General features: G+C 33.3%; 1 protein-coding gene across 1 annotated transcript; it reads right to left on the bottom strand.

Annotated features, from left to right (window-relative positions):
• Positions 1-50,489: 50,489 nt before the first annotated feature.
• LOC143232577 (uncharacterized) lies at positions 50,490-111,619 on the bottom strand. The gene is made up of 4 exons (XM_076468180.1): positions 111,333-111,619; positions 96,760-96,928; positions 64,228-64,619; positions 50,490-50,598 (listed from the first exon to the last, which is right to left on the bottom strand). Exons 2-4 carry the CDS (start codon positions 96,925-96,927, stop codon positions 50,490-50,492), a joined length of 669 nt encoding a protein of 222 aa, XP_076324295.1. The 5' UTR covers position 96,928; positions 111,333-111,619.
• Positions 111,620-134,416: the final 22,797 nt, after the last annotated feature.

The raw sequence follows: 134,416 nt of genomic DNA, 5'->3' as shown, positions 1-134,416 counted from the left end.
TCAAATCTGTCCTTTGTCCGTAGGAGGCTTTTCGTGCGTTACCAAAATTCCTTAGCTAGACTCGACTATTTCTGAATAACTATTTACATAAGCAGTATAAAAATATCCATGTTAAAATGTTGGAAGCTAAAATGTGGCAAATAATCGGAAACCAATGGATTTAATATTCACAATGAAAACAGCTGCTTTAAAGGCACTCCCTTCGTCAGGTGTAGCCTCGTGATTTGGGTGTTTAGACTGTGATTCTGAGGCTTAATAGCTTGAAGTCCATTGCCACGAAAACGCGAATAGCACTTTGGGACTGGTGTGCGTTATAAGAGTAATGATCAAATCCCGTTATTCGTTGAAATGAAAATACCTCCAGAGATTGCAGTGAATGTGTTGACTATTCGCCTTCTTTATAGTTTATCACTTCAAATTTAGGGACAGTTCTACCAAAAATACATCTGTATAGCTAAGCGCAAACATTCTGAAAGAAACAAATGAATATTTACTCTTCCTTAGACCACTACTAAGAGACAAATTAAGAGAAATGTGTACAGAGAGTCAGCTAAGATACAACATTACACAGGAAGAGTGAGCACAAACCAAAACATACGTACAAACAGTGCGATGACTAAAGTAATAATGAACAATATCATTCACGAGTTACACTATTATTCGTATAATTTGGGCATTAAATATGTACGGCAAGAACATCACTAATGACTCAGTGGATTTAGCAAAAACAGAAAAGAGAATGAGATGTAATTAAAGACCATTTTTTCTTTTAAATAGTGTACATCAGCTATCTTTAAATTATACTAATAACCTTTTTAATCACGTGGTGTTAACTCTTTGTCGCCTGCCTGGGAAATTGCATTTACACGTTTAATCATAGACAACAATTAGTTGGAGAAAAATAATATCACATGCGCGAATATATTTTTAACAAATCAATTAATACTTTATTTGAGCTTACCTAATACTAGCACATGATTAGTGTACTTAATACCTTAAAGGAAGCGACTTGATACGAAGAATTAGCAAATAATAATACATATAATTTAATTTTGGTCTTCGCGATTATCCAACTATGATATTAATCTACATTTTTGCAGCTAAAACCTTAGTTTTTGTGTATCTAATCATGTCAATTTCACCGTATTTCACCTTTTTATTCTGGAATCTTCCTCTTACTCTATTAATATAACCTGATGCTTAACGAGTAAGTTTATCTAATGAACCACAACAGACAGTTTACAGCTATGTTTGCTTGTCATATGAAAACTAATTACATACGAAACTGAAGTTACTAGCTATCTTTGCTAAAAAAATAGATTGCTTCACAAGAATTAAAAGGAAACTTAGAAAAGTGGATTTTGGATCAAATACTTTAAGAACGTTAACTAACATTAGTCAGAATCCCATATGTCGTGTTTTTTGATAATAACGTTTTAGTATTTCACTATACACTACATCAAAGTAAAAATCATTTATTTATTTATATTTTTATGTATTTGGCCGGTGTTAATCTAATGGTTAGCTTTCCATCACTGTGAACCCAAGGGTATGTGATTAGTGTCCCGTTACCCCTCTCCCTCTCAAAAAACAACAACATCGTGCTCGCACTTCGAGGGGTGGGTAAGTTATAAGAGTGACAGTAAAATCTTACTGTTTGATTACCAGAACCTAAGAGCTGGAGGTGGGAGTAGTTTGTCGCTGCTAGTCTGTCACTTTGAAATTAGGGACATCTAGCCCAAATAATACGAATATCCGAAATAAAAAAAAACATTTTATTGTAGGAACTGAAGACTTAAGAATATTTAATTATATAATTACAATACTCTTGTGTTTGTTTGCTTGTTTATATAGCATGTGTATGAAGAGCTTCGAGGGTATTGGTAGATACAAGACTAAAAGAGGTACTTCACCTGCATGACTAAAGGGGGATAAAACTTGGTACTGCTTTACGTAACACTGAGACGGCTGGATAATAATATTAGTTTTAAGGCAATGCAAACGTACTTGTATGCGAATAAACATAAAAAAGTGGCATTCTCAAGTTGAACAGCACTTTATACGAACAGGGGTTACACAGTGGCATTCTCAAGTTGAACAACACTTTATACGAACAGGGGTTACACAGTGGCATTCTCAAGTTGAACAACACTTTATACGAGCAGGGGTTACACAGTGGCATTCTCAAGTTGAACAGCACTTTATACGAACAGGGGCTACACGTCAAGGTCAAAAGTCCCTAGGCTCTCACGTCTGCCATATTCTAATCTTAAACCAGTGACCAGAGGGAAAGAAGCTAGTGAGCAGCAAAAGCCTCAAAGGCTTTGTTTATAAATGAATAATGTGATTAACTGTGACTTTTATATAGCACATACATATAATGGTACGAAATATGTTGAGCTACAGTGCAGATCGAACTTTGGAACTTCCAGAACAGAGTTTGGTACGCTAACTAGTCAGCCAAACCTAAGCAAACACGATAGAGACATCAAAAACTATAATGCTGTCCAAGTCGATAGAAGGAAATATAACTTGATATCTACAGTCAGCTTTACCGCGGCAAGCGTTTCACACATTAGTATTTTTATCAGAAAAAATGAGAAACCAATATTTAACTCGGAGCAACAAAAAAGTCTAAACTATTTATTTGTAAAATCTATTTTTCATTATTTCTATTATGGAAAGAACGTAATTCATAAATACATCATTTATGATTGTTTAACATACATTGTTAAAAGCCTAGAAACATTTCAAAGAGTATATGAAACCTAGTTTACTGGAAATGTTCAGTGTATTTATGAAATAATTACTTTTCAAACCGATTCGTATTTTATATTTCTTTTTTTTTGTTATTTTCGATTTGTAGTTGGAAATTTATATTGTGTGAAGAGGGAGTAATATTATAACAATTTTACCATTTAAAGTATGATTATTTAAAAATATTTTTACGGAGTGTAAATTCTGAAAAATTGTTTATTACACACTATGCGTAAAGATTGTATATTTCATCATCTAATGTTCGGGTAAACTTCTGTACAATCAGAACAAGTGAAAATAACTGGAAGATTTGGAAAATGCTTCTTTGATTTCTGAATCTACATTTCTTTGTATAGGTTAAGGTTTTTATTTCGATATTTTGTTAATGACAAGTTAACTTTAAAAGAGGACTGACTATCAGTTAGAATAAAGTACAACTGCTAAGAAGACTTATGTAGAAATTTGATTAGGTTTAAAGGAGGACTTTCAGTTAGATCTGAAGTAGAAAGTTAAGGCGAATTTAAAGCATGATTGCTATTGAGATATAGTAATATAGGGTTGTAAAACAAGTGATTAGTAAGAGTGCCAGGCAAATCTAAAGTAGAACACTGCTAAGCAGATTTAAATAGAACTGTGAGGTAGGTTTAAAGTGGAACTGCTAAGCAGAATTAACTAGGACTGAGAGATAGGTTTAAAATAGAACTGCCAGGTAGTTGTAAAGTAAAGATGTTAGGCAGGTTTAAAATAGAAATGCCGAGTAGTTCTAAAGTGGAACTGTTAGGCAGGTTTAAAATATAACTGCTAGGCAGTTCTAAATTGGAACTGCTAGGCAGGTTTAAAATATAACTGCAAGGCAGGTTTGAAATAGCACTGCCAGGTAGTCCTAAAGTAGGACTGTTAGGCAGGTTCAAACTATTAAAGTGGAACTGAGAACACTTCAAGAAGGATTATGATGCGTATTTAAGGTAAGACTGTCAGATAGATCAAGAAAAGAAATGTCAGGCATGCTTAAAGTAAGCTCGTCACTTAGATTTAAAATAATATCGCATGTGTAAATTGTAACTCTAAAGTAAACATGAAGTATAGCTAAATGACTTAGAAATGAAAACCCTCTGACAAGCTTGATGAACTGTTAAGAAAACGTAAAGTAGAATGTGACATATATTTAACGTAAACCTGTGAGATAAATATAAAATAGAATTGTTAAGGAAACATAAGTAGAGAGACAGACAACATTACATGTGTTAATTAGATTAAAGTAAAACATGTAAAAATCTTAGATAGAGTTAGATAGAATAGCCGTAAATTATAAATAAAACTGGGGTACATGTTTATAGAAAAACTGTTAAGCAGACTTAAAGTATAATTATTAACTAGATTTAATGTCAAAATATCAGGCAGATATAAAGTAAAAGTATCATACACGTGTAAAAAGAAACTGATAAGCAGATTTAAAGCGGGACTGGTCCAAAGTCAGACTATTGGGAATATTACTCTATTGCTTGTTAAAGCACTCGAAAAAATCGAGTCATTTATTATTTGACAGTTCTTTGCAAAGTTTGATTTTCGAATAAAGAAGGTGCAGTGTAAATTGTTCTTACAGACTTTATTAACAGTAAACTAAGACAAAAACTACCATTAAAGCTTGTGACAACTTACCTTAAATCCACAACGAAATCTTTATTATATATTTTTCTTTTAATATTCAATGATCGTTTATATTGACTCCTTTTAAGAAGTAACTTTTTCTGTGTTCCAATAGCTCTGTTTACGAAGGTTATAATAAGTGATAAAAAAAGGAAGACAATGAAATATTATTTTTCAGTCATGTGATAATTATGAACTAAAATATAAGTAAACGAGACTCTTGGTAATGACAACTTTCTAAGCCTGCGTTAAGTTTACGGACTTACAATGGTGAAATCTGGTGTTGGATTTCCTGCGGTGTACTCACTGTGTATTTTTGCACGAATAAAATAATAACATGATGAGCCTGTTCTCACGTGGTTCATCATATATTTTCAATTTCAGTTTTGAATCATCTCACTTTAGGTATTTGAGATATTTACCTTTCAAAAGAGATTCAATTAAATTTTTAAATTTAAAATAGCTCAGTTTAGTAGTAATAGTGCATTAATACAGCTAATGATGCCAATAAATGAAGAATGAACCAGTTGAAGCTCCTTATCGTTGGTTAAGTTTAAGATAAAAGAAAGAAGAACAAAGGTCGCTGTAGGTTTAAACAGTTTCTGAACGACAGTAGAGAACTATAAGGGGTTTTATTAACTCTAACTTCTTTCAAGCTAGAAAAGGCAGGATATGTTTCATCTGAACAATTAAACTGAATATTTAATGATGAATGGCTGCCTGATTGAACTAGAAGAACCTTTATTCCACGAATCCTTGAATCTCTGTGAAGCCATGCTTGTCAACTAGGCATTCGTTGCAGAAATGCTGCTTACATAGCATTGAAGTAATTCAGTACAAAGCACCATAAGATATCAAACTCAAGCGATATTTGTGGTTCAACTGATTTGATTAAACTGGTATAATTTCCCAAAGGAGTGGCTAGTTGTTGCTTAGTTTTAAGTTCTTTGTGCAAAAGTATTTGTTCTATACAGAATGTATTAGATACGGTACAGACATGTCGATAACAATGATTTATTTTTACTACACATGTGGTCCCTCTTAGGTTTGAGAAGTTGGGATGAGGAAAATCATTAGATGCTCGCTGCTCACTGGGTAAAATCCTTAAGTACCTATCCAAGTTTTTCTAAACAACTTCAAGTTTGTTTGTTGTTCTATAAAAAAACAAGAAATAATAAGTAACAAACAATCCTGGTTATAGACAAACTTTCTTGTTTCGCTTTATTTTTTTGAAGTGCAATTGAGGTAACAAGTATACTGTGTAATTATTTAGCGTCTTTGTGCTCGACTTAGAACAATAGGAGATACTAAGCTCCTGAAGATACACTGGAAAAAATACAACAAAAAACAGAGGCCTTTTTATTTATAGAGTAATAAGTGATAGTTACCTTTTACTAGCTGGTAAGCACCACTTACTAACTGGAGCTAGTGAGATGGATTCAGCTCTAGTCATGGATAGACAACTGATATAGTTAGTGTTCGTTTCCTTTTGGAAGTAAATATAAATTTGTTGTTTCTGCATTTTACACAAAACGTGATTGAAAGGAAGACATTTGAAACTTGTTTTGAAATCCTAGACAGTTTTACTTGGAGAATTATAAAAAAACAACATAGAAGAAGTAATTACTTTTATCCTGGGGCAGGTAAAAGATTCTGGACAACTTCATGACTACAGGTGGATGATGTGATGTACACTGTTAGTAAATGGTGTTTACTAGATAGTAAGTGGTATTTACCAGTTAGTAAATTGTGCTCACTAGTTAATAAATGGTGTTTACCAGTTAGTGTCTGGTGGTTTTTACCAGTTAGTAACCGATGCTCACTATTTAATAAATGGTGTTTACCAGTTAGTGTCTGGTGGTTTTTACCAGTTAGTAACCGATGCTCACTATTTAATAAATGTTTTTTTTACAAGTTAGTAACTTGTACTAACTAATTGATAAATGGTGTTTACTAGTTAGTAATCTGTATTCACCAGTTAGTAAGTGGTGCTTATCAGTTAGTAAATGATGTTTACAAGTTAGTAAGTGGTGCTTATCAGTTAGTAAATGATATTTACAAGTTAGTAAGCTGTGCTCACTATTTAATAAGCCATACTTACCAGTTACTAAGTGATTCTCACCAATGAATAAGTGATGTTTACCAGTCAGTAACTGGTACTCACCAATTATTAAGTGATAGCTATCAGTTATTGAGTTATAATGGTAAAAAATTCCTCCCTGTCTTTTTTGTTTCCTTAAGTGATCCGTACAAGAGTGGGCTTGTCAGAGGTAATACAGAGAACAACATAATTAATATAGGACAACAAATGAAAGACAACATAAATGTTTTTAAACGATACACAGTAGACAAACAAAATACACTCACTATTAAACAATTTTCCTAGAAAGACAAACTGTAATAGTGCTAGACCTGTTTGCGTGGCCATTTTATATCGATAATGCATAAAAAGTTAGTATGTTGAGATAATTTTATCTTGAAAAGTTGATTACAATATTTCTAAATATGTGCCGTCAGATCAAGCCGATAAGTTGATGAAACTTATCATTAAAAGGTGATAGGCACTGGCAAAAGGGCTATCTTTAAACAAGTTGACAAGCATAACCTAAGCAACTTAACTTTAAAAGTTAATGTGTGATATTTGAAAGTTTATCTTTATGGTTCATATCTTAGTCTAAAGAGTCTAACCTTAAAATTTGTTAAGCAAACTAAATAAAACAAGCAAGCAAAAACTTTCTACAAAGTCGTTATACATTGTAGAAAAAAAAAACACTTGGAAACTTGATGAAACTCGTTAGGCTTAGGAATATTGTTTTTAAGTGTTGATATGAACAGGCATTACATTCATAAATAATATTAATATACATTGCCTAAAAGTCTGCAATGAATAGGTTGTTACTCAAAGACTAAGAGCCTCTCTTTAAAAATTGATATACACAACTTAAAACATTTATTTAAAAAATTAATATCCGTAGGATATAAATATGTCTGTAAATGATGATATACATCACTAAAATATATATTTCTTAAAGTTTACATAAATAACTTATAAAGTTTAGTCTTAAAAGTGTAAAACCTTAACCAAAACTGCTTGTCATCCAAAGCTAAAACTCAAAGCCAATAAGCCTTGTATTTTTAAAATGTCACGCACTTTTGAACATCCATGTTTTACAATTCATAATTGGATTCCAAGTTCCTCGCACGAAATTGAATATGCACCTGAGATCTGAAATTCTGCTGTATGATAACGCTCTAGAGTTTGGAGCCTAAACACATTTAAAGATAGATTTACCTGAAAATACCAATAAAAATACCAATTTTTTACAGTAGTTTACGCTTACAATAATTTATCAGGTTTAGTCCCATCAACAATAAAATCTGTACTTTTTACAAAAAACAAATTAACTTATAAAGAAGTCATACTATCTTTGTCGCTATTCGATGTCTACTGTGTTTTTTTTTGCTATGACTTGTTTTTCTTCACCTAGCCTCTCAGTGGCTCAGTATTAAGTCAGTCAGCTTCTAAGGTTAAAAATCTGGCTTTGATATCTGTGGTGGGTAGGACACAGATATCCAATTGTTTAGTTTTGTGATTTACCAAAAAAAATGTTAATCTAAACTTAAACCATCTCCAACTTATTACATCTCTGAAGTGTTACCGTTATCTTACCACTAAAAGCTAGAAAATCAGTTGTTGTTTTTTTTTACATTTATCTACAGTCTGAATTACATGCAACGAAACGCATTATTTGATGAACGTGATAATTAAGACAAAACCTTGTACTTCAGATGCCCATTTTATGGAAAGATTATTTATAATTACAGAAACTCTGTAGGAGGAAAAACCTTTTGAAGTGAACCATGTTTTATCTGCTACGTTCGTAAAGTTTCTTTAGAAACTTGAACCGAATACGAAGTAGAAATCCACATCTCCAACACTTTCTGACCACGATGTATGACCTTAGTATTCGGAAGTTCGTGGTATGTGGTACGCCAACGAAAAACTAATCCATCTTATATTTGATAATACACTTTATTTAACACTTAAACGTCTTGAAGTTCCACTACAGTATTCATAGAATATCATCTAAAGATAAGAAGTAAGAACAATTGAATGAGTCAACGTAGAAACCTGTAGTGCTTCTAACAAAATCAAGAGAGTGGAAAGAGCCTTTCCGTATTATTTTACGTCTTTAGTAAAACAGAAACTTCTGTTGATACACTTTTATTTTTGCAAGATAAGGGTAGCTGATGCGATAATATTTCTCGAAGTACAGAACTGTCTAACTCACTCAAAGCAGATGATAGATAAGGCCTAGAGAGTCTTCTTATTTGCCAAATATTTTTGAAATGAATATCTATAACACAGGAGTTTTATCTTAGCAAATTTCATGTAGAATTAAAAGGCATAAGTCAATAATAATATTAGAAAAATTAGCTATACTCTGGATAAGACAGATAATTAATCGTCTAATGGTAAATTTGAAAGTGAAAAAAATACCAGACTTTTGTTTTGAATAAAAAATGTCTCAAAATTTTTCTTCATTAATTACTCATGCATTTAAATAAGTATACTGTCCTGCAGGTCATAAAAAGACGTTTTTTTTTAATGGGTCGATGATTGATGAAACATTACATCAGTCTCACAGAAAGCGAGGAAAGAATTAAGGCGGAAAGATAAACTTATGTAATGGATGAATGAGTTACATTACAAAAAAATAAAAAGTGTGGTTCAGAGAAGTTAATAGAGCTTAATATTAAGACTCTAAATGGAATATTGAAATTAATTTCACATGTTTCTTAAATCTAATGTATGAAACTAGTAAAATGACTCACTTTAAGGATCTAGGTAAATTTCTCAGTTCTCTCTTGGAATCCTAACGGGATAGCACATTATATGAATGATTTGTAAATGCTACTGCAGTGATGTGCACCCATAAAAGGAAGGCACGGAGTCACGGACGACATTTTTTGAAAACAATATACTTTGTTCAAGATTAATTCTCGACTATTCGACGTATAATTTCGTCGAGTTTGGACTTACAAATAGGGAAGAAATGGTACAGCTTTTCTATGAGGGAAATCATACAACGAGATTGTTAAAGGATGTAGAACGGAAAGGCGTAACACTTCAAAAAAAGAACATAAATATGTTTCATGAAAGTAGGAGGCTTACACAGCAGGATGTTTAAAACAGCAATAAGCTCTGAAATTACACTTCATACCACACCGAATGATAATACTTTTAAACAAAATGAAAGCTAAAGTTATGAAGGAAATTCTTCTAACCTTAGGTCCGGCAGGGCCAGGTAATTAAGGCATTCGCCTCGTAAGCCGAAGGTCGGGGGTTCGAATCCCCATCACACCAAACATGCTCGCCCTTTGTGATGGCAAATACCACTATTTGTTGGTAAAAGAATAGCCCAAGAGTTGGTGGTTGGAGGTGATGACTAGCTGCCTTCCCTCTAGTCTTACACTGCTAAGTTAGGGACGGCTAGCGCAGATGGCCCTCGTGCAGCTTTGCGCAAAATTCAAAAAAACAAAACGAGTGCTTTACTGATCCACGTAACAAACAATCCAAAACACACTCCTCATAACTGCATACAGAGTTCCAAGAACTATATCATCTCAGTTCATTCACTCGAACATACCAACCATACTAGATAGACTCCTACATAGTACAATAATGTACTTTAATAAGAATTGGATGAAAAACGAATTACTATGCGAACTACACAGGTACCTCATACATGATGAAGCTAGTCCTAAATATCTCTCCCCAGTTAACTTATATTTTAAATATAAAAATAAATAAAAATATATATTAAATAATAAAAATAATAATAATAATAAATAATAAAAATATATATGTATTAAATAATAAAAAAATGCCACCAACAAACTTGACATTCTGCTGATAGAATAAAATAATCACTATATATGAACCACAATACATGGACATTGCCCTGGAAAGGATCAAAATAATATTCTGTTCTACAATTATAAATACCAATCCGTCAAGAACATAAGTACCCTCCAGGGTATAAACTTTTCTTACCCAAACACCGACAGACATTCATGATCCACGTATTTATAATCTACTCTCACTTCTTTCGATACTCTCAGAAATTACTGGATTCTTTACATCGAATTGGGAACGTTTTAGTATTTTATGATTACATTAATTTCATGCGCTTTCTGAATAACATCTAAATTGGAACTTTAAAAATAAAGCTTAAAACAACGTGATTATTCTTAGACGTTTAATTTTCAACAAGTAACATTTATAATTATAAATTCATTATAAGTACACATATTTTTTGTCATTCTATATTGGACTTAAGAACATTGTTATTTTTTCTTGTATATCCGTTCTACGGGACTGACCCCAGTTGCACAGTAATGTGTCTGCCTACTTACAACGTTAGAAACCAGGTTTCGATATCCTTGGAGGACAGAACACAGTTAGCCCATTGTGAAGCTTTGTGCTTAATTATAAGTAAAAAATATATATATTTATGTTTTTCAAATACATTACCTAAATTCTTTAGTTCATTTAAATTTGATTGACTGATCAAACTAAAAATATATTGAGATTAACTTCACTTTACAGGTTGGTATGATGCACATTGTGCTATTAGCGTAGTTTCGTCTTGTTCATGGACGTATTCATTATCGGTTTTCACTTGCAGATTTTTACTTTGTTTCAAAAAGGGATTTTAAAATTGTGGCGAAGATTTTTTTATGATCGAATTAAATTGTTAAATTATTGATTTTTATTTGTTTTTGAATTTCGCGCAAAGCTAGTCGAGGGCTATCTGCACTATCGTGAAAGTCATGTCCGCCGATTCTTGGGCTACTCTTTTACCAACGAATAGTGCGATCAACCGTCACATTATAACGCTTCTCCGGCTGAAAGAGCGAGCATGTTTAGAGTTACGGGGGTTCAAACACGCGACTCTCAGATTACGAGTCGAGTGCTTTAACCACCTGGCCATGAAGGGCCCAGTAAAGCACTGAGTCAGTATGTTTTCCTTTCTACAGTTCCAGTCATATAGTGAAAAGTTAGTGTCAATGAAATATTTGTATTCATATTAGTTATTTATTGATGGGCCATAAAGTTTTACAATAAACTTTATTTTTACTTTAATAGTAGTACAATTAACAGATAATTTTGTTTGAACAAAGTCTACAAGTTACAAGAGTGCAAAAGTGACAGCAACTTGTAGAAATATCAATAAAGATATAAATTAAATCACTATTATTAAGTGGACTAAACTTGACCTTAGTTTTACCAAATAATTCAAAATAACTTACCAGAAAAAAGAATAACTGTTGGTGTAAGAAGTGGGATTATTTTTCTAAAAAATGAAATAGAAGCTAGAATATATATTAAGCTAAATTTCAGCTTTTAAGTTGACGACAGCAGGGTTAAAAAGTGAGACTGAAACGTCGCTGGAGATGATAAAGTCATTAAAACAAGATTAAGAGGAAAAATAACAGAAAATTTAAAGAACATAGAAGAAAATTAAAATAAAACCAAGAAGTTGTTTACAAACAATTAAAGAAGAACAATAGGTAAGAGAGGAGTTAAGAGTTAAAAAAGAGGCTATTATTTAATGAAGAATTTAAACCAAGATAATTCTCATTGATGTACAGAAATATTACAAAACAAATTGACAGATGTATGGAAAAGTTGTAACGATAAAACTGAAGGGGTACAGAAAGTTTGTAATTATAAAAGTTGAAGAAATGTAAAATGACATAAAAGAGGTAGAAAAGACAGAATAGAAAACCTCAAAAATGAATTACTAAATGCAGAAATTATACCAGTCATTCTTCTTTATGTATCAGCTTGAGGATTTAACTTAAAACACCATCTACTACAAAATATAAAATATAAGTTACTACAGGTGCAGGAACTTCTGAACTACTCCAGCCATATTACTACCAAATCCATTTTCAGAATTTAGATGGGCAGTTCAACATCAGCCAATCAAGATACCAACAGATTATGATGAGACGATACCATGAGTAGCATGCCAGGTTTATTTTAAATTCATTTCAATAATGAATAGGTGGAGTAATGAACAACAAGTTTTTAAAGAAACAGACTTTGAAAACATTAAGTGACTTTCCAACTGAGAGCTGGGACAACTAACAACCATTTTTAGCTGTCTTATGCAAATATCTGAATTACACACCAGAAGAAAGTATCGAGAGCAAAGTTCTGGAAAAACATAAGGAGAAAAGAAGAGAGCTTAGTCAAACTTGCAGAAGGCTTGAAAAGGCTAACCTCATTAATTATCTCATTTGAATGCTTTTCGTGAAAGTATGAATTTTTTGGAATATAACTTACTTATGAATTTCATAACAGATAAGGGTATTCAATTTAATTTGAAGCTCTGCAGTTGGCGATGGAATTAGAATTCAGTAAAGTCCAGATTAACAACTAAAGACACCACCTATAAAACATTGGATCATCAGATCGAGTGATATTGAAACACTGATGATAGTTCAGAAAAGTTAAAAGGATTGGTTAAAAGACTAGTGATTCAAAATGGAGAAAATAGAAAATGAAAAAGAGGTGTTTCAAATATAATTTGAAAGGACACACTATCAGAAACTGTATAAAAAGCTTAAAAGAAATAAGAACTCTTCTAAGAATTATTAGGAAGAGAGAACTTTTATAGATGGACAAAACCTGTCTCTTGCAGATGAAATGTGAGAAATCAGTAGCTGTTAATAAACCTTGGCGAAAATTCTTGAAGGATGAGTATTCAAGTTCAACTGGATTGAAGGAACAACAAAAGGTTCACAGTACATTAGGAAAGAAGAATTGGCTGGACTTACGACTCAAAATTCAGTTAAAAATACAACATCTGCTCTAAATGAAGTTCATTATTTAAAGAAACAAGACTAAGAGATGGTAAGCTTTGAAGTAGGCTGATTGACAATAGTTACATTAAGAGGACATAAAGTTTTTGCAAGATGAAAGTTAGAAGTCAACTTTACTTTGTGAAAATTTTTATGCATCATAATATGTGGGTAAATGAGATAGAAGTACAGTGCATATTGGTCACTAGTTTCCTGTAGAGACATGGATGTGAAGTTAGGCATAGTATAAAATAAAGAAATGTTTAGGAACTACTGTTTAGGAACTATACTAAGTAATAAACTTCCAGTGAGGGCAGGGAGGATGGTCACGGTATCACCAAGAAGTGAAATAGCGGGAGTTATCAGCAATGAATTTATGCCTGTTGACTGGGGCATAACGGAAATAAGTACTCTAACATCTCCTGAGGAATTGGTGGTTGAAAGAGCTCTCGTGGATGTGAAGTATGAATATTTCAGATTTGACTTTATCCAGGGGTTACTTAAATCATTTTGCAATAAAGCGAAAGTTTGATTTGATGTAAATTATAATCAAACTGTGTTAAAACAAGGTGGCATAGTATGGCAGAATATTTCCCGTTGCAATTGAGGACAAATTTTAAAATTAAGTAGAGGCTTGGAAGGACCATTTCTGAAGATGCTGAAAACAGAAGGATAGGCGATCCAAGCCGAATGTCATTAAACATTGTCATCTTTGGAAGTACCTCACTAAGAAAACAGTCAACTAGATAACTTCAAGGAAGGCAGTGTATGTGGGAATTTAATCTGCTTAGAAGTTCAGGCTTCTTCTTCAGACCATTTTGAGAATGTAATCAAGAACAGATTTGCCAGTGAATTCATCCGATCATCCATCTTAGAAGAACTCTTTTAGAAACAGGACAACCAGTGATTGCAGGTTAGAATACCATTCTATCCATATTCCATGGGTCTTGGGAAGAAATAAACTCCAGAAGGATTTGGAGATTGAAGAGTTTATTTTAATGAAGTTTTAAATTTGCGTCAAGAATTTTAAAGCTCAAGTCTGAGACTCTCTCCCGTTATATTCCAGTCGGTCAGCAGAAAGTTACAACGTTAAAATCCGGGATTCGATTCTCCAAAGTGAAAATAATGAAGATAGTCTATTGTGTAATATTGTAGTAATATGTGCAAAGTTGCCACAAACGATGTTCCAAAAGCAATAATGATTGCAAAAGATCGTTTCTCTCGAAAAACAACAAAAGTGGTTTTCTTGTCGACTCTCTCTTTCAAGAATAAAATTTGGTATTTTGAAAACAACGTGCGAGGATCAGTAAAAACTGTTTACTGTTAAAGTAAAGGCTTTAGGGACAGACTTGATAAGAGGACTCAGAATGACGGAACACCTTTTTTAAAATACTCTGTAGTGTGCCCAAACATTCCTGAATAAAACGTATGATTTTTGGTGTTCTTCAAATGAAATTCAGCTCATCATGAAGAGGGATCTTTGTTTTGATGTAATAATTTTAATTGCGTTTTTTTTTCTCTTTTTATAATCGTCATGTAGATTATACTTAGAAACAAGTAACTGATATAAAAAGACAGTAAACAACTTAATGAAATTTATTAGAGTTCTTAATTTTTTTCTACTGTGACGTCATTTCACCTGTTTTTCAAATTATGTTTAGTGTATGCTTGAATTTAATTAAATTTGCTGTAAATGTTGCTTAAACAGAACAGTGAAAGGAAATGCTGTGTGTCATAACGGTTCATTAAGTAACAAATGAAAATATTGCGCATTACAATAGTTAACATACTTTTGAAGGGCAGTATTCTGCATAACAATGCTTATCTTAAACAAGTTGAGGTACTCGAACTTTGATGGGGTTATGAACTTAAAAAAATTGGGGGTGAATGCTGTGATAAATAAAAGCCCTAACTTTCCCAAAATTTATTTATGTGTGTGTGTGTTTGTTTTTCTTATAGCAAAGCCACATCGGGCTATCTGTTATGTTTACCCAAAGGAATAGAGCCCCTAATTTTATATTTATAAGTCCAAAGGGAATGACCAAAATGTATTTGTAACATAACATATTATTACCTCACCATAAGTTTTTATAAGCTTTAAGAACTCATTATGTATAAGAGGTCTGATCAAAACGTTCTAAACTTGTTCTGTTACAAATGCCAGTACAGATGTATGTATAAAGCACAAATAGGGATCTACCCCACGAACACTTCAAACCTTATACCAGTGTTGCATTAAACGTGTTTAAAGACAGACGTATCTCTTGCCCCTGTCGTAATAAAAATGAACAGAAAAGAAGAGCAACGTGTTTGCATCAAGTTTTGTTTGAAAAATGGTAAAGGAGGAACAGAAATCCTCAAAATGTTAAGAACTGCCTTCGGTGATGATTGCTTAAGTAAGGCTGTCGTTTATCAGTTTATCTCGCTTCCAAGGTAGCCGAAAATAGTTCAAAGATAACCTAAGTTCTGGACGACCATCGATATCGATAAGGTGAAAGTCAACCAGCCTTTTTATAAAGAGGTCTTAATTCGCTTGAAGGAGAAAATTAGAAGAAACTGCAGAGAGCTGTGGGAGAATGGTCACTGGTTTCTTCATCATGGCAACGCGCCTTCACACACTGATGTGTCTGTTCAAGAATTTTTGGCAGAAAAAATCATTCCTGCGATACGACACTCCCGTATTCTCCCCTTCTTGCCCCGTATGATTTTTTTTCATGTTTCTCAAATTCAAAATTAAGTTGAAAAGAAAGAGATTTGATGACACTGCAACCGTCCATAATAATGTGAAAGCAGAACTCAGTTGCATAATTGTTGAAGACTTCCAGCATTGTTTCCGAAAATGACATGAATGTTAGAACAAGTGTGTATCATCTGGGAGAGATTACTTTGAAGGGAATAGCGTATAATACTGATGTATGTACATTGTTCTTCGGAACAAAAGTGAAGTCTTAGAACTTTTTGATTATACCTCATCTACTTAAACCATGGTCTAAACAGTGCGTGGTCAGGGTGCTTTCATAGAAAGAGGTAGCAGCCAATGAAGTGGCGGTAGGTGTGCTTTCTATTAATCGCTTACCATACTAGTTCTTGATGTCCTTCCATACTGTTTCACGTAATTAATTAATTCATGGTCAATGGCCACAGAAGTGTGTTATGTGCTGTAGTTGAAAAATCACGGGTCTAAGTAGAAAAATGGTATAATTCCAGAAACGGCTCTCATATCAGATGTATTGTGGTTGTTGAAGTAGAAACTTCAACTGAGTTTATGAATTATTGCAATAGTGGCAGCCAGTTTATTCCATTACATTCATCCACAGAGAGTGCTTGCACACTGTCTGAGATATAAGACCTTTGTGTGTCTTTCCCCTCTCATAATGTATATGTTGTGTTATAGAAATTTAATAGTTTTACATGTAAGAATGTGGCGCCATCTATGCATGTAGTTAACTTTAACTTACGACAAAGATAATAAACACTCAATAACAGAAATAGTGTGGAATGATGGAGTTGTAAATTTCCATTAACATGCTTCTTGCTCCAAACTATCATTCTACAAATTTTGTTTGAAATTGCCCAAGCGACTTAGGAGTAATTAGATAACAGACAAACAGACAAACATAAATATTTTTGTCCTTTATATCTACACACCATTGGACAATAAATAAAGAAACCTGTTTTTGCAACGAATATTGTTATTTTTGACAGTGCTAAGTGAAGGTTTTAGTGTTTCTTTCTGTAAAACAAAACATAAAAATATATACGATAAACTACAAGATTTATATTTGTAGTAATAATATAAAATAACACTAAGAGTAATGTATATAGCTAAAATTAATATAATGAGAAATGGTAATACTGTGCATAACGACATGCTAAAATCATTCGTTTCACACAAACAACACTTTTTGATGGTTTTTAACAGATGCTTCTTAAATCACGTTAAGATTCCTGTGGCAAAATACTTGTTTATGTAATGTTTACTACACATGGTTGACTTATTGATTTCCAATTCTTCGTCTTGTACTTCGTATTGTAACGGATTTACCGTTATACTTTTATTTTAGTACGTACGCTTCTTTTCATTATAGTTTGTTTTTTTTGCATGTGACGTATATTATTGACTATGTACTGCGCACGTCCCACCTGTTCTCCACATTTGTAGAACGTTGTTTATTTTAAAATCAACAATAATTTCTTACGAATACTCTGGTGTGCTCGATCATGTTTGAAAATTCTAAAGTCTCGCGTGATTGGTATATAAAAACCGACGCGATGAGAGACAGAGAGGATATTATTCGTCAGCTGTAGTCAGTGTGTTGTGGGTCTAGGAAGCTATAACTGTGATTAATGTTTATTAATAGGTAAACTACAGAATTTGATCAGGAACCTTTATAGATTTCGAACATTACGTACCGTTTGATTTCAGTGAATTACTTCGGACGTTAGAGTTTCTTCGAGGACATTAAATATCTTTACGGGTAAAATTCACCGGTGTGAGGCCAATCAAGCAAGCTAACTTCAGCGAAGTGTGACAATGTCAACTCAGAAATAATTTGTTCGTCGTGGACCTGGTTTGTTTTGTTTGTTTTTGAATTTCGCGCAAAGCTGCTCGAGGGCTATCTGCGCTAGCCGTCCCTAATTTAGCAGTGTAAGACCAGAGGGTATTTCTAAACTGGGTAGAAAAATAAGTATTGTCTGTAAATTTGTAAAACTCTTGTATATAAACCCTCATTTGTAATAACTGTTAGCAATAACCATAATTATAAATTGTATTATTGTTTTATTTTTTATATGCAAAAACGGCTCGTTTGGGCTGAGAAAACACTTTACATAGAAGAGCGAACAACGTTTCGACCTTCTTCGGTCATCGTCAGGTTCACAAAGAAAGAGGTAACTGACCGGAAGCTGACCACATGTTTGAAAGGGGGTTGTGTAACTGTGTGTCGAAATGTACACAACCCCCTTTCAAACATGTGGTCAGCTTCCGGTCAGTTACCTCTTTCTTTGTGAACCTGACGATGACCGAAGAAGGTCGAAACGTTGTTCGCTCTTCTATGTAAAGTGTTTTCTCAGCCCAAACGAGCCGTTTTTGCATATAAATTTCTCAACAAGTGGGTTTCTCGTCATCACTGATTATGTATTATTGTTTGTATATTAAAATGTATTTGTGTTAAAAAAAGAAAACAAAATTGTGTGTATCAACCTTGTTGGCAAGTAACATAAATTTAATCCCTATTAACAGTTAATTAACTACTAGATTCCATTTTAAACTTCTAATTATTTGAAGTATTAATACGTTAACGTACGTAACGTAATAAATTGGAGACTCGTCCAAATTAAATTATAAAACGTAACAGTGTATAAATAGCGTTTAACAGAAGATTTTATCTTATACCTTTCAGCCTTACTGACGAGTTATGGTATTATACGAAAGGCGTTTAGCTGTGACTTGTGAGAGACAAACGATAGATTTGAAATACTACTTTTATGCCCACATTGGCATAGCGGTATGTTTGCGGATTCACACCTCTAAAAACCGGATTTCACTACCCTCTGTGGGCAGAGCACAGGTAGTTTTGTGTTTAATTACAAACAAGTTATTACTTGTTACACACCTCTGATTTGGTATCTGGTATGAAGAAATAAAGAGGAATGTGAAAAGAAAAACGACTGGAGTTTATGTGATTATTATTACAATCGAGTTCTACATAGAAACAGTTGTCACAAGTAACAATAGTTTCAGTAATAATTGAGACCGTTGTATCATTGTGTACGTATTATTTAACTGTTCGTAACATTGACATTTTTACGTACACTTATAAATCAAAATCTCAATATTTTAGTTAAGTTCTCCATTAGAGGACAGCACCGAATTATGAAATTCAAAAAGGAATATAAATTTAAATAATTTCTAATACCAGCAAACTGTACAAATGAATAATATTTTTGAGGATAGTTATTTATTGTATTCTTTCAACACATCTTTACTATTATCATTGTAACGATCAAGCTGACGGTTAAGTAACCAGATTTTATTTACATTTTACAAAGTAGTTATTTTAGTCATAAAAAAGAGGAATTAATATAAAACATGGCAGCAAGGTTAATACCATAAAGGTACACTTTCACTGGGCTTTTAAAGACTCGATTATTTGAATTAGATATAGAAATAGGAAATAATGTTTAACTTGCGTGATTCCGTGCGTTTTACTTTCAATCTCTGACATCATTAACATTAGATATATTTAACAAGGGAAAGAGTAAGTCTATTGTTTTATTCATATTGTACATTCAACGATCTCATCATATGGTAGCGGACCAAAATAGAACCATGGCTACAAGCGTTTATTAAACATTTAGCACGAAACAGCTGTCAAGCTTTACAAGAAACGTTCTAGTTTATTTGTACCACTGTCAACGTTTCAAGCTTGGACTTGTCAACTACATTTGGATGGCTGCAGGGAGAAAGACAGGATAAACGATGATTTCTTACAGAACTTGTTTACTTAAGCCTAACTAGATAATATGGTTTAGTATTCATTTTAGTAACTAGTATACAGTCACAATTTGTGACCAAATTCATACAATCAAATAAGCACTATATTAGGCTGTTGTAAAGGCTGAACCAGTCAGTAATCATGCATTTAGCATAGGCACTTTTCTGTTGTATTTGTGTTTCTTTATTCTAAACATAGGTACTTCAGCATTACAAGTGAAAAAAATAAATGAAAGGTAATCAAATTTTGTAGAGGGAAATTCTATCTAATCATGATGAGGGAGCTTAATAATGATTAAAGACTGTAACTGGTAATTTTCAGGTGTAGTTCTAATGAAAAAGAATACCTAATATTGCATTGAAAGATGTAGTAATAGTTACAAGTTGTATCGTTTGAAAACAATCAAGAATCTTATGGCATGCAGATAATAAATGCAATTCCTGAAAGTAAAGAAGTCAGGTTTATCTTAAAGTAAACCTAATAAAGGGTTAACAATTTAAAGGTCTGAACTCGTTTGTGAGTCAGTCCACTGATAATAAAGTTGATTAATAAAACCAGAATGCGTTTTTCTTTCAATCGAATTTTTCGTTATTTATTACGTCACGCACAGTTATATGCCTGATATAGTTCGTTCCGTTATTCATGATGATACATATTTGATATAAATGAGTGAAAAGGTAAATTTTCACCATGAGCTACCAAGAAGATAAAGAGATAATAATAAACCCACTTAGACAAAGCGTCTAATATGAAGAGAATTATAACAGTTTTCGTCGAAAATAACTGTATTTATTAATAAGCACTGATATGAACTCTTGTTTGCTATAATACTGTAACTTATTAATGTGAACATTAGAGTATTATTTATTTTGATCTTGACGTGTGTTGATTAAAATTAAAATAGACAATAAAAGGTTAACAAACCATCCCCCATTATAATACGTCTATTAGTATTAATTTGAAAAGTCTCAGTAATTTCATAGAAATATTATGGAAAGCCAAATTAATTCATTAATTTTTTATCAATATTCTAAAAGAAATAATGCATGTACATAAAAAAACAGTTTCCACAGGAAAAAAAGATAACCTTTTACAAAATAATAACGAGAAATGTGCTTACACACAGAAGGAAATCCGTGTGTTAAAATAAGAATCGAGAAGGAAAATTCTGTTACTCACATCCTTTTGCCTTTCCATATACCAAAACTTACTCGTAGTTTTCTATAATAGGTAATTTAAGAAATAATTAATTGCTAGAATTATCAGTAAACTTCCCTGTAAATATTTCATCTTTAACGTGGTCCTAATATTGAAGAAATTTCAGTAAAAATTAAACTTTGTTATTTTAAACCTTTGTAATTAAGTAGGTTGATTCCAATACTTAAAAAACAAACAGCAACACAGACATTTACTTATTACAGGGCACGTTATTAAACTACTGGTGGGTGTGTTTTTTTCTTATAGCAAAGCCACATCGGGCTATCTGCTCAGCCCACCGAAAGGAATCGAACCTCTGATTGTAGCGTTGTAATCCGGAGGCATACCGCTGTACTAGCGGGGGTTACTGGTGGTGGAATTATGCACGGCCTCTGTCTGACACTGTACAAAATATAATAAGTTAAATAACAACACTTTCGATTAGTTGTATTACGACTGATGTTTTATGTATTGTCTTCTTAATAAGTTTGTTTTATTTAAAGTTAAGCACAGAGCAACGCAATAGGCTATCTGTGATCTGCCCACCACGGGTATCGAAACACGGATTGTAGCGTTTTAAGTTCGTAGACATGCCGCTATGTCACTGGGGAACTCTTAGTTTATTATATGTGTTCTTTAATTCTTATAACATGTTATTCCCTTAGAAAATAAGTATTTATGTTTTCTTGTTTTATGTTCAATCGCTGATAAGACATCAAGAGTCATGAAATTTATTGATTCTAATAAATGAATGCATGAAAAAAAAAAGCTCAAAACGAATGAGTTGCTATGGAAACTACAGTAATAATGTAAAGGGGGGGCCCAAAATTACCCTCCTTATTTTAAAATTTAATAATTAATTATCTACGAAAACACAACCATGCAGTTTTAAACGTGTTCAATTCGAAGAGTTTTTATTGACATCTCAGTAGACTTCTACGTGTCTGCAATTAGTGGCTCTAAGCATGTCTTAATGATATTTGATTTTAGTCCAAGTTCGCTGCAACATGTTCACAGTTACAGTAGTGATAGTATCCGTTATTTTGTTTTTTATTTGCTATAGATATGTGATACCCGATATCTTTAGCATACCCCCATACTTCTTTTCTGTACTGACATCTTGATGCCGCACCACAGTCATTGGCTTGGTCTCTACAAACCAAACAATGCATTGAAAATTTTCTTGCACGGTTGCCATTTTACGGGGTAATAATAATCACTGAAGTAAAAACAAACAAACACGAAAACAAAAACAAAATAATAAAACCTTTTTGAGCTGGGTCACAAAATATCAATGTATTTCCTTTGTTATTTAATGATTAAAATTTAGAATAGAAAAGGTAATTTTGGCCCACCCTGTACTTGTGAAATTAGCATAGAATTATAAAAACAATTTTTGAAATATGTTTTCAAAATTACGCCTTAAATCATCTCGGTGATTTATATTTAATGATATTTAATAAGATATTTGATAAGATAAAAACTAACGCAAAATGACAAGTACATCTTTATTGGACTTTTAACTATCTTGCTCAGTTATTTAATAAATGTATGCACATACTAACACTCACAGGATCGTCTGCATTCTTGTAAGAGTTAATACTAACCAATGACAGTGTAATTTATAAAGCAACGCTATTAACGTACACAAAAAAGAAAACTTCTAATCGAATCTTGCTTCTCATATACAGACATTCCACCACAGTTTGGGGTTAAGTATGTAAGGAATGCAAGCTCTCACAATAATACAGTTTTCCATTCTTTACCCGCTTACAGGATTATACTGCATTCTTAAGGGAAATTATTTAAGGTTTTCTTTGGAATGTATCCACACCACAAAGTTTTTCTGTTACGTTAGCTTTCAAAGAACAAAAGTAGATAGATAAAGGGAGTGGTAACGTATACAGAAAGGTAATAACTCGATTTCTCTGTTTACTTCGCTGTAATAACAAAGTGTTTGAATGCATTTACGTTTTATATTATAATATAAAATTAAGAAGAATTTGATGGCACAGTGGTATGTCTGCAGACTCATAGTTCACGAAATCAAGTTTCGATACCCGCTGTGAGCAGAGCACCGACAGCCACTCCGTGTAGCTATATGCATAATACCAAAACAAACAAATACGTTTTATGAGGCTCGTCGGTTCGACAGAGAAATTAATATTTTCAATTTAAAATATACCTTTGCAAACATTTATTTAATTTTATCTGAAGAATCTACCTTCATGAGAAGTCCTAGGTTTCATAAGTCAAAATTTTAATTATGGGATGCTTTTAGCTGATTAAATGACTTAGTTTATTGTTGTTTTAGGCCCTATAATACACGTAAGATTAGATATAAACTTATAACATTAGGCTTAAATAAAGTAGCAAGGGTCTCATGATATTTCATACAATTATCGTATTTGCTTATCATTTGTTGTTACGTCAGTTGTTTATAATTCACTGCGATATTAATCAATACTTGTATAACAGAGGGTAAGAAAAAAGGGTCATGTATGGTTATATTTGTAAGTGACTATGACAGCGTAAAGTCTTGATGGTGATATGCAAATAAAGATGAGAAACTGATGTAATCGCTGACAATATCAGTAAGTGAGAGCTAGAAACTAGGATCGAGATCATATTAGTGAGTGAACATGAGAAATTTATTTCACGTTCACAGTTGATAGAATGAGGGAACTAAGATCATGGTCATATGAAGGTTAGCAGCGAGGATCATTGTCAAACCTGTAATGATCATAGTCAAACATGTCATATTTGTAAGTGAGATAAGGGTTATGTTTGATCATATTTATAAGTGACTGCAAGAAAGAGCGACCATGATGTTACCTGTAACATCGAGTGAGAAACTAGAGTCAGCTTTACATTTGATTCTGAGCGTAAGAAACTAGGGTTAAGATTATACGTGGAAGAGAGAGTTAGTAATTATGTCTAATTTTGCATGTCATGTGACACTAAAGGTTACAGACCAGAATTATACCACATCTATAAATAAAAATGAGGTATTAATATGTGTCCGAATATTTTATTATCAGGGATAAAATATTATGGTTATAATCATATGCTTAAATGCAGCTGAGAAACTAGGGTAAGAATTGTATTTGTAAGTGAGGATTAGAAACTAGGGTAAGAATAATATCTGTAAGTGAGGATTAGAAACTAGGGTAAGAATAATATCTGTAAGTGAGGATTAGAAACTATGGTAAGAATTATACCTGTAAGTGAGGATAGGAAACTAGGGTAAGAATTATATCTGTAAGTGAGGATTAGAAACTTGGGTAAGATAATACATGTGTGGTGATAATTCTACATTCATGGTCACATATGTAACTGAAGATGATAAATTAGATTATTTGCTTGGCAATATTTTTAATAAACTAGTTTCGTTTATTATATCCATAATAAGAGTTAGAAATTAAAATCATACCTGAACATATCTGCAAAATGGAGCGTGAGAAACGAAAGATATAGTCATATTTGTAAGCGAGAAACTAGGGTGGCGCTAACATCTGAAAGTGAGGGTAAAAAACTAGGGTTATGACCATATTTCTTTGCGTGTGTGAAAGGAAGTAGGATTTCTGATCATACTGGTAAGTGAGAGTAAGAAACTATGAACATAATGGTCATATGTGTAAGTAAGAATGATAAATTAGCTATTAGCTTCATGCCTGACCGTGAGAGATCTCAGTGAATGTGAAAAACTGTGATGATTAGGATATGACATTGAATCGGTGAAACAAGTCATGCTTAATTTTTTAATAAAAATTTCGAGGTGTACATAGCGGTAAAGCTATTTTTACTTACTTTTTACATAATTGCATTGTTTTTGAAGAGTACCTATCAGAAATGCTGCTTATAACATAAATATGTATGTGTGATATAGGTTTTTACTTTAAATGACCTCGTAATAAAATGTAATTAAAATTGTAGTTACGTAAGACTTTTTCGCGTTGACTTTAACTTTTTGCTTATTGTGAGTAAAACAAATGTAATTACAACAAATAGTTTTAAAGAAAAATATTCACTTTCGTAACACATAATCAACCAGAAGCGTACATCCCGCCAACTCCTTTTGATCAAAAATATACTTCATAAACACAGACTAGTTGCTGAAAAAAACACAACTGTATGGCGAATCACAGCTTAAACTAAAGCCCTAAAATATTTGCGACAATCATGCTTAAGATTTTATATCTCGTATTCCAGGCTACGACATTTTATTTTCAACAGTTTTAAAAAGAGAATTTGAGAACTATTTGTAGAAAATCAAAGTGTATAACCTATCTCGAACTACACACGGAAGCCCAAATAGAAAATTTGTAACTCGGTGAAGAGAACTAAAATACACAAGCCAATAATTAAATATAACCGAGATTAAATTATATGTTTTATTCAGATCGCGCCCTCTGTAGTGTTGATATTATTGTTTCATTGACTTTTACCGCCAAACCCATTCACAAAATGATGCATAAAAATGAGTATGTGTATACCTATGTTTTTAACTTGTTAAAGTCAGTAGTTAAAGTACATTTAGGAAAACTAATTTTCCTGCTTTGACTATAATTTACACGTAGAAGAAGTAATCACCACTTATAATAATCTAATACAGACATTAGAGAGTAAAACAAGCAAAACATAAATCGTTTCAGGTTCTGCTGGATCTAACGCCAGACCATTTTTAATTAATTTTCTTAACTGAAGAGCTCTAACTTCACATTCTATCTTAGATTATAGCCATACAATATGTTTGAGTATCGGTTTGTGGAAAGTAAACTGTGCGCATTTTAATTATATCTGGTAAAGTATGCTGGTGTTGATTGTTTGTTTACAAAGCTGTGTCCATGGGAAGGATCAAACTCCGTGTTTTAGCTGAAAAAAGTCCTCAAGTTTCTTATCAACCACATATTCAACGAACGTTAGAAACGAATGTGACGTTTTGTCTATTTTCAGTTTTTTCACACCATATTCCATCCGCATGAATTCCACCTTTGAATGCTATTTTCTTATACACCAGTTCTAAAACAGATGATGAGTACACTGCTACTATATTTTCAGTTGTGAAGATATAGATAAAAGAATAGAACATTAACTTTTGTCATTAAAGCGATAAGGAAAATCAGAATGCCACTCTAAGAACAAAAATATGATTTCAACAAGCATACTTTTGCTGCTAACAGGATAAAAATTCACAACCTTAAAGATTAAATTTAGAACAGATAGAATGACTCAATCCTGTTACTTATATAAAATGTAAAACTATGAATAGAAAGGAAAGGCATGTAAATAGTGTGTTAAATCTAAAACTGTTCACAGAATAACTTAGTTAATTTGTAATTTTATGATTGCTACAAATTTTGTAACAATTTACGATCATGCTCACCAATATCAATAAAGAATTCTCAAAATATTACTATTTAATATTTTATAATTCTATTAAGGGTGTAAAAATACTATTTTAAGGGTGCGGTTTGTTTTGAATTTTGCGCAAAGCTACGCGAGGACTACCTGTGCTAGCCTCCCTAATTTAGCAGTGTAAGACTAGAGGGAAGACAGCTGGTCATCACCATCCACCGCCAACTCTTAAACTACTCTTTACCAACGAATAGTGGGATTGACCTTCACATAATAACACTCCTACGGCTGAATAGGCTAGCATGTTTGGTGTGACAGGGATTCGAACCCGCTACCCTCGGATTACGAGTCGAGTGCCTTAACCACCTGACCATGCAGGACCTATAAAGGGTGTGAACAGGATGTAGTTCCTGCATCAAGACTTCACACCCATAAAAGTGTGAATCATAGTTTAAAGTATTGCAGATATTTTTAGTTATAGCTGTTACTCATCTCTGTGGGTTTTTTTCGAAATTTACAAATATTGCTGAAATTATACATGACTTTAATATGGCCTATTTATCAAATTTAAGTACTCTCTTTTTATATTTGTTTGCTTCGAAGGTTTTTCCTAGTTTTTTTTAAATGTATTCCTATATTAATTCTTATTGTTAATAACCTATAATGAAACGATAGTAAAATTTCATAAAACTAGAAATGCTGTCATAAATATACATTGAATTAATGATTTAAGCTTGTGTCAATATAGTGGAATAATTATATATAACTTTGTCAGGTATGTTTATACTAAAATGAAAAATCTCTTCAACTTGTATAATTTAATTGTCTTTTAGTAAATTGATTCCAAAATATTACACTTATTCTTACACTTTGTAAAGATTATGAAGGAAAAACCAAGACGAAATATTTATTAAACCATCTTCAGGAATACAGACTATAATGTCCCCCAGTAGCGCAACGTTTGCTCTGCTACCTCGTCCCAGTAACATTCATATCAAGCCAAAAATCAATAAAAAAAACAAAATTATTATCAAAATATGTTTTCAAATTATATTTAAAACCTTTCAGGGGCTTGTATTATTTGATGCAGCATTCTGAATATGCATTTAAAAAACAACAACATATAATTATAGTAGATCTGAATATCTTAATACTCCAAAAAACATTCACAGAATAAACCTTGTTTTACTGAGCATAAATACGTCTTTGATTTTCAGCAGTAACTATATTTCTATTAGTATGTATACTGAATAATACCCTACATTACAAAGTTTTTTTATTTGTTTGTTTTTTTCTTAATTTTGCGCAAAGCTGCTCGAGAGTTATTTGCGCTAGCCGTCCCTAATTTTGCAGTGTAAAACTGGAGTGAAGGCAGCTAGTCATCACCACCTACCGCCAACTCTTGGACTACTCTTTTACCAACGAATAGTGGAATTGACCGTAACGTTATAACGCTCCCACTGCTAAAAGGGCGAGCATGTTTGGTGCGACCGGGATTCGAACCTGCGACCCTCAGATTACGAGTTGAATGCCTTAACCCACCAGGTCATGCCGGGCAAAGTTTTTATTGAGAAGTAAATATCTGCTTTTTATTTTTAGATTCAATGGACCCTGTTGGAAAGACAGGAAGAAAATGTAGTCACATCAGTATAATTTCTTTAAAAAGGAACTATTACTGAACACCATTTTACAAAATATTTAAAAACTGTTAATTTTAAAAGGGGAATAGGGATTATGTAAAAGTAAAGAAACAAACTAAATGAAAATGTAAAGATTATATTTTCAAGCATACAACTAGGGAATCTTAAAAGGAGTAAACAAGCAAGCCTGGAGATAGTGTCTACATTATGTTTTACAACTACAAATCCCTAATTGACTCCACTATAATTTATAAGTACTGTAGACATGGATTTAAAATAGGGATTTACAGCTCGAGAAAATAATGTTGATACTATTTCCAGCCTTACCTGTTTAGAGTCCCTAATTGTAGTCTTAAAAATATAATATCTACATTTTGACTCAATTTATTTCTCTAGTTTTTGTTTGAAGTTAATTACAAGGCTGTACAATCGTCTGTACGTACTCTGTCTATAATGGGAATCAGAACCTATTTTCTAGCATTCTTCATACATACCACTGTGCCACTGGAGACCTGTAGTTTTTTGACGATCATTAGTCCTTCTTTAAGTTATCAATTTTCATTTATCTTGTTTCTTAGGTTTTTATGCGCATTTACGGAGAAGAAATTTTAAACTATATGTGTGCGTATGTATTCAGTTAAATTGTTACAGGCTATTGTTGCATTAGTTTTTCTTCTCCATCAAACAATTGCTTAATGAGCCAGAGGTGCCCGAGGTATATTGTAAACAAGCGTATAACAAGCGAAGTACGAAAATTAGAAGAATAAATCACCACTTACAAGAATAGCGAAATCTATTACGGTGGTCGTCTACTAGAAAACTCGCTGAAATAGTCGCAGAGAACAACACAGGCACAAAGTACTACAGTGAACTCGAAAAAAGTTGAATCCTTGACGTAGCAATTTCCAGGTAATGCGCTATAAGTTGCATAAATTATTTTTCCTGAGTGAATCCTATTATGAACTAATATCATGATAAGATTGAGAAAACAAGCAACTGTTTTTTTTTACTTGTATGTGATCCGTAAATTAAAAGAACTACATGTAGTTCGGAGTTCTACGACTCAGTGAGTTAAAGGTTTTATTCGAAATAGACTCATTGGTGAGTTAAAGATTTTACACTTTACAGAGTCATCAGTCCTTGAGGAAGTAATTATGATAAGCAGACTATGAGTGGAGTGTGCATTTAACTGGTTGGTTTTCAGACTACATAATGTTTTTCAATCATCTTATATCATCGTTAATTTTTCATTGACACACTAGCAAAACTGAATTATATAACAAAAGGCATAGTCATGCAGGATAGGATTTATTCGTGTTTTTTATCACTATAGAGTTTCCCGTTATCCTAGGATAACATAACAAACCTTAAGTATTATTATTTTTTGAATCACTGAATAATGTAAGTTTTTTCATCTTAAGTTAGTTCGGAAATTCTTAGCTTTCCTGCATCAGTAATAACTTATCAGTCCACAAACTGCCTTTCTCACCTCCTTAACAATAGATTCATCATTATAAAAATTAAAATGACGAGAACTCTGCACTGAAATTAATGTTTCTTTTTATCTAATGTTGGCACGAGTTTATTCCAAGCTCTAAAGATGAAAGTCAAGATCAGCATTAGCTTATTTGAGGTGAAAAAAGAAAGAGATCCTAAGTATTATCTGATGACAAGTGATAAAAATAAAACCATTTTAACTATTAGTATATCTCTTGTGGTGAGAAGGATGCTAGCTTTAACTCACCCAGACTAACAATGAATCCATTTTAAGTGTTTCGTTATTCAAAAGGATAAGAGGGAATCCAATTTTAAAACTTGGTTTGGTTTTTTTATGCATTTTGCGCAAAGCTACATGAAAACCATCTGTGCTAGCCGTCCCTAATTTAGCAGTGTAAGACTAGAGGGAAGGTAGCTAGTCATCACCACCCATCGCCAACTCTTGGACTACTCTTTTACCAACGAATAGTGGAATTGACCACCACATTAAAATGCCCCTACGGCTAAAAGGACGAGCATGTTTGGTGTGACGGGGATTCGAACCCGTGACCCTCGGGTTACTAATCGAGTGCCTTGACCACCTGGCCGTGCCGGGCCTTTTCAAACTTACTGTAAAGATTATAAGAGAAATATATGGATACAAGTGAGGTAATTTTTTAGTCTTATTGTTTATTAACTATCCATTACATGAAGGGGGAGAACATGTTTCTTTCGTCAGGAAGGCTTAGCACGTTAGTGATGTCTAGTTTAGAAAGCCCGAAGAAAAAAAATTATAACCGACACTCTAGGTCATTTAAAAATGGCACAATCATAAAATTACTCAAATTAATCAAGGACTGGATAGTTTAATAAACAGTTTGTTGAAAAAATTAACTTTTAACATATTGTTTCAAGAATAAAGAAAAAATAGGATATTATCGATTTGACGTTTGGAAAAGCAGGATTTTATTTTTCGTTTTCTTAAGTGAAACGGTACATTTCGCAGCTGGAAGTCCAAACTAATGGACAAGTTTAACAAACAATATTAAAGTTTACCAAAGACTTATATTATTGAGATGAATATATACATCAAAAGATATTACTTAACTTGGTAGGTATATTCTAGAAGAGTATATTCTAGGTATATCCTAGAAGAGTTTAGTCGATTTAAAGTTATCAACTTTTTAAATATACACAAAGGGATATGTGTATCTTACTGCAACAATCCTAAAGGATTTTATTCATAGTATAGAAAATATTCTCAACGATTCTCAGTCTTCTTTCTATATCCTAAAAAGCTCTATACTATTTGGTGGATATAGGCATGAGAGTGTTAATCGTCTTATAGTTTATCCTAGACTACTGTACTTACCTTGGAGGATATCTATTATAAGGCTTTTCTAAATTAAACTTTTTGAGTATTTCACAGAGTATTTTATTGACCATTGGAAACAGAGCCGCTCAGTGTCATAATTGTCCTCGGGGAAGAATGTGCCTTATTCTCCTGAATAACGTTTTTGAATTATGTACGAACAAGCATACATGATTGAAGGTACAGTTAATGTTCACTTAACCAATCCATACTGCTCTGATATTTTCAGTTTTTGCTTCTTTCTGCCTTTAAGGACCCCAAGAAAATATCTCGGCTATCCGCTCTTTCGATAGGCCTGTTGGTGAATACACTCTGAAGCAATTTATTCGCATTGGTTGAAATATCCCATAGAAGTTAACTGTTTGTTACTGGTTATATTTTAAAGTACTTTACTAACACTGGAGGATATATTCCAGAGTGCTTTTCTCTTCTTAGTAACTATATTCACAAATAAAATACTCAGCATATTTTATATGTATTATATAAATATAAATATGTACATAATGCAAAAGTAATGCATTAATATTTGCCTTTTCTTGAAACACAACAATGCATCTTTTCTAATATTTTCATAAGTTTTATGTATATATGAAACACTGTTCAAATATTCGTATAACTTTCAATAATTCAGCCAACTTTTTGGTTGCTGTTTTATCTTCCCTGTTTCTATATAGCTTTAATAATATGCATATCTAGAAGTTATGCAGGCCAAGCCAATGTTACGAATATTATTGCATGCTCGGAATTATTGTCTTGCTGAAAGATTTCTCCTTGACAAACATATCCTGTTATTGAGAATTTATAAGAACCTTCTTGCATCTGTCAGCAGTCAGAGTGCCATGTGTTTTGTGTGTATTTCCAATACTGTTCACTGAGATGCATTTCACACATGTATCATTACTTCAGCATGATCATGATATCATTCAACGAACCAACTTTGACTGTTGCCAAACAGTTTTAATTTAGATTGTAAAAGACACCTGCCTCCAGGTTTTCTTATCCCTTTGTTCGAAGTGTAATGCCCATTATAATCTTTCACTTTGGTTATCTTCCTAAACAGCAGCAAATACAATGAGACCATTTCATGTACATAAGTATCACACTCACTTACAGCTAGGTTATTGGCTCGATCTTCACTGGATTGTCATGTGCCATTACAGCTAGGTTATTGGCTAGATCTTTACTGGATTGTCATGTGCCATTTAAAGAGCCTATCGCAGGTTACTTAACATCATTTTTGTGGAATTTGGATTTTTTACCCATCTCCTTTTTAATATCAATTGTTTTAGTTTTATGAACTATTATCAATAGTTTTCATACATCGTCTACTGAAACACGACATCTTGCCCTAATCTATTACAAGAAGTAGGCTTTATTAGCCAAACTTTGATTTTTACACGTTTTTGATGTGGTGTTTTTGCCTTGAAAGAAGAGAGTAGATTCACAGCACTGCTGCCTCGTTCAAGTGTTCTTTATAGGCGTTACACTGCTGATGCACTGCATGTTTGGTTGTAGGCCAGCCAAATATAGCGAAGCCATCAAAACGTGAGTGTACGTGCTATTCCAACGGGAGGTAATCGTATAATATTTGTATTTTACACCCGATTTCTTCACTTTTTCCATAATTATAACAATATGTATGTTTAAAAAGGCTAATGAGTTTGTTCACTATTCACACAACAAAACTTTATGTGGTTTGGTAGATATATTTTAGAGTATACTTCTCAGATTAATAGACGTCTCTCAGGGAAATTTAGTATGCTACATAACACAGAATACATTACTTAATTTAGCGTGCATGTATCGGCGAATTTGTTTGAGCTTTGTGGTTATATCCACAAGGAATTTGATCAGTTTAGCAGGTATATTGTAGAGGGTGTTACTGTGCTTGGGAATAAATTCCATTTTTCTTGGAATCATCCCAATGAGATTTTCCCAGATTCAAGTGTTTATGCAATAAAATTTTCTCAATTTTGTGAACACATTCTAGAGATTTTATTGAGGTTGTTGGCTATATCCCAATAAACGTTACAACTCTTAATGGGTATATCCTAGAGACCTCTTTTTCTTTTCCAATTCTAGCTGATATACTGAAATAACTTGAGCTTAGTAGATGTATTCCAGTAGAAATTATCCAGACTGATGGATATATGTATTTCAGAGGATTTTACAGAGCTCATTGGTATATATTTTTTACATATTTTATTAATTATAGTGAACATATTCTAAAAGACTCTGTTTTGTTGAAATATCTCAAAGGATTTATCTCAACTTGATGGTTATATTACAAAGTACTTTAGCCATTTTAATGGAATATATTCCGTAAAATATGTAATAAAAACCTTTATATAGCTTGGAGAACTTTAAAAATCTGCACATATAGACTGGTGATTTGGAAATAAATTATTATATCTTTTTATATTGTCTCAAGAAAGTCAAACAGAAAAGTTGTCTCGACATGGAGAAAGTTAAATAGAAGCTTTGTCTCGACCTGGTGGAAACCAAACAGAAGTGTTGTTTTGGCTTGATGGAAGCTTAACAGAAACGTTGTCTCGACTTAATGAAAGCCTAAAAGAGGTGTTATCTTAGCTTGTTAAAAGCCTAAAAGAAGTGTTATTTCGGTTTGTTGGAAGTTTAACATAACTTATCTTCATTTGGTAGAAGTTCATTACAGTTTTCTTTAGTAGAGTACTATTAATTTACTTGCGTTACCACAAAAAATATTTGAAAAAGGTAATAGTTTTTCAACTTTCACAACACCTCATTCGCACATGGGCTTTATACTTAAGTCAGATACCTCTTAGGTTCAGGTATATATACTCGTCCCTGATTTTGAACTACAAATCAAAGCTAGGCATAAGCACTCTGCAGCAATTATTGCTAAATTACTCTGTTTGGCTTTCAATCTAATCACAGGATTGACTGTCACTTTTATTACTCACTTATAACTGGAAGTGTGAAGCTTGTTCAGAATAATCTGTGGCGAACCTTGGATTTTTTTATCGACAGGTCATCACACTAACCAACAGCCCACAACAAGCCAGAAAGAAGGTAGTGAGGTATGACAATGATAAAACATGGATTGTATTACTCCTCTTAGTTTGGCTATTTTTAAGTACATAATATTTCCATATGGTAAAAAAAAATACCAGTCCATTGAAAATGTTTGTTTAAAATGTTACTAAACTATTCCTTAACTCGATACGGTTTTATTAAATAATAAATATTTACGGTCTTGGTTTATGTGAAAAGTTTCACGTCGTGAAACAAATAGTTTAGAAACTATTTGATGTAACTTTGCGATAATATCTCAAGAAAAAAATGTCTGTTTCCTTTGACCGTACTAAATCTTTCACCATAGCTCTTTCTGTAAAACCAACGGGCTTTACTCGAGTGATGTTAGTACTGAACGTTCCTCTAAAAATACCACACAACTATCGCCCACAGCCTGCCGTTTCTGATGTTGGCTTTTCTAATTGGCTGGAAGACTGACTTATCGACGGAACTACACTGATGTTAAGGTAGACAGTAATTAGACTTCGAAAAATAACGCAATTTTCTAGGAAAGAAAAACTACACAAGTAAGATTTTTTTTTTCCACTGACAATTGTGGAAACTCATCTACAGTGGAAACATGTTCAGATGTTCTAAAAAGGACATTTCAAATTTAGTCTTTATTTTGTAAAGTAAAGCAAACATTGTAATATATCTAAGAAAACACAATACAAACTTAAATCTTTGACACAATGACGACATATAGACAACACTATTATATAATTATCGATATAATTTTAATTATTTGATATAAAAACAAAGTAATGAAATGTCTGAAACGCACCCATAAAGTAATACACAGTAATTTTGACAGAAAGGCAAAATTGTTTTTTTTTTTCGCTAATTTCGCTACATTAGGGCTATCTGGGATGTGTGTTTTCTTATAGCAAAGCCACATTGGGCTATCTGGGATGTGTGTTTTCTTATAGCAAAGCCACATTGGGCTATCTGCTGAGCCCACCGAGGCGAATCGAACCCCTGATTTTAGCGTTACAAATCCGTAGACTTACCGCTGTACTAGCGGGGGACACTAACTGGGACAGACGTCTCTAATTTATCAGTGTAAGACTAGACGGAAGGCAACTAGTCATCACCACCCACTGCCAACTCTTGGGCTACTCTTTTAGCAATGATTAGTAGGATTAACCGTAACATTATAGTACCCCCACGGTTGAAAGGGCGAGATGGGAATTTAATCCCACGATCCTCAGATTGCGAGTTGAGCGCCCTAACCACATGGCCATGCCGGGCTGTAAAAAGCAAGCTAAGTTTGCAAAACATAATTTGTTCAGAAAGTTCACACTTAATATTACAAAACGAACGGAAAAAGATATGCAAAAATAATAAAAACTTCCTATTTATAGGTAAGAAGACAACCATGTAACAAATGAGGTAGTATCATTGGTAGATAAGACAGCCACAATGTCGTATAATGAATAAACTTATGTCATGGATTTGTTAGATGACAAGACTGTAATGATTAAAGTGATAACGTTCATGTGTAAGATTACAAAGAAATTGTAATAAATTAAAGTTTTAATACCTATACCAGCTGTCTTTAGAATACATTTTAACTCCAAATGAGTATCTTGTCAACATGGAAAGTGATATCACAGTTGTATAAATTAGCAAGAAGGCTGTGTAATGAACAAAGTGGTATGATGTTAGATTAGAAAGTGTCTTCGTTTAAGCCTTATAAAATCAAGTTATCGTTGTATTTTTTAGAAATATAATACAAGAAACATAAACTATCGTTTTCAGCATTTATTAAAATAAATTTGCTAGAACTGAATTCACATCACATATCTGTGAAGTTGCTGTTATAATGTAGGAAAAACTAATTAAAATTAATTACATTTACCATGTCGTACGATAAACATGATAATTTAATTAATTGTAGGGTAATACAGAGTGTCAGATAATTACTTTAAACTCGGTCTACTAGTTCCTGATTGTAAAGCAACTTCTCTGGTTTAATTTTGACCAGATCATATAAAACCACTATATTCTAATTACACAAAGCTGTTTATACTGAACTATCTTGAGACTTTGTTAACTCAGACGATCCGCCTTCTGCATGTACATTGGAGTTAAATGTATTAGCCAATGAAACTTTATCGTCCACAGTCCATACTTTTAAAACAGTGGCGTGTGAGATTTATGAGCTTGGACAAATGAAAGAGCGTTCTAGACCAGTTTAATAACATTAAGCACGCCATCAAAATACCTTTTGATCGTATGTGCACTGGATTAACTAGTTGTATAACTCTAAGCTACTATTAGTTACATGACTCTCGAAAACTTTGTTTCCACTATAGCAGAAACAAGTGAAGTCTGATGGCAACTAGCTAACACATGAACCATCATTACCTATCGCTGTTAAGCTGAATGGAAATACTCATTATACGTGTGCCTACGCGAATGCAAATAGATCTTATACAATTAGACATCGGCTACAAAAACATGTGAAACTAATAATTTACAAAAATTAACCCACTAAAAAAATTATTACGCTTAAGAAAAAATAAGACAAATAAAGACGTTTAACTAAAGGCTAAAACTAGTTGACGAACTATGAAGCAGACCAAAGAGGAATATCATATTGCAAGTGATAATATGACCGATTAATATTTTTTTTCAAAACATTCAGTTAATACTTATAAAATTGTGTTTTTAATTACATTTATTTCGTATAAAGAGAGAAGTAACGTCTTAATTATTGTTTAAGAGTAACAGTCTCTGAACGTTTGTCATTGAGGCAAAGTTCATATTTTTCCAAAATGTGTTAAAATTGTATTATATTGGCTTGCTATTATTAATTTGATGTCATCCCTAACAAACATTTTATCTTGCTTACGACTGTTATTGAATGCACTATTTATTATAGATAAGTAAAAGAAACATCTTATATAAAAGAAAATCAAAGATATTACCAGAATTAAATGATGTTTTGTATTTTACAGTAAATGAACTGTATCTCAGAAAAATAAACAAATTAAGGTTATAGTGAAACGTGTGAAAAAATACTGCGTAAGTCATTCGTGGAAGCTGGTTTCATTTTCGGTTTAGTAGAATTTCAGATAGAAATACAAACAAACGATTAGTTTTTTTTCTTAGAGTTGAAGTTGTAATCATTATTTAGAACTGTTCAATGTACATTTGAATGCAGTTCAGTAAGCATTAAAAGCTTTCCCAATAGACTTTGTGGATTGCTTCATTACACAAACCCTTTCCCGTGGCATACAGCGAATCGGGAAACGCATCCTTTTACATAACATGAACAAAAGTAAAGCAGCTGACCTGTACGTCCTCTTGCGTCAATAATGTCAAGAAGGTTATCTTTCTTAGGAAACATTTATAGGAATGTGAGATGTCGTTCTTATGGAATACTTAGTTCCACGCGGTTCTACTGAGCCCATAATTTAGATTACACTGGTACACGTGAAAACATATTTATAATATTTTGTTATCTGTCTATGCACTAACCCAACTGGCTTTTTCTTTCTCATTTGCACTTGAAGCGAGGAAGTGAGGGCGATTTACTATATATACATTGTACCACCTGGCTGACAACAGCCGAACAGTCTCGGATCAGTGTGGATTCGTGAGAGAAAAAAATAGAAAGTCAACGGAAGAAAAACTAACAGCTTATGGAGATACAAGTACTTCTAAATATGGAAATGAAACTCTAAAAGGATCCATTTAACTTTTAATTGTAATCACTATACGAATATGTGTACTTTGAAAAGAATATTATTCCTCGATGTATAAATATGAACATACTTGGAGTTTCTTCCATAAGATGCTTAGTGTTTGTGATAAGACATAGAAATATCAAATCTTGGAAGAAACACGGTTTTAAAGAAAAATGAGATTTTAAAAACAGATTTAGTAAATCAAATCTCTAATTTATTGACGATCAGGAACTACAGTTCTTTCACGTAGGTAAAACAAAGCTACATAATATTTAGAAAGCTGTTTTCTTTCGGTTTTTTTTTCATCCGTTCTGAGACCTCCTACGACCGATCGTTGGGGCACCTTAAATGCTAAAGCACCATTGTCGATTCTCAGAAAGATTTTAACTGGTGGCCCTAACCTTCTCTTCAGATAGTCCTCCTTAATATATCAGTGGAAGACCAGACGGAGGACAGCTAATCAACACCATCCTCCACCAACTTTTGGGCAACTCTTTTACCAAGAAATAACCAGACTGATTGAAAGGATGAACATGTTCTGCGCCGATTTTCTATCCGCATGAACAGTCTTCAATATGAGACTTTTAACAACATTAAAAACTTAACTCTGTAGCAAATGAACTCAATTAAAGAGAAATCATGGGAAAACAAGTACTGACTAGAAACTACTCAGACATGTTTGCAGTTAGCAGACTTATAATAAATTCTGATTAGATTCATTAAGCTTTATACGAGACCTAAAATATACAGCACTGTTATATTAGCTGTTATTTTATTCCCGGCTAAAGAGACTAACAAGGCTTGACTAATTAACAATTCTATATCAATCAATTTTTCCCTTATTTTCATTGTTTCAATATTAAACCCGTCGTAACTAATCTGTCTCAATATTATAACGAAGTTAACTAACAATTAATCACGCATGCAACTTCCAGTCTAGTATGTAAAACATGAAATATTCATTAAAACACATCCTTCATCGCTGCATAACATACGACACCCAAGAGACGTTCTCGTAAGCCAATGTCTAATGAGCGACGACAAGTATGTGAAAAAAACAATTATTAAGCACATGAACTAAAAATATGATTAATTAATATATATATTTATTATAACCATCTCCGAGTACTCGCTCTACTCTTTCTCTCTTATATGTATATATGGAAGTGTATTCTATATTTTGAATGGACAATTCTCACACTTCAAAACAAGTTTAAGTCTTTTTCGATATAAACATAACCTACCGAAGCAGCACCTACCGGTATTAAAATACATCAAAATGTTTTTATTTACATTTTATAAGTTTTCCTCATAAACAAAAGAATCTTCATTTTTTAAAATTTTGTTTAGGGAGAACTCGTTATTGTTACGGTGACTTTTTTCTACAGTTTTATTAAACCATGGACAAACACGTTAATGGCGTTTTTAATGTCTTTTTCTAAGCGCTAAATACCATTCTACTCTGCAGGAACTTAGAAGACAAGCTGTAAAACTGCCACCAGTGGCTTAATAATCCGTCAAAGAAATTACAAGCTACACAATTTTCCAAAGTTTTCTTCGCCAAACATACATAAAAAAAAAAACATTAATAGACTAGGTCCATAGCCTCGTGCGGTGTTTATTGCCAAAGTGGCCTAACCAATAAAATCGAGATAGCCCTCGTCTCGTACAAGAAATTCTTTAAGAAAATATCAATAATCAACGCATGTTTATCTAAGATTTGAAGCATTTATGTACCGAATAAACGGTAGTTTCAGTTTTAAAATAAATACAAATAAATTTAAAATATGCCCAAGACTACTTTCACAGTTTTAAACTACACTGAATAATTACTAAATGTTACAGTTCGAACTACGTTCACCAATGAATTATCTCGAGTTCAGTTATTAATAATCTTCAAAAGTTTTTTTTAAACTAAGTTAAACAACAGTTACTTTCAGAAGAATTTAATCATCTTCAACAACTAAACATTGGGAGAGAGAAATTAGGTAAGCGAAGATGGGGCGACACATGAAGATCGTTGTAGTATTTTCAGTTAACACCAGTGAAGAAATATAAATACAATGTTAGAAGTTTAGTAAATTAAGAGACAACAAAACAAACAAACAACAACTTATCTTAGATTTTTTTATTCGTGTGAGTTTTATCACGTAAACACATAATGTAAAGTTAGATACTGCAACGCCAGAAACAAATAGTCCGTGTTTATTTTTGCAAGTAAAACTACAAGAGGGGAATGCAACCAAAATGTGTACTGCATTACATTATGTTATATATATAGAACCGATCATACTCTAGAGTGTTGAATATACTGGGCTTTACAATAGGGAAAACAAAAGCTCTCCAGTTAGGTCTCAAAAGTCTAGTTCTGACAACCTTACGATGACCGAAGAAGGTCGAAACGTTGTTCACTCCTCTACATAGAGTTTTCTGTATCCATTCCAGCCGTTTTTACATATATATTGGTTCTGCCATAATCTGTGTCAGATGTGATTCTTTTTTAGCTAATGTGCCTGGATTATGAATCCGTGGGCTCATTGTTCGAGTCCTGTGATTAGTCAAGAGAAGATAGAGAGTTGCCAGTGATGCTGTAGGTTATATCACATTCCATTTAGTTTATCAGTTTAGAGTCAGGAATAGGTATGCGCAGATAGTTCTTGTGTAGCTTTTCACGAAAACTCTAAAATAAGCACACATATCGTCATACTTTACGTTTTCTGCATTTTATCAGACGGTAAATATTTTCCGCTGCTTTTCCTGAGGAAATGAGTTTACAACGAGATCTCACCTTTTATTCCCTATAGCTACAAGACTTCCACTATTTATTGTGCTTGTCAAGCCAGCGACGCAACCGTTATCACCTTGGATAAAGACTGCAAAGCCCATTCTGCTTCCAGGACCACACTTCTCCTTTAGTGAAGACTGCCTTTATTGTTGTTCCTTGGCTAAGCGTAAGCCTGATTCACTATTTTCTGATCCCTTTAACGGTTTACCACTTCAATGGAGAAAGCTGAATTAAGCTTTAATAGATCGACACTAAAGTTAAGAGTGTTGACTTACAACCGCCCCGAGACTAGTGACTAAATGTAGAAAAAAAAGAAGTGGGGTAATAACCATCAAAGTAGTATCATTAGCCGAGACGGAAATGATTATGTAGCCTTAATAATTCAGCAAAACGTGTCAGGAAAACTTCTGTGATTACATTCGGTGTGTGTTCTGACGTTGACTCCAAGAACTCCCTCAAACCCGCTAAAACTGTGATAAAACACAACTAATCCTTGCGGAGTCTAGTCTAGTTCTAGACGCCAGCTGACGTTAATAGCTACTGTATTATGCAAACACTGATGTCTGTGTGCATCAAATTTGAAATTCAGATCAAATTAACGTCTAATGTATGAAATAACTTAAAAGCAAAAATCAGCCACACACTTCTTGTATAATCTCACATACTGACTTCAACGACATTCACAGAGAGTGAAACTGCTGGAAAACAAAGTACTGTGTGGTGTAGTATACACCAGATGGAAACATTAGCAAAGAAACTCTCTTCTACTACTTGCGAGATAATCGGCCTCCAAATGAGGGGTAAGATCTTATATGCTCAACTCCCAAGATTATCAGCTGATTTTCAACTTAAGCTACATACTGAATAAGGTAAAAACAACGTTGGACAAACAACATAGTTACCATAAGTATGTGTGAAAACTTCAACAACTCATGGGCTCACACCTTTTTTCTTCGTAGCAAATATTTGATTATGTTACAGAGAAACACAAAAAATTGAGTTCATTAAGTCAGTATGCATTCTTTCTTTTCGTGTTTTAAGAAAAATTAGTAGTGGAAAATAAAATAACCGTTGAAGTATCAAACGTATTTTAATAATTAATTTAAAATTATTCCCGGGTTTATTGTTTGTTTGTTGTTTTTGAATTTCGCGCAAAGCTACACGAGTGCTATCTGCGCTAGCCGTTCCTAAATTAAGTGTAAGACCAGAGGGAAGGCAGCTAACCATCACAACCCACTGCCAACATCTGGGCTACTATTTTACCAACGAATAGTGGGATTGACCGTCACGTTATAATGTCTCTACGGCTGAAAGGAAGAGCATGTTTGTTGTGACGTAGATTCGAACCCGCAACCTTCAGATTACAATTCGAACGCCTTAACCCACTTGGCCTTGCCGGGCCATCCCCGCATTTAATCTCTTATAAACACAAATTCTGGTTAAGAAGTCAGCACACAGGATCACACATAAAAGTTGCAATGTTTATTAAAAAAAGACCCACAACTCGAACGTTTTCGAATAGTTCGCTATTTTTCTTGGTAAAATGAGACTATTGGAAACTTGGCCTGGTATGGCCTCATGGTTAGATACTTGCTCTCTTATCCGTGGGGGTGTTATGTGATGGTGAATCCCACTTCTCGCTAGTAAAAAATATCCCAAGAGTTGGGGCGAATGGTGTTAACTAGCTTCCCTTCTTTTAGTCAATCACTTCTAACTTAGAGATGACTAGCGCTGATATCCCTCGAGTAACTTTGAGCGAAACTTAACAAACTTAATTTAAACCAGTTTTATGTCATCAAAGATTTGTTCGCCCACTTCTTGCAACGGTAGAAGATACTGTAAAGTGTCTTTTTGTTTCTTAATACCCATAAATACGATAGCTGTTAAAAGGATTGCATGAGTTTTCAATGACAGATTGGTAAGTAGAAAACAAAGAAAAATAAGTAATACCACCCCCAGATCAATAACGTATTCTACATAAAATATATTACTTGATTCTGATGTGATATAGATGTATATACAAACAAATAATTAAAATACATATTAACATGTTTATATGGAAAAGATTGAAGGAATTATCAAAAACAGTTGATAGAAAATACAAATAGATGACAAGTCTCACAAGTTGTGAATCTTATTTTGGTATATTCTGAGATCCCTGTTTTTCAATATTTTTTTAATATTAGATGTGCTTGGTATTTATGTCATGGTTTTTCAATTAGATGCAGTCTAAAGTAACTTATGTACCAATACAAGAACTACATTTTCAATGTCACTTAAATTTTGTAGCTTAAAATAAAGTATCAACTTATGACCCATCATGAAATAATATAAGGAAAAAGGATGAAGGTAAAGTATCAGTAAAGATACGAACACCTCACTTATGCAAGCATGGATATTCAGCGGTAATATTCGAAGCTTAGAACATTTCTGAGTTTTATCCACAGATTGGACACAGGACAGATAAGCCAGCTTGCAACTTTTTTGTTTTAATACAAGTAAACATGTTTAGACTGAAACATCATGATATTAGAGAATAATTTAGGTTACAAAACATACACATGTTTTTCCCGAGTTTCCAACGTAGTAAGTAAAACATTATGAACTGCACTGTTTTTCTATATTTAGGTTATTAACCAGCTGAGTTGAAAGACAACAATAACATTTTCTGCATTTGTACATTATTTATATATATCTCTCTAATCGTATTTTTCTTTTAAATCAATTCTAGCCTAAAGGCAGATATTTAGAAGGCCCATTTATTGAAAACAACAACAATAAAATGTAACTGTTTCTTTATATTAGTTATGATGCTCACAAAATCATAAGGCTCACCATGAGCAAGTGATTAGGACATTCGACTCGCCATATGAGGGTCGCGGGTTCGAATCACCGTTACACCATACGTGTTCACCCTTTCAGCTGCATTATTATGCAATTTTCAATCCCACTATTCGTTAGTAAAAGGGTATCCCATGTGTAGGCGGTGGTTGGTGATGACTAGCTACCTTTTCTCTAGTCTATCACTTTAAAACTAGGAACAATCAAATACCACTGTTCGGTCTGACAAGAGTAGTCCTATTGCTTAAGAACCAGGTCGCTGCCTTCTTAAGTTGTCGAGGCCCATTAACATGCAAGTACAACGAAAACTAAGTATGATTAACGTATTAATATCTCAACATTGTTTAGTTTTTCACGTAACCATAAGACGGTTGTTACGAACCAATAGTTGAGAAACACTACTCTGGTCTACCAGCCCCAAATTACAAAGACTTTTGTGTGGATATTCCTTTGCGCCAAATTTATAGGAAAAATATGTTTGGATACATATGTTAATTTGAGCCGTTACAGTAGTATTCTTTACTTTATAGTCAGACGACTTTCATAATATAATTTACAATAAGACAAAATACCACTATACTAATTCTTATCACAAACGAGGTAATTCATTCATATATATTCCATTTAATTTCTCTGTTTCGATGGGGTTTGCATTACGGAGATTAACATGTTTTATAGTTTTTATAATTACACTTACAATTAGTATACCTTCAGTTACTATATAGTTGCAATAACTTTTATTATAGCTATTATTGTTTTGGTTGTAAATACGTTAAGCGGTAACGTCCGTCTAGAAATTCCTGAGTATCGACGTAATCTTTAGTGCCATGAAACATTAATTAAAATCCATGCTATTCGCGAGATGTCGTGTATCAGATATTACGAAAGTACAGAGTTAAAAGTCACGAGGTAGCGTAGATCAGACGTCAAAACGACAGCCAAGATACAACTTGTTTCATACGTCACAAGAATATAATTATAGAAGCATTAAGTAACTATCAGCACTGCAGAGCATTGGTAAGTTCGAGAGCTTATAACACTTAAAAACATCAGTAGGACTTCTAGGTATACGAATATTTGTGAATGAAGGTAGAAATTTATATCAGTGTTTCAAATATACTTGTTCTATAAGTGTAATTAAGCGAGAGTATGTTTATTCTTAATGACGAGAAACCCACCTGAAATAGAAATGTATCTCAGAACGGTTGGTATTGATATTAACACTTTTACTGATAAGCAGAAAACAACATTTCGACCTTTCTAGGTCATCTTCAGGTTAACAAAGTTTGTTTGTATATAGTACTACATCAAAACAAACACATTCTATATGTGTAATTAAGTGAGACAATGTTTTAAAGCAGTAATGAAATGGACATTTCTAACAATCTCTGATGATGCTAAAACTATATTATTTATGGTATTATTTAGTGAGATGGGGATCGAAGCATGTGTTATAAAAATCCAGCTATTAGTTTGAAAACATTTTCTATGGACTTATCTGCTTTAGTTCTCTAGCAAATTGACAAACGAAATCCTTTGTATTTTATTTGGGAAATAATTAAAATGTATTAACAGTCATATAATGTTAAGAATTCGAAGTCTTTTTCTTGATCATTTTACATCCCAGGTTGTGTGAATATAATTGTGTGTGTAATTATTATGTATGTAGGTTTTTGGTATTTTATCAGAACAGATTTTTTTTGCAAAATGTGAAATCACTTGATTATACGTATATAACTTTGTGTGTGTGTGTAATATTACATCCAAAATAAACAAGTTCTATATATTTAAATACGTGAATGAATGGTACACACAATGTGTGTGAGTTTATATATGGTACTCCAATTGAATAAGCAAGATTTTTATGTACACTTCAATGGGAATATGTTTGTATATAGTATTACATCAATACAAATAATTTCTATATATGTAATTAAGTGACAGTATGGTTGTATACAGTACTACATCAAACCAAACGAATTCTATAAGTGTAATTAAGTGAGAGTATGTTTTAATGTAGTACAACATCAAAACAAACAGTTCTATATATGTAAGTGAATGTATGTGAGGAGTACCCATGATAATAAGTAAGTTATATTTGTATATTTAGGTGAACATGTGCGGTAAAACATCAGAACAAGCATGTTCTATATTTGTAATCAAGTGAAAGTACTTTTGTTGTAATATATCATAATATAGACGCAATATATATATCTGGTACCTCATCGAAGTACACGCATAATTACAGCGATGTGTGTATGTGATGAACATACGTTTAGTTACTGTAATGTGTATATGATTTGCGTCATCAGAATACATGTTTAGCCACAGTAATGTGTATATGATTTGCTTCATCAGTGTGTGTACAGTATGTTGCTTCATCAGAATACATGTGTAAGATTTGCTTCATCAGAATTCATGTTACAAATACTTATTTGTAACACATTAGAGTAAACACTTTCTATTTGTATAACTACGCGAGTATATGCATATGACATTTTATCAGAGAAAAACAAGTTCTCACAACCCTTTTAATGTCTGAAGCTTTGCCACCAGTAGATAACAGGTAGCATGTAAAAGATATGTTGTTTTTACTTTCATCTTGTTGAAGGTGTAAACAGTCAAGACCCCAAGATTGGAACGATTTTCTTGGATACATGGAACGAGTGCAAAAATCTGTTCCTTCTCAAATGTTAAACATCTACCAAATGCATGCAAATACGAATACTGGGACGATAATGTTAGCAATAATTAAAACTAATTTCCTCTACATAATTTACTCGTTAAAATAATTACCTTGAACGGAATGACGATTTACACGAAACTATTATTTGATAAGCTAGGTGTCGCTACGCCAAAGTATGATTCTGTCTGTCCAAATTTGTAATCTACATTGTTGCATAAGATGAATGACACACAGTAATTTATTTTTTTCAAAGCTACATCACACAGTATTGTATATTATAAAGCAGCTTTTACTTACATACATAATCGATAATTCAATTTTTCTAAAGTCAAACAATGTATTGTTTGATAAGGTGACTGAGAGTTGCAATGATCATTACAGACACTAAACAGCAATAATAACTAAACACAGTTATAACAACCATTTTTAAATAAGCTGACCATAGCCTATAGTAAAAAGAAATCATTTTTGCCTGACATTCCAATAACAATTGTTATGTGATCTTCTCGTTATCTACAAATAAAAAACAACGTTTACCCAAAGTCACAATGCACGCTAAATGATAAAGTAGTTGTTGATTTAAATATAAAAATTACTCAAAGTCATAATACATCTTATTAAGGAAGCATTACCAGATGATTATGTCGTGAGTTTGAATCTTCATCACACCAAATATTCACGCCCTTTCAATTCTGGGGTGTTATAAAGTGACTATGCATTGGTAAAAGAGTAGTCCAAGAGTTGGCGGTGGGTGGTGGGGACTAGCTGCCTTCCACTACTAAATTAGAGACAGAAGCGCAGATACCCGTCGTGTAGCTTTGCTCGAAATTTAAACAAAACAAAGCATTTTCTTCTTGAACACTAAATACCTATCATCATTGACGTGTGTGTAGTGCATTTCTGACTGGTGCAAACCTTTAAGGGTTTGGTTACACATCCAGCTATATTTTGTAACGGAATTACTATTGTATATTTATTTTTAGTATCTATGTTTGTCTCAGTTTGATATACATGTTTAGCACTACATGTAACTTGTATTGTTAAATGTATATTGCAAAATTTCGTGTTTCTTTAAATTTGTAGAATATTCTCGAGTGTAAGAATTAAGAATATACCTTTCATGAAAGCGCTAGCGTATCTCCAAGTGTTGTTGTGAACTGAACTTTTGAGAATCTCACCTTAAAAGTTTATAAATGGACGTGCTAAGAGACAGTTTAATGTTGTTGTTGGTTTTCTATAGTTAGCATACTACAATTCTCGGATGTTATAACTGTGGTAAACGTTTATCTGTCGGGAAATTACATATAGAACGTTTATAGATATCGAACATTAAAATCTACTAAACTTCAGTGAATTATCTTCAGATGTTAGTATTTCTACGAGAAAATTAGATACTTTTGTTGGGAAAACTCATGTGTGAACAATCTAGCTAGGTGAAGTATGCAGGTGTATCAACATAAAATTAACCCGCTCATCGTGAACCGTTGAATAAATATTCAGTGCCGGATCATATAGGAGACTTAGTACTGTTTGTAAGTTTATACAACTTTTTCTATGATTTTTTATTTATAATAACTATTTGTAATAACAATTATTATAAATTGTATTGTTCTTTTTATTTTAAAATATATTTGCGCTAAGAAGGAAACTTGTGTTTGTCAATATTGTTGGCAAATGGCATTAACTTGATACGTATCGACATTAAGTTAAGTTCTAAATTAAAATTAACATTTCCAGCTATTAAAATCCCAATTCTTAATGTAATAAACCGGAAGCTCGTTTAGGATAAATTATAATACGTAACAAATTCCAAATCAGAAATGAATATGCAATTAATCTAAAATCTAAACAGCTAAACCGAACGTAAGTCCTTCTGCAAAATTGAACAGAGCAATTTAAGCTCTTATGTTCCGAATATGTATGCAGTCATGTGAAAAAGTTAAAACACCCTATGAAAGCCTGTGTATTTTTGTAACATGTTTGGATATATAGATATTTAATCTCAATTTCAACAATACTGAGAGATTATAGGAGTAAACCTAAACAATTAAAACTGAAGAAACGGCTTTTCAAGATTTTCTGTAAATGTAATTCTACATAAATGCATATTCTAACTGATGACAAAGTTAGGACACCCTACCCTCTAATAGCTAGTGTTACCCCCTTTGGCTGAAACAACTGGAGTGAGACGCTTCTTGTAGTCATCTACCAGTCTCTGGCATCGGTCTGAAGAACGTTTGCCCCTCTACTGAATGCAGAATTCTTTCAGCTGTGAGATGTTTGAGGGGTTTCTTGCATGTACAGCCCGTTTCAAGTCATCCCAAAGCATCTCAATGGGATTAAGATCTGGGCTTTGACTCGGCCATTCCAGAACTTTCCATTTCTTAGTTTTCAGCCAGCCCTTGGTGGATTTAGAGGTATGTTTTGGGTCACTGTCGTGTTGCAGGGTCCAGGTCCGCTTTAGCTTTACTTTTCTTACAGATGGTCTCACATGATCCTAAAGCACCCTCTGATACACGGTAGAATTCATGGTAGATTCTATGATTGTAAGCTGTCCAGGTCCTGCAGCTCCAAACCATGACACTTCCACCTTCATGCTTCACAGTTGGTATGAGGTTATTTTCCTGGAATGCTGTATTTGGTTTACGCCAAACATGTCCTCTGTTTTGGTGTCCAAATAATTCACTTTTGGACTCATCTGTCCAAAGAACATTATTACAGAAGTCCTGGTCTTTGTCTACATTCTCTCTGGCAAACATCAGTCTGGCCTTGATGTTTCTCTTAGAGAGCAAAGGTTTCCTCCTTGCACACCTCCCATGCAAGTTAAACTTGTGCAGTCTCTTTCTGATTGCAGGGGCATGCACTTTCACATCAACAGTAGCCAGAGCCTGCTGTAGGTCCGGTGATGACATGTTAGGGTGTTTGGAGACCTTTTTAGTATCTTGTGGTCTGCTTTCGGGGTGAACTTGCTTGGACGACCAGACCTGGGCATGTTGGCAGTTGTTTTGAAAGCCCTCCCCATGTTGACTATTTTCCGGACAGTGGAATGGCTGATTTCAAAATCTTTTGGGATCTTTTTAAATCCCTTACTAGACTCATAAGCTGCTACAATTTTCTTTCTGAAGGCCTCAGACAGTTCTTTTGCTCTCACCATGGTGCTCACTCTCACTTCAACAGTCAGGAGCACACCAAACTAAATGTCTGAGGTTTAAATAGGGCAAACCTCATTCAAAATGCTGAGTAACGATCTTCTAATCATGTGCACCTGGTGTGATACACCTGTGTGTGAGTTGAGACATTTTAAGTGGGTATAAATGCGGGGATGTCCTAAATTTTTCCTCAGTTAAAATATGCAATTTTGTAGAATTGCATCTACAGAAGATCTTGAAAAGTTTTTTCTTCACTGAAATTGAGATTAAATATCTATATATCCAAAAATGTTACAAAAATACACAGGCTTTCATACGGTGTTTTAACTTTTTCACATGACTGTATATATATATATATATATGTTTTTGAGGAATTATTTATTTCCATTTTTGAACAATCGGTTATCAAAAATGATACCATTAAGTTTAATAGCATTGAATTCATGGTGTATTGATTATTAAATGACACGTACTAGAACGTCAATGTTTGTGTGTACATGTATTACAGAGTTACAATGATACAGTTAAAGCCATCGACTGGGAAGATTAGGGAACAGTAACAAGAAGAGCTGGGAACAACGAAGCACGAGGTTTTCATCATTGAGTTTGAATAGAAAAACTTTATCACTATAATCTTACTAATAGTGATTTCTAGGCGTAATAATTATTGTGTAAACACATAGGTTTACGTTAAATGTACATAGATTTTTGTCTTTCTCGTCTTTCTATACACCTGTTTCAAATTTTTTCCAGTCTGTTATCTTTCTATATTTTCCGCAATTTGTCACTATTTATCTTGTTTTTTTTTCTTTTCTCACTACCTGGCTCTTCTGGCTCTATCTGTTTATTTATCTATCTATAATACTTCTTTGCAGAAAATCAGTGTCTAGTAGAGTGTATTCTAGGTCAAAGTATATTCTAGTATATTCTAGTCAAAGTATATTCTAGGTCAAAACACACCTACAGTGTGTGTTGTACAGAATTATCTCGACAGTCTTCAGATTGTAATCCCATTGAGAACTTTGATTAGAACTGAATCATAAAATTGTCGCTAAACCAACTGCTGTAACTGAGTTACAACGCCTTCTAGTGGCAGATGAGATGAAATAACGGTGGATTACATGAATAGCCTCATCAATAGCATGCCACATCGACTTGTGAAGGTTAGTAGAATACGAGAAGAATCAACAAAGTAGTGAATGTTTGATACGAGTTGTTACAAGGTTACATACGCTATTTATAATAACTTGATGTTGGATTTTGTCATTATATTTGTTTTGGTAAGGTTTTGTTGTGATAGGTGAAATGCCAAATTACACATCTTTCAACAAGTGTCTGCTAAAATCATTCGCTGTTTTAATAAATTGTTCATGATGTCCATAGAACCTGTCTGATTATACATGTTACACATATAGATGTTTAATATAACACACATTTCTCAGTTTGACATAATTAAGTTTATTTGTATTCCGTCTTAATAATAATAAGCTTATTTGTTACAAAAAATACGCAAACATTTTGGGCAAGACTGTAGTTTTTGTTTTCTTGTAAGGGCACGAAGGTGGATCTGGAACAAGAGAACATAAACTGTGAGTTAAACTCGTCATCATTCTGATGGTTATTAAATTCCTGTATTAGTTTACACGTGTTGAGCTTTATCTTATGTGAAAACGCACCTTGAAGCGGATGAGAGTAGAATCTGGCTCAAAGTACAAAGGCTTGAGTTTGAACACAAAAGCGTTTAACAGGTCTCGTAAGGCAGTGGTGTCTCTACCGAATGAAGAATCTACTACACGAGGTTTCATTCAATATATATGCTAATAACCGTTTAACTTGGCGGTCTTTCCAAGAGAGTTTACATTAAGGATAAGCAATATAACGACTGAAAAGCAGCAATTCAACATAAAAATACGATAAGTTTTGAAATATTTTATCTTACATTCTACTTATTTATATAAGTTAGTCCTACGAACTAGTACTACTGTTCTGAGTTCTCTCGAAGCACGTGAGTGAAGAAACTTTATGTATTAAACCTTTGCAAAATTTCCCTATTTTAGTTATGCAGGTTTTATAGTATTTAATATTAGATAACACAGGCCTACGATGGTTTTATTGAATGAGCATTTTGAATGAGGCTTGCCCTATTTAAACCTCAGACATTTAGTTTGATGTGCTCCTGACTGTTGAAGTGAGAGTGAGCACCATGGTGAAAGCAAAAGAGCTGTCTGAGGCCTTCAGAAAGAAAATTGTAGCAGCTTATGAGTCTAGTAAGGGATTTAAAAAGATCCCAAAAGATTTTGAAATCAGCCATTCCACTGTCCGGAAAATAGTCAACATGGGGAGGGCTTTCAAAACAACTGCCAACATGCCCAGGTCTGGTCGTCCAAGCAAGTTCACCCCGAAAGCAGACCACAAGATACTAAGAAAGGTCTCCAAACACCCTAACATGTCATCACCGGACCTACAGCAGGCTCTGGCTACTGTTGATGTGAAAGTGCATGCCCCTGCAATCAGAAAGAGACTGCACAATTTTAACTTGTATGGGAGGTGTGCAAGGAGAAAACCTTTGCTCTCTAAGAGAAACATCAAGGCCAGACTGAAGTTTGCCAGAGAGAATGTAGACAAAGACCAGGAATTCTGTAATAATGTTCTTTGGACAGATGAGTCCAAAAGTGAATTATTTGGACACCAAAACAGAGGACATGTTTGCCGTAAACCAAATACAGCATTCCAGGAAAATAACCTCATACCAACTGTGAAGCATGGAGATGGAAGTGTCATGGTTTGCTGCAGCAGGACCTGGACAGCTCACAATCATAGAATCCACCATGAATTCTACCGTGTATCAGAGGGTGCTTTAGGATCATGTGAGACCATCTGTAAGAAAAGTAAAGCTGAAGCGAACCTGGACCCTGCAACACGACAGTGACCCAAAACATACCTTTAAATCCACCAAGGGCTGGCTGAAAACTAAGAAATGGAGAGTTCTGGAATGGCCGAGTCAAAGCCCAGATCTTAATCCCATTGAGATGCTGTGGGGTGATTTGAAACGGGCTGTACATACAAGAAACCCCTCAAACATTTCACAGCTGAAAGAAGTCTGCATTGAGGAGTGTGGCAAACTTTCTTCAGACCGATGTCAGAGACTGGTAGATGGCTACAAGAAGCGTCTCACTGCAGTTATTTCACCCAAAGGGTTAACATTAGCTATTAGGGCGTAGGGTATCCTAATTTTTCTTCAGTTAGAATGTGCATTTTTGTAGAATTACAGTTACAGAAGATCTTGAAAAGTCTTTTCTTCAGTTTTAGTTGTTTAGTTATATTTCTATAATCTCTCAGTATTGTTGAAATTAAGATTAAATATCTATATATCCAAAAATGTTATAAAAATATACAGGCTTTCATAGGGTGTCCTAACTTTTTCACAAGACTGTAGATTAATTTAATTTAACAGAACGAGAATATTTAGTCTTTTTTAACCACTTCTTTGTATGTATGTTTTATGTGTGAATGAACGTTTGAATGCATATAAATATTCAAGATTAACATGTGTATGAAGTTATAATTTCAGACTTACATTCACGTTTACACTTTTGACTTGGAAAGTTAACAGATATTCATGATGTACCACTAGATGTTGTTGTTATTATTATTTTATATAGTTTTTAGCTAAACACCTGGCGGATTCTTGGGATAGGCATGGCCAAGTGGTTAGGGCACTCGACTCTTAATCTGTGGCTTTTGGGTTCGAATCTCTGTCTCACCAAACATGCTTGCTCCTTTAGCTGTAAGTTAGCCTCACTATTCGTTGGTGACAGAGTACACTGATAGTTGGTGGTGAGTGATGATAACTAGCTGCTTTGCACTGATAACGTAGGGACGACCAGTGCAGATAGCCCTCGAGTGACCTGCACGAAACTCAAACTACAAAATTCTAATATAATACCTTCTTATTAGACATCAGACTACATAAATTAGTACTAAATATGTTCCAGTAAAAATTAAGTCTCCGGTCTGATGGAAGGCGACAAATGCCTTCATAAAGTTTTATAGAGTAGATGGATGAACTTAAAATTCAACAAAAAAGGAATGAAACAAGTACGAGTGATTCACAGAGACTTATTCTGCCCCATAAAAACAACTTTCATTTTTTAAATTGATACTTTATGAACATGAAAGTATTGTAGTTTTCATGAAATAGACATTTGGTTGACTATATTTGTTCGTCTTTATAAGAAATAATACACTTCCTGTAAATACGATGCTTCAATTATTTGAGGCCAACTTTTAATAGAGGTAAGAATTCAATGTCTTCTTTCTTTGAGACCTAAATACACAGTTTTTGAACTTGCTAATATTATTGTTTTACTTATTAAGAATTAAATTCATTATTCAACCAACATGGTGTTGGTATTTCGCTCTTGAAATAAATACTTCAACATTTTGTTTGTTTCAACCAAAGCCACACCATGATTTATCTTCGCTCTTTGCATCGTGGAGAACCAAATCCCGGACTTGAGTGTTGTAAGTCCGTAAACTTATAGTTGACACATCAGTGTACATATATCAAGAGAAGAAATTGTATTGGAAAGCATTCTTTGTTCACTGATTGTTCAAATAGTTTGAGAACGTGACTTAGAACACACAATTAATCTAAAATTAATATATTAAGGACACTGAGTTAGAATGGAGTAATATATAAGATAATAACCAGCCAGATGAACGTAATTAATTAAGCATATAATTTGTTATGACTTATGTGTTTCTATTACTGGGTTAAGAAATATCGATTTCAAGAGAAAGGGCGTTAGCTTTAGACCTCAGACGAACAAATTTCTTCAAATGCATATATGTGTGAATTAAACTGGCTGTTCAGATTTAAGAATGTAGGCGTAAATCTATATAATTATGGATATTAAGAATAATTAGCTCATACATGAATTCAGTATTTTATGGAATAATGAGCTGCAGTGTTTCTTAAGCTTTCTCGTTCAACACCACTGTGTCGGAACAAAAGAAGCCATTACCGATCCTATTATACTCACTTTTGTATGCTACCTCAAAAACCTCAATAGAATTAATGGAAAGAATGGTGCTGATTTAGAAGTGACTTGCATTCTGGATAAGTCCGCAGAGCACACTTTGAAAAATACTGCTCATTTGGTATTGTAATTAAAAAGGAAGGAAGAGTTATTGGAACTCGTTTCAGCCAACTGGATTTTATATATTTTCTAGGTTTATACTGATCAATTTTTTGGAGTAGTTTTAAATTACTGGACGCTGTAGAAAGAAGTGAAAATCTGAATAGTTTAGTTCCATTTGTTAACTTGTGTGCTTGAAAACGAAAGAAATAATTGAACTTTCAAGTTTTTTTAAACTTATTCTTTAGGTAACAAAGTAGCATCAGAATGCTTGATATTCTGTTTCCGTTCAAATACTGGAACATTGTAGAACATTGTAATAAGAAGTGAATTTTAAATGATTTTTCCAAACCGACTCACCAAAGTTTTTTCCTGCAGTTTTACTGTTTCCATAATTTACAAAAAATTCATCATGTTATAGTCTCAAAAATATTTGTACATGGAAATAATTTGTAAACAAATTAAATTAGACAAGAAGAACAACCCACCTGTGCAAAACAAGAAATATGAATGACCAGTTGAAGCCTCGCGATATTCGCAACCTGGCAGGATGAGTTGATAACAGTTAAAGTTAACTGAAATTATCTCTCATTCAATCTCTTAAAATAAGAGTTAGTCACTTAACTTGAGTCTTAATTTTCCTTTGATTTGGGTTCATAATTCCCCTAAGCCTTTCACTAGCATGATAACCGTTAATATATTGTGCGATTTGATTGGACTATTTTTTATGGCCTGACGCTTGACAAAGCCGGCATTGCTTTAGGCACTTGGGTATAAAGTATCATACCATATATTTTTTTTATTACGGTAGAACATATCGTTGACTGACCTAACCGTTTCTGCAACTCACTTTGTTTTTTTAATTCATTACTTTTGTAAAAACCAGGCCATTTAATCTAGTAATTAAACATTGATGAGAGGCGCATGAAGAAAAAATAAAAACATGACAGGTGTAATTTAACTTCTGTATCCAACATGACTGCTATCTCTCTCTCTTCGACTATACCGTGGCGTTCATGCTCTTTACGTGACAGGTCGTGCGCCACGTGCACCGACCGATTTGATAAATAAGGTTTTCTGTTTGTCAGAAGAAAGCAATAACTCTCTCTGTCTCGCATGCCCGCTGCCCAGGATCTGAAAGAAAGATATAACTTGATATGCAAGCATAATATTCACCACGCCCCACTAGTCTGAATTTATACTTCAGCTTGTCTACAGCCGTTCTGGTTGTTCTTGGTGACAAAAATGGTCGAAGTCATGTAGAAAACATCATGAAGATAATTTCATAGTCATGTCATGTTAAAACTGTTCATGGTCTCGACTCAGTATATAACAGATGCACATATTAAGCGTTACTACAGTAGAACACAGCCTCGTTTAATTCAACATACTAAACTCCAGTTTTTTTTTAGTTAATATAATAAAAGACAGTTAGTTTTCACCTACCGTACTAAACCTCAACGTGTATTTATCTACTGTAATACAACACAGCTTCATTTCATTTACCATGGTAAAACACGGTTCCGTTTCATTCACCAAGGTAGAACACAACTCCGTTTCAGTCATTGTATTAAAGACTTACTTTATGAATTAGAACACTGACCAAGTGATGCTATATGAAAAAAAATCTGAGTTAGACTGTGGTAAATGATACTATTTCGCTGTAGTGAATTACCCGCAGCTGTGTTTTACCATGTTGAATGAAAAAAAGCTGAATTTTATTAGCAGGTACTAATTTTGTTTAGAGGGAACAAAACAATAAAAAATGTTCTGGACTAATCAGGAATCAAACTATATTCCAATGTTATGTAGAACGTTATGTAGAACTGAAAATCAGTAAATGTTATCAACTTTTATTAAAATTAAGTAACTTACTATATTTTCTAAAAGTAACTAAGTTAAAGAAAACAAGAAGTATGTCGTCATATGGTGGAAACGTTTTCTTGATGTCTAACATTAATTGTATATATAACATAAAAGGTAGAACTCATCGGTTTGTTTTGTAATACGCGCAAAGCTACACAAGGGCTAACTGCGCTAGCCGGCCCTAATTTAGCAGTGTAAGAGTAAAAAGAAGGCAGCTAGTCATTACCACCCGCCGCCAGCTCTTGAACTACTCTTTTAGCAACGAATAGTGGGATTGACCGTTGCATTAAAATGTTTCAACGGCCAACAGGGCGAGCATGTTTAGTGTGACGGATATTTGAACCAGCCACCCTCGGATTACGAGTCGAGTTCCTTAATCTTGTGGTCATGCCGGATAGGACCCATCAGAATAAACGGACAATATGTAGTGCATTGTTAACTTTAACAAATAAGTAAACTTTGAGAAGAAAATAAAAGTTCGCCTTTAAGGCTCCTATTTAATAAGCACTAAGCAAAACTTTAACTATTGCACAGATTTTGTTTTAAAACTTAACACTATCCATTGATGGATATTTGGTTGAACCGTCAATGTCCTTGAAACAAGAAGGGGTTTACATGCCACTATATAATAGGTTTTGCTCATTTTGTATTTCAAGTGGTATCACAAAATGTTCCAAAGCGATTATGGACTGGTTACTACAGACATCAATGCCAATGTAATTCTTTCTCCTCCGCGAGTTCCAGATTGGCCGAAGCAAAGTTTGTTATCTATATAAATAACACACTTATCTTTGTCTGTCCGAATTTTTCCCGCAAGTTCTTCCATCAAATTCTACAAATCTCATATTGTTAGAAGGGCCTTTATTCGAGAAATCCGGATTATAGATATTAACATTTCAGTTCAATATCACTTTACCTGTTTTGTGCTTAGTGAAACCTCTAATGCAAAGAGTAGGCTACATGATGGAATAATTCACCATTATACCTCAGCTTATCTACTGCTATTAAACTGACCGTTTAGGTTTAAGAATGTAGATGTAAACCACTAGATTTATTGATGCAGTTATTCAATGTTACTACATTAGAACACATCCTCGTTTAATGCACCATACTAAACTACAGCTCTTTTATTTACCATAATAAAGTACAGTGAAGATCGTATAGTACTGTTTTATTCACCAATGAAATAACTTCAGGCTATTTCATAGTTTTCTATAATGGTTTGGTAATAAGTTCTATTTTAAACAAATCTTGACGACACTTTCTGTATGTATTAGTTTTTATTATTGGAAAGTGTTTCATATATACAACATTTAACCCGTGTGTAATTTATTTAAAAATCACATTACACCAGATGAAATTGCTATGGGTTTTCTCGAATTATTTAGGTCTAAAATACATATGCGCACTTAAATTCGAAACTATATTTTTATAACTTTATGAACATGCATTCAGACGTTTCTGTATAATCAGTGAAGTTTGCTCTCATTACAACTTTAAATTTACTTTACTTTGCAAGAATTTATCTTCGGTTGCTTTCATAGGCTACTTAAACATCTTTTAAATGATACTTTTGTACGGGGTTTATTCTTTGTTTTGGTCAAACCAAATCGACACTGAACACTCATAAATGTTTCGTACACTGTATACTATTATAAATACCATTACTGTATTTTATTGTTTATTTTACGTACAGTGTTATTAAACAAAGTTACCTCTACTTGAGTTTGATTGTGAGAATCCGTAGAATGTTTTTCAAGTCAGCCAGGATTTATCGATCTAACCCACAAAGCTTGCAGAAAGCATAGTTTAAATGGTAATTGAAAATGACCAAATAAGGAAAATCGAAGTGAAAGGCATGGAAATTACAGAAAATATTAGTATTAGAGTGATTTTATTTAGGATTATGCAACAATTTTTTCTATATCTGTGAACACATAGATTTTCAATCACCAAAATTAATTAGCTAAAATATAGCAACATATATATGCTTTTAATTTTGAAGGAACCTTTCAAAACTCTCTCTATATTTGTTTTTTTTTTTGCAAAGATTTCACTGTCTGCTTATCAGTATCTTTGTACGATGTTCTCATTGTTTTCTTCAGATATTGCACATTTTTAAGACTTTGTAAATAACCTTTCACATTTCAAATCACTTTTAGTGATATCTTGCGTATTTTTCAAACATCCAAATCGTACTATGTGTTATAATATTTAAAATTGAAACACTAAAGAAACATATTAGGAATGTATCTAATCGCGATAATTTTTCATAACACCCTCTATATATGATGATACTTCATTCCATTTTGTATAAACGGTAATCCATTCACTCTATTTCCAATAAATTTTATGACGTTTTCTGAGTATATTAATCTTTAGGGGTCCCTCTTTGTGTGTCAGTTCTTCAAGAAGCTTTCTGTTTGTGTTAATCCTTCAGGTGTTTCTCTTTGTGTGTTAAATTTTCATAATGTTTCTGTTTGTGTTAATCTTTATATGTTTCTCTTAATGTGGTGACTCTTCATGACCCATTCTGAATATGTTAATCCTTCAATAATGCATCTTTATGTGGTAATACTTATACATAAGAAAACAGCCGCCTTTTTAAAACCTTGAACTACTGATAACAGGCCGGTAAGCAACATGTTAAGGGGTTGACTGTCACTTTTACAGCACACCCACAACTTAAAATGCGAGGAATATTTTGTTGTATCACATGATTACAAATCGGTTCGCTAGTTCTGACATCCAGAGCTCTACCAATAGTACCAAAGCGTGGCCGCGTTGTTCTGACCAGGCTTATTATGAAATATTAACTAGAATTAGCTAGAAACGTTAAGTTATTTCATAATTTTCTTTAATATTTCAATAGTAATTTTATGTATAATAAATACAACGTAGCTAGTTTGTATTGTTTTAATACAAATCCCACTTTGTCACAATTATTTCAATAAAAAATGATATATAGTTCAGTGAATATAAATACTTGAATGAAACATGATCTTCTAAACAAAATATGTTATTTCAAGTTTGTGAAACTTAGAGAGATTCTAATAAGTGATTAGTAATGAGCAGTTTTAGTTAAATAAATAAGTTTCAAATAAATTGAGTCATATAAAACTTTCATATAAAATCATTTCTGAATTTGACTGAGTATTATTTTTATTTTGACTAAATTTAAAACACACAAATTCAGTGAATGGTCTACTTCCTTTAAAATTAAAGACTGAATCACAAAATTACAATAATCATAAGATATTCAGTCTTACATTATATGTAAGAGATTTTATTCTTAAGATTTGATCATTTTCCCACAATTTTCAAAACAATATCTCATCAAAATATTTTTATCAGTTATGAAGATCGGTGTAGGAATTGGTAGGAGTTAGAAGAAGCGAAAAAGCGGTCGACTGATGGTTAGTCCTCTATGAATTAGGAAACTACAGCACTAAGCGGTTGGAGATTTGTTGGAAGGATCGGCCACCTTTCTTGTTAAGTCGCTGTGGAGGTTACGGACTTATAGGTGATATAATATCATTTACGAAAAACAGTTGTGCAAGGCTGAACAAAAAGAGCCCAGTTTACGTGATTTTGAGAAAGAAGTATAAAAGTTAGGCGTTTAACAGAAGAAAAAGGAGACCGAGAGATGTGAGAGCGAAAGGATAAACCCGAGAAATGCGAGGAAGTGAATAAAACACTGCTAGTAAGAAACAAAGTCTAATTTTCTTATGTTCTATAGATTGACTAATAACCAAAATTTTGTTACAAATCAATTCCTGACAGAAGTAAGTACAGCCTCGATAAAGCTGAACGAAAGCAAAGCACGAGGAAATCACGTTCGAAACAAAATCGACCCATAAGTCAGAAGCGGACTACAAGAATATAGACTATTGTTTCATCTTTGGTAACTGAACTATTCTGTATTTAAATCACATTTTTTTCATAACTACGTACATTTCAAGGAATCCTTTCGTACTGCAACATAACAAGAATATAAAAATGTTTTTTTTTCCTTTTACCATAATGTCTTATCTTTGAAACTATGTATTCTATTTTGTTTGTGGTTCTCATCTTGTATTATACATATAGTAAACAACACTTCAGCCTGAATACACTGTTGATAATTAAAAAAAATACTTTATATTTTAATAATTGCAATATAAGAAATTCTAATATTTTCATAATCGCTTCGAGTATAAAGTTACCAGAATATTTATTTTTCATTGTTTTCCTTAAAATCTGTAATTATTACACCAGTAATTTTTATCGTTTTTTCCCACAGAGTCGTTTATTAATATAAAGTTCTATTATTCTCCATTTTCTCGATTTTGCACGAGAGTATATTTTCTAAGTGTGTTATCAGTAGGTTGTTCTAAATGTATTATCAGCATGCTAACCTAGGCGTGATATTTAAAGGTTGTTCTGGTTGTTACACCAACGAGTTATTTTGAATTGTACGTGAAATTTACAATTAATATTACTGACAGGTTAGTTATCTTACGTGAACTATTTGTTAGTCGTTCTGTGTGCGTCGTATATAAATTATGCTACATTTGTAACATGACCGCTGATTCTGTTGTTATATCCGGAAGTTTCTGTTGCTGTTGACTATAAAATATTTTATGTATCTTACCAACATGCGTTATCTGTAGATTGTTATTTGCATCTTACCAGTATGCTTGTGTGTATATATTAACAGTAGATCACTCTACATATCTTACCAGTATGCTTGTGTGTGTGTATTAACAGAAGATTACTCTACATATCTTACCAGTATGCTTGTGTGTGTGTATTAACAGAAGATTACTCTATATATCTTACCAGTATGCTTGTGTGTGTGTGTATTAACAGAAGATTACTCTATATATCTTACCAGTATGCTTGTGTGTGTGTATTAACAGAAGATTACTCTATATATCTTACCAGTATGCTTGTGTGTGTGTATTAACAGAAGATTACTCTATATATCTTACCAGTATGCTTGTGTGTGTGTATTAACAGAAGATTACTCTATATATCTTACCAGTATGCTTGTGTGTGTGTATTAACAGAAGATTACTCTACGTAAATTACTAGTATGTTTGTGTATTAACAGAAGATTACTCTACGTAAATTACTAGTATGTTTGTGTATTAACAGAAGATCACTCTACGTATCTTACCAATATGTCTGTTTGTGTATTAACTGTAGATTATTTTATATTTCTCACCAGCATGCTGTCTGCATGCATTATCTAAATATTATCATATGTATCCTAACAGTATGCTGATTTGTGTGTTTTATCTGTAGATTTCTACTACGTATATTACCAACATACTGTTCGGCATACCTTACCAGTATGCTGTTGCATGTGTGTGTGCGTTATCTGTAGATTATTCTGTGTATTTTACTAACAAGGTGTTGAGTATGTACTATCTTCAGATTGTTCTATGTTTATCTTGTTATTACGGGTATGTTTTGGAAATTATCAGTAAGCTGTTCTATCGTATTAAAACATTAATGTTTGTGTATATGATTTTTAATCACTTTCAAAATGGTGTTTCTCTTGTGTAGAGAAATCTAAAGTTATTTGTTTCATGTTAAAATAACAATATTTCACTTTATTCTTCAGGTGAAAAGAGAACATAGCAACGTAATCTTTTAAAGATAAAACAATTAGTGCAGAGAAGACCTTAATCCCAGTGGAACAGCGGCATGTCTGAAAACTTATACTGCTATAAACCAGGTGTCGATACCCATGGAGAAACGAGTAGCTTTGTGCTTAATAACAAACAAGAATACTGCAGAAGATAATAAAATATTGAAACAAGTGAAATTCAAGTTAATTAATTAAAAAAAAAAGATTTATGTAAAATAAATGAAAGAAGCAAAGACGCATAAAATATTCTACAAATAAAGAAAATCTGCTGGTTTAAATTGATTTTTGTTTCTAAATCATATCTTACTATTCCATAAAGAAATTTATATGCAAAAACGGCTCGTTTGGGTTGAGAAAATATTTTACATAGAAGAGCGAACTCTTCTATATTCTATATGTAAAATATTTTCTCAACCCAAACGAGCCGTTTTTGCATATAAATTTCTCAACAAGTGGGTTTCTCGACATCACTGATTATTATTCCATAAAGAGTTTTGAAACATTCTCTTCTGCTATACTGGGGCGATAACATTGAGCGCCATCTATCTAGTGTACAGTAATGTATTTAATGGGCAGTTTATTGTATGATTAAGTTGTAGCTTGCAGTATCATTTGATTTTGTTTTTCTAAAGTTCACACTCTATTATACATCTTACTCTCAACAGAAGCTAATCTGAAATGTACAAAAATATAAAAGAGGACCAGAAAATAATTTTTGCAATCATTTGACTATTCTTCTTTCTCTGAGCACACAGTAAACCAACGGTAACGGACTATTTGTAACCATGACAACATTTCTTTCGAAAAAGGTAAATCTTAGGACAGCATCTGTTCGTTTTTCGAACAGTTTCGGTACGTGATTGTCAAACGAATAGTGCAACTTGTGTTCTCTTTGTTTTCGAAAAAAGGTTTTTTTTCCATTTTCTATTGCTGACTCTTTTCCTGTATTTTTCCTATTATACTTTGGCGGCTAGGAGCTAACATGTAGGAGAAGAATTTCAATGATCTTGGGTCAAGGAGAGCACTTAGAATTCTTGAAAGAGTTTTCAGTTCAATCAAATAATATATATATATATATTTTACTAATGGGCTTTAATGTTAAAATTTGAGGTAAGCGAAAGACTCAACATAAAACCTATAGCCAATGATATTTCTCCTGAAAAAAAGAATCACCTCTGTGTAAGCATGTATATTCAGTTTTGAAAGTTACATATGGTAAATATAACTTAGATATGGAGTTTAAAGGTAAGGGAGACATTATTTGGAAACAGTAACCAACAAACAGCACCATCTCCACGTGAAAAGAAAAATAAAATACTTCGTTAACTACAATTCTAATATTGTGACTTTGGAGAAACACGTGCAAAAATAACGATTTCAAATTTATTCGTTATTATCTCAGTTCTTTATCTTTAAAAACCTCACACCTCAACTTAAAGAACAGAGTGTCTATCCTGTTCTCTGTCAAGTCTGCGAAAACGTTTATATTGGTGAAACGGGCATCAGGCTCGATGTACACAGAAAGGATGTTAAAAAGGGTCAAACAAATAACACTGTTTTTTCTACAGATAAAATAATTTGGTCATAAAGTAAACTGATAATTAGTAAAGCTAATACATAAAACTACAACTCATGTTGAAAGAAGAGTTCTGAAAAGGTATTTAATCCAAAGGTTACTAAACTTCAATCTGATGTTCACTTTAAGTTCAACCGTATTCTGACGTCGCATGCTGTTCAAGGAGTTAAAAACTCCATGATAAAATAAACAGCGTAAATGTTTCTCCCACAAACAAACGTTAGACTGAAGAGAACATGTGAAATGCCGAAACTAGTATCCATTTAAATTCGAGATTACTCCATTAGTGTAGACTCAAATTTTATTGTAAATTGCCTTACGCAGTATTATGTTTTTTACCTGTTGTTATAACTGAGCAAATTCAGTCAAAGAAAGGTTGTTAACTCAAACTTTATTGTAAGTTACTTTTAACTATATTATGTATTTACCTGTTGTTATAACTGAGCATTTTTAGCAAGGAATGGTTTTATTTCGGTAAGATGCATTTAATATGGAGAACAACAATACAAGGTATTTTATTTTCTACAAAGATAGGTAAGTATTAGCAGAAATAAATTAATCTATTTTCTTAATCATTAAATATTATGTTGTTTGGAAAAATATAAACATCGTAGTTAATAGGAGTTATAATTCAAAATGATAGAAATGAATGTAATAAAGTAGGAATGAGTGCGATTTATCATTGTTGGATTTAACTGGTAGATTGAGAATTATGTTTTCTTTACGTAACTATATATACGACTTCCCGATTTTATGAAAGACAAAATCATTTTTGCAGTGACCAAACTTTTCAAATCGTATAATTTTTTATCATAATTCAGCTATCCTAAATCAAAACTCGATTTTATTATTATAACCCCCTTAAAAAGTTTAAATTAAGAATAATAAAATAAATTTATTTAAAAACAGAGAAATCAGGGACCTTTCCAATTATTATACAGAACTCATCCACAAGATCTGAGAACCAAATCTTACCTTGCAAAAAAAGAGGCAGCAGCAGAAGGCTGGATAAAGTTCGCCTTTCCCCGGCAGGGGGAGCTGTAAGAACTCCCTTGAATGGCAGAACGTTGAGAGTTTCCAGAAAGAGAGAGAGAGTGGGGTACAGAGCAGCTAACTGGGATTCCAAAGTAACTCAGTCTTTTAGGACTTTGTAGTTTGTTTACACCGGTGGGTAAGTTGACCTCAGCCTCGTTCTCATGTCTTTTTAACGGAATTCGCGATCTACGCTCCAGAGTGGATGTTTCTTGCGGCTCCATCTGTGGTGGACCACTACTTCCGAAAGTTAGGCTACGATCGAGACTAATATGTGAAGCATCCGCCTGTGTTGTCTTGATAACTTCAGGGGAGGTGACGTCCTTTAAAAAACCCTTAAAAACATAATTACCATTAGAAACATGTAAATTAAAAACAGTCGTTAAACTTTATAATAAAATATGACATTTGACAATCATACTGAGTCTTCTTTGTCGCTTTATTTTTTATAAACATATTCGTGTTAAAAAGTTTTATAGTCTAAGCAACTAATGCTGTAAAATAATGACACGATTTAGAAGAAACTTATTTAATAAGCTATTTGAATGCACAGTACAGTTGTTTTTCATATTTTAAGATTTTTTGTGACAATTAGGTGAGATATTTGTCTTTCAGTAACAGTTTTAAAGCTGACTCGTGTAGGAAAAAACAATAATTTTGTTAATTTTAACAGAAAGTAAGTATAACACAGGAGGAGTTCTGATAATTCAGTGCATTATCCATCTTTTCTTTTATTATTAAATAATCTACAACAGTTGTGTGAGCATTAATGGAGACAAAAATGTCAATATCAGTGTTCATCTCAGTGATTTGCTCCTAGAGGGAAACTGTTACTTTACTTAAATTACTATTATTTTGTGGGTAATAAGAGTTATTCCCATGAAACTGTACTGATGTTGTGAGACTGAACACTTTTAGTTATATCTTCATTTGTCATGTGATTAGAGGTTAAATCTAGCAGAAGGTGTGCCTAGGTAAGTCCTACTTTTTCAGGACTTCTCTTACTAGCAGGTAGTTAAATACCTACTTAAATTACAGCTTCATAAAAAAAGCTGGAACATAAATTGTTATATGAATTATTTGACAGTTTTATTTGGTGATATTTTATATTGATTGAAAAAGTATTTAGTACGTTTCCAGGTCATCGTTGAAAATGATGTTTTATAGTTTTTATTCAAAGACTTGTGTATTAGGTTGTTATAAGGATATAGTGCACTTACATTTAAAGCTATTCAATGTCGTTACTTAGAAACTCCAAACTAAAATTTTTGTGTGCACCAGGTTCAGAGTTTCAGAAAAATTATTATATATTATTTTATGAATGCATGGCATTTTCCATAAATATTATAACTGTTAGTGAAATGTTTATAATTTTTAGTATGCAGCTGTTTATAAAATGACAAATTTTATGCACTTGTTCTAAGGTAGGTCGTCCCACACTGTGTCTTTACTTTAGGTTTATTATATCAACACTCACTACACTTAAAGGGTTTCTGGTATACACTACCTCCTTCACGGCACTTTGTACTTCCGTCACTAAAATCGTAATGGGCAGACAGTAATCGAATTATTCTACATGGATAAATGCATTTTCGTTTTTATGACTCTTCATTTCGAGAAATCAACTGTGACTTGTTACACTGACTTTTATATAGGATACAGAGCAATCAACAATGGCGAAGAAATAACAAATGTCACACACTACAAGTTTGTTACAGTCATAGAACAGCAACATTTGTGAGAGGATATCAAATATAATACATACCACAGGATTATAAAATATCATAAATCGACTATTATGATGGATAGGTAGTTACACATCTAAAAATAACCCTAAAATAAACATTTTTGAAGAGATATCAAATGTGATTCACGTAGAAGATTTGTAAAATTACAAAATTCACTTTTTGGAGGGAACACACCCTTAAAGCAAAGAAATAAAAATAATTTTGAATTAGAAGTCAGTGTTACAATTTCTTCTCTCCATTTCCTTTTAAAAACAGATAATATACTTTGTATAAAAAGTGTATTTATAGCTTTTAAAATTGGTAACCCACTTTTCTGAGGGAACACACTGAGATTTTTCTTAGCTTAAGATAAGTCGTTTCAAAATAATGGTTTATCTTAACAATTAGTTATTAGATCTCATCGTGAATTTCTGTCTTTAATTATTAGAAAACTTGCTTAACATTTGCAGGTTATGTTAATGAAAATAGTTTACTATGACTTATAATCAAATTATAATAAAATATATTCTTTAAAGAAATGTTTCGTGCAACTGTTCTTTGTAAAGCCTACAACTGAATGAGTTACGACATTACTTGATTTTTTCTGCCAGGGGCGGGTGTGGTCCAGTGGTTACCGTGTTTTAAGTGTGAATACATTGATTTACGGTTCGTGGCCCGTTTCTTTGGAGCTTTAAATATGAGTTTTCGTAATTAGCATTTTTCGTTGTAGTCTATGAATTCGAATGTCGGGACGAGAATGAACAAATAGCACTTTGTGTTGTGTTACATGAAATTTTGGAAAGCTAATGCAACTTATTCTCGACGTAGTTGTCAATATTGCAACTGCATTAATAATGTCTTGTTGTTCTCCACAGGGAAAATGTTTAATATTTGATTTTAATGAAGAGGTATCTGATATAAGTTGCACGTTTATAAGGATCAAATCAATCAATGCTTCTAGCAATGCAAATCCGCAGACAGACTGCTGTGGAGCATTTTAGAAAGGAATATTAAATATAATACATTACCTCTTTGGTTAAATATATACTCCATTTAAAATGAAACGTATAAAAATCATCCAACTTTTCAGTCCCTAGGTTCTGCACCCATAACCATAAGATGATGCGCGAAAAATTACAAAGAAATCAGGGAACTGTACACATTAGAAATATATTTTATTTTGATTAACATACCAGTTTCAATGAAAACCTCTTGTGTTAAAACTGGAGGGCGAATAAAGAATTTTAACATTGTCCTGATTTATGTTGCTATCTGTCAAAGAAACATCCCCCCGCAATGGCAGAGTCAAAATTATTTTATTTTTGAATAGTTTCTTTACGTTTAGAAAGAATAGTTTTTAATTAATCTCTCGTTTCACGACTATAGGATGTGTTACAATTATCTTATAGCTTTCACACTTTTAACATGATAAAATACTTCTGATTTATCTAGTGTTCACTGAACATCTGTAAGTTTGTATGGCTGAATCGTAAAGAGCTGCAAAATTGATTTTTGACTCCTGCTGTGTTAATGTAAATTTTTAAATGTTACGTACAATAATGTACGTATTATTGAGGTTATTTTAGTAGGATGTGGTTGTTTGTTTACTTGGAAATCAGCACAAGGCTGCACAATGAGCTGTCTGTGCTCTGCTCACAACGGGTATCGAAACCCGTTTTTTAGCGGTGGGAGTCCGCAGATATACCGCTATATCACTTAGGAGGAGATCTTTGTAGGAACCTCAATGTTTTATTAAGCAAAAGCTTTAAAACTTGAATAACTATTTTAAGTCTTTCGGTCGTTGATCGGAGTTGCTACACCAGGCTGTTACATGATTAACATCAGGTTCTTATGAGAACTTGGGCGATGTGAATCGAAACTTAATATTTGTCTGCATATGTAGACTATACGATAGACATTTATGACAAGAGCGTGGTGAACGTCTAAAAGAAGGTTCGAGGGAAGATAAATAACTATGCCCATGCAATGCAATACATACTTTCGTTTAAAGATGAATTGGACAAATAGGTTTCGTGAATTTTTGGAGTAACACAGATCATCAACGTCCCCATCAATTATAATATTATTAAAACAACGTCATAAACATTTAAATTAGAAATTCCATTGCATTAAATGACGAATTCCTGATAAAAACATAAAAGCTAACGGTAGTGCTGTGAATATTTAGGGAAATTGTATTTCTGTGGTTAAAACGGTCGCTTCGAGCAATTTATGTTTTTTTTTTAAACTAACATATGTCTCAAGGTTGTTAAGAATCGATTTTTATGATGAAATGACGCTGTTGTTACATACGTCTGAAACGAATAAGAAGTCATGAAAATAAATATTTTTATGAAGAGAAGTAAAATACTATGTCGTTAATTTGTAAACATAAAAAAATAAATACAACTTTATGAAGGGGTATAGAATGTGATATACATCTAATTTTGATAACAATCAGAAATGTGTGATGAATATCAGATATAAGTATCAGATGGTTGCAAAAACCACAAAAATAAAAGGTAACCAAAGAGTTACGTAATAAGCTCGGCATAGCCAAGTGGTTAAGGCGCTCGACTCGTAATCTAAGGGGGTTCGAATCCCCGTAACACTAAACATACTCGCCCTTTCAGTGATGGGGGCTTTATAGTTAATCATAGTCACAGTTAATCCCACTATTCGTTGAAGTAGCCCAAGAATTGGCGGTGGGTGGTGATAATTAGTTTCCTTCCCTCTAGTCTTACACTACCAAATTGGTGCTAGATAACGCTTGTGTATTTTTGCGCGAGATTCAAAAACAAACAAACAGTTACATGATATTCTATCGGTATTCTCTGGAACTGTGTACCAGTTCTTTTTTTTTTTTTGTATTAGGCCTGGCATGGCTGGGTAGGTTAAGGCATTCGACTCGTAATCTGAGGGTCGCGGGTGCGAATCCCGGTCGCACCAAACATTCTCGCACTTTCAGCCTTGAGGACGTTATAATGTGACTGTCAATCCCACTATTCGGTGGTAAAAGAGTAGCCCAAGAGTTGACGGTAGGTGATGGTGATAACTAGCTGCCTTCCCTCTAGTCTTACACTGTTAAATTAGGGACGGCTAGCGTAAACAGCCCTTGAGTAGCTTTGTGCGAAATTAAAAAAACAAACACATTTTTTTTTTGTATTTCCGTCAGTCTGTTGCGTTTCTTGGAAGTTTAATTTGAATAGTGCATGAAGAGCTATCGTTAACACTCATGCGACTGTGAGGCCAGGTCTTGACAAAGGTGACTGTTTCTACTTCTGCACATCTTACACGATTATACAAATCGTAAACATAAACTTCTTCTAAGGATACCAAATATGATGTATGCTGCAACTTTGAAAGAGTCACAATAATTAATTTATTTAAAAAAATGTATCAAAGGTAGGAACGATAGACGAATTACATAAAATTAGAAGTAAAAAAAAATAAATCACTTGTTTTGTTCATGTTCAAAATATAAGTTTATTTTCCTATTTGTATAAAGATGTTTTTGCTCTAGGAACAACTAATGATGTAAAACAAATGATAAAACTCTTCTGATCATTTTTTTATTACGCAAATAATCTGATTCTGGATACCTCTGTGCAGACAGTAATTCTCAGTGACGTTTCTAGGGTTTCTTATTTGGTGACAGAATAGGGCAAGAAAGAGCATATAAAAAAGGGTCATTTTTACTGAATACAAAGGAAATAGGTTTCTGTCCTTTTATGGTATTTTTTAATTACACACAAAAAAATTAAATTACGGTAGGTTCTCTATTCACAGCTTCACATAAGTCTCATGATGTAAACTCACCTCCAGGTCTTAACTCATTGAAGAAACTACTATTTATTAAATTTGCATGGTATGATTAATCCCCCTCGTCCGGAAAAAATAACACTTTCATATCAGTGGGGATCACAATGTAGGGGGAAGTTTAAAAGATTAGATCCTGATATTTTAAAAGGACGGGAGTAACTGGTGTAGAGTTCTGAAAATGGAGTCTGCTGATTCCCACTCAACTCCGATAAACCTGTCACTAGTATTTCTGAAGGTAATAAAACATTTTTTCGGATATGAAAAGGAAGCTTCTGTAAACAAACTGCTATGCAAAAATTTAGAGTACCCTAGACATATTTCGACCTTTTCTTTGTCTGGATACCATAGCTGTATGCAGAGTTTTATATAATTCTCCTTTTCGTCAAACTCAATATAGACTGGTTCAGTTACTTTAGAACACAGTTGATAAGACAGTTATTTTTCTTTACTCTGCTATTACAGTACAACCTGGAATAAGTTCACTTTAAAAATCGCCACCATTCGCTCTTTATGGTTAAACTCACAATCACTCTGTTTAGATTCAACTATTGTAATAAATTTCCGACATGTATTTATACCCCGACAGAAGTCTGAAACATTCCATACAGTACTACACATTATTACATAATGATATTCATTTAAAACAACGAAAAAAAACTCAGAAGATTCTAGTAACATGATACAATGATATAATGATCACAAGTTCATAACTATTGAGCTACATAACGTATGATTCGTAAATAGTTACGTAAATACATTTGATATTCGTGCTACAGAAACTATCTAAATGATAACACTCTCAATAAACGTAAATGGAAACAATAGTGTAATATATTTGTATATAAGTTTCACATGGTTTAGAACATAATTTTAAAACAAATAGACTATGCTGATGTTTGATTATTTTTGAAATTTACTACCAACAAGTCATAAGGTACTTATGTAAAATAATTTGGCCATAGGAACTTGATAGTTTCTTTAGTATCACTCAATGGAAAATCTTAGAAACATCAAAATTTGACTTTTCATTAAATTATTGAAGTAGATGTCGTTTAATTTCCAGTTATCGAGATTGAAAGTCGCTATCTTTACAGAGCTAAAATAAAAACGCCATCTTCACAGATCTACAGGAAGAACGCCATCTTTACAGAGTTACAGGAATAACGCCATCTTAACAGAGCTACAGGAAGAACGCCATCTTTACAGAGATACAGGAGAAACGCCATCTTTACACAGCTACAGGAAGAACGCCATCTTTACAGAGATACAGGAATAACGCCGTCTTTACACAGATACAGGAATAACGCCATCTTTACAGAGATACAGGAAAAACGCCATTTTTACATAGCTACTGGAAAAACATTATCTTTACATAGCTACTGGAAGAACACTATCTTTACAGAGCTACTGGAAGAACACTATCTTTACAGAGCTACATGAAGAACTGTGCTTATTGATCATACTATTCTTAGGCTCAAAACACATGGTGGAATGATTTCTTGGACAATGTATTTTACATCGTTCCTCGAAAAATTGAGTGTAGCCATAAACATATCTTCAATAAACGATGCGAAACAATGAAGTTAAGTTGTACATTTGAGAAATTTTATATTTACTCTTATTAAATGATATCTGTTCTTCTCTCATATTTTACCTTTATTGAATGCTTTTTTGTTCTTATCTTATACTTACCCTCATTAAATGATATTTGCTCGTCTTTATATTTTTCCCTAATTATATGATATTTGTGGTCCTCTATTATATTTACCCTCATTAAATGATATCTGCTCGTCTTTTATATTTTTCCCTAATTAAATGATATATGTGGTCCTCTATTATATTTACCCTCATTAAATGATATATGTGCTCCTCTATTATATTTACCCTCATTAAATGATATATATGGTCTTCTATTTTATTTACCATCATTAAATTATATCTGTTTGTCTCTTATATTTTACCCTCATTAAATTATATTTGTTCTTTTTAAGTATGCTTAACAGATGGAACATCATCTTTGATAAGATAACATAACTGATATGTTTAGAAATAGAAAAATAGAAGACTTTGTTTCTTATAACTAGTCTTTATGTTAGTTAAGAACTTGTAGGTATTATCCGTACAGGTTATTTCATCCTTGAGAACTTTAAAACTTTACCCCCTCCAGATTTTGTATGAAACAATTATCATCTTGTATATTTGGTGATAATGCAGTTTTCACAACATGTGATGTTCCCTAAAAGCTTTGCTAAGATTTATAATCTTCCGAACATCGAGTAAGAGGTTAAAAAGTAGATTAGTTCGATAAAATTAAAATAGAAATCATAAAAAGTAAAGCCAAGTAGTTTATACTCAAAGCGACATTTAAGATTAATATCTGATGTAAAGAAATTCAAAATACAACGACAATGTAACCACAAGAAGAGAGAATTATACCATTACGTATAATATATCTAACCTACATAAAGGCTAGCGTGTGTCACATCACATCACGTCACGCTTGGTTTCTCGAAATTGGGGAGTTATAAAAGATAAAATGCATTTATCCTGATAGAATAGGTCGGTTACTGTCTGTCTATTATGATTTTAGTGACTGAGGTGCAAGGGGGTCGTGAGGTTTGTGTGTGTGTCTTGAAACCCTATAAGTGTAGTAAGTGTTGGTATATTATGCCTAAAGTAAAGACATAGTGTGGAATCATTTAGGCTACAGCCAAGTGCATTATATTTATCAACAAAATAAAAATATTGATTCAATTTTAACTAAAATCGTTTCTGAATTAAGCTATTTTCTGTTATATCACAAAAGATTTTACTGAAAACAAACCTGTTGAAAGGTCACATCAAGGGAATCTAAATTAAGAAATCAACAAATATTTTCCAGTTCTGTTGTCTGTGCATCTTATGTTAAACTTTCAGTAATATATATATATATATATAATCGTTGGTGATATCTCACTATTCTATAAGAATACGGAAATCCATGGTACTAATATTTTAAGATCTATAAAAGCAAACATCTATAAATCAACATTATAATTGGAAATGCAGGATAGGTTCAAAGATATGTGTGTAAAAAATGATGGACTGAGTCGGTAGCTAACTGAATTATTCTATACAGCCGAACTCGTTTGGTTTATTCTCTTCGCACATCTGAAATTCAGGCTCACGCAGCGTGCATATTACAATATTATCTTTTTATATCCAAACCATGGCTGATGGCTCAACACACGTTACCGCAAGCGTCAGACGGTGCTCTAAGCTTTCTTTAGGTCCTTTTGCTAGTGGAGGGAAGATGTGTGGTTGGGCATAATAAAATAGACTAAACATCGTGCATTACGAGGCTCATATATATCCACTTTATATGCCATCTAACAAAGCACCAACATGCACAAAATAATGAAAGAACGTGTCTCAATACAATAGGAAAAAAGAAGAAATAGAGAATAGTATTTTATAACGAAAATAACTAAAAAAAGTTACCAACAGTCTACATATAGCAATCTTTAACATACTAAATAACTCGTATAAAGAACATTCGTGCAACACTCTACACAGCGACTTAAGGACAAGTGCATCTCCTGAACTTAAGTCATATCAGCTTAACCCTCAGTTTAGATATATAGTTTCGTATCGCATAACCTGTTTTGCTTTAAACTTGGACCTATGTTCATCTCTGTCTAGTATTATATAAAATATTAATTCTGAAATTAGTCAAATTTCATCAGAATATAATTAAAATAGGATAATTAAACGGTGAATATGGACATTTAATTTGTTATTTTTTTCTATGCTTATCTTTAGTTAACCCATTTCTTTTATGCTTCGAAACTTAAAGTAAATTTTATCAAATATCCCAAATACACTTTGTTAATATAAAAATCTAGAATTAATTTACTTCTGTAGTCGAATAACTAAAAAAAAATATCAACAGATAAAGAGAGTCTCTAAAACAAAGCCAGTCGTTCCTTGCTAAGATTGTTTTTTGAAGTTCACGAAAAGCTACAACGAGGGCTATCTGCGCTGGCCGTCCCTAATTTAACAGTGTAAGACTAGAGAGAAGGCAGTTAGTCATCACCACCCCCCGCCAACTCTTAGGCTACTCTTTTACCAAGGAATTGTGAGATTGATCGTAACGTCATAACGCCCCCACGGCTGAAAGAGCGAGCATGTTTGATGCGATGGGGATTCGAACCCGCAATTCTCGGATTACGAGTCGAGTGCCTTAACCACCTGTGCATGCCGGGGCTCCTTAATAACATGTAACCTATCCATAAAAACATTCATTTTATTTATTAATTAATTACCAAAACTGACCTTGTTCGTTATATAATCATAAAAATCGAATAACAATCTATAAAGTACTGAACTTCACTCATCTTCTGTTCAGTTTTAATGAAATTCCTCCAAAATATTTTAAATACAATCGTCCATTGAACAAAAGTCGACAAACAATAAACGGGGAACACAGCTTTTTACTTGACCTTTTCCTTGATATGAGTGACATAATATTATAAATTGATGTAAAAGTGTTCGATTAAAGTCTTGCCTATTGTGTTTTTATATAATATTACATTTCAAAAGTTGATATAGACAATCTAAAACTACAATATGAATTTAACAAATCGTATTTAAGGTAGTATATCTCCACTCATTTTCCATCTTATTATTAAACTACCAAGTTACTCTAATGTCATCACACTCCAGAGTATTAAAAGTTGGAGAAAAACATAATTACTAATGCCTTCAAAATTATGTTACTAAGTTTTGGGTAAATGTTAACAAAGGCTAATCGAGTTTTGATAAAATATATTCAGTAAAGTTTGCTCAAGTTATGTGATTAGTAGATATTATTTCAAAATATTTACCAAGTTTGAAATCAATACATCTTAACCGTATACACAGAAACATACACACACCAATATGTACATGCTTTTAGGATATCGCTATCTGTAGTTAGTCTCACGACTTTTAGACAACAAATATGTAGAAAAATTTTAGTTTTCTGTTGTTGGTTTTTGCAGTGAGTTCAGACTGCTTCATCAGTATCATCTTCTAATTTAATAGTAGGCCCGGCATGGCCAAGCGTGTTAAGGCGTGCGACGCGTAATCTGAGGGTCGCGGGTTCGCATCCCCGTCGGGCCAAACATGCTCGCCCTTTCGGCCGTGGGGGCGTTATAATGTGACGGTCAATCCCACGGTTGGTAAAAGAGTAGCCCAAGAGTTGGCGGTAGGTGGTGATGACTAGCTGCCTTCCCTCTAGTCTTACACTGCAAAATTAGGGACGGCTAGCACAGATAGCCCTCGAGTAGCTTTGTGCAAAATTCAAAAACAAACTAAAAAAAGAAACTTCTCTTAAGTGTAAGCATAGCCAGACTGTCGCACGTGTCTTTCAAGAAAAAGAAATTATTCATTCCATTGCGAGCCATAAGTTCTCTGTATTTACTCATTCTTTCGAATTAGGAATGTGAGGTATTGCTTAGAGCAATAATGAATACAGTAAAGTATTGCCGAAAAATAACTTCATGAGGATAATGTGTCTGGTACAGGTGGTGAGGATAGCTTCGGCGCGAAAATATTAATCAAACAAAGCAGTTAGGTACACGTTTTTTTTTTTTTAATTTCGCGCAAAGCTACCTACACGAGGGCTATTTGTGCTAGCCATCCCTAATTTAGCACTGTAAGGCTAGAGGGAAGGCAGCTAATCATCGCCATCCACTGCCAACTTTTGGGCTACTCTTTTTCTAACAAATGGTGGGATTGACCGTCACATTGTAACGTCCCCACGGCTGAAAGGGCAAGCATGTTTGGTGCAAGTGGATTCGAACCCGTGATCCTCAGATTACGAGTGAAGCGCCTTAACCACCTGACCATGCCGGGTCTAGACACGCCAATTCGCCACCTTAAGTGAAAAAAAATATTACAAATTTGTGAGAAATGGAAATTTTAGAGAGCATTAAAAATATTTATATGAAATTTTCAGGCAGAGGTTTAATCTTGTCCTCCTTTAAACGCTATTTGTTGTTTACGACAATATTGTATTTAGCTAGAATAATATCAACTTAGAGTGTACATTGGGATTTATGGAACTATCGATGAAAAAGGTCGGATGTTCGGCACAATTTCTCTTAGCTCAATTCCCTTGTCGAAGGGTTATGTTATTAAGTAGCATCTACTGTTTCTCAAAAGTATTTCAAGACACACTTTAAACCATTCCCAGGGTCGTTTGTTTCTTTGAAGAATGAAACATCAGTGATATCCCAAGAAAGTACATTTCAATTCACGTGATCAAGTGTTGTAAATAGAGAAATAATCCGAAAATGATCCTTCTTGTCGGCTTCTTATTTTTATAAGTGTGATAAATCCCTAGACTGATAAACGTTAAGAGTCATAGGGCATATAAATATTTATGAAATTTGATGGGATTCAGTATTTCACGGTTGCAGGCACTTATTTCAGCATTAACAAGGTGAAACGTAACACGTGTATATGTAATACTACATTCACAATAAGGCTTACTAGAATACAAAAAGTGTAGTAAAGATGTTAATTCTTGGCTTAGTTTTTTTATTGTTTACTGGCTTATGAATCGTTCTGATGCATAAAATACTGGACATTTACTTTTCAGTCATGGTTTTACGTTTAGGTTTCCCAAACTATTTTGAAAAATAAACTTTTAAGGATTAACGTTCGATCCAAAACTTAATAAAGAACTAAAATTAAAGTCTCATGTACTGTGTAATTATATGAAACTTAAGAAACAAAAACTGATCTTTTAATTCACGTTTTGCAGCTACATTCTTTGTTGTTAAATATAAAACCAAAACCGTAAGATCAAAGGCTATCTCTATCACTTCCGAAATTCCGTGTAATTCAGAATAAATTACAAAACGATATTCAGCTGAAACCTTCAATTTTCTATAAATGTAAAGTAAAATTTATAACCTAACAAATAGTTATTACACACTAGAAATAAAATATAATCCCAACATTGCGGTTAAGAAACCGTTACTAATATGTGAGTAACTATGAAACAGGATGCAGCTCTTATATCTTCTAATAAACTCCATAACTATTACCTCTTCTAATACGGGTATAAATTTGGCTTTTACCGATGTGGATATAATTGTTCCCTTTACTATTACGGGGTATGATACCAACCTGTACGGATATGAGTTATATATTTCTAATCTCTCCTAATAGGAGGTATAATATTTAACTTTTGTAATATGGAGTATAACTCTTACCTAAACTAATATAGAGTAATTTTTCACTTCTATAAATACAGAAATATAATCTTTTATACTACTAAAGCGGGGAATAGTACTTATCTTTTTAAATAAGGGGCATAATCTTCACCACTATTATTACGCAACATAACTTTCATATGCTTCATAGAGTATAACCTTTATCTTTATTAAGACTGGCTTAAGATTTGCGTTTATGTTATGGGTTAAATACTTCTGTATACTAATACTCTCACCTCAACTAGTATTAAATCTAACCCTTATATCTATTAATACCGTCTGTAACCTCTTTTTCTATTAATAAAAGGTGTGAATTTGTATCTCTTCTAATACGGTTTATAAATTTTACGTCTACTAATACACAGTATAAATAAAATAAACTTCTGTTTGTTTGTAATTACACAAAAAAACTTCAAAATGGGCTCTCTGTACACATACCGCTGGTGAGGGTGTAAGTTTATTTCATTATTTGATGGGATTCCCGCCGAAGTGGCTTATACCATTTGTACAAGAATTTAAATGAATAAGAATTCAGGTAGAGGAATTGCAACGTTTTACCTAAATATGTTTGTGTGTGTGTGTGTGTGATGAATGTCTTAAAGAAATGTTCAATGAATGTTCTTTACATCGAATAATCTTCTACGAATGAAAATCTGCCCTCTCCAACAACATTAAAAAAATAAACGTGTACTATTTTTAGACATTTTTCTGGACTTAATGGTCCATACTAGGGAAGGTCATAAAGTTTAATTTTAAGTTATAAAACGTTTTATTGAACAAAAAAGTCGAAAATATGTTTAGATTTTATTTCAGAAATTGCGTTTGACCAAAATACATGTTATAATTTTGAACAAAAGCTATGCACTTCAGAAGGAAATAATATGTCTTTAAGCTCCCCAATGGCTCAGCGGTATGTCTGCGGAATTACAACGCTAAAAACCGGATTTCGATACCCATGGTGGGCAGAGCACAGGTAGCCCATGGTGTAGCTTTGTGCTTAATTCAAAACAACAACAACAACAACATCTATTTTCTTAGAAACATTGCACAATAAAATGCCAAGTTTGAAATAAAGTAAAATAATCAGTTTATTATCTAACATTTAAATGATAATATAAACTGTAATAACTTTGAAACAAACTTCTGAGATTCTTGGGTTTTTAGTCATCAACTTATTCATCTTCACTCCAATTAGTATCAGTCGGAGGTTAAGTTTGAGGAGTGTGGTCCGAAACGGCGTTCTTCCCCTTCCGACTGTAGTGTCACAACGAATCAGAAAAGGGAGTTTTTACCTCTTTAAAATCCCAATTTAGCAACTGTTATCAGTTTCAATTTGCTGTTTGGATATTATTTGTTGATAACATTTGTGGTAAACGAAAATAGCACACTTAAACAATGGCCTCACGTATCTAAAGACGGTTTGCAAGTGAATTAAAATTTGTTCACCTGAAAATCACCTAAGAAGGTCGAAACGTTGTTCTTTACTTTATTTTAATAAAAGTTTCAATATTCATACTAACAGTCTTTAGATACATTATTACTTCAAGTGGGTTTATTGTCATAACGAATGTGCTCACGTAATGTATTTTTGTACTTTTCGCCCTGGTCACCCAGTGGCACAGCGATCGATATATCTGCAAATAAGTTATTGAGTAACTTTGTGCTTAATTTTAGGATCCTGTCATGGCCTAGCGCGTTAAGGCGTGCGCTTCGTAATCTGAGGGTCGCGGGTTCGCGCCGAGTCGCGCCAAACATGCTCGCCCTCTCAGCCGTGGGGCGTTATAATGTGACGGTCAATCCCACTATTCGTTGGTAAAAAGAGTAGCCCAAGAGTTGGCGGTGGGTGGTGATGATTAGCTGCCTTCCCTCTAGTCTTACACTGCTAAATTAGGGACGGCTAGCACAGATAGCCCTCGAGTAGCTTTGTGCGAAATTCCCAAACAAACAAACAAAAAGCTTTGTGCGAAATTCCACAAACCAAACCTTAATTCTAAACAACAACAACAACTCTACACAATCATTTAATTTAAGAAAAAATAAATGAGATAACCTGTATAATACAAAAGTGTCGTAAAAGGAATTGTGTAAATATGTTTGTTATTCGTACAAAAATGATTTTGCCCTTTAAAATACACACTTCACTAAATAATGGAATTTGTTTGTTTGAAATTCGCGCAAAGCTCCTCGAGGGCTATCTGCGCTAGCTGTCCCTAATTTAGCAGTGTAAGACTAGAGAGAAGGCAGCTAGTCATCACTACCCACCGCCAACTCTTGGGCTACTCTTTTACCAACGAATAGTGGGATTAACCGTCATATTATAACGCCCCCCACTGTTGAAAGGGCAAGCATGTTTGGCGCGACCGTAATTCGAACCCGCGACCCTCGGATTACGAATCGAATGCCTTAACACGCTTGGCTATGTCGGGTAATAATGGAATTCTTGGTACAAAACGTAACCATTGTATTTATTGGAGTTGCCACTCCTGTAGGAATCTGCTCTTCTATTGCATAATATGAGTTACAGTAAAACTACACAACTCTAGAATAATTTAAAACACTACTTAAGGATTTAATTCTCTTTAAAATATTAAGATATTTGAAAAAGTCGCGAGCAACGAATAACTGGAAGAAGAAAAAAGAACACAATCTGGCTACAAACACGTTCTTTAAGTAGCTTTAATTCCCCGCTAAGAATTTATTTGTGAAAACACTGATCACTTTGCTAGCTATCTCCCGACTTGTTGTTCTAAGCCTAAATTACCTCTATTTTGATCGTGTTTTCGTTTTAAACAACAACAAAAAAAGGAGAACAATCCGTTAATTACAAAGCTCAAAGCGTCTGTAAGGTAGAAAGAAAAAGTGTATTGTCAATAAAGCAGCTTTCTCTTAAGTAGAGAAGTCGATCATGCTTAAATTTAAGGAACGTGTACGATTTTTTTCTTTACTTAATTGGATGAAGAAATTGTTAAAAGTTGACGAAACGAAAGTAATTGTGATACGTTTGGGGGAATGTTAAGGGTTTGTAACATTTTTGTAGTTGTTCAAGGTTTTGTCCACATCTTGTATCACCGTCCAAGCACGACTGCTCTTGAAAAGGTTTTTCGATTAACGCCAAACGTGACATGGAACATGAAGGCACATGTTCTTAAATTTCAGCTTTCAGGAAGACATGACAGGAAGTTATCATTGATCAAACAAGGGTTGTATGAATTTGTTTCGTCTTCTCAACCATCAGATTTAAAGATGTTCAGGTCTAAACTGTGTATGTACGTATATGTCAGGTTTCTGTACGTGTATGCCACTTAGTTTTATTTGTAGCACTTTTGCCTTATTTATTTAAAGTTGCAAAAAATTTTTGAAAGACGTATCAAAATAATTACGTGAAATAAAACTTTATGACAGACTGTATCTTTTGATTCCACTGTATCTCTACCTACGGTTAATCTAAAAGTTACATTTCATCACACCAAGTGTACTTACAGTTTGTTTAAAATTCACACTTGATTGTTTAAATAAAACATAGAGTTTAACGGTTTTACTTTTATTGGTTGAAACATTCATACTTTATTATCCGCGTATAATATTGAAGATATGGGACCACATCAATTTTTTTTTATAAAATGACTACCGTATTAATTAATCATAAAAAACTTATTTTTACTACTGCGTTGTTCAGATAATGATGTATTTTAACTACTCCCACTTTGTTTATACAGTGGCATATTTTGACTACTACTACACCATTTGTTCATAGAATGACGTATCTTGACTGGTATCACTTTAATTGTTTATATAATTACTTATTTTGACTATTATCATGGCGTATTCTGACTATTGACACTTTGTTCATATAATAGCGTATATTGACTACTACATATAATGACATATTTTGACAGTACTACATTTATTGTTAGAATGACGTATTTTGAAATTATTTCTATGTTATTTGCGTCGATAATTAATTATCTTATGTTTAATATTTCAGCACTATTCTGTTTAAAAATAATGAACTAAAAATTATTTTCTTAGTTCAATCTTAATTTTTAGATGTTGTAATTTTTGTATGTGTTTTTTCTCCTACTGTTAACCAAAGTTTCTTGCATTTTTTTTGGTCTAAGTTACTTTTCTAACCTCATTTTTTAATTCAGTTTCTTATTCGTTATCTTCAAACATTTTTTTACTTGCTTTCTCTAGTAACTGACAAAATTTCATTATATGTAATCTTTATCTTAACATATTAGGTTTACTGAAAAAATTCAATTTATATTATAAAACTCTTTAATTTTTTTCGTGATTACTAATTATAATTTGTTTTCTCTTGATTATTTTAAAAATGAAGGTAATTTATTAAGCGAATGTTAGTCACGAACCACTCCTGTGTTTTTAGTTTTAAAAAGTCACCAAATTAGAACTAACGATTCATGTTGTATATTTCAACAGTGTTTTTTATTCTGATAAGATAGAGGTATTTCAACATTAGTTGCTGCACTGGAATCTATTATCAGTCATATAAAGTTATCCACTGCTTATGGTGAAAGACGGCGTTTGTAATGTGTTTTATAAAACTATGCCCAATTTATGGTAAAATGTGATGTTTGTAATGTATTATATATTCATAGCTTATGGTAAAGTGTATTTTGTTATGTGTTGCATAAAGTTATCCAAAGATTGCGGTAAAATTTGACGTTTGTAATATATTTTATACCCACAGTTTATGGTAAAACGTGGAGTTTGTAATTGCTGTATAAAATTACCTCTACTTTTTTGGTGAAAACCTGGCATGACTTGGTAGTTGGGGGCGCTCGATTTGTTTTAGGTTAATTGTAAGAACTAATGAGAGGAAGTAAAGTAGAATATGTTAAAATATGTGAACAACATCCCTTCTGTCATAGCCAGTGCTGACGAGACCTTTCGGGAAATACCACGGCCCATCAGGCGCCTGGTATAGCCATGTGGTTACGACTTTCGACTCGCAATCTGGAAGCTTTGGTTCAATCTCTGTCAGTATATTGGATAAAACTCAATGTTTTAAAAAAAATTAAATATTTATATAAAATGTATCTTACATCTTGTGAAAAATGATAGTTTTTACCGAGCAAAAACAGGAAAAACTCCGAAAATAAAGAAAAAATAATTCTATAGTGTGGAAGACAGAATAAATACATGAGAAAATAGTATTAGCTTCTGAAAAAATATTATTACCATCCGTATATTATACCACAGAGTGTTTTAAATCATCTAATTTATATGCAGTATATAAAATTGAGGATACGCATTTATTTGTTACATCAACAGTGTTCCTTCTAGCATCAGTACTGTAAACACAGTGGTTTCAGTTTATGGCAACAGTGTTTCTTTTCTACGTCACTTGAATGAGAGAAAATAATTCTACTGCAAAGATACTTCAAGCTATAGTAAGTTACACTTTTACAAATGTATCTACAGAATCTTGCTGTCAATATAATAACTTTAGAATATATATATGTATATATAATGTACGGGCTAAGTTTTTATTTTGTTTGTATTTTAGCACAAAGCTATACAATGGGTTATATGTCCACTGCACCCACAGTGGACAATGAAACCTATTTTTAGCATTTTAAGCCTCCCCTCTTTACAATATTAATGTTGAGCCAGACGACTGAAGCTTCACGTAGAAACCTAATAGTAATGACAGCAACAAGGGTTAATAATCTCATTCTATCAAATATTAGTTGAGCTGACATGTTTTTATTTTATTTTTCAAACATCAAAGAAGCAGTATGTGATATTTTTAGTTAACAAATCACATGAAATAAGTAACAAACAGTATTTTAAACCAATATATTGTACACAAATTATAGAAGAATCGAAATTTATCAAATAGATATCAGCTAAAAATTAAATGGACGCAACATGCTAGAGAAGACCGAGAAGTTAAGATAGCCTTCTATCAAGGAATACATCATGCCAGAGAAGACCGGGAAGCTAGATGCATCTTCTATCAATGGAAACTCCATGTTAGAGAAGAGCGGGAAGTTAAGCTAATATTTTATCAACAGAAACATCATGCTAGAGGAGATCGTGAAGTTAAAGTCACCTTCTATCAATTAGTCCAGCTTCAAATAGCTTGTAAACTTTATAGAAACTATTAAATTGAATAGAGATGCTCAAACATCTCTTATCAGTCGATTGATTTCAAATAACTGAAATATAAAGAAGTAAACATTAATAGGAAGAATGGTTATTTACTATAAACTATGCATGTTTTAAGTAGTTTGTGCATGAAAATAGAATTTGAAGTGTATATACTTTTTATCGTGAACTGTCACTTAAAATTCCAAACGTCTAAATCCGTCCAACATGTTTTCCGATCTTTTACAGCATTTATTAAATATTCTACGTATGAAATTAAAACAAAAACTAAAAATCTAACAAAAAACTAGGCGTCATTCCTCTGTGAATGTGATAGATAATGTCTAAACTCTGTGGTAAAAAATGTCATTCTCTTATGTCCCTTGAGTAGGGATACAGACGTTATTATGGATTTAATTTCGTTGCGTAAGTAGCAGTACATCTTTTCTTAAGTAAAAAACCTTACAGTTTATTAAATGTTATTTTTAACGGTAGATGTATATTAAATAGAATAATTTCTTTTTGTTATCATTTTTACTGAACAACACTGAGAGAGGAATATCCAATCAGATACTTCGAAAAAAAAGTGTTCTCAAAATTAAATCCATTGAGCTATTTTACGATACTTTTAAACTTGTTTTTGAAACGATATACATAATATCCCCATTATTTTATTTGTGGCTTTAGAAGTAATTTAGAAGTAATATTCACCGCAAGCTTTTTTATGTAGTGTTCATATTTGATCTTTATAAGATGTACTCCAAATTGAATGATATACACAATACACTGATTTTTTCTTCTTGTGCTATAACAATGACTCTTAACTTTAACCAGATATACACAAACGTGAACGATACACACTGTACATGTATTTCTTCCTTCTCGTGTGATGGCTGTGCCTCTTGAATTTAATCAGAGATACACAGAAATCCATGATATACAGTGTACATTGACTTATTGTTTATTTATGGGAGACAGTGACCCTTGACCTTAACCAGATATACACCAATAAAAGATACACGTTGTAAACTGATTACTTTTTTGTTTTATTGTGGTCATGCTTATTTTTATTGTTGCTATCCTGACGAGATATACATCAAGTTGAGGGATATACAGTGTACATGGATCTTCTGTTGAAGCGAATAATTAAATAATTCACCTACGCGACTGAGAATTAACAGTTTTGTTTACAATAGCGGCTTTACGAACAAAAATTTAACATAAAAGAAGTATGAACATACTTTATAGCCTCTTCACTCACCTGCATAGTTAGAAACATTGTGGTTAATTTACAATTATTATTCTATTTAGAAGTCACAAGCCCTTTATGGAACAGACTACAGACTTTATCGATTTGGTAAAGATAATATGTACCTTAAGAGTAGTTGGAGCTGTTATAAAGTAAGTTAATTAAAACCTTTGAAAGCCTGTTGTAAAATACTAAATGACGGTAATATAGTAAACTGTATATCTGAGGTTTGAGGACTACTTACAAGCAAATGGTTAATGATGTTGTTATCTCTTGGTACAGAGCAGCTTAGTAAACAATTAAAGCGACAGATTTGCACGAAAGCTCGATAAGAACATGAGCAGAAGATGAGTTAGGCCTACGTTCTTAGTATTTGTAGTATAAATTTTATATAACTAGTTGTGACATGAGCAACTTAATGATTTTACAGAATTTGTTCTCGACCGTCTTTCAATACACCTTACAAGTTTCTATCTCAAACCAGTATTTCAAGTATAGTATACTTCTTGCTTAGATCGCCAGGAAGCCACCTTCTATTTACTTTTTGATTCACTGGATGAAACTTAATATGATACACAAATAAAAAACAACAACAACACCATTGACTTCATTTTTGGTGTATTCATACTATAAATACATACAGAACTTACTATTTCTCTTTATGCTTTGACGTTGATATGAGGTGATAATGTAATATATAGGTATTTTTACTGCTGTATTTTTACTGAAGAGTAATAAAATAATAACCTGAAGAAGACTTTTGACCTACTTAATATGAGACTCTTTTCTCGAGTCCTGTATTACAAATTTTGAAATACAAAAAATTAATAATATGTTATGAAAATGTCCGAAACGCTTTTTCAAAATTGATTACATTAGCTTCTCAAATAATAAATATTTCTATGATTATTAATTAGTGGTATAGCAAAAAGTTGTTTTTTATTAGCTAAATATAACGTTTTGACTTTGAAAACCACCCAGCGTCAAATAATTAAAACTTTCACACAGGTTCTCACAGAATGATGTACTTTATAAATATATAATATCAATTAATAAACCTGGAATACACACCATTCATAAAGAAGCGAGAGATTATACAACACTTATTAAGAAACTTGAGGTATAAAATATTAATTAAAAAGTGTGAGGTACACAGAAGTTTTAAAAAAGCATAGTGATTACAAGTTTCATGAATATTTTGAGGCATACAGCATTATTTAAGAAGCGTGAAGAGTATAACATTCATTAAGAACCGTGAGATGTGTATTCATCAAGAAGCGAGAGAAATATAGAATATTTGTAAAGAATGTAACCCATTAAACATTCATGAATGAGCATGACGTGTATAAATTTCATTAAGAAGTGTGACATGTACAATATTAAACAGAAAGCGTGAGGCGTACAACATTTATTAAAAGTCGTAATGGACTCAGCATTAATCAAGAAGTGTGAGAAGCATACGGCAATGGTATAGGACATTTAAGAAGCGTGATGTGTCAGGCTTAACATATATCTACATTACTTGACAATTAAACAATTACTAATTAAAAAACTTTAGCCAGTAATTATACAGCTAAGCTGGAAACTAAATAAGTCTGTAAGAAATAAGAAAAGGAAAACAATTTAATTCACCGTTTACGTAATTTTAAAGAATTTCTGTAGGTAATATTTTTATTTGTACAATTTTTGAGTTTGTTAACGTAGTGAAATAACACCACTGGTGTGGGTTGTGGCACACGAGTGACGTAATTTTCGATTATTCTGTAAATCAGTGCTGCTATGGAGAAATATATTATACCTAAGGGATTAATTTAAAGTCCTATCTAATGACGAATATTCATATACCAGAATTATCGATATATGTAAAGTGAAAGTATACAACATTTTGAAGAAGGTTTTTTGTTTTTTTTTACATTCTTAACGAAAATTTAATAACTCAAGCAGTAGAGCGTTTAACATAAAAGGGCTCTAATACAAATCACGTTCTAAGATAATCAGGATCAATAGCGTTGGCTGCAAAGTTAAGAGTATGGCTCGAAAGAGAACCTGTTAACTCCTCTCAAGAAAGAACACACATTGTGGTCAAGCTGAGATTATTATTATCATCACCAAAATAACAACCAAGAGATTATAGTCGATGAAGGTTCTCGAGTTGTATCAGGAAATTTGAGTTCTTTCTCCTTTTGTCTAATTTTTTTTTAATTTGCCAAATCCTTCATTATTTTACAGGTTTCGTAGCAACATAGACTGGTTTTCAGTACATAAAAGCCTGAAAACAAGTAAATACTTTTTTAAAGAAATATATTTAAGTTAATATTTTATATAAAACATGCAAATTTTGTTATGAAATTTAATTTTTTTTAAATAAAAAAACTCAAATCACAGAATAAATGAGTTTATTGCAAAAAGTATCGCCTGGAAACGTGATAAAATCCACATATACATCAGTTGCTTCCACGATACATACGTTCAACTAACGCGTACCTTAAACAGTTAGAGAATGACAAAGTCATTCATGTTATTCCATACAAAGACATAATGTCAAGTAGCAGGACATAATGCTTTTGAACATCTGGGCAGCAGGAGTATTGAGATTGCCACTAGGAAACCGTCGTCTTCCTATATTAGATATAATGTGAAAAGCAGCAGGAAAGGAGGGTTGGCTATTGTTAAGATTCACAGTCATCATATACAGTATGACTAGATGTTGTGACATGGACTGAAACTGTAATATGGAACTCCAAAATTTTTGTATTTTAAAAGGCAATGGAGCCTACGTTTTGTAGATTGTGTAAACAGTGGAATGTATGTTTCCTCTTATGAAAGGCAGACTGGCTGAAAGCAGAATTAGATGACTATTTCAGGACCAAGTTGAAACATTTATTGACCCGAGTGATAATGAGAAAACTGTTAAAACCAAAGGTATTGGTTGTTACGTTCCATGTGTTTTCGCTTTCAAGGAGCTAGTAACTTTGGGTTAAATTCAGAGAAGAACGTGTGTCAGTGCGAGGATCTAAATGGATAGGTTTCCAATCATTAATAAAATAGTCCTCAAATATATCAGAGAAGTCATGTACACGAATAAAAGATTGTAACAAACACACAACATTGAACTGTCTCATAATAAAATTGGCTTTTTTAAAATATGATACAGTCCTAAAAATATTATACGTGTTTCGACGGCACTATATTAGAGCATAGTTTTTTTCACAAATAAAGCAAAATTTACTAATACCTTTATCAAATGGAGCACTAATATAGTTTGTTTGATGTTCAGCAATTTATTTATTCATATGAAACGAAATATTCAGTTTGTTTGGTCTGTTTGTTTTGAATTTCGTGCAAAGCTACTCAAGGGCTATCTGTGCTAGCCGTCCCTAATTTAGCAGTGTAAGACTAAAGTATGGCAGCTAGCCATCACCACCCACCGCCAAATCTTGGGCTACTCTTTTACCAACGAATAGTAGGATTGACAATCACATTATGACGCCCCTACTGCTGAAAGGGCGAGCATGATTGGTGCAACGGGGATTCGAACCCGCGACCGTCAGATTACGAGTCGAACGCCTTAACTTACCTGGCCATTCAGTTTGTGAATGGAGAAATTAATCAGTTTTTCACGAATAGTTAGATTATCAATAATAAAATACTCCCAATAATAAACAAAACGCGAATAATTGGCTTTCTTAATGTCATTATTTTGCTAATGGTAATACCTAAAATTCCCTGTTTAATAAGACACTAATTTAATTTTAAGATTTTTATGGTCTTCCTTATCCTAGTAGTGATGTTGTTATTTCAAAATGGTAATGCTGTCACAATTTAAAAAAATAATCTATTCCGTTGTAATAACTATTTTTCTTTATTAAATATTGTTTTCTTATTGACAAAAAGACTAAAGCTTAATAGTTTTACATGTTTCAAAGTACCTATAATCTATATGTTTTTCAAGTCAATATTATTATAATCAAATACGTTTTTAGCGCTTTTCGTTGAATATTTTTGTTCGTCAGTTTAAAAGATTCTTCAAATAACTATTTCACATTACTGATCTAGAGAGCACTACTAATTCAAGACCACTTTTATACGTTGTTTTTTTTGTTTTTGTTTTCTTTTAACTTCGTGCAAAGCTACGCGATGACTATCTGCGCTGGCTGTCCTTAATTTAGCAGTATAAGACTAGAGGAAAGGCAGCTAGTTATCACCATCCACAGCCGACTCTTGGGCTACTCTTTTACCAACGAATAATGGGATTGACCGTCAAATTATAACACACCTATGGCTGAAAGAGCGAGCATGTTTGGTGTGACAGGGATTCGATTATATGTTGCCATAAATGCATTTTAGATGTAAATATAGCTGAAAATTAAGTACCCGTAAACTCGTACAAGTAATCGATTCTGGACAATTAAGCTCGAGTAACCGGCTAACCGGTTTCAGTTATATGGACTTAAGTTTCAATAAATGGCATAATTGGTAAGTGGATTTATTACACATTCTAAAGCAATTCAGGTAGGGTAATTTATCGATAATTTTCTATATTGAAATCATGCTCACATCATTTTTCATTGGTTTAATAAGTGAGTGCTGATACTTACAGTGTTTGTTATTGAATTACAGAAGGATGGTTGTGTAATTTCATGGTGTTATTGCAATATTTATATTCTATAAGTGATTGTGGTTTCGTAATACGTGATACAGATTACAGAGGTGTATAAGAGTTACAATTATAGTATACTTTTTCGAGTTTATTAATTTTGTAATTGAAACTGTGAGGATAGAATCAGAGACACAACCTGCTGTGGATGGTAAGTCACCCTAAGGCACCCCTTTCTATTATCGCTCTGTAGACATTAAATGCTACATAAAAGTTTTCCATCTGAGATACGAAAGTTAATTGGAGGAATCGGACATCTTTAACGTCATTTTAGGTGTTTTTTATCAGTCATATCTTTCCAAGTTTATAGTTAAATATCCTTATGATCCATTTAATTATTCTACACCATGTTCATCACTGGTATAAATTGCTGGTATTTTTTACAAAAGTTTCATGAAGTATTTTAAATGGATAACAATTTTTATCAGTGTGTAAGCGTTTTATTTTTTATTACCTGATGAAAGCGAACATGATGCGTATAGACTCCTATAATAGATCGCTTTATGAATTCTTGGTTTTGTGCACACTAGCCATAGGTTACGACGGCCCATGTATAGTGAAAAGACAAATTATTTTTTTTTTGGTAAATAAAAGAGTAAGATAAAATAAATATCTCAAGTATATTTAAGATGTTGTTTGATGAAAAATGTAGATTGATAACAAAATACAGAGGTTGGGTATCTTATGCTAAAACAATTTTGGAGCCTCGCCATGTCGTCACGGTCAATCATACTCTATCTGACGATCGTGCATCTTGACGACAGCTCTGAAGCGCAGTTTTCATTACAAAACTCTCCGTCGTACCTTACCACTGTTCCATAAGGTTTTCAATAATCCACTAGTTGTACACAGACGAGGATTATCTGCGCTCATTTCAAAAGTCTAATGGCACAGAAATCCAAGTTCTTAACCACTAGTCTTTCGTATATAACAACATGAACACCATTTCATCCTTGAGATATGAGAAAGTTGATTGGATATGTCGCTATAGCAGCTTGTGTACACACGATTTGTGTCAGTTTTTCAAACGAAGATCCTTATTTATTACACAGTGTTCTGTTACATGGGGCATGCGACAGCTTTTTACGCTAACTTTGGTGTTCGGGGATTTTAACCTGTTATACAACTCTGCACTTTAATTTGCATGTTTGGGGAACGACTTGTTGTAGGACTATAAGCCCATATTGATCCGAATCACATTAATTTGTTTGGCAATGTCGTCAAGTATAAGGAATATCCCTTCTTGACAATTATGAATGTTAATATGATTCGATATGTCAAATAATGTGAAGATATGGGTCTGACACATTCTGTCCAATTGCGATTGTTGTTTTTCAACTGCAAAGTAAAACAGGAATGGCTAACATATATATCTTAATAACTAGCCAAAGAACAATTAATCCTCTAATACGATACCGGCTGCTTTAGCTGGTATCTCGAACTGTCATTTGTTACATTCTTCACACAACTGTGGTAAGTTCAACTGCGTCAGTCTTTTTCCACATCGGATTGGTTCGTGCTAAACCTTCGAAATCTAAAAGTTGTTCAGATATGTTGGGTTGTGTAACCAGGCGTCGGGTGACAACGGAATCAGCTTCTGCGTTTGTTATAAGAGCAGTCTGACAGCAGTTGCTAGGATTACTGCCAGCTTTCACAAGCTCTAACAAAAGAAATATTCAGGTTAGTGAATACGACATCAAGTGGTTTCCATTGTTTTATGCGTTCATTTATAGTTTCGCCCACCAAATGCACTTTTGCAATAAGCTCTGAAAGATGGTGTTCTTGTTTTGGTTACCACATTTATATAGAAAAAAATATCTCTGTTTTCACACCTAGTTCGAGAAGGAAATTCAGTGCGCTCAATGTTCTATATAAAACAATAATGCTGTATAGTTGTTTTCAGATGCGAATGCTTTCAATATAACTTCAGATACAGGATGGATAATTATTATTTTATCTTTATTTTGCACCTCATTCAGACATAGACCAACATGAAGTATATCATCAGTGAAAATAACCTTCAGTGATCTGAGAAATGGCCGCTGCTTGTCCATACTGTAATTTGTCTATGAAATGCATACTGTATTTATATATGTGCAATCTGAAACTACAATAGAAATATAGCTGTTCCTTTATGTCTAACGATACTGTGCAAGACAACTAGTATGGTTAGATATAAATATTTGACAAATGATATGTCCAAGTCAAAACCCAGAGGAACTAAGGAGCAAAACTGTTCATCAAACCAGAGAGATATGGTGTACTTGTCTATATTTTCAGCAATATATTTCTCAACACAGATTTATACTGTGTAACCCACTACGGAGTTTAAACAAGGAGAAAACTCCAAGTACTCATTCTTGCAATCTTGGAAGAGAGAGAAAAGTTAGACTTGGTCAGTCTAGTCAAAGCATTCACAATCAGATAGTTTGCTGTACGAGTGTTCTCAGAAAGGTCAACTATTCAACAGGTAACACATTTTATTTGAACTTTTTATAAAAAGCTTGGAGTTTGTGCAATGTTATTTGATCGATGATACAACAGGATTGTAATGTAAAAACGAACATATTATGGACCCTTTCCATCAGTTTTTCTATATTTTGATGGGGGTTCATCAGGAATAAGGTGTTTTGTATAATATTACTGTTGAAGGTGCCTTCATAGTTCATCAGGATGTGATCATGTTATGTGCTTTCATTCTTTAGGCTTACAGTGCACATGAAATATGATGTATCTCTATTTCTTTGATATGATTAAATGTTATTTCAATAACATTATTTCAGGGTGAATTTCATAAAACGTTTGGCAAAAAATGTGACGAAAACATTACTGATTCTGCAAACGTTTCCCATGGGTTAGCGGTACGTCTGAGAGCTTACAACGGTGTGTAGCACAAAAATGGTCTGTCGTGTAGCTTTGTGCTCAATAACAAACAAAAGTGTCTCAATGTCATTGAATAGCTTAAATCCGAATGTGTTATTATGCGATAGACTCGACTAAATATTTACGTAATTATTCACTTGTTACCTTTTGCGTGTTGCGCATTTTAATCAAAATAGGTTTAAACATTTCAAAATATGGAAAAAGGACGAAAGAGCCATTGCTATCTTTAAGCGGTAACGCCTTTTAGTGTTTATCATATCTCACAATGATAAAACACATGCTTAAAATTGAAGTTATTTAAAGATGGTCGCAAATTAAATTGGTACAAAATAGGAAAAACTCTCTAAAACTGAACATTAAGTGGATTCATATTGATTACGGCGCATATATAAAAACGGTTCATTTCGTCCATATAGATAATGGTATATTTATCAAATACAAACATACAACTAATCTTATGATAGTCCCATTGCTGATGAAATAATCATCACGTTAAATATTGATTTTTTGTTTGTCACTTGAAAGAAAACGTTCCTACACTATGGGTTCTTCGGTGGGCCAGCAACATGTTTACTGATCCATAAAGCTAAAATACGAGGTTCAGTTTCACGCGATAAGCATAATACAGATAGCTTTACGTCACAACAAACAAGCAAACTTATGTTGTAGACTCTCGTCTATTTTATATTTAACAAAACCTAAACCTGAAAATGTAGCAAAACAAAATCGGACAACAGATTAAAATAACTACATTTAATAAACTAACGTAACGATGTTAGGACACCAAGGGGACTCATTAAAGGAAGCAGGAAAAAAACAACTCGCGATTTTGAGAAAGACATAGGAACGATGAACTAGATATAATTTCCCTGGGGCCTTTTCCAGGTCGGTTTACGATTAATTTTATTAGCATTATCTATTACTCCCTTTGTTTTATGGTGGTCTAGCGACCAGATTAGAGAAGGCATGCTTCTCTGAGTAATACAACTCCATGTTTTATACTATGACCTGAACTCAAATGGAAACCCCGCTCCCTGAAATTAGTTAGACAATAGACTACACTGTTAACATTATAGACGTATAGCTTTGTTGGTTATCCAACTTATTAAATATTAATTTGATGGTTAGTACTAAAAGGCTACATTGTGAACGTAAGTAATTCAAGGTTTTTCTCGTTAAACGAAAACAAAAGTTAAATTGTCAATTGTATCATAGTATTTTTTCAAAGAATGTACGATTCGATTTTTCATATTTTTCTCACCAATTATTTTGTCACTATTGATCTAAAACCTTGCCGTTTCACAGGTTGTCTCTGTCTCAAGTAAACTTCTTAAACCCCTCAAATAATAACTCCCCGTGCTTAGTGGAATGTTTTGTTTAGTTTGTTTTGAAATTTCCCACAAATTTACACGAGGGTCATCTGCACTTGTCGTCCATAATTTATAAGTGATAGGCTTGAGGTGAGGAATATACTCAGCATCACTCATCACAGATACTTGATCCAAATTTTCACTAACGAACAGTGGGATCGACTGTCACCTTATAACTCTTCAACGCCTGAAAGGTTGAGAATGTTCGGTGACGTGGATTAGAACCCACGACCATACGATCTCGATTTGAGCCCCTTAACCATCAGGTCACGCCAAGCCTAGACAGCAACTGAAATCTATATTATATTCTGTGATAGGTTTGGCATATCATTAACAAATAATATAAACTAAAGAAGCTCTAAAACAGAGCCTTGAAGAACACTTCGTGTTATTAATAATTTGTTTGAATATTTATAACCCATGCTAACTACTGCAGTTCTGTTTTTAATTAACTTTTCAAGTAATTTTACCTCTAATTCTTTTATGATAGATTTTTGAAATAGCAGATAATGATTAACCTGATCAAACGCTTTTTTTTAAATTCGCGCAAAGCTACACGAGGGTTATATGCGTCCCTGGTTTCGCAGTGTAAGACTAGAGGGAAGGCAGCTAGTCATCACCGCCCACCGCCAACTCTTTGGCTACTCTTTTGCCAACGAATAGTGGGATTAACCGTAACATTGTAAGGCCCCCACGGCTGACGTGACGGGGATTCGAACCTGAGCTCCTCGGATTAAAAGCCCAGTGTCTTAACCACGTGGCCATGCCCTCGAATGTTTTCGATAAACTTGTAAACATTGATATAGTAATGATGCTGTCTTCTATGTTTCATATAATTGTTCACATAATTATTTGTGTAAACCACAATGATCTTAAAATAATAGGTTATATTTCCCCAGTATGTCGTATGTTCTATTATAAATCATTTTCTCTGCTATTTTCAAAAATACATTCCATATAGCTATCGGCTTGTAATTACTAATATGATTTTTAATTAACCTTTTTGTACATGGGTATAATTTTGTCCCTCTTTTAAAGGATTAGGAAATATTTCGCTTCAAATAGTCAAAAAACAGTATAATACATTGTTGTTTTGGTATTTTCTGCTGAAATACTATCAAGACAAACTATTATGGTATTCTTTAAATATTTCTATGTATAACTAATTTCATTTATAAATATTGGTTTCACAAATATATCTTTAACCTTATTAACAGAACTTCGAAACTTATACATTTACCATTGCAATTAATTTGTTTCACCAGCTGTTCAATGTCATTGGCGAACTAGTTGTATTCTAAAATATCATTTCTGTATTTTAATTAATTATTTGAGGTTCTTCTCTTCCAATATTTCAAGGGTGTGGTTGCAACTATATTTTTAACCTGTTTGTTTGTTTGTTTTGAATTTCACGCAAAGCTACTCGAGGGTTATCTGCGCTAGCCGTCTCTAATTTAGCAGTATAAGACTAGAGGGAAGGCAGCTAGTCATCACCACCCACCGCCAACTCTTAGGCTACTCTTTTATCAACAAATAGCGGGATTGACCGTAACATTATAACGCCCCCACGGCTGAAAGAGCGAGCATGTTTGGTGCGACCAGGATTCGAACCCGCGACCCTCGGATTACGAGTCGAACGTCTTAATACGCTTGGGCATGCTGGGCCCGTTTTTTTTTTAAACCTCAATCAATTTACATGTCAAATTGGAAATATATGTAGACAAGAATGCTTTTTCGGTTTTCAGTTTTTCGACTTTTTTATTGTGTTACATCTTTCAGGATTAATTGTACAAGAGTTAAAAATTCTTCATGTTTTGGAGAATGGAAACTTACACTTAACGATAATGATTATGTTCTTGCAGTATGATTTTTATTTTCCTTCTTTGCATCAACAGTGAATTTAATTTGTAATTAGTTGTACTCGACACCTCACGCCACTATCACTGATGCTTGGCTGTTAACCGTTTTCGTATCGACATTTATACCATCTCAATTTATATCTGTTTAATTCTGAAAATTTACGAAATCTTTGTTTTACCAACACAGAATAGTAAAATGATGTACCCTAGAACATATACCATTACATTTTATCATATCATTTACATCACAAACATTTATTTACATAGCATGCTTTTGTTTATAGTCTTAGTTTACTCCATACATTCCAGAGTCATCTAAATAGAGTTTAAAGCAGCAGAACAGCTCTTTCTAAAGCGAAAACATCTTGTTATTAACATAAGTACATTAATTTCTGTTAGTTATAGTTTAATTGTAACCCGTGGGGGCGTTATAATGTGACGGTCAATCTCACTATTCGTTGGTAAAAGAGTAGCCCAAGAGTTGGCGGTGGGTGGTGATGACTAGCTGCCTTCCCTCTAGTGTTACACTGTTAAATTAGGGACGGCTAGCACAGATAGCCCTCGAGTAGCTTTGTGCGAAATTCAAAAACAAACAAACAAATTAATTGTAATATTTACCATTATTGTTGTTTCTCTACGTCTTGTTACTATTGCGGCATTCCTCGTATCTTATAATCTTTAAGACATTTAGGCAAATTTATCTTTGTTTATTACTCCTGGATTTGTGGTCTGTTGTAGTTGATAGTTTTATCAGATTAGTTGTGTTACTCAACTTGGTTAGCTTAAATAGTGTATTATATTATTAGTATTTTTTAATATTCATAAATATTACTTTTTACTGCTTTATTTGTATCGTCATGCTACCCGGTAATGTTTATCATTGCAATTTCTTTCAGTTGTCAAGCTACTCTAAAGTTACACAGCTTTAATTGGTCACTATACAATTTGATAGAAAGGATTATATGCAGTTTTGTCTATACTGGTCTGAAGTTTTTCAAATGATCATGTGATAATGCCGACTCAAACTTGTGTTTTGTAAGTTTTATGTTTTCATTAAAATTAGTTTAATTAACATTATAGGATAAATCCTTCTCACACACACACTTATATATGTATACATGCTTAGTAGTTTTATTTTTTATTATGAGGATTATTTTGCATTGTTAGCTTAGTTCGTAGACTCCAGTTTAACATAATTCTCTTGAACATTGTAAAATATTATTAGTACTACGTCCAAAAACATGGCTAACAGCGAGGTTACCCCCATTAATGAATCGATACTTTTAAACATTATAAGTAAGAACAGTATATTAGATTAGTTATATTCATTATAGGTTAATTTTGATCTGATCTATATAAGAGATTACTTTGTTCGGAAAGTAATAACCACCTGATCGTTACTGGACTCCAATGAATTTAAATGGTAATGTATTAATGATCTTAAACTTATCTATTCAGGCCTTTACTGTAATAACTGGCATATATATACTTTCACGGTTAATAGTATTTTTTAAAGACATCTGGTTAAACCTTTATTATGAAAAGCATACCTGACCATTACACGGTGTCATCCAAGCTCTTACGTTCTGCTCTAGATACTGCTGTGCTTGTTGGATCACTGGAAACGGCAGAGATGTTGATCTTTCTTTATCTTCTATTGATGCAGGTGATGAAGAAGTAATATTTGAAGACGTCCCTCCATCATCTTGCTGCGCCATTCTGTAGAGTAGAAGAAATTCTTACGGTTTGGCCCTGACTGGTGTTCGTTTCAATTACTCATTCGAATATTCTTCAAAACCCAAGGGTGTCCGAAACTATCAGTGTGGTAGTGAAAAGTTGAATGCAATGTTTTTCAAACTTAGTCTATCTCGAATGTCATAAAAAATGAATTCACACCAACTTACATTCAGCTTAATCCTGTTGCAGTTTGGGTTATATCAGTCAAGAAAGGCTAAAAGTTCGGCACAATTCCACAACGGAAATTTACATGGTTATAGCTTGGAACGTTGTAAGATTCTGTGACTAGTGTAAGATTCAAACTCGTATACAGTGTTAGATTAAAATACCTCTTATAAAGTTTATCTTCTAAAGCGAGTTTAACATAGCTTCAAACCAAACAACTTTCTTATGAAGAAGTTTCTTTTTGAATTTCGCGCAAAGCTAAACGAGGGCTATCCGTGCTACTCGTCCCTAATATAGCAGTCTAAAACTAGATGGAAGGCAGCTAGTCATCACCACCCATCGCCAACTATTGGGATACTTTTTTACCAACGAATAGCCATCACATTGTAACGCCCCCACGGCTGAAAGGGCGAGCATGTTTGGTGTGACGGGAATTCGAAACCGCGATCTTCGGATTCTTATGAAGAAGAACCGTAAAACAAATATTTAATTAATGCAAAACAAGTAAACCGTGTCTTGGTTCATTATAGAGAACGCGTCTCTAGGTTACTTTCTGACAGTAAAATTAATAATCAAAATTTCATTTTTAATAACTCTTTTTATCTCCTGATGACTTCACATTCTTTTGTTGTCATACTATGGTGTTTCGTGTGTGTTTTTCTAATAGCAAAGCCACATCGGGCTATCTGCTCAGCCAACCGAGGGGAATCGAACCCCTGATTTTAGCGTTGTAAATTCGGAGACATAGCTACGGTGTTTCACTTTTAAAATAATTATAGTTTTCAAACAAATTGTTTTCAATGATTTTTTAAAATAATTTTAAAACATTATTTAACTGGTAGTTCCTACACTTAATTAACTTTTAATTTATTTAATTCGCTAATTGGATTAGGTTTTCTGTATTCAAGACAGGGTATGAACTCATGTATGAAAGGAAAAAATTCTTTATGAAGTTTAATCTTTTGCTAGACTTTGTAATATACAACAAAATGTTGTTTTATATGTGCTGACAATTTTTCAGTGTTATATCTCGAAAGTGTTTTGTTAGTGGAAAGTGTGGTCAGGTGTTTAAGGCATTCGACTCGTAATCTGAGGGTCGCGGGTTCGAATCCCTGTCTCAACATATGTGCTCGCCCTTTCAGCTGTGGGTCCGTTATCATGTAACGGTGGATCCCACTATTCGTTGGTAAAATAACAGTACGGAGTTGGCGGTGATGACTAGCTGTCTTTCCACTAGTCTTACACTCATAAATGAGGGACGGCTAGTGCAGGTAGCTCTCGTGTAGCTTTGCGCAAAATTAAAAAACTGTTTTTGTCACAAGCAGCTATGTTTGAAAATCCTATTTTTTAATTTACTTTGTTATTAAACTAATTGAACTTTTCAAATAAGCTATTGCTGTAAAATATAAAACAAAATATACAGATGTGAAAAATACAAAACTAGAGACCTGAAAGAACGTTCGCTGACATTAGTTTTCGAGCTTCATTTTCCATAACTGTTGATATTACACCTATTAACAATCTATGGAGTGCAACTTACACGTGAAACGCAATCCTAAAAGTGGCAGCTACACTTCAAGAAATGTAATGCACTTCCAGCAATTTGTACCGTGCGTCAGATTAATGGAAACAAATGGATCGGTCAGACTAATGTTATGTGCTTAACTGATCCCCAAAACGCTAATGGGACTAGTCGACATGCAAAACTAGCGAAATTTCTAATTAGAGTAATAAACTAAATATGCCATCTCATAAGTAGAACAGACTGTAACGTCTTTCTGATGTCATTTGATTAAATTAAGAGAAAGTTATTAAGTCTTTTACTTAAAACATTAGATATAGGTTTTTAAAAAATTGTCTTATGCCCAATTTTGAGATATTGTTAGGTAAATATGATTGAAAACATTAAAAGTATTTAGCTGAATTTGTTCTATTAGATTTTTTACATTGAATTATCATCTAGGTGATAATAAAACAAGGTAGAAACAGGAGAAAAATAATTATTCATTAGTTATTTCTTATACCATTGAGAATATCAGCGTGATTTTATTTAATTCAAAACTTTTCAAGTGCTGTTGCCTGTTATTTTTACCTATATTAAGTGAAGTATGGCATGGCCTAGTGGGTAGGATGCTGAACTCGTAATCTACGGAGACGCTTACCCTTTCATTTGTGGAGGCGTTATAATGTGATGGTCAATTTCGCTATTCGTTGGTAAAAGAGTATTCCAAGAGTTGTTGGCACGGTGGTGTTGATTAGCTAGTTTTCCTTCATTCTGTCATTTCAAAATTAGGGACGACGATAGCAAATAGCTGTAGTAGGTTTGCCATAAGTAAAATATACAAATATCAAACATTACAATTTGTTGTTAGAAGACTCATAAATATATATATTTCGAAGTAATTGGATTAACATTTATTTAGTGTTAAATACCTGAATTATATAGGTTATTTACAAGGCGATTCATGTTGTACGTATTTGCACCATATGCGACTGATGATATAACACACACGGACAAAAACACACATTTGTTACAAACGACATTTTTGTGTGTAAAATATAGCTCATTTTCAAGAGTCTCAACAAATCGAACATTTATTTTAAGAATAATTCAAAAAATACCTCCGACTTTTGTAAAAACACATCCACACAATATTTTGTATTATGTCCAGTTTCATTACGTTCTTCATTCATTCAGAATGTTCATTGATTTACTATAGACGTAATAGTAGACTAGAAACAGATTCATTTATAGTAAAGATAGTGAAAAAGAACAAAGAGGTAACAAGGCTCTAAATATACGAGGGCTGTTCAAAAAATACGCGGACTGTTTGAATTGCGCGGCTCCAGTTGGTTCCAGGGAAATCCGCTTGGTGTCGCTAGGTCGCACAGATCAGCTGATTACGATGCCATTTCCCGATTGCAGATATCTTCATTTGTGTATTAGCTACGCGGTTTTAAGTGAAGTGCGATTTTTTCGTTTGGCGGATTTCAGAATGAATGACCTGAAGGAGCAACGACTTGCTGTGAAATTTTGTGTTAAACTTGGAAATTCTGCAACTGAAACTTTTGCAATGCTTAACACGGCTTACGGTGATGTTGCTATGAAGCGTACGGCATGTTTCAAGTGGCATGAACGTTTTAAGGATGGTCGACAGTCCATTGAAGATGATGAGCGTCCTGGACGTCCTTCCACGTTAACTGACGACCCACACGTCAACAAAATCAACACCCTGGTGCAGGCAAATCGACGTCTGATTGTCAGGGAGCTTGCTGAAGAGTGTGGGATATCAGTTGGATCTTGTTACGAGATTTTGACCGAAAAATTGAAGATTCACCGCGTTGCTGCGAAATTTGTGCCTCAGAACTCGTAAGTTTTTGGCCAAACACTCGATCACTGTTCTTCCCCACCTCCCTACTCACCTGACCTTGCTCCTTGCGATTTTTTCTTGTTCCCCAAACTCAAAAGACCCTTGAAAGGAAGAAGATTTGAGACGATTCCCGAGATTAAGGCAAATGCGACGAAGGAGCTGGAGGACATTACAAAAGAAGCGTACCACGACTGTTTCAACAAGTGGAAACACCGTTGGGATAAGTGTGTGCGTTGGGGAGGAGAGTACTTTGAAGGGGTCCCAGACCTGTAACTTCTAAATAAAGTACATTTTGTTTTATGATGTCAGTCCACGTATTTTTTGAACAGACCTCGTATGTATATGTATCTATGGTATTTACGGTTAATGTTTGTTAGTGGATAAAGGAATGGTTTTACTGTGACGAGTGAAAAGACACAATACAAATGGCCAACAATAAACAAAACACAATCTTTATTAACCTTTAGACAAATGAATTTAAAAAAAAAGTGAAATAAAGAACACTAGACAAAATATTTTAAATAAAATTGAAATGAAGTGATACATTCAGGTACGGGCATCTGAATTCGATTAAGTTTAAACACCAGTCGGACTTACGCATAGGCAAAGATATAAACAGACTGTAGCTGCTTAAGCTGTTTTTATTTATCCTCAGTTGAACCATTTTTAAAGGTGGTGCTCTTACAAGCTAAAAACCGCTGTCTGAGCAAACTTTACCTTCCATTTCACTGTCACGTTAGTATTCTTAAAAGGTCATTACGGCCCAAAAGACAGATGAAAAGGCATATTCTGAATTGTGAGGAACCTCCAGGATCGTGTTTGTAAAGTATTAACAACTGCGGTCATTTAGATCTAGATCCATAGACAAATTACAAATTTTATTAACTATTTCTAATCCAACCTACAATTTACGTAGATAAATTATTAACTGGTAATAGATGGCTTTAATTTTTCTTCCATAATGACAGAATTAAAACTTATTTTAAATACAAAATGAACGATAAAGTTTCGTCGTCTTCTGTAAACAATATTTGTCTTTTTAAAAAGTCTTAAACTGTATGCAAACTTCCAACATCTTGAAGTATTTTCTTTCCCAATTGAGATATCATAGGATATAGACACAAAGACTGGTTTTACTTTGCTTGTTTTGGGGAAGTGTGATGCCCATCTGTATCACGATGTCATGATCAGACCTTTTTTCCTGTTTTTGTCAGCGATACTTCTTTTTCAGCTTTAATTTAATTAAAAACCGTGGTGAGCTTTCAGTTAAAATTCATAAAACGTGCACTGACCTAACAATGATCAAAGCTCTTAACACTTTCATAACTCTCTTTTCACCACAATCGTCTCCCTGTCATTTTTTTCCAAATTCATATCTTTCTGAGCAATCAGTGATTTATTAGCGTTTAATAGCTTTCACCATTGAGCTTCTGCCCTTCAATTTACTATTTCTTGGAGGAGGTTAAGACGTTGTGACGTGAATCTCAATGTTACATCTCTGATACATCAAACACTTTGTTTCATTTATATAAAAAAATTAAAGCACAAGTTTTTCAGAAGGTTAATTCTGAAGTTGCCATAACCTCAGAATTCGCAACAAAAAAAATATGGTTGTGTTGACACGAGAAAAGCCAGTATGGTGGTAAATCTCTGAAGAGTATTTTAAGACAAAATATACCCTGTATATTTATTTATATCTCATCCTGTTGATCACCTTTTTTTATCCACTAATTATATATGTATCTGCCACAGCGTTTGATCATCTCTATTTCATTTGACTCGTAAATATAAAAATATCAAACGAACAAACATAATTTTAACACAGATTTTGTATCTCTAGTTGCCATCTTTGCTTTCGTTATTGCTTGGTGTAAAAATATGGCATTTTAGTGCATTATTTGGTACAATGATGTTTTTTTCTTTCATAAGTTTATTGCAATTCTGAGACCAAAAAAATATGTAAATTTTTACTGCAAGGTCCGGCATGGCCTGGTGGGTTAAGGCTTGCGACTCGTAATCCGAGGGTCAAGTGTTCGAATCCCCGTCGCGCCAAACGTGCTCGCCCTTTTAGCCGTGGGGGCGTTATAACGTGACGGCCAATCCCACTATTCGTTGGTAAAAGAGTAGCCCAAGAGTTGGTGGTGGGTGGTGATGACTAGCTGCCTTCCCTCTCGTCTTACACTGCTAGATTAGGGACAGCTAGCGCAGATAGCTCTCGAGTAGCTTTGCGCGAAATTTAAAAACAAACAAACAAACAAATATAACTGCAAACAATGTGAAGAGATAAACTTTCTAAGAATGGCCACATTAAACACTAAACACTGTATGAAGTTGAAATTATTGTGTCTGCTGCTAGTAACTATATTATACATTAAAGATATTTCATTGCATTTCTCGTAGAAGAAGATATCGTGGCTGCCAATAATAGTCATATTATACTCTACAGTTTGAAAATACTGTGGTTACTAGGCTAGGCTGTTTACTACAGACTGCATGTAAAAAATGTTACTGCATCCTTGCTTGACTACATCATACGCTATAAAATGTAAGTAGAAAACATTGTGACTGTTTCCAATAGACCACATTATACATTGTAGAACATATTTCGATAAAAATTAAGGATGCTAGCAGTTACCGTATCATAGACTATAGAATACGTGCACAGAATGTTGTGATTGTTACCGTTTACCAAATCATAAAGAAATCATATCTATATTTTACTTATGATAACAAACAGCAACTATAGCTAATAATGTAAGACTAATTTCTTTATTCTGTGCTGTCTAAATAACTTGATCAATTCACGAGAGTTTGTTTTGTTTGTTTGTTTTCGAATTTCGCACAAAGCTACACGAGGGCTATCTGCGCTATCCGTCCCTAATTTAGCAGTGTAAGAGTAGAGGCAACGCCGCTAGTCATCACCACCTACCATCAACTCTTGGGCTACTCCTTTACCAACGAATAGTGGGGTTGACCGATGCATTATAAAGCCCCCACAGCTGAACGGACGCGCATGTTTGGTGTGACGGGGATTCAAACCCGCGACCCTCAGATTACGAGTTGAATGCCTTAACCCACCTGGCCATGCCGGGTTTAATTCACTAGGGACATCATTTGTCACAATAAATGTGATAACCTTCTGATAATCATTCATGATGTATTTATTCCGGAAGCGGATTTATCATATATATATATATATATATAAGACTACAGAAGCCCAAATATTTAAACAAGTGCTGATAAAGGTGGATTACACAAGAAATAAAAAGTTAAGTGCTCCAAAACGGAATACGTATCGTGTAATGATATGAGGAACAAGAATGAGGAACATAACTTTACATACGTTAAGAAATCAGATTAATTTTTAAGCTGAAAGATTATCTATAAGATTATCTATATTTCTTGAAACATTACTATAGAATACGTTGAAATTATTTTCCATTTCTTTACAAGTAAAGGCTATGCTGCAACGTATGGGTAGCAATAATCTGTAGTCTTATTTCTGAAAGTAGCCATGATTAACTCACAATTTCATAAGATTACTTTCAGAACCAGTGTGTGCTCAAAGAAAATTATTTAATATTCTGTTATTCCATGCCAAACTCCGCTTGTTGTAGGTTAATTTTAAGAACTAATGTGTGGAAGAAAAGAAGAATACGTTAAAATATCTGAACAACATTGCATTTGTCATAGCCAGTGCTGACGATACCTTTCGGGTAATACCTAGGCTCGTTAGGCACCCAGCATGGCCAGGTGGATAGCGCGATCGACTCGTAATCTGAGGGTCTCAAGTTCGAACCCCCTTCACACCAAACATGATCTCTTCTTTCAGCTGCATGGGTGTTATAATGTGATGTTCAATCCAACTATTCATTGGTAAAAGTATTACCCAAGAATTGGCGATGGGTTGTGATGACTAGCTGCCTTAGTTCTAGTCTCACACTGCTAAATTATGGATGGCTAGCGCAAATAGCCCTTGTGTAGCTTAGCTGGAAATTCAAAACAAACAAATTCATCAGGCCGGTTGGGTTACGTCAATGTTTTTGAACAACAAATATAATGATGTGAAATAGATTAAAAAAATTAATTGTAACGGTTATAATTTTATCAAAGTCCTTTATATATCAGATTTTCATGGTAAGAATTAATAAAACTATTATTTATTTTATTTTTGTCACTCATTGGTTATTACTATTATTATTTTATTACTTTACTATCATTCACAAAAATGGGCGAACCATCAAGCTAGTCTTCTTAAGACATATAGAACAACAGTTATTTTGATCAAAAAGTTATTACACTGTAGATAATATCCTAATGACTTATTTTTAGTTGCTTAAAAATATACCAAGTGGGTTAAAGCAAATTTCTTAAACTTGACATTCTAATACCTAAGAAGTGGTAAACAAGTGGTAAACGTTTCGTATTTCAAAAGTATTGTGTTTAAAATCATTATTGATTTTTAAAAGCAGATACGTTTAATTAAAAACTATTTTGCGGATAAGGTACTATTTGTATCGCGCATTTGATACTCCTCTAACGCCTATAACAACCAATTGTTCACGATAATTGGAACCAGAAAACTAGGAGTATCAGCTTGTTTTAGCAAAGAGTATGTTTCTTGAATACGTAGAGCATTTTATCAGTTTTTTAACGTTATTTTCAGCCTTATAATTAACTTCATTTTAAAATTGCTTCCAAGAACATTGTTTAAAACTTAAGAGTTCATTACGGTTTTAAGCTGTTTGCGTAAGTGATTAGGGTTGTAAACTAGTTTCTTTACAAAGCCAGAATATTAAGTGGGTTGTCAGTGTGCATCTGGAACTAACTGAAATCGTTTTCAACTAAAAATTGACCAAGGAAAAAATAAAACAGTTTAAATAAGAAGTTGATAACGAATATCTTCACACAGTGCATGAATAATAATATAGTGATCGGTGTGAATATATATTTATTGGACGAATTACATTAAACTAACAAGATTATTTATACTAATAGACATAATTAAATCAAAATAACAGCAAATTAATTATTTCTCAAAGGTTTCTAAAAGTAGAATTATCGTTCTTAATATTCAATGTTTTATCTGTAAGATTGTTTTTTTTTAATTTCGCGCAAAGCTACACGAGGGCTATCTGCGCTAGCCGTCACTAATTTAGCAGTGTAAGACTAGAGGGAAGGCAGCTAGTCATCACCACCCACCGCCAACTCTTGGGCTACTTTTTTTACCAACGAATAGTGGGATTGACCGTATCATTGTAACGTCCCCACGGCTGAAAGGGCGAGAATGTTTGGTGCGACGGGGATTCGAACCCTCGCCCCTCGGATTACGAGTTGAAGTCCTTAACACGCTTGGCCATACCGGGCCTTATCTGAAAGAAAGAACATGATTTTTCCCGTCTTCTTGGTATTTAAATAGTTAATGGAAGGATGACAATATTATATCTAAAAGAAAAGAACATAATTTTTCATGTTATCTTGGTATTTAGATCGTTAATGGAAGATTGACAATATTTTATCAAAAAAGAACATGATTTTTCATGTTATCTTGGTATTTAGATCGTTAATGGAAGAATGACAATATTTTATCTAAAAGAAAAGAACATAATTTTTCATGTTATCTTGGTATATAGATAGTTAATGGAAGGTTGACAATATTTTACCACTTGAGTAAAATCGAAATTGTAACCTAAACTCAGAAAGACAAAAGTGACTCGTTTCCAAGCTTAATAAAGTTCAATTTCGTGTTTTAATTAAACACCAACTATTATGTGGTATTCCATGAGACGTCGCCACCAGCACCTCACGGTATGAGATCCTCTGCTTATTGAGAAATCGCTTTTAATTACTTGAACTATTCAGACATCATTATTACTGTGTATTAAATAGCTATATTGCTCTTAGAGCAAACAATATTAATGATGTAGCATTGTTTATTAACTGAAATATTTAGAAAAATAGAGAAATGCGTTTCAAATGCGAAGATAATTTATAAATAGACTTCTAATTCTTTATAACTAGGGCCCTGCACGCCAGATGGTTAAGGCACTCGATTCGTAATCCGAGGGTTGCGGGCTCGAATCCCCGTCACACCAAACATGCTCGCCCCTTCAGCGGTGGGAGCATTATCATATGACGGTCAATTCCACTATTCGTTGGTAAAAGAGTAGCCCCAGAGTCGGCGGTGGTGGTGATGACTAGCTACCTTCGCTCTAGTCTTGCACTAATAAATTAGGGACGGCTAGCGCAGATAGCTCTCGTATAACTTTGCGCGAAATTCAAAACAAACCAAATCTTTATAACTAATTATACAAATAATAATGTAATTAAATTTTGTTTGGATTAAAATACATATTCACTTGGTTAAACTACAGTATGTATTGAAACATGTTGTTATATACAGATTTAATAATAAGCTGATAAGAACAAAAAAAATAGCATTTATACGTCCCTGGTGGAAAAGCAGTAAGTTTAAGGACATGCAATGTTAAAATGTAGGTTTGATTTCCCCCGGTAGATTCAGCAGAAAGCCCAATGCAGCTTTGTTCTGAAACAAACATTTATGCACAAAGAAATATTGTTAAGCTATAAGTGGTAATATCACAAAGTCATGTTGTTGCAGTTAGTGATGGTTTGCTAAGCCTAGTTACTCTTATATGATTAATATTCATCTATATTAATAATTAGAATTAAGCTAATAGAGGCTTACAACTACTTTGATGATTAACATTACGATAGTAAAGAGACGAATTTACTTTAATTATCATAATTATGGATGATAATGTTTTGAAACAATGGGAGGTTTATTCATTTCTTGTGTTGATTGGATTTTGTTTTATTTCAATTGAAGGAATGTTTAACTATATCTAAACACTTTATAAAATGAGGTTTTTGTAGTTGGTTTTTCAGAACAAAATGTCTCGAAGTTATTAATTTAAAAGTCACATGTTAAGATTAATTAAACATATAACTTGGTGGGCTCGGCATGACCAGGTGGTTAAAGCACTCGACTCGTAATCTAAGGGTCGCGGGTTCGAATCCCCGTCACATCAAACATACTCACCCTTTTAGCCGTGAAAACGTTATAAAGTAACACTCAATTCTACTATTCTTTGGTAAAAGAGTAGCCCAAGAGTAGGCGGTAGGTGGTGATGACTAGCTGCTTTCCCTGTAGTCTTACACTGCTAAATTAGGGACAGGTAGCGCAGATAACTCTCATGTAGCTTTGCGCGAAATTCAAAACAAACAAATATAATTTGGTAACGAAATATGAAAAACATCATAGAATTACGTTCACTGCCTTGCAAAGTCCGAGTACTTAGATTTTAAATTATGTGTTAAAATAGAATATTACTGGTATTATCAGTATCAGGATTATTAAAGTCCTAAGTGTGACTTCACGACGTTGATTGAAACACTGTTTACATACTGTTATTAAACCTAAACCTTCTCTCCGTTTTCCAAGTTTTAAGTCTTTTTAAACTGTTTAAAATTCGAATTAATTTTTTTCTAAGTGATATAAAAATATTAATGTGCATAAGCAATTAAAAGACTTTTCATGAAGACTCTTGCTTTTCCCTTAAAATAATTAAAATAACGAGTTTTGCTAAGCATAAATATTATTTGGTCTCTCAGCGAAACAATATTAACATGAAAAGGGTTTCTAACTTTTAGCCGCTGTTTAATTAAGTGTATTGCTTGGACTCGTCAGCCATAAAAGTAATAGTTATATACACAAAATAAATAAGTACCATGGGTTTGAAGAGCAAATGCAGTGAAATATAAAGATTTAGATGAGAAATCTAGGATAAGAACCACGCTATAAATTAACCCTCAATTGCACATTGTAAAGTACTGCTGACAGGTTTATCTTTGATGCTTATTGCAATTGTAAATGTTTTAGTTTTGTAACTGAATGCTCTTGTTTTCAGGTAACAGTCTAAACAAACCGCGCAATTATTTTTTTTTTTGTTCTTCAACTGTACAATGTTACTTCTATGTAACGTTCCCATTTACAGCTGACCAAAATATATTTCATAAAACACGTTTTTATGCAATATAGTCCTATTTGAGTAAGAAATTAAAAAATCAAACAAACATTTTTTCATCTAATTTCAGTAATGCGCGCTACAGAGAGTTCTTTTCGAAGGTTTTTATCGATTTTGAAATGCGCGTTTGTTAAATTATTATTATGATGTAGCCCGGCATGGGCAAGCGTGTTAAGGCGTGCGACTCGTAATCTGAGGGTCGCGGGTTCGCGCCCGCGTCGCGCTAAACATGTTCGCCCTCCCAGCCGTGGGAGTGTATAATGTGACGGTCAATCCCACTATTCGTTGGTAAAAGAGTAGCCCAAGAGTTGGCGGTGGGTGGTGATGACTAGATGCCTTCCCTCTAGTCTTACACTGCTAAATTAGGGACGGCTAGCACAGATAGCCCTCGAGTAGCTTTGTGCGAAATTCAAAAACAAACAAACAATTATTATGATAGCTTGAAATTTAAAAATAATATAGATTGATTTTCCAGGTAATCACATGTGATGAAGTTTTATGTTTTGAAGATACTTGATTTATTGTAATGTGATTATCAGTTTTGTATTATACGCATGTTTTGACTATCGTTAACTAATTTTGGCGGCAAGTCGGTCTTCGGAGAGTGTATCGCATGAAAGAAAAAGCGTAAGAAAGAATAATAACTGATTAAAGTTAACAGGTATAAACATGTGAAATCAACCACATGTTAACTTTATAAGTCTAATATGAGACATTTGTGTTATCAAAATATCTGAATTATGTGCATTTATCTCTATATGCTTGTAGATGATTAATATACATTTACCTCGTATTAGTGTTTTTACTTTGATCAATAAGTTGTTGTTTCGAATTAAGCACAAAGCTACACAATGGGCTATCTGTGCTCTGCCCACCACGGGAATCGAAACCCGGCTTTTAGCATTGTAAGTCCGCAGAGCCACTAGAGGGCTTGATAAATAATAAAAGTTATAAAAAGTCTTAATATATGTATATATATGACCCTGCGTAGTTTTGAAAATACTTTCTACAGAAGTAAAAGGCCTGGTATGGCTTGGTGGACTTAGAGAGTTTGAATCCCAGTTTCGGAACAACCCCCTCCCATTCAGCTGTGTGGGCATCATAATGTAACCGTCAATCTTACTGTTCGTTGGTAAAAGAGTATTGCAAGAGTTAGCGGTAGGCAGTATTTACTAGATGCCTTTCCTCTTATCTATCATTGCTAAATTAGTGTTCGCTAATGCATGTAACCATCAAGCAGCTTTGCACGAAATTAAAAAAAACAAAAAACAAAATAATGCACAGAAGAGCATAAACGAGCATTATTACTACATTATTCTAACTCTCAGACTTATATTAAATAAATCATGCGCCTATGGTTCACAGCTTTGTATTAAATAAGTCGTGTATCTATATACAGTTCGTTCTTACTGTTTTTACTAAATCCATCTAATAAAAACGTGTATTAATGTTTCGATATTAAAAATTAATATTGTAACATAACTTCAAAATCAGACTAAAAATATAAAAAAATTGAAGTTCCAAAGAACTTTGTGAAAATATTTTGTTCAATACGTAAAATAACGTTTAACATGTTTTCGTGTTACATATAGACAATTGAAGTGTTCACTTCTCCTTAAAGGAAGATAAGAAAAGTAATAAACGATAATTCTTTATTGTTTAGTGTATCTCTTGGTTTCTCAAGTGCAGTAGAATTCTCAACAGTTGGTGGGAAGAGAGAATTTCAATATATCAGAAAAATACCCGAATACTTCTCAACTACACGATGGATGCAGATCATGTATTCTTTGGTTCCAAAGCACACTCTAGCAGTAATAAAATAACACAGACAGTGGCGAACATTTATGTGTTTTGCGGTTTAAAAGCCTTTCTCTTCAAGTTGTATATCGATTTCTCTCCAGTTTTATATGACTTCGCCTTTTTTTCTTACATTTTTGCTTTTAATATTTCCTTTCCTTATTACGTCTTGTTAGTGTTATAACAAGAAACTCACAAAATAAAAATGGTCCTAATAAGTTTTACCCCATTTTTAAGATACTCGACTTATGCAAGGAAAACAAATTATAAACGCATCTTTTATTAAAGATGGTCGATACATGAAACTGTTCTGTTAACAGAAATGAACTTGTCCCTTCTGACGTTTTCAAATATATGGTAAAAGTGAAGCAAAAAAAATTATTCGATTACGTCACGTCTCTTGTGATACCAATTTAGTTAGAGACCGTGTTTTACGTAACGTATCAACCCTTCCTGTTCTCAAATTTGCATACGGCAGCTCCTTCCTTGATTATATAACCATCTTACCTTAAACTAGAAATGAAATTATATAAATATCTCATCTTACAATAGAAATTAAATCATATAAACATCTTACCTTGCACTAGAAATGCACGATAATACAGCCGTTTAACCAGCTTTTAATGGTTTGTATAAGAGAGACTCCTCAGCAGTAATGTTTATCACTATTAGGTTAGAAATCGCACAACTTGGTCAGTAAAGTACGCAGGAGCCACGGAAACGGTAAGCTCAGTTTGGATTCTTAGTTCTATATTTAACTTACTTTAAGGTTACAAGTTAAATTAATCGAAAGGTTGCTCAAGGTGGTCAAAGGTCTTAGGGTATGAGTATGGCAAAATATTGGTTGGCTTGTTTTTATATATTTAACTACATTGAAATCATTCCAAAATCACAAATCAACGAAAGAAAAACTACAAAATAGTTTTCAAACAGGTGGTAAGTTTGAAGAAAGAAGCAGAACCAATAGTTTCATATTACGAACAAGCCACCTAGAGCGTATCTCACCTTGGCTGAAAGGACACCTCTGTTGTGCGCCTTCCGACAGAGTGAACTTCCGATGGTCGTCTCTCCTGAATTCCGTGTCTTTGTAGCTTCGTCCACAACTTGCTCACTCAAACAGAAGAAATATTCTTGACTATTGACACGGTTGGGAAACTTTTCTGCTCTCTCTCTTGGTCTGTTGTTCTCCTTACAAACAGCCACTTCATTGCAATCAATCAATGTTGAACCGAAGTGAACGGGCGAGCTTCCTCGAGCCCACTGCGCGCACTGTCTAGAACTACGTCCGCGATCACAAACACATTTATATGCCTCAACTCACAGACATACACACACGAACTCACATAACCCGCTGCAGCTCAAATCATTTAATAACCTCTGGCAAGAAGGCGAGGCTTTGAACACGCACCGCCGTCAGGAGACGTAATGCCGTTAGTTTTATAGCTTATAAATGGCTGTAGTGGTGGCACGTTACGACTGGATCTGCTTTGTTAGCCAGGAGGTATACACTGTGTGGAGAATGTTGTACTTTGATATCAAGAATGTTAAAAACCTATAAAGACTGACTGAACGGTCTGAACTTCAAAGTATGAGCCAACAGAGATCCTAAAGCAACAGGTATAGTGAAGGAAAGTATTACAAATTGAATACACTCAAGGTTAATCTAATTCATTCATTTTTTTCTTAGAGCACTTTCAAGTAATTGTACATGTTTCTGGAAAAGTTTTGAGTATTGACAAAATTTCCTCTATTTCTCCTTCGTTAATTATTTATGGTTAACTCTCCACAAAATAAATTTTGACTGAATAAAAATTTTACTGAATTTATTGCTAATTGCTTATTCCACTGATAAATACTCATTTATTTATTTCTTGTTAAATAATCAGTATACGCCTACAAGACGATATTGGTGTCAGGTTAGGTTTTGTTTTTGAATTACGCACAAAGCTACTCGATGGCTATCTGCGCTAGCCATCCCTAATTTAGTAGTGTAAGACTAGAGGGAAGGCAACTAGTCATCACCACCCACCGCCAACTCTTGGGCTACTCTTTTACCAACGAATAGTGGGATTGACCGTAACATTATAACGTCCCCGCGGCTGAGAAGGCGAGCTTGTTTGATGCGACGGGGATTCAAACCCAGCGACCTTCGGGTAACGAAGCGAGTGCCTTAACCACCTGAATTTTTGTGAAAACAGCACAATTGTATAAATAATGTCATAGAACCATTCGCATATACTTTTAATTTATCTGTTACTACGTGAACTTTTACAGGGGAGCTAAAAAAACTGTAGTAGTTATAACATACATAAGGGTTGATAAGAATAATTACGTAAATCATATATCTATTTCATTATTAATTGCATTTTCTAAAATATTAAAAAATAGTGAAAATAAATTCCACTAGGTTATTAAATACATTTTTTTTATAACAGCAATGTGTATTTAATGAATAATAAAATGCGGAAAAGACAACATGAAATTTCACGCAAACAATTAGTGTTTAGATAATGATATTTTTGGGTCTATATAATACTATAGACCCAGTATGCAACTATTCCATGTATAATGTACATTTTATTAAAATGGTTTAGATCATGTATTTACATAAACGAACATAGACTGTAGAAATAGAAATAACTTTAGGAATATGAATATGTTAAAGTATGGTGTCCCATACGATGGCCCAGCATGGCCAGGGTGTTAAGGCACTCGTAATCCGATATTCGCGGGTTCGAACATGCTCACCCTTTCAGCCGTGGGGGCGTTATAATGTTACGGTCAATCCCACTATTCATTAGTAAAAGAGTAGCCAAAAAGTTGGCGGTGGGTGGTGATGACTAGCTACCTTCCCTCTAGTCTTACAACTGCAAAATAAAGTAAGGGTAGCGCAGATAGCCCTCGTGTATCTCAAACAAAACCCACATGATTCTGTACTTGGATCCAATTTTTATAATAACACAAATTATTTTAAGTAATTTGGAAAATGATCAATCTCACGTACTTCTTAAAAACAAGTGTTTTGTTATTCTTATCCGCGGGTGAAACGTATTATTTTGGTTTTATATAAAAAACGAAATTATTGTAAGTTGTAAATGTTTGTAAATTGAAAGAGTAGATGCTGTGAAATATTTAAGCTTACGAATTGATACAAATTTAAGCTGGAAACAATATTTTAATGTTTTGAAAAAATAGACACTAAAATTTTCGTTCATTAAAATTTATGATGTCAGAAAATAAAGCATCCAGATGCTAAAAATTCTTGATTTCTCTTGATAGAGTAACTTATATAACTACGCTATAAAAATTATTTCATTACTGACTAACTTGCATATTTGTAAAATGTAAAATAAACATTACTACTTACAAATAAAACAACTGATTATCCTAATGTAATACAAGAGTTAAAATATATAATTTCCGTAACTAAAAAGTTGCTTATACATAAACAGTTTTGTTTCTTAGCAACAAAAATATTTAATAATGATACAAAACGAAAGTTACATAACTACGTTTATGGTACGAGTAAGAGATTTTTTGATTAATTATAAAAATATAGAATATTTTTAAAGTAAAAAATGTGTTATTTTAAAGTTAAATTGATTGTATAAAATACTAAATAATGGTATGAACCTGGATAAGGTTAAAGCTCTTGGGTTGATTAAGATATTGTATTATAATTTAATATAGTATTGTATTCTCATTGTATTTTATTTGTAATGTAACTGGTCTCAAAGTATATATTAATGAAATTAAATTTCTTGTTGATTACGATGATATACATATAAAAATGGAGAATGCTGGAAAGGCAACAGTATTGTTGTTTTGTTCAAATATCAATAGAATATGATATTTGCTGAAAAGCTTTCGACAAATTAATAAAGACAGAGTTACTGTTGTGCCATCAATAAAAAAAAAACATATTTTCGATCAGTAATAAACATTTTTGGATCATTAGCATATGACACAAGCGTCTCGGATCATTGGTAAATGAGAGAGATATTCTTGTATTATCAACAAAGAAAACGCGTATTATTAACGAACTAGTAAATATAGTTTGCATGCTGAGAAAACTTCCAATATTACTCTTCAAATTATAACTAGAATACCTGTTATTTAAATAACATTGCTTACTATCGGTCACAAAGCGTTGGCCCGACATGATCAGGTGGGTTAAGGTGTTTGACTTGTAATCTGAGGGTCGCGGGTTCGAACTCCCGTCACACCAAACATGCTCGCCCTTTCAACCGTGGGGGCGTTATAATGTTCGGTCAATCCCACTATTCGTTAGAAAAAAAGTAGCCCAAGAGTTGGTGGTGGTGGTGACGACTAGCTGCCTTTCCTCTAGTCTTACACTGCTAAATTACAAACAACTAGCTCAGATAACCCTCGTCTAGCTTTGCGCGGAATTCAAAAACAAAATCACAAAGTGTCTTAAGTTGAGGGCAGCAGGTATATTATCTAACTGATGTTTGAATTAAGTGTGTCTTACGTACTACAAGTTAACAACTTAGAGGAGAAGATTTCTATCCCTGTCTCGTAAAGTCTGAATATCAATTACATAATTCAACTTGTTAGAATATTTAAAGGAGAGTGTTTATTATTTTATTCTGTCAAGAGCGGAATACTTCGGATATCTGCTAATAGGTAGCACCACCTTTCCGCACAGTATGGAAGCCATTTTCATAGGAACTAAATTTCAATTGGTTTCTTGTTCAAACCTTTGAAACTACAACATCCATTTCTTTTCTTTTTTTCTGTAAGAATATAAATAAAAGGTTGTTTCAAAGAAAATCACAAGTTTAACACGATCATGTCACGAAAATTGCTAGGTTTAGTGAAGAAAGTTTGGATAAGGTACAGTCTATTTCAAAATCTGTCACACAAGATGTTCAATTTACTTTCTGTCTTTATTTGTCAGCATATCAAACCTATACATTAAAGAAGCTATCGCAAGCACCATCTGTTTTGAAAGATGTGACTTTCGAACCTCGAAGTATTCTGCAGACTGATATGCGATTTAATGTATTCGCAAGACTGTTGGTATGAGTATTAGCAGTTCAATTGAAGTAAAGTACAGAGCAACATTTCGACTTTCTTAAGTCACTTTCAGGTTAACAAGGGTGTACATTTTGTTGAAATTACCAATTTCGTATTGCTGAAAGTTAGAGAAGGAAAATAAAATTATTACTAATTTATGAGAAAAAGCTACTCAGGAATGTGAGATCATATAATTGGTATTATAGTATTAGGATCGTAACTTGCTTTATAACTTATCTACCGTATTCAAACATTGAGGAGTAAAACGTAGTTTCACCAGGTGTAAATTATTTGTTTAGTCTAAGACAGTGGTTCCCAACCAGGGATGCGAGATAGCGTTCCAGGGGGTGTGAGATAACATTTGTTTTGGCCACCTTCACCTTTATACTCATATAAATAATTACTGTAAGGGGTGCGAGAAAAAAATTTAGAGGTGTGGGGCATAAAAAAGGTTGGGAACCACTGGTCTAAAACATGAAATTTTTGTGTTATACTTGATTTAAATAAAAGGGTTTTATTCACAGTCTCTCTGTACAATGATCTGTTTTGCATAGGTTAAACTATTATTGTTTTATTAATAATCAAAATAGGGAAACATAACTTTAAAATTTCCGATACTCATATGAGCTCTCGTATTATTAACGATTTTTTTTTCTAGTTCTTAGTATTGTAATATATTTTAATACATTCTACATTAGTCTATTCTCAACTATCAATGACTTGTTATTTATTACTTGTTCATGGAACACTATGTTTCTTAAATGGTTTTAAAATCAATGAAAATGTAGCCACGAAGTCATTTAAATAACTTATTCAGACTTGTAAGGAATCATCAACCAAACTTCTTAAAATAACGTGTATTACACGCTTGAACATTTGGCTCTAATAAGAGATTCATAAGGTTCGAATTCTTAGGTATTTAGTCGCTGAATTATCTAATCTGTTGTTTGAACATATTGATCGAGTTTATAAAAACATGGTTATAAAGTATCTTATCTTACTGTGAACAAAAACATTAATAAACTATCTAATCTGAAGAAACTACAACAATCTATAAAATGGTAGAATGTTTAGAGATAAGAAAAACAGCCTCCATGTAGAAGGATATAAATGGGTTTATGTCCCATTAAAGACTCTAGTTACGATCTTCTATTTTCGCTTTAAGTGCTAATGGTATTTTATTCTTGCTGAGAAAACAGCTTTATTTTGGTCATTGTTTTCACACTAAAAGCTAAAAAGCTAACTTAACACGAAATCTATAACTGATGTTAAAATACTGGGTAATAAATAAGAGTTATAAATATCTGGTTAATTAAAATGATGTAATTAAACTTCGTATTACAAAGTTTACATAAGAGTAATCAAAGTGTTTATCGGACTGTATTCTTGTATAACATGAAATACACTTTCTATATATATATATACATACGCACACATGTATGTATATCCTATTTTCTTCTAAGAGAAGCATGGTTGTTTTATTTTCTTAAGTGAAATAACAAAATTATGTGGGGAAAATTTTTTTTTTGAAATAAGAAAGTAATTCTCTGTCAATTCTAAATTAACTTTAGAGGTTATTTTTACAGAGATAACTCTGTATTGTTGTGTGAAATATTAAATATACATAAGTTTAATCACGAGAGGTGCCCTGCTGATTTCTTGTGAGAAAAATATAATACACTAGAGACACCAAGACACATCACTAAAATATAACTCTTGGTTTGTAACAATGTCAGTTATAATTGTTCATTATATTCTTCATACAATGCCCCTAGTGGCGTAGCAGTATGTCTGTGGGCTTCCACAGCTAAAAACCGGGTTTCGATACCCGTGGTAGGAAAAGTACAGTTAGCCCACTGTGTAACTTTGTGTTTAATTCTAAACAAACAAACAAATTTTTCATACAGAAAATCAGCAGAGTATCCTAAATATTATAGATACTTTACGTAGTTATAGAAGAGACCTATTAAGTGAAATATGAAGTAAAACTGATATCCATATGCCATTCTTTCCAAAGCGGTAAAATCTGTTTTTGCTAGATTAACTTCCAGGGACAAAACTGTCATGTCATGTGAAGTAAGAAACTTAATCTATCCTTGATTTTCTTCATGAAATCAAACCTTTTCTCTTATATGATAGAAAATAGAACCTCCTTAAACGTTCTAGGTTACCTTAATTTAATCAAATTTATTTTACTTTTACAAATAGGCAATGAATTATCTATATAGTAGATTCTCTTCGAACCTAGAAAGTTGTTACGTTATGTGAAACAACATAGAGGAAAATAGTACAGACGTGCATTGTTATATGAATAAAAACATTCTACCTGCTCTTCATTCTTTCACCAGGTAAAACAGCCATTGCCTTGACAAAGACACAATTATTATGTTATATGAAACGAGAAAGTTATTTTCTATTTAACCCAGGTTACATTCATGTAGGCAAAGTCTGTTCTTTGTTAAGCAACAAAAAATTTCCGTGTATTCTAGATTCTTCCAGGGAAATATAGCTATATTAAATAAGAAATAAAAATAAGTTTTCTAAACGTTTTGGCTTTCTGTTCACACTAGTAAAATTATTCTTTTATCAGAAATAAAAAGAACTTTTTTATGTGCTGTAGATTTACTGCAAAGGGAAAAACTGTCTTTGTTATATTAAGTGAGAATGAAGTCCTTGTAATTATATTCTATACAGGAATAATATTGCTCTGTTATATGCAACAAGAACAACTAGTTTCCAGTTTTCAAAAATACAATAAAGGTACACCTTATTTGTTTTTTGAATTTCGCGCAACGCTACACGAGGGATATCTGCGTTAGCCGCCTCTAATTTAGCTGCATAAGACTAGAGAGAAGGCAGCTCGTCATCACTACTCATCGCCAACTCTTGGGCTACTCTTTTACCAACGAATAGTGGGATTGACCGTCACATTGTAACGTCCCCACGGCTGAAAGGGCGAGAATGTTTGGTGCGACCGGGATTCGAACCCGCGACCCTCGGATTACGAGTTGAACGCCTTAACACGCTTGGCCATACCGGGCCTTATCTGAAAGAAAGAACATGATTTTTCACGTTATCTTGGTATTCAGATAGTTAATGGAAGAATGACAATATTTTACCACTGTCACGTTATGACATTTCAAGGCTGAAAGGGAGAGCATGTTTGTTGTGACGGGGATTCGAGCTCGCAACCCTCAGATTATGATTTGCACGCCTTAACCCACCTGGCCATGCCGGGCCGTTTCTAGAGGCAAGACTATTCAGTTGTGTGAAATGGAAAATTCTTATATAAGCTAGCATGACCGAATAAGAATAAATGCTTCTTATCATGTAAGCCAAAAAAGACATTTGTTATGGTCATATAACAGGTCCTTTGCACAGAAGTAAAATCGTTTTGTTGTATGAAAAAAGTAGAACAATTTACGTATTTTAAACTCTCCCAACTAATTTAGTTTCTGTCCAAAGAAGTAGACTATTTTTATATTAAATAAAAATGAAATTTTCCATGTTTTTTAAATATTATTTCATCGACAGGAACTGTTTTATTATTTAAGTAAGAATAACGAATTCTCTTTTTACAATATGATGCAAACTATCTTCATGGAGGAAAAAACTATTCTGTTGTGTGAAGTACACGTGAGAAATAAAGTTCATAGATGTCCTAAATTCTCTCTAAGACAAAATGCTCAACTGTGTGAATGTGACTTATTAAAATCATAATTAAGTCTTCAGCTCTATAATTCAATTATGCAAGAGAATGGTTTCTATATTCAGGGAGTTGTGGAATTTTTCAAGAAGTCATTTAAGTTGTCCTTTTAATATTTCCCTTATATGGTTAATAATGTTAAATTAATGGGGCAGTATTACTTATAGATGTGCGTTCAATATTCTAATCTCATAAAATACAGATATTGATGTATGAAAGAAACATGCAAGATAGTTCACTGATCCTCATAGAGACGAGTAAAGAAATATTATTAATTTATGTAATCATACTGAATCTTTGAGATGGTGATTTGTTTCGCTTTATTACTTTAATAAGCAAACACGAGTTGCTTTACCCTAACCAGAAAAACCTTTTCAGATACGAGTGTTTGAAGTTTTAAAGAAGCACTGTTCAGAATGTCCGTCCCATTTATCATCATTATCAAATCATTTCTTTATCTGCTCATGACAGGCATATAAAGTAATGTATGTGTAATTTTATCATCTTATAAATTTTGGCAGAATGTTTCTTCGTTATTTCGCTAAATCTGTAGGACAGTCAGATGTGAATGAATGTACTTTATTCAATCACCGACCTCCAGAATGCTGTGAAGGAATTCGTGGCTGACAGTTGTAGATGTGATCACAGATATCAGAGGCTCCAAAGAATTGTAGTAGAAGTCTTGCTCATCAACTGACATTTAATTAAAACCAGAACTAATTTATAGTTCTTATTTTACTTTAAAAAATAAAATTATAAATTGTTAATAAATTTAGATTTTGAAAGGGGATAACATTAATTTATGTGACGTTTTCATTAAGTAAACTACAGAAAACAACAACAAATATTTTGCTAAATATGAGAGACTATTATTGGTTCTTAGAATTTTAAACGTTTTCGTAAATAAAACACTAAGAGTTTTTAATAAATTTAATTTTTTACACTAGATAAAGTACATCCGCCTAGAAAAATAGCGTACATAAAACAGCAAAGTGAGTGATATTAAGAGGTGAAAAAGGTGGTTTATCTTGTTGTTTTGTGTATATTGTTGGTTTTTGTCACGAAGGTATTTAAGCTAATTAATGCGTTTCTGTGCGAGACTTTCAAAGGTTCATTGAAACCTCGTGAAAAATACATCTCGAAGCATTTTGAGATATTCTGACATGACGTGGTAATTATGGCGCTCGATCTGCAACTGTGAATTGAGAGTTCGAATCCTGTCACTGAACATACTTGTCTCTTTATTCGTGGGCGTTATAATGTGAGTGTCAATCCCGCTTTTCCATGGTAAAAGAGTATCCCACAAACTTGCAGTGGATTTCTGCTGACCAGCTGCTTTCCTTTTAGTCTATCACTTCCAAATAATAGATGACTCGTGTTAATAACCTTCGAGTAGCTTTGAGTAAAATTCTACAAACAAACAAATCACATCATTTTGACCATGAAATAGTTCCCTTCTACTTTAATTCAATGATTAACACCATCACATTTAACTTTGTATCATGGAGAAGAACATTTGAAATTTTAAATCGACATAATTTAGATTCAGTTCTTTAATGTTGATTACCAAAACAACTATTAGATAATATGTTTGGGGTTAACGAGTCATCTCCTGACTCACAGAAAAGCCCCTGACGATGGAATAGTTCTAATTAATTTCTTCGATGTTTCTAATACGAAGGTGCTGACATGGATAAAGGAGCAAGAAAGTTATTAAACTGGGGACATTATTAACAAATTCCCTAAAAAAATTAATTATTTTGCATATTTTCATTGATATTTTAGGTGCTCGGAATTTTATGTAAGTAAAGAAGTAATTGCTTAAGAAGATGGGGAATGTAAGTTCTGCACAAAAGTCATTAAAACATATTAATTATGATACACACATGATCCACTCTCATTTCATCTTACCACGATTTCCTTTTGTGCTTTCTAATAGAATAATCAATTTGTACCAAAAGAGGTGGGTAGTTTTTCAACAAATATGACCAATAAACCCACTAATATTAAGTAATCAATATTTCCAAGAGGAACAATAAACCTCACCCATTTAAAATAACTGGTCTTTCCAACGAGACCAATAAAACATGCTAATGTTAAATAATCGTCCTTTCTAACGGTACCAGTAAATCCTACTAATGAATAATAATCTTTCGTTCCAAAGGGACCAATAAATGGTTCCAAGAGCATCTGGTTGGTTTTAGCAACAAGATCGATGCACTCATCAAGAGAGAGTTACTGATCTTCACATTTCGCTAAGAAGTGTAAGGTATAATCTTTGTAAAACACGACCGAATTACTCTGGTAATCCTATCGACTTCAGTACATCTCCCTCCTGTTTTTGATATAAAGTTATGTATATCTGTTAATAAGAATTATAATCTAAAGAATATTTAATAACAAAAATTAATTGCTCTTGGTAGGAGTATACAAATAGAAACAACTTAGGATCTATTTAACAAAATATAATAAAGTTTGAACAAAGATATCTATTATTTTAGCCTAAGTTTGCTCTACTCTTATTCTCCCGTGTTGTTTATCATCTTTCTTTCTATAAGTTTATTCTATCGCTAAACCAAACAAAAGACAATAAGTGTATCACATTCTATACTTACAGTTATTAACAGCATGGACTGAAAAGTCAGTTAGTTCATTTATTTCGATAAGTACCGACACATACGTCACAACCTGTACCATATGTATGTTAAAACACTTCATTCTTGCGTCTTCGTCAATAGCGGTAAACACCTTAATGTGGCACTAAATCTGCTACATTTAGATGTACATCACTACGTACACTAGATCGTATACCGTGGGTTACGCGTGTGTTGTAACACTTACTTGGTTTTGTATCTTACCTCTTGTAAACCACAACTTATTTTATCGGGTTTCGCAACAAATTTGTGGTCTTCTACAACCGTTCTATTCTTCATTTATTTTCAAGTTCTCTTTACTGTTACAAAGATCTTCATATAAACCTTTTCTTTGTTTCTCTATTTCATTATTTGCACATCAGTATGTCTCTGGATTTACAATGCTATAATCAAGGGTTCGATTCCCAAACATCCAACAATATATTCGTTCTTATGTTATGGCCCGGCATGGCCTAGCGCGTAAGGCGTGCGACTCGTAATCCGAGGGGCGCGGGTTCGCGCCCGCGTCGCGCTAAACATGCTCGCCCTCCCAGCCGTGGGGGCGTTATAAAGTTACGGTCAATCCCACTATTCGTTGGTAAAGAGTAGCCCAAGAGTTGGCGGTGGGTGGTGATGACTAGCTGCCTTCCCTCTAGTCTTACACTGCTAAATTAGTGACGGCTAGCACAGATACCCCTCGAGTAGCTTTGTGCGAAATTTCCAAACAAACAAAAACATTATTTGCAGTTGATTAGAGTACCAAGTGTCTTGAAGCAAATATAGAAGAAGCACCTTTTAATTTAATTTAATAAATCCAGTACGTCCTTGGGTTATATTTTTCTCACACGCCTCATTTACAGTTGAGGTTCTTTCTGTATTTATTTAATACTGCATTTTAATATTACAACAGACGTTTCAGAATATAGATTTAGCGTTCTTATTAAACACTACTGTCTTTATTCAATGTTAACAATTATAAGCTTTTTAGATTTGATACACACGGAAGTAAAGCACAAACATTACAAAGTTTCTATATTACCCGTATTAGTTCTCACCTACAGTCTCTCGGTCTTCTCTTTCCTTCGTTAAAATAGACTGACTACTGGGTCAGGAGCAGGTTAGGGTTAATGTGATTGATAAATGAATCTACGTTTTTACAACTCGTGTCTTGTTATCGCAAAATCGATCACCACATTTTGTGATTGTAGGTGCGTTATAAGGCTGACAGTAAAATCCCAGGTTTTATTCAGATAAGAGTAGCCCAAGAGATGGCGCTGTTGACTTCTCTCCTGCTTCAAAATTAAAAGCCGCTATATGAAGATAACGCAACTGTAATTTTGTATGAAAAAGTGTGACCACTCAGAGAAGCAAGACTGGATAATAAGTTTGAAATGCTAGTCAACATATTCAGAAGAAGAAAGAGCCGTACAAAATACACTTGCTGCTATGCTCTACCGTCTTTCTATTTTACCTTTATGTAATAATGAAACACTTTTTTTCAGATTTTGAGCTATTCTTAATTCTGGGCCAAATTATAACTTCCTTTTTTTAACTGAAAACTTATGCATTATGTAATTTTGTATTTAAAAGTTTTTAACAGCATTTACAAAAATCTAAAGAATCACAATGCACTCTCTGTATACGTAGATAGATAAATGTTTGATGTTAGGAACACGTCACGTCTATTTTTTTTTAAATAATTGGATAACATTAATTCTGCGTAAAATGTAGTTCAAGTCCACTCGCAAAGGCACAATGGTTAGTCTATGGACAAATAACGCTATAAATCGGCTTTCGGTACCAGTGGTAGGCATAACACAGATAACCTGTTATGTAGTATTATATTTAGCTACAAACAACCAATTATACTTAATGTTTTTTTATCTTATTTGTCCCGGACACTAACTACACACTGTGAACTACAGTTTTACGCGGACATTAACTACACACTGTGAACTACAATTTTACCAACTTTATTCGTTGTCATATTTTTGCACGATCTTTTCTGAGCATAGTATATGTGACTTACTTCTTTCTGTTTTGTAATGTTGTACTTGGTTAATAATAAAATGGTTAGTTACCATAAGGACAACAAATATTTCACAAGTATATGTTTCTCTGGCTGATTCATGTCAACTTGGGCTCCACACACAAGAGATTATAAAATGTTAGGTAAACCGAAAAGTCATTAAAAATTCGCCGTCACACAACCGACGTAACCTATGCTTGTTTTCTTTTAAAGACAAGAATTTATTGTTTATAGCTGGAACTGTCATTATAACATTACTGACGTAGCGTCACTTAAATCAAGACTGACATCTGGTAGCATATGTTAGAGATCGGTTTCTGCAGAGTTGGACGACATGTGTTCCATTAATAAGATTCCAAATAAATAAGAAACACGTCACCAAGTGTGATGTCAATCAGTCTATAAAGTTACTTAAATATATCCGCATAGTTATAACGATTATTTATGTTTTTATTTGACATAATTTGTGATTTGAGCGGGAAATATAAGTCAGGTAGAATACTTAGGTATATCTCTAATTTACGGCCATTCGTGATTAGCTGTATACCTCAGTTAAAGAATGGTATTGTTCTACACTAATCTACAAGTATAAATCTTATAGTAAAGCTTATGATATAATATTGTATAACATTAGATAAACATTAAGAAAACTGTTTTATAAATATTTAAATTTAATTAGTTTAAACTATAGGCTTAGGTAATACTAAAAGAATAAGGTGGTTAAGGCACTCGACTAATAATCTGAGGGTCGCGGGTTCGAATCCCCGTCGCACCAAACATGATCGCCCTTTCAGTCGTGGGGCATTATAAATTGACGGTCAATCCCACTATTCGTTGGAAAAAGAGTAGCCCAAGATTTGGCGGTGGGTGATGGTGACTAGCTGCCTTCCCTCTAGTCTTACATTGCTAAATTAGGGACGGCTAGCGCAGATAGCCCATGTGGAGCTTTGCACGAAATTCAAAATCAAACAAACAAGAGTGGTTAATAAGAAGAGTCACTGCCTACTTGACCGCCTTCCATCGGTAAGAAACTGATACTAATAAACTATTGCTACAGAAAGTAGGATGGTTATATTTAAGTTACACTTAGCTACGTGCATTAAGAATATCCCAGTTAACCATAGGCTCTAAGATGGCTACAACAGTTATTACAGTAAGAAAACAGCAATAGGGAAGCTTGGAAAAAGAGAGCCACTTTAACTTTAAATGCGGCTTTCACTGGCTAAAGATGAATGTCATGAAAAAGCGAAACTTTTTGAAAAGGGCCTTATCATTATTTTATCATACTTGTCCTGCATTTTTCTACTTAAAAGGAAGAATGAACATAGATCTCATTTAGCTGTTAAAAACACTCTTTTCGTAGTCGATGGTCGTTCTAACTATCGGACTGAATAAAATGGGCCTCGAGGATGGGGTAGAATAGCCCTATGTTACTCAGAAAAAATTACAATTATAACTGCATTTTAATCACTTAACTCATTATTTAAATGCTCCCAGTAGGGTTTGAAAAGGTTATGCGCCATGCCCAATTTGCAAATTATCTAAGACAATAGGGCAAAACAACATGGGGACTAGTGTGGAGAAATAATGTATATTGTGGTCCGAAAACTATGAAGGAAATATACGTCATTAGTGTGGAGTAATAATGTACATTGTGGTCCGAAACCTATGAAGGAAATATACGTTATTAGTGTGGAGTAATAATGTACATTGTGGTCCGAAAACTATGAAGGAAATATACATTAGTGTGGAGTAATTGCATGTTGTAAAAAAAAAAGAGAGAGAAATTGAGTTTTTTTATAACATATTCAGTTGTCTGTAGTTCCATTTTGGTTTTTGTAAATCAGAAAGTGAAACTTCTAGAAATATGCACTTTTAACAATAAGCAGTTCAAAGTTTATATATTTGTTCGTTGCTGTTCGAAACAGAATATTGCAGGTGACGCTTTGGTCTTTTCACATTCGTGTCCGTCCGTCCGCCATTGTATTTATGAGCGGGGTCATGTGAACAGCAGTTACATAAAATTCACTCTGATAGCAGCACTAATAGCGTTTTACCGAAAGGGGGCAGTGCTATCTTCACTTCTTCCAACCTACACTTTTATTATCCCATATTTTTTTCTCTTGAAAAGAATTATAAACACTGCTTTTTGTTGTTTTTTTTACATTTCGCGCAAAGCTACTCGAGGGCTATCTGCGCTAGCCGTCCCTAATTTTGCAGTGTAAGACTAGATGGAAGGCAGCTAGTCATCACCAGCCACCGCCGAATTTGGGCTACTCTTTTACCAACGATGGTAGGATTGACCGTTATATTATAACGCCCCCACGGCTGAAAAGGCGATCATGTTTGGTGAGACGGGGATGCGAAATTGCGACCCTCAGATTACGAGTCGCACGCCTTAACCCACCTGGCCATGCTGGGCCAATTATAAACACAATCAACCTAACCTGTGAGGCTTGTGATAGTGTATTATACACTACAAGCTATTATAATATAATGTTGTAGAATAATTACACTCAAATAAGAAAAATAAAACTTTTAAATACATTATCAATTTTTCTAGTCTTAGTTGCTTCAGTTATTTGAAGATGTATTTTATGTGGATAATGTTCGTACCTGTGTAGTAAGTCATATTACGTATTTAGCTAATATTGAGCATACTTTCATAGTAACCTGCAATGTAATTTTTATTTATTAATAAACAACATTAAATACAACCATTATTTAAAATGTGAAATTTGCGCGTTTGAGACATCTGCCATCGAAAATTGCCCAAAATTTAACATTATACTAAAGTCTAGTGCTAAATGTAATTTTTCTTCGTTTACCGCTCACCATTAAACATTTAGATACACGTAGAATTCTTTACGAGATCCCTGACAAGATACCTTTTTTCATACATATTTCTTCAATTATAGCTCCCCCCAAGATCAATTTAAAAAATAAATTAGACATTCACAGTAAAGATTACTGAGTTATGACAGCGAGGCCTGTTTGAATTCATCTATCTTTCCATAGTTCTATTCTCTAATGACTTCATTCACTTGATAAGACCGGTTTATGATCAGACAGATAAATTGACGGGAAGGTGGGTGGAAACAAATGTGTTCTCTAAACTAAAATCAGATTTACTAAGTGCTGAGAAATATTAAATGTTTGAAAAAACGTGTAGGGGTCATATGACACCGAACATGACATCTGAATTATATATATTTCTATAAATAATTTAAAATGTTTCACTTTGGTGTTTAAGGGACGGAAAGAAATGTTTCATATATCAAGGTGGAAACATAAAACGAGACTTATGAATAACGTAAGTTGTTATTTCTGTTTATTTATACATATACATGCTTGGTTCTTTTAATTTACACGTAATATTAATAAATCATTCACTTTCGTATTTTTGCGTGGAAGTAAGTTATACTTATATCACTTAAGATGACGAACTATGAATCTATTTACGTGATTTTATTGGTTTGTTTGGAATTTCGCGCAAAGCTACGGGAGGGCTACCTGTCGTCCCTAATTTAGCAGTGTAAGACTAGATGAGAGGCACCTAGTCATCACCACCCACCGCCAACCATTGGGCTACTTTTTTACCAACGAATAGTGGGATTGACCGTAACATTCTAACGCCTCCACGGCTAAAAGGGGCGCGCATGTTTGGTGTGACGGAATTCGAACCGGGGATCTTCGGATTACGAGTCGAATGCCTTAACCATCTAGCCCTGCCGAGCTCGTTTTTTATTAACATACTACACGTTTCGACAGAAGAGTGGTTTGTCTTCTTTAGGTATAATTTACAGCTACGTATGCAGGATAATATAAAAATGATGAAATAAGAGACACAAGGATTTAATGTTAAAGAATCTTTTCACGTATCGACAGGATTAAATTCTTGCGTCTTTTGTTTAATTTTTATATAGGTCTTGAATGTCTAGCTACAGATCATCCCTGAAGAAGATAGACCAATGTTTTGCGCGAAACATGTAGTGTGTTTACCAAATGTAACAAAAACACGTCATTTTGCTCCTATATAGTTTTCTTTCAAGTACTGTTATTCGCCTAGATAATAAGCAATGAAGTCAACGTGCAGCAATTTATTTATCTGTATTTGTTGAAATATCATGTTATTATAGTTTTCATATAGTACAGATGCCACTTTAAGGGCCCAGCATAGCCAGGAGGTTAAGGTACTCGACTCGTAATCTAAGGGTCGCGGGTTCAAATCCTCGTTACAACAAACATGCTCGCCCTTTCAGCCGTATGGGCATTATTATGTGACGGTCAATCCCACTATTCGTTGTTAAAAGAGTAGCCTAAGAGTTAACGATGGGTGATGATCACTAGCTGCCTTCCCTCTAGTCTTACACTGCTAAATTAGGGACGGCTAGCGCAGATAGCCCTCGTGTAGCTTTGCGCGAAATTTAAAGCTAGCCAAAGCCATTTTGAGAAATTACAGTGATACCTAGTGATAAAATTATACAATCTTCACCAATACATGTCCTTAGCTTTTATTTGATTAACGAAATTATGTACCTTGTTTTAAAACCGGAACTTGATTTTTCAACAGTCTTAAGTATAACTGTGTAACGTATCCTCACAAACAACCGTTCGCACGCTAATTACTCTCTACTGGTAAGAAGACTTCGTCTGTGATGAAAATAAAATCTTACCTATAATAAAATAATTAAGTAAAACTTCGACATCATATTCCAGAAGGTTAACTCTGTATCACTATAAACAAGTTTATTCAAGTAAATATATCAAGAAATCCAAGGGAAGACTTGACACAAAATATAGAGGAATAGAGGTAAATGAAACGGTTAAAGATACTCTAGGGACTTCAAGATAAAGCATACTTATTAGAAGTGCACATCACTCAACACGTGTTAGCACTACATGTAAAACACATTAATAAAATTGTTTTTCAAATGTGCTATCAAAGAAAGTAAAATACGCCGTTTTACTTTACAGCTAAGATTTTTTAGACTGAATTTTGTCGTAAAATTATATGATAACTTAAAATTTTTGACTTGTATTTATAATTGTACGTCAATTAGTGTTCAGAGTAACAGTTGAACAGTTGACAAAGACTGTTAACTTTAAGTCTTGACGAGCAATATGCGATTACATGTCTAGAGATTTGAGTAGTATCGATAAACCAGCGAAGTGTAGAATACTTTGTAATATTTCATTAAGTGTAGTTCTTAAAACTCACCAGAGAAAACATTTTAATATTTTTCAATAAATCATTAAGAAAAACATCATATTAACACTCTCAGAAACTTACAAGAACACATACTTAACATGAAATCGCATGGTGTGAATTTTAGGGCTCTCGACTCGCAATATGCGAGTCAAGGCGTCAATACCATCACCGAATGTGTTCACTCTTTCAACAGTGGAGGTGTTATAATATGACGGTCAATTCCACTTTTTGCTGGTAAAGAATAGTCCAAAAGTTGTCAGTGGGTGGTGTTGACTAGCCGCCTTCACTCTAATCTATCACTTAAAACTAGGGATTGCTATGTCATGTAGCTCTTGTTGAGTAGTCTCACGCAAAATACAACAAATAAAAGAGAAAACCATTTGTTGAAACTCTCGTAATAGTACTAGCATTATTTAATAACACTTGTAAACCTCTTTTAATTAAAAGCCATTTGATTGAACTCTAGTACAATCACTAACATTCTTTAATAACTCATTCATAAAGCAACAAGAGATATAACAAAGACTAATGAATATATCAATAGTTGGATGAACAGAAAAAAGTGTGGAGAATAATGTCTCAGTTTTATGTACAATAGTAACACAATCATTGTTTGAAAAAGACAGACAGTAAGATATGTCATATTAATATTGTTGGAGGACAAACAAAATCTTCACTCTAACTGAGATGATGAACAATATTCTAAGGAAAGAAGAGTAGCACAAGCACAGTTCCACTTCAGTATCATGTATTTCTTAAAGAATTTATGAAAACTTTTATGTGTTAAGAATGACATTTGTAAACGTGTCAGTAAGTAGCATATATTTCCTGAAAAGTCGCTCATATGTAAAGACCTCCAAAACCATCTCATTAAAAGTTTATCTTCAATAAAAGTACATAATATACAGGATTTAATAATGATTTTAATACATATAAACACATGTTTAATCAGAAGATAAAAACATTTTTCACTAGCTGAATTCGTAGTTCAGATATTTAACACTTGTTGTACAACACATCACACCTCTTTCATGACTTCTTTATTATTTAGAGTGGCATCAAGGTGTTTAAATATATAAATGCATGTATATGTGTGAATTTCGTGTTGTATGACGGTAACAACAACTGGTAAAGGAACATATTTTACCGAAAACCAATTACTAGAAAATCGCAGTAATGTATATATACTTTTAAAATACAAAGTAATAAGAAATTAAGTTCAAATTATAGTAACAAATTTGGTTAATAGGTTACATCACATTTCTGCCCTATTTCTTCATAAGTTGTGAATTAATTCACTAGGTTATAGTCACAGATCATATAACCTATTGTACCATTTTGTGGTTAACAACGGCAAGAAACTTATTCTGACATTAAATTTGTTTCTGTTCATGAAACTCAAACATCTGTTTTGTATAGTACATTCGTATTATTGGGTTATGTATATTTTATAAATTTTTAGAACAAAAACATGGGAAGTCACTAAGAACATATTACTTCTTATTAGCTTGTGCTGTGCGAAGAATGTTCTTGTGTCTGAAATACACTCGATAGAGGGCACGCCTCAGCCACAGTGCGTTTATCATATTAGAACCTCAAAAATTCCAAAAATCTATCTTATGTTTCTTGTTAACAACGGACACAGACCATTTTTGGCAAGATAACATATATACATTAAGTTTATTCAAAACTCGATCATTTTTCAGTGATTTAGAGAGTAAAAATAATCCGTCCTCACGTTAACAGATATGTTTTTTTTTATTTTGCGACCTTGTTGTGATCTAAAAACTAATCATTTCCAAGACGAGTCATCTTCCAAATGTATATAACTTTCGTCTAGATCTAATCAACTGTTTTCGAGAAATCTTGCTGACAAACACACACATATAGGGGTGAAAACTCAACCTCTATTCTTCTTCGGTGTTATTCTCACTACTTTGTAATATATAATTTCAGCAAAACTTGATTTCTTTTGGTGTACACAAGTCATCTTGATGAAAAGAATGGGGAGATTTGTTTAGTTCCCCAACATATTTTGTTAATAAGACGAATTTGTTTCACACAACGTCATACTCATCCTGTCTTTATAGTCACAACAGTAAATTTGTAATTGTCACTGTTGATTACTAAAAGCTACTATTTTACCTGATCAACGTATCAAAATAAATTTATCTTACGAAACATTATAAATGTGAGATCTACTACTTTTGTAACAAAATAAACCAGCAGATGGCAGCACAATAATTACATTTTGGTAGTTGATTTTATTCGTGGCATAGAAGCTCATAGCTTCGCCATCTCTTAACCGATTTGATATCTAGTTAGAATGTTCGATTCAGTAGGTCAAACCTTTTGGATTGATGAATTTGATCACGCCCAAGGTTTATCAGATTAGTTTATTCTAATACTTCATAAAAGTTCAACTTGAGGGGTAGGGTGGTGAACATCCTTATAAGTAATAATATCGAATCGGGTATACGCGCACCCCACGCTTAGCATTGCCGGCGCACAGAACTATAGCTAATGAAAAGAAAAAAAAAAAAAATCTCATATATTAATTTACTTTAATCCTTTCTGAAAGAATTTCAAATGACTCAGCTTACTTGTTACAGTTTGAGAACAACAAAAAATGAGTTATGAACAGATTGGTTCGCTCACTGACATACATATTTTATCCAATTTATTTATTTTTTCAAATAGTTTCAGGGAAAAATAAACACTTAAATATTCTAATATATCTAAACAATATATCGGTCCGCATACATAATAATATACAGTATGTAAATGGGAAAAAAGTGTAATAATTAATTAAATTGCATGATTAAAAGTATTTGACGAGATTGAAGTGTTTTCTAAAGGAAGAATTGATTTGCTTGTTTTTTTAAAGAATGAAAATAGTTTTTCGTTATAAGGCTTGGTGTCTTTTGATTGTTAATTAATTGTACTATTTAACCAATGTTAAATTTCTCAAACCATTCAAAATTGCAGCTTAAACATATTGTTCACATTATATATGTATAAAACTATCTTAATAATCTCTATTTATATTTCTTATCCTTACAGCTCTAACGTTGTGTATAACGTTAAGATACTTTTATTTCGATTTTGAATTAATTTTATCTCGTATTGGCCAGCCGTCCTCAACCTTCGCGTGACAGACAAGAAGGAGGGAAGCCAGTCAACCCACCATCAGGTCTTAAACTAATTTTTTCCCAATGAATAATATGATTGGCCTTCTCACATTGTAACACCATCACGGTAAGTATGTTTGGTGACAGGAATTTGAACCCGCGATTAGTATATTGCAAGTCAAAAGCCCTGACCAGTAGGCTGTAACAAGTCTGAATTAGGTTTATTTAAAATAATATTCATTATTTCTAATGTAAACTCCAGTTAAGCACAAAATACCATCACTAGTTCGCGGTGGAGAAAAGTGAAATGTTCCTTTGTGTTTGTTTGCTTTGAATTTCACGCAAAGTACACGAGAGCTATCTGCGCTAGCCGTCCATAATTTAGCAATGTAAGACTAGAGGAAAGGCAGCTAGTCATCACCACCCACCGCCAACTCTTGGACTACTCTTTTAGCAACGAATAGTGGGACTGACCATAACATTATAACGCCCCCAACGGCTGAAAAGGCGGACATGTTTGGTGTGACGGGGATTCGAACCCGCGACCATCAGATTACGAATCGAGTGCCTTAACTACCTGGCCATGCCGGGCCGTTACTTTGTGTGATACTCCCTTACACTTTCGAATGTTGTGAAATATCCTTAGTTTGTGTCCCTTTTTCATAGACGCTTATAAGAATTTAATTAAATTTATGTAAACTTCTATAAATTACTTCAAGGATTAGCTGAGACACTTTCCTTAATCGAGAGACTATATTAAAAGTTTAGCTAAACTATTTCATTCATTTATGATTATAATATTTTTTGCATAATCATTTTTTAAAAAACCGAAGCAAGTTGGGTTTTTCTTTTTCTTTTCAAGAACGGTGTAGAAATGGATAAAATTAACAAACCAAATAAAATCAACTTTAGAAGTTATGTTATCTTCTGAAGAACTAAAACGATAATAATTGAATATTTCCTGTTTGGTAAGGGCCTGGCATGGTCGTGCGCTTCGTAATCTGAGGGTCGCGGCTTCGCGCCCGCGTCGCGCTAAACATGCTCGCCCTCCCAGCCGTGGGGGCGTATAATGTGACGGTCAATCCCACTATTCGTTGGTAAAAGAGTAACCCAAGAGTTGGCGGTGGGTGGTGATGACTAGCTACCTTCCCTCTAGTCTTACACTGCTAAATTAGGGACGGCTAGTACAGATAGCCCTCGAGTAGCTTTGTGCGAAATTCCAAAACAAACAAATAAACTGTTTGGTAAAATAAGAATCATGACTTTTTCTAACTTACTATTATCTCGCTAGAGGGCACAATAGTATATGAATCAACTGCACTGGAAACAAGCTCATAATAATTCCTATATTATTATTTCTTTTTCAGATGAAACATAATCGAAGTGAAAGACAATGTAGTTTTTATAAACAAACTACGCAGATATATCTTTCAATATCATTTGCAGTAAGGATTACACTAAAAGTTCTGAATAATACCATACGAATCATTATTCAAATTGTCTCTCTGGACATGTAGTTTCTTGGAAAACAGGGTAGAGACATTAACCGTTCTTAACCATAGCATTAGTTTCCATGAGCTTTTTCTGCCCCAAGTTGTTTGTGGACTCATGGTTTTCTTTGTTATAAGGTTCTGAAATAACATCAGTAAGAACCACACCCACACACAAACTTGTGGATTCATGATTTTCTTTGTTATAGGTTCTGAAATAACATCAGTAAGAACCACACCCACACACAAACTTGTGGATTCATGATTTTCTTTGTTATAGGTTCTGAAATAACATCAGTAAGAACCACAACCACACACAAACTTGTGGATTCATGATTTTCTTTGTTATAGGTTCTGAAATAACAGCAGTAAGAACCACACCCACACACAAACTTGTTTGCAAAAATACAATTAGTATTGCAGTTAATCCCACTAATTATTGTTGAAGTTTCCTATGTATTTTGTATAGAAAATAAATAATTTCATCCCATTTTATCTTCCCAGTGGGTCAGTAGTAAGTTTATGGATTACGTCAACATTTAAGACTTTATTCCCTCCTTTAAACAAACAAGTCACGCGATTTTTTGTTTATTTGTTTGTTGTTGGTCAGTTCTTTACACGGACAATTGCGACAGATGAAAGAATAAAATTACTCATTATGGAACATAGGATGTCCTGGCGGTTAGGGCGTTCTACTAGCAATTTAACGTTGGAGCGCAATAATGCGACAACCAATCCTACAGTTCGATTAGGGTTAGTCCAAGTGCCAGAGATGGGTAATGTTGACTAGTCTTTTCTCCAGTCTATCATTTCTACATTAGAGACGGGTAACGAAGATAACCCTCAAA

The sequence above is a fragment of the Tachypleus tridentatus genome, chromosome 1 (assembly GCF_004210375.1).
Source record: "Tachypleus tridentatus isolate NWPU-2018 chromosome 1, ASM421037v1, whole genome shotgun sequence".
NCBI lineage: Eukaryota > Metazoa > Arthropoda > Merostomata > Xiphosura > Limulidae > Tachypleus > Tachypleus tridentatus.
The sequence above is the reverse complement of the archived record's forward strand: the minus strand, read 5'-3'. Positions and strand labels throughout refer to the sequence as shown.

Excerpts from the sequence above, each read along its gene's own strand:
- LOC143232577 (XM_076468180.1), bottom strand. The coding sequence starts at position 96,927 with ATGGCGCAGCAAGATGATGGAGGGACGTCTTCAAATATTACTTCTTCA. Across the intron at positions 64,620-96,759 it reads TGACACCGTGTAATGGTCAG|GGTTTTTTAAAGGACGTCAC; the intron begins GTATGCTTTTCA and ends TATGTTTTTAAG. Across the intron at positions 50,599-64,227 it reads GCTGCCTCTTTTTTTGCAAG|ATCCACCTTCGTGCCCTTAC; the intron begins GTAAGATTTGGT and ends CTCTTGTTCCAG.